The sequence below is a fragment of the Parasteatoda tepidariorum genome, chromosome 4 (genome assembly GCF_982258835.1).
Source record: "Parasteatoda tepidariorum strain Cologne lab strain chromosome 4, Ptep-v5.0, whole genome shotgun sequence".
Classification (NCBI taxonomy): Eukaryota; Metazoa; Arthropoda; class Arachnida; order Araneae; family Theridiidae; genus Parasteatoda; species Parasteatoda tepidariorum.
Window position 1 is genome coordinate 92,975,711 of NC_141758.1, and position 125,309 is coordinate 93,101,019.

The following is a 125,309-nucleotide window of genomic DNA, read 5'->3' on the forward strand; positions in this document are numbered from 1 at the left end:
GATTTTCAGAGAATTGTATCTCCACTAATTACTTGAAAACTGACATATGTTTTAAAAAAATCCTTGTTTAATTAAGAAAAGAAATATATTTAACAAAAAAATATCTAGTTTAAGAAACTCCTTCTTAGAAATGAAAAAAATTTCTTGCATCAAATCCCTCCTCCTCCTACTTGCACTAATTAACGAATCTGAATCAAAATTATGAAACGGCAAGAAAACTATTCATAACGTTAGCGTCGTGTCAACTACTTCTATAAAGTATTAGTTAAATAAAGAATAACACACATTCTGTAACAGAAACAACAAAAAAATTTTAAATAGTCTTTTTATCATATAAAGGAAGCATTGTGCTTAAATGTTCTTTCTCCTTTACCTCAATTAGCAAAACTAAATATCAATTAATATGAACTTAAAATATTTCCATGACACCAACCATCCGAATCAGAATTTTCGACAATAAAATAAGTTAATAGAGATAAACGTATCTCTTATAAGAAATAAAAAAACCTATAAATAAATAAATAAAAGACGAAACCTCTTATAACAATTTAAAATCTTATAAAAAGAAAGAAAAAATGCATCCGACACAAAAGTCCTCCTACCTTCCTCAATCGGCTAATATGAATATCTATACCCTCTTTCCAATTTATCATTTAAAATAAAAAAATAACATCTTTTGCATCAAACATATTAAAATGCATCTTCCCCTTAGAAAAATAAAATAAATAAATTAATTAAATACATCCAGCTTCTAAGAAAAGAAATACCGTGACTCTAATTAAAAAAGAGCAATACTTTCCTTTCTCCACAATTAAAGAATAAACATCCAACACAGAAATCCACCCACCTTCCTTAATCGGCTCATATAAATATCAACACCCTTTTCAAAAAATATCATTTAAAATGAAAAAAAAAAGCATATTTTATATTAAATCTTGCCCTAAAAAAATAAAACAAAAAGAGAAATTAAACATACCCAGCTTATAAAAAAAAGAAATACCGCTACTCTAATTAAAAGGCACCAATACTTACACCTCCAATCACGAATAACCATCCAACACATAAATCCTCCCAACTTCCCCGATTGGCTACTTTAAGCCCCACATTAGCAACTTCTTCACAAAATATAATTTAAAATAGAAAATAACACATTTTTTGCTTAAAAAAATTTAAAAAAAAAGTAAAATATTATTAAAAAACTTAAATTGTATCTTCCTGCTTTAAAAAATAATCAAAGAAGAATAAATAAGTTAAATAAAATTAAAAAAAAAAGCGTAATACAACCAGCCTATAAGTGCCCCCCCCCCTTACCCTTCTCGTTACCTCAATGATCTAATCTGAATTATTACAGATAAAAAGAATATTCATTGAAACAGCGAGAAGCATTCATGTTGCCCAGAAAGCGAGAGGGGAAATATCCCTACAGATTTTCCCTATGGAGGTACCTTTTTTACCGGGACCTTTTTTTCCGGGACCTTTTTTTCCAGGGACCCTTTTTTCCGTACCTTTTTTTCCAGGTACCTTTTTTTCCGGGACCTTTTTTTCCGTACCTTTATTTCCGGGACCTTTTTTTCCGTCTACCCTCAAACCGCGGGCAAATTAACATTCTCAAGGTTTATTTTAGGTTTTATGACCATCACTGAAACAAGGTTTATTTGAGCAGGTTTTCATATTCTTTCTCTTAACACTTTAAAATTTAAGGTTGGCCTAATCATCATGGCTTAAAAAAAAAAAAAAAAAAAAAAAGGTTGCATTTGAAAATCTGGCTAAAGCTAAAAAGAAAAAGAAAAGAAAAAAAAAATGGCAAAAAATAGTGTACCGTACCTGTAAATGAAAAAGCTAAAGTATTAAATTTTTTTGTAAAGTTTTTTGCATGTCTTTATTCAATCTTTAAGGAAACAAGCTTTGCATTGTAATATTTCTACCAAATTTTTTAAAAAAAGATTAATTAGTCAACCTTTCTATGCCAGCCAAATAAAAATAAAAACGCAACGTTTGCCTTAAGGTTACCGGCTATCTGTACTCGTATAACAAATAGAAGAAGAAATTAGAATTGATATCCCACGTGGTTCAAAACTTTCATCAATGTATATTTCACGCGGCCGGGATAGCCTGGTCGGTAGGGCGCTGGGCCCATATCCAAGAGGTCGTGGGTTCGATCCTCGCCGGCCGAAGACTCCCCGTGTAGTAAATGGTGACTGATGCACGTTAAATCTGTCGAGTCTCAAAGTCCTCCATGTTCCCACAACAAATCAATACCTCTGGGGGTACTGATCCATGAGTTTCCTTGTCTTCTGGATTGGTTCAAAATTACAAGACTACGGAGTTGAAAGCAAGTAGTCGTAAACCCATGAAATTGGGTCGGCTGTTCAACGACGGTTATAATATAAAATGTATATTTCACAAAAAATCTGTAATTAATTTTCCAAATACGACATACATCCTAAACGTTCTATTTCCTTTTTCAATTACAAAATGTCCCCCATTAAAAACAGAGAGCGCGTTTAGAGACAAATTAATTAATAATTATTGCCAACAAGCACCACTAGATTTTAATAACTACTTTTAAAAAATCAAAAGAGATTATTCTGATTTTTAGTTGACACAGAATCTTCATTTTGTGATAGTGATTTAAAACCATGGAAAGGAGAGAGCTTAGGCAAAGAACATAGAGGGGATATTCTATGGCTTAGAACCATAGCTCCATGGATGCCATCCAACGGATGGAAAACGTTTAAAAAAAAAAACATACTTTTACTCTCGATTTCTTTGACATATCGAACTAGGGGTGAAAAAGCCCATTGCTAAAAGTTCCTTTCTTATTTCTGAATCCAACTCGTTTTGTATTGTTAGAAGAATCAAGCGACTTACACCTGTGACGCGCTGTTGGGGAGGGAGAGAGGGGACAAAATCACTACAACAAACTGACTTTTACTAAAGAGTCCTTGTCCGTATTTAAAATCCTAACATTTGCACTACACCTGCAACTCATTCAAATTCCTTAAGGTCAGGAAAGTGTATGTTCACTAATTTCACTTTGCAAACAATGCCATTTTTTTTCTCTATACCATAAACAAATGAATGGGGACATAATATTATCAATTACGAAGTTCAATGGATATAATTTGAACAAGAAACAGAGCAGAAGATAGTATTTCGCGCTACAGATCTTAAAACTTCAGCAAAATTCTAGAGTATTGATAATTTTTTTAATAAGTATTAGAATATATTTGTTATTTATAGTTCTATGGATGTTTAACATCGAATCTTAAATAATGAAAATCAAAAAAAGTAATTTGAACAAGAAACAAAGCAGAAGATAGTATTTCGCGCTACAGATCTTAAAACTTCAGCAAAATTCTAGAGTATTGATAAACTTTTTATATAAGTATTAGAATATATTTGTTATTTATAGTTCTATGGATATTTAACATCGAATCTTAAATAATGAAATTCAAATAGAAGTAATTTGAATAAGAAACAGAGGAGAAGCTAGAGTTTCGCGCTTTAAATCCTTAAGCTTTTGCAAAAATCTTGAGTATAGATAAATTTTTTATACAAGTATTACAATATATTTGTTATTTATAGTTTTATGGATATTTAACGTGGAATCCTAAATAATGAAATTCAAATAGAAATAATTTGAACAAGAAACAGTGGAGGAGCTAGAATATCGCTCTATAAATCTTGAAACTTCTGTAAAATTCTGAAGTGTTAATAAATTAGTATTGAGTATTACAATATTTTTATTATTTATAATTCGATGTATACTTAACATCTAACCTTAAAAAATGAAATTCAAATAAAAGTAATTTGAACAAGAAACAGTGGAGGAGCTAGAATATCGCTCTATAAATTTTAAAATGTCTGCAAAATTCTGAAGTATTGAGGATTACAATATTTTTATTATTTATAGTTCGATTTATTTTGGTATATTTAATACTTATTAATTTAGCATGTATATTTAACATTTATTATTTTGAATTTCATAAATAATTTAGTTCCGTATATTTAAGATTTAAGCTTAAATAAAGCAAAATCTATAAAATTTTCACTACAAATAAGCATAATTATGTTCCTTCTATATAGCCGTCATTCAAAATTGCGTTATATCTATCCCGACATGAGTTTTAATCTTAAACTTTTAAGGAAATGCATCCCAATTTGCATACAGTCGAATTATGTACAGTAAATAAATAAAATGGAACAAAATTTTTAAAAAAAGTATATCTTGAAAATTTTAGCGTTGTTTCCTTTTTCTCGTGTTCTTACATGACTTTAATTTTCCACTCATTTTAAACTTTCAGCTGAACTTTTTTTCTTCGTCCTGAGAACATAGGTTAAGAACCACTGTTTTTTTGAGAATGACAATTCTTCCGCATTCAAAAGGTAATTCTTATTTTTGGACTGGATTGCTGTTGTTCATTTACGTCGCACTAGAGCTGCACAATGGGCTATTGGCGACGGTCTGGGAAACATCCCTGAGGATGATCCGAAGAGATGCCATCACAATTTTGATCCTCTGCAGAGGGGATGGCACCCCCGCTTCGGAAGCCCGACGACCTGCACGCGAAGTCGAGCACTTTACGGCAGAACTGTTTAACGAGGACCCATACCGCACACCCTCGGTCCCTACGCAGGCTGATCCAAGTGGTCACCCACCCGCGCACTGACCGTAGCCAGTGATGCTTGACTTCTGTGATCTGCTGGGAACCGTGTCTTAACGATCAGTCCACCGCGGGACTTTTGGACTGGAATGTAATTACTATTTTCATTTTATAGTATCGTATTTTGAAATGCAACATCTGCAAAGCTTAAACCCAATAAATTTGAGCACACGCCAGTGTTTGAATTCTTTTTTTTTAATCAATTAACTAGATTTAAAACTAAAAATTTAAGTTTTTTTTTCTTTCCGAAGTGAGGATATTTGTTATGAATATAGCAAAGGAATCCTAAAGGTAATTATTCCGGGGAAATTTCTTTCCCCAGAAATTACTCTAAAAGATCGAACGATAATAAAGCAGCTTCTAAATTCCTGTACTCAAGTAAAGTGACAAGTTTACAACTTCTTTTTATGTAAACTTTTTATCTTTGAAATGATAAAAGGAGCGATTTCACGGATTAGCGAGTTCAAATTCCGACTTGTCCATCAGGACAAACCCTCCCGCTGTGTCATTGGACACACCAGAGTTATTTGTAACAATATGAAGGTCATTTAGATAACAAAAGCAGTCAATTGGCAATAAGGATTAAAGTCTGCTGACGCTAATCACGTGAAATTGCTAAATTAGGGAAAATTGATAAGGCTAATCAACAATCTTAAATTACCTTTCATATATTTTCACTTATCTTTTGGCCGGTCGGTATAGATCAGATCTTCGTCTTATCGAAGTTCATAATCCTATAAATCAGTAGTTTTTGGTTCAGGCTGTTTTTCGAAGACTTCGTCGTCACATGAAATGATGCTTTTTTGCGAATAATATGCTATTTTCATAAATGCTGTAAACTAGCAACTCGTGACTGTTAGTTCAAGTTTAATCTACTGATCGCCAAAGCTCGCAATGCTTATTCTGAAAATGACATAAAACGTTAACATGGAAAAAAAACCAAAGCTTTGTGAAAATGGAAAACGTTTGCGTTCCAGTTTTTTAATATTCAAAAACTTAACCCAATTTTTCATTATCTGGGCTCATAAAAATTTGCAAGAACTGAGAATAAGTCAGTAATTTTGATAATTTTCATCTGGGCGGAAAAATGTCGCCAAATTTGTGATTTTTAAATAAGTTTAATAGCTTTTCAAACATTTAAAATCTTTTTCAGCTCTAAATCCGAGATAATTATTCGCGGCAAGAAGGTATATATAGTTTAAAAATATCGCTTTGCTTCAAGTGCAAGGCACTTAAATTGAGGCTTTTTTTATTTTCCTTGGCACGATTTTAACAAGATTTTAATCGAAAACAATGGCACTAATATACTTACTTATTGTATACTATTAAGGTTCTTCTCCACATGGAGTATCTTAGAATAGTTAAAAACGTAACATAACTTACGAGAATCAAGAACCCTTTTCAAAACTTTTTTGAAAAACAATAAATTAGTTTGAATTATTTGTGTTTAACTTTCTACTAAGCATACTTTGTACTTCACAAACTTTGCATGAAACATTTAAAAAAGATTATATTTAAAATTTAATAACATTAAAAGTTTGATTAACTCAGACTTCCCATAGAGTTTCATTTTATCATTAAATTTAAAATTAAATTGTAAATGCTCCCTTTACTCCGATGTTTGAAATTAAGAGGTTGAACTTGAGCTTTGAACAAATACGTGGTTTAAATTTGCAGTAACCTTATTATCTAAACTAAACCGCACTGTTAAACTGGATGAACTGCTAAACTGAACCATATTATTGTAGTTGACGATACTATAGCTTAAAATGCACATAAATATGGTTCAATTTAATATTTTATCAAGATTTTAGCGAATTTGAGCCCAATTATGGTTTAAAGCCAAGATGTAGATTTCAGTTTAATTTAAACTAAGGTTTACTCATTACATTCACGTCTCTGTCAAATCTTTAAAAAATAAAAATAAGTACAAATGATTTAAAAAAAAAAAAAAAAAACTTTCAAAAAGTGTCGAAAAATGCAACGTAGACTGGAACTACCTAGAGATATACTTGGGGTTAGTCTAATCCAACAATTCTAAAAAAAAAGGTGTTTTTTTCTAATAATTAATCAAAATATCAAAGGTTAATTTTTTAATTTAAAGCAAAAGGGATATTAATTAAAAGATTACTTATAAAATTAAAAGATAATTAATTACATTTTGGAATTTGTTTGTAACTCTTGTGCCTGCGCGAGAGATGCTGTAACGCTGTATTGTTCACTATTAACTCAGAATATTATTCAATATATTATCTGCAAATTTTAGCTGTACAATCTGTACTAGAAATGTAAAAAATTAAGGTTGAGGAATTGGAGTAGGAAATTAGTAAATGAGTGATAAAGCAATGCCCAATAAGTTACGAAAATATTTATATTTTTGCAGAACCCTGTGTGAAACTTCTACTTTTGGAATTACTTGGGCAATCTAGCTCTTCAGACTGCTGTAAACTTTATTAATAATTTGTAGAAATGAGCTATAAACTAAAAGGAAAAAAAAAACTTTTTTTTATTATTATTGTATTAGTGTCTAGTACTCTCCTCTGTTAAGGTTGAATAAATTTTCGTAATTTTTTTATCTTCTCTACTTAATTTTCGGTTAATAAAAATTTTCTTGACTTTCTCAATTCCTTAGTTTAAGTTCTTGAGTAATAAAAACTTTTGTGATTTTCCTATGTCATCTACTTAATTTTCGGTTAATAACAATTTTCTTGACTTTCTCAATTCCTTAGTTTAAATTCTTGAATAATAACAATTTTTGTGATTTTCCTATGTCCTCTACTTAATTTTCGGTTAATAACAATTTTCTTGACTTTCTCAATTCCTTAGTTTAAGTTCTTGAATAATAAAAATTTTTGTGATTTTCCTATGTCCTCTACTTAATTTTCGGTTAATGACAATTTTCTTGACTTTCTCAATTCCTTAGTTTAAGTTCTTGAGTAATAAAAACTTTTGTGATTTTCCTATGTCCTCTACTTAATTTTCGGTTAATAACAATTTTCTTGACTTTCTCAATTCCTTAGTTTAAGTTCTTGAATAATAACAATTTTTGTGATTTTCCTATGTCCTCTACTTAATTTTCAGTTAATAACAATTTTCTTGACTTTCTCAATTCCTTAATTTAAGTTCTTGAATAATAACAATTTTTGTGATTTTCCTATGTCCTCTACTTAATTTTCAGTTAATAACAATTTTCTTGACTTTCTCAATTCCTTAGTTTAAGTTCTTGAATAATAACAATTTTTGTGATTTTCCTATGTCCTCTACTTAATTTTCGGTTAATAACAATTTTCTTGACTTTCTCAATTCCTTAGTTTAAGTTCTTGAATAATAACAATTTTTGTGATTTTCCTATGTCCTCTACTTAATTTTCGGTTAATAACAATTTTCTTGACTTTCTCAATTCCTTAGTTCTTGAGTAATAAAAACTTTTGTGATTTCCCTATGTCCTCTACTTAATTTTCGGTAAATAAGAATTTTTCAGATTTTTTTTCCAACTCCTTTGTTTGAGTTCTTGGTTAATAACAATTTTCGCAATTTTTCCAACTCGTTCTTGGTTATAATAACAACTTTCATGATTTTTTTTTTTCATATCCTCCGTTCTAATTTTTGGTTTATAATAACTTTCATGAATATTTTCCTCTCCGTTGTTTACGCTTTTTATTCGTAACTTTCATGACTTTTCACAACACAATCTTCTGAAACGATCTGAGGAAAACAAAACTCTTAAAACAAGAACTAAACTTCACTTTAATGCATTGTATTAAATGTCGAAATGTCCAAGACTATAGAATATTTTATCTGACTGTCACACCTGCAAACCATGGCCCCATGGTGCACGTGCGCCCCACAGGTGGTCCTAAAAGGTCAAGCTTCTTTAGAACTCCCACTCTTGAGTCCTTTCTTAAATAACTCTACCACAAAATGCTGCTCAGAACAATTTACAATGCGTGGACACGTTCCCTTGTATCTTCTTCAGGTGCGAGAGAGAAAGGTGAACGATTTTTCGCCAAATGGTCTTTTATTTCTCCCCCCTTTCCTGGAAAAGCGCCTGACGAACTATCCAACATAAACTTTTCATCTTTCTACAATGCATTCTGCTTAAACGACAGTTAAATTTTCAAAGTTTTCAAGTTTGGATTATTTGGACTTATCGCTCACCCACCTTTGACTCTTGCGATTGCTTTTAAAATTGTGAAGTTGAGAAAACTATTTGAACTGATCTCGGTCGCTAATTTGCTATCCAGCAACTTTTAACAACTCGTCTTTTCTTCTTCTTTTTTTTAAGATCTTTCTTTTAGCTGTAAGTTGGTCGCAATTGTAATGCAAGTTTTTTTTTTCTTCTAAATTTGTTGCTTGAACTGAAAGTAAATAAATAAATAAAAATAAGCTTTAAAAAAATGCCAAACAGGAGAGGGAGGCCGGGATAGCCTGGTTGGTAGGGCACTGGGCCCATGTCCAAGAGTTCGTGGGCTCGATCCCTGCCAGCCGGAGACTCCCCGTGTAGTAAATGGTGACTGATGCATGCTAAATCTGTCGAGTCGGAAAAACCTCCGTGTCCCCATAAAAAATCTATATCTCTGGGGGTACTGATCAAAGAGTTTCCTTGCGTTCTGGATTGGTTCAAAAATTACAAAGCTACGGAGTTGAACATTAGTAGTCGTAAAGCCCAAAACTGGGTCGGCTGTTCTGCTTAACGACAAACATAAAAGAAAAAAAGAAAGAAAAAAGAAGAAAAAACAAAAGTTGAAGGCCACTGGATTGAAAAACCGCAAGATTGGCTGGACAATTGGGCTGGCTAATTGGAGTATTGGGACAAATTCCCGGTGGACTGCTCTACTTTGGATGGGTGATTTGATTTTATAACCATCGTTGAACGACTAACCCAATTTTTTGGGTTTAAGACTTCCAATGCTCAATTCCGTAGTCTTGCAATTTTGAACCAAATCCATAAAACAAGGGAATTCCTGTATCGGGAGAAATTTGTCTAGACCGTGAAGATCCGATCATTAGATCTGAAGTTATTTTGGGTAGTCCATTTATTTCAATCCTCCAGACAATTTATGGCGGCCACTTTAGTTTGACTTAAGCTATAAAAAAAAAAAAAAAAAAAAAAAAAAAAAAAAAAAAACAGTTTAAATTGTGACTTGAAGAATTAACATAAAAATTTCTACTGATAACAATTAATACTCATAACTAATATCTGTCATATAAACCAAATACTTATAACTTATCAAATAATAATCTTAAGGAATAGTACTGTGTTTTATGAATAAGCAGTTTATAGTTTCAATAATTATAACTGTATTTTTTTTTTATTCATGATATATAGAGTCAAACTCCGTTTTAACGAACCCCTATTTACCTAATTTCGCGATTTAACGAATTTTGCGAAGTTAATGAAGTAGATTTATACAACTCTGACACAGAAGTCAATGATAATGAATCTTCAGTGAAAACTGTTAGTTTTTCTGATGCTTTGCACTGTTTGGAAACGGTGAAAACTTACCTAATGCAACAGATGTAAATGAAGAAGCATTTTATTTTCTTCATGAAGTCGAGAAAGAACTTTTTAAAGTAAGAAATCAAGGAAATAAGCAAACTTTATTCACGAAATTATTTAAATTTCGAATTTAATCAGCGCGTAATCATTCGCTGTTTTTTTTTAAGTTCCGGAATGAAATGTGTAAGATTTCTATTTATTTTGACTATTTGCTTATTAGAAATGTTCGAATATTTCATAAGATCAGTCAACATTTTTTTTTTAATTTTGCCCCTGATATTACGAATTGTCCCCGATTTAGCAAATAATATTCGTTAAATCAGAGTTCGACTCCAATATCAATCATAATTATAGTAGTAATTATAATGCAAGTACTGTGCATGATTTAAACAGTTATGTAATTTGAGTTCTAATAGAATGTTCATAACGACAGAAAAGAAACTTGCCATAGGTTTTTGACAGCGTTTGTCGGATTTCAAAGGACCATGACAGTTTTTGACAAGTTTTTGGCGTGTCATGTCAAAAACCCAACGCTAACAGCAATGATAAGTTAAAAATTTTAGAAAATATAAAAGCGAAAGTTTATTATTCTTCAATAACAGAAGAAAATGGCATCAAACACGAGCTCGGAACTCGATATCTGGCAATTTATTCGATTAAGCATTTGGCGAAGTTTGCTAAACTTCTCGATGCCAAATGAAAAATTCCATCTTGCTCTTCGGATTGCTCCTGAGGCAAATTGGGTTTCTGAGTTTCCAACATCTTTTACGTTGTCGAGTATTTCTGAAAATCAGCCAGCAGACAGCACAACTCATTAGAACAGTTTACCCTTTTCGAATTAAAACGTTCCTTCTCTAGAAGTAACTATTTCCGGAAGAGTTGTTTCACCAAGTTACAAATTGCCATCATCTCAAGTGATTAGTATTCAGGAGCCATCCATGAAGCAAGTTAATTTTGAATTTGTTAAGAGCACTGATTGTATGTAAATCTTTAAGAATAATCTTTTGCTCAGTTCTTTTAGGGTGCACTGACGCGCGCTTGCAAACATTTTAACAATTGGCGTTCATTAAGAGTGGAAAAGATTCGAAGAAAGTACAATTTTTGAATATTTATGGATACAGCTTTATTTTCAAAATGAAATTCATATGTCGGATATCTTGCATTAAAATATTAGTTAATGTTGTGTAATTTATTTTGATGTAAGACGTTTAGTGAAAAAAGACAGTAATAGAAAAGTCAATACTAACAGATAGTGTTTGCTAGCAAATGTTTACAGAAATAAACAATCATAACAAAATAATGTAAAAATTTAAAAATACTACGCTTTACAAGAAGATTTAAGGAAATTCACGATAATAATTTTATTTTTGTCTCGCTTAAACGTTGGGCTCACAGCATTGTTAATGAACATCTAACTCATGTAATTTTAAAATGTTGTGCCTCACGTTTTCTTTGTTTTAGATGTAACAAAAATGAAACTATTCATAATCTACTTAAAAAACGCGGTTGTATAGTCTTTGCTTTATTTCAATATTTTAACACATTTTACAAAAAGATATTAGTGCAGAATTTTTCTCTTCCTTAACATTTTATTTCATAACCGTCGTTGAACAACCAGCCCAATTCTGAGTTTATGACAATCAATGTTTATCTCCGTAACCTTGTATTTTTGACAACAACCCGGAAGACAAGGGAACTCCTAGTTTAAGCATTGGGGTAAACTAGTCTGTGTGGAGGAGTTTTTGATGGAACTAACCCTCATTTGCGTTGCATGGAGAGGGAAGCCTAACAGCAAGAGGATTCTAACCCATGATCTGTCCACCATTGGGGATATTTTACGTCAGTACTGTAGTCAGTGCGTGTGAGGAGTCAGTGCGTGTGCGCAACACCAGCCACCGCTGGGATTCGAACCTGGCTCACCTTTTTATTACCTGTCTATCCCCTGAGCCACCATGTCTCCTACTTTAACAATTGAAAAAAAGAACTTAAAGTAAAGCGGCTTCGAATGAAGAAAAAAAAGTAGTGTAAACATAATTTTAAGGAATCTATATATTCTAAAGCCACTAAGATCTTAACACATTGTGCAACTCAAATGCGGCGTAAATAAAGCACAACTATTAATAAGATCTTAAATTCTTTTGCTAATATAGTAAATATATTGTAGCATTATACTAGTATGCATAATAGTATACACATTCCTTTCTATAATATAACTTAACATTCATGATGTTATAGTAAAAATATTTCTCATATTTTAATGGGTAGATAAACTAACGTTCCTCAGTATCTATTATTAAAATTTTCATTTAATTTTAGAAAGAATGAAAAAAAGGAGTTAATTTTAGAAAGTGAAGCTTAAAAAACGAAAAAAGGAGAGTAAAATTCGCTATCAATGACATTTCTGCATTCATTCTCACGTTTAGCTGCTTTTTCTTTTCAAACACATTCCCAACCAATTATTTATTTTATTATTATAAAAGCTCCGGTTAAACAGTCCAGTCAGAGAGTTAAGTGTGAAGAGAAAAAAAAAATCCTCAACAATCGACAAAATTGTGTAAAAATTCCCACTAAATTCCCTTCCCAATCAAATGACATATCCGGATCTATTTGCAACCGTCAACATCAACCACATCACCTGTTGAATCATTCCACAAATTACCAATCTCGGTTACAATTCTCTCACATATAAGCCGTTATATACAATAAAAGCCCCAGGGTCAACTGCCGTATCAGGACCCGGGCAGTTTCCATTATCATGGCTTCCCCTCATCTCTGGCTCATAAAACAGGGGCGAGTACACGTGCAAAGTGCAGCTGCCCCCCCAGTTTGACACGGAGGCTGAGAAAGTGCAACAGAGCATGCACGAACGATGGACGCTGGTCCGGTTCCTGCTCTTCCCCAACGAACTATTGTAATAAAGGATTTGTTACCCCTTATTAAGCAGGGTTTTTAGGGTGTATTAATACTTTATTATTGTGTTCGAAGTTCACTAAAAGACTGAGCTGCCCTCCTATCAATAAAAGGTGAAAAATAGTTGGATTTCATTATGTGTATAATCTCGACCATGGTCAAGTTTGTCCCCAGGAAAATTATCCCGTTGATGCTTTCTGTCCTCGTATTTGTATTCCGTTGGAACAGGAAATAGTTCTTAACTGAAAATTATAAACTTTTTGTTCCTAATGTTGATAAAATGCAATGTTTACTATATTTTCAATGTCTTATACGATATCTTTATAATATGTTTTTAAAATAAAATTTTAAAAAATTTGGTAAAATTGAATTTTAGATTTCGAAAAGCTACTAAACTGTTGATTTAGAATTATTTGCTTATAAAGAAAGTGTTTTTATATTCCTTGCTTTATTTAAAAGTAATGCTGTGAAATAAATTAATGAAATAAAATACTCTAAAAATTACGTTTTTCAAGGGGGGGGGGGTGAAAAAAGCCAGGAAAAAATAACACCTCGTTTGTAATATGGTAATGAATTTAACTACCTATTCAATTCAAGCCTTTGAGGTAGAATTGAATGGAACTGACTTTTTATTCGAATGAAATTAGATATTTTTTTTTATATTTGGTGAATTTTATGAGAATTAATTCGAAATTTACGGATCGAAGCATTCTACTTTTTGGACCTAGTGTTAATAAAATGTAAAGAACATCTCTTCATAAATTTTTTTAACGAATATTAAAATAAAATTTTAAAGAAACTTGCTAAAATTAGGTTTTAAAAGTTGAAAAACTTCTGAATTATTGACTTGGAATAATTTGCTGAACCAGAAAAAGTTTTTATATTCATTATTTCGTTGCAATATAAAACAGTGTAATAAAATTATAAAGTAAAATAAATATGTTAAAAATTGCGTTTTTCAAGCGGGAACAGCGAAAAAAGAACACCAGAAAAAATACCCCCCCCCCCAAAAAAAAGAAAGACGTCATTGTCGAAAAAAGACGGATAAAAACTGTAAGATAGTGTTTCATGAAACTATTTAAATGGCTTTGAAGTGTTTTATTTTGCTTTTTCAAACGCGTGGATTTGATGACGATTATGTTTTTATTTCTACCTTGCAAACCCACAAAATACAAAACGAAACTTAGGCGTTTATTAGGCTTCGTAAAAGAAATAGTCAGTTCTCAATTAGCTTCCTGTCTGTTCGTATTCTGCTAAATTATTAAGATGTGCATCACAGGTAATGAATTTTGTTAGAGTAACAAAATTTGAATGAATAATTTTCAAATCAAAAATAAATAAATAAAATCATTAGAAAAACTGCAGGCATAATCCAATTAAGCAAAAAATTCCAAGAAAATAATAGTGTATACAATGAAACACTATATCATTTAAACAATAAAACATTTAAACATAATTTTTTTAAAACAGTAAAAGACATATTAAAGATATAATGGTGTTTAGCATGTTAGCCAAAAATATTAAAGAATGTGAATAAGGAATTTCTTTTTTATGTAATTATATTAATAAAATGTGCTTACAAATATTTTTTCATTGCATACGTTGTTACTTCTTATAGAAAACTGTATAATATTTAAAATATCCAAACAATCAATCGTATTATTAAGAATTTTACAGAAAAATAATGAACAAAACAAATATTTACGACATGCCAATGAGAGAGCATCAAAAATATTTAGCAATGTAAGAACAGATGATATGTGTCAATATTAGACAAATCATGACGATATTGCTTATTTGTTCTATAATACAAGAAACGTAAATATTCAGTTTGAACTCTTTCGATATAAAGCTTTTTTTATTATTATAGTAGGAACAACAAATATTCTGCAATATTTTAAAGTAGAACTTGTAAAAGTAAAATAAAGAATTTTTAAGGTTTGTTCATTTGCGAAGTCGTTTTATGTAACCGAAATTGCTTTAAGGTTTGGAAACTAAATTGTTATTGAGATAGGAAAAATCAAGGTTAGATTGAAAGGTAAATTCACATCACTTATAAATTTAAATCGAAGATGAATAAGAAACATTTTCTTTCTTCATCTAAGTTTTGAGGGATCATATACCCTTTCTTTGAGAACTAAGATTATTTTGTAGTAACTACTTACGTGGAACATGCGCACATGAATGCGCAGAATTCCACATAAAAGTGCTGAAACTCTCTATTTCAGCTGTTCCCAATATTTTTTCGTCTGCGGAACTCTAAATAATCAACCTTCTAAATTTTAATTATTTTTTTTTAAAGTAAATTTGTTAATTTAAAAAAAGGGAAGTGATAAAATATATAAGCTACATTACATTACTTAGCAGCAAATAAGAAATCACTAAAAAACATCAATATTTAATATAGCCATCAGACTCACGCTGCCAGCGAAAGAAAAAAAAAACTTGTAAAATCCGTTCAGAAGATAGCTTAGAAATCGTTTGCACCCAACAAAAGACAGTCGGGAGGGGATTGGACGACTTCAAATGGACAATAGTGTAAAAGCTTTCAAGAACTCTAAAGCTTTTTTTTAGATTTCTCTTACCTAACACCCACTATGACGGAGGTGAAAGTAAGAATAAAAGATATGATTCGACGGATTATTTTCTTTTAACAGCTTCCGGTTTTTTCTCTTTTTCAAAATGGCAACTAATGCGAAAATAAAACTAAGCCTAAACGATATATTTGTTCCGATCTCTAAGGGATTAGAGTGAAATAAAAAAATATGTTGGTCAAACACGCGTGGGAAATGGGGAACGCAAATAAATTTATTGTACAGATAAATGTTTGGATTGAGATATCACTTGAATAAAGCTATTTATTTTGTTTATGTAGAAGGCCGAAAAATAAACAGTTTATACATATATATCTATTATCCACCTCTAACTTTACTGAAAAAAGTGTGAGAAGATTTTTTTTTTTTTTTTTTTTTTTTTTTTTTTTTTTAAAAAACCTTTCTGCATTAAATTTGTAAGTATGTTTAATAATTAGTATTTTCATTCATTGCCTTAGTACTTCCGGGTGGCGATTTTCCAATCCAGGAATTTTTAGTGACGCGCTTTTCTGTTTGGCATTTTCGTAAATAAAAAGAAAACAAAAAAAAAAATAGTGCGTGGAGTCCCTCCGCGCGGAAGAAGTGAAAATTCGTAATGTGGAAATGAAAATAGGAAGGGGCAGAAATTGATTTTTAGTGAAATCATATTGTTTCTTTAAGACAAACTTTATTAACATTGCTTACAACTCACAATTGATCTCATCTTTTAATTATCATTTTCGAGTGGAGAAATATCCAAATCTATGACATTTACAATGGGATTATGATAACTAAAGTAAGATACGAAATGTTTGAGTTCTATTTTTTCAATATTTCTTGCAAAAACTGCATCAATGGTAGTTCCCCCTTTGGTTGTTGGATCATTCCTACCATTTATCATTTACAATCCAAATTTGTCTTTAAGGAAGGTTAATAATGTTTCAGCTTCAGGTAACGATAAATACACATTAAAATCTCCTGCAAGGATCATAGGCCGCTCGTTGCCATGGTAGCGTTAAACGTTTAAACGCATTAGAAGTTTCACTTCAAAAACCTGATTACTGACATTTTTTAACTCAGGTAACAAATTTTGAAAAAATAGCCTTATAATTGCGATCAACTATAGCCAACGGGAAATTCTCCAAAAAAGAGAACGAGTCGTTAGAAGCCACTGGAATGTAAATTAGCATCATAAAGAACATGAACATGGTTATAGGATACCTGGATTATAATGAACATGGCCATAATATGTCCGGGTTATAAAGAACATGGTTATAGGATTTCTAGGTTTTAATGAACATGATTATAATGTATCAGGGTTAACAACAACAACCTAGTTAAATACAATGAGTACCGGCATAAGAATAACTTATTTGAACCTAAAAAAATTTAAACATATATTGTACACCCGAAAAATCATAGCATATATTTGGTTCTCTGTTATAAAATATATATTTACAAAGCAGTTCACGAACTTATTTCATAAAAATAAATTTCTTTAAACTGTACTCTGTCCACATAATGTAAGTATCAGTAGCGGTTTAAAAGTACACCCAGCTTCAGATCTATAAGTACCAGCTTGTCGGGGTAGTAAAGGAGGCTTGTGCTCAATGATGACAGTCATGTCGTTTAACACGAAATTCTGATACCCTAATCTCCGTGATCTCACAAGTTTACAACTGGCTGTTACGGGAATAATTTTAAATTTTTTTTTTTCACATAATGTTAGCTAACCCCAAAAAAAAAATAATAATAATAAATCCATAATAAGATGCAAATTGCATATGATATTTCCTTTAAACAACGTTTTCAAATTTGATAAATACCAATTTTTATTCATTTTGGTTAAAAATTTAACAGTACGTACATTAATGTAGATGATCCATTACACACAGAGACGTTGGTAGGATTTGCAGAGCCAGGGGACAAACTCAGTTTTTACGCCTCCTTTCATTTTGGTGTGAGACTTATAGGGGTCTTTTTTTTGGACCACATTAAAATATTTATGTAAAAATTACAAGGCTACGGAGTTGAACATTAGTAGTCGTAACCCCAAAATTGGGTCGGAAATTCAACGACAGTTATAAGATAAAAATTTTACAAATTCCTCCCAGTTCCCATAACAAATCAATACCTTTGGGGGTAGATCCTGAAGCTCCCTTGTCTTCTGGGTTAGGATCAAAATTACAAGGATTCCGGAGTTGAACTTTGGTAGTCGTAAATCGAGAAATGGGTCGGCTGTTCATCAACGGTTATTAAATTAAATTAAATTAAATTAAATTAAATTAAATTAAATTAAATTAAATTAAATTAAATTAAATTAAATTAAATTAAATTAAATTAAATTAAATTAAATTAAATTAAATTAAATTAAATTAAATTAAATTAAATTAAATAGTAGATTGTTAAATTTCACTTAACTTAAAATAAAATATTTTTTAAGACAATGTAACTTTATAACTTAATTTTCGATTTAATTTAAAATTTAATCGTATGTTACTAATGTTAAAATTTAATAGTATGTTTTTATTCTAAGTAGATGATTTTGATCGCGTTTACTGTGTTTGATGGAATGATAAGCGTTTATTCCATAAAGGCAATTTTCATTCAATACGTTGTCAATTTGTTATAAATAATTTATTTAAAAAAACCTTAGTGTAAAGCAAACTACAGTGATAGTAATAGACATTATTGCAGTTTGCTTAACACGTAGGTTTTTGAATAAATCAAACACATTTTATTTTGTTCAATTTATAGGTAAATCGGATAAAAGGTTAAGGAAGTTATGGTGTCCGTAATTTGGAATGAAGATGGTGATATATAATGAAGAGAAACAGTTTATTCTGGAATTTATTTATTATTTATTTATTTCTTTTAAATAAATTTTGCCCTCTTCAAAGGCTGCTCCCAGGAAAGGATGTTACCTCAAGCCCCCCACTAGCTACATGTAGGTTCTTTTTGATCGCTCTCACAATGTGTGGTTAGTTAAATGATAAACGAGTATTTAAAAGAATTTTTATTCAATATGTCGCCATTTTCTTAGGAACAAAACATCTACATGCAATAAGAACGATAATACTAGTACTAATAATAAATATCTTATTAAGTTTGTGGGTGAATTGGAATAAAAATTGAGGAAAGAAGCTTAAAGACCGTAATTAGAAAATAGAGAGATTTTGCATACCGTTTATCTTGCATTTACCATCGCGACAACCATTTTTTTTCGGAAAATTTTTGATGAAGCTTTGAATAGCTAAAATAACATTAGAGTTAAAGGAAGCTATTATAGATGAATAATAATTTTGCTGTAATCCTTTGTAAAATCTCTCTAAAGTGTGTGGAGATAAGTCTTACCAGTATTTCCTTAAACGACTATTTTAAATAGATATCAAAATAAAGTTTATCTAAAATGTTATAAGAATTAATTTGCATATGTTTTTGCTTATAAAGGTATCAGCAAATTTAGTGAGACAACTAGTCTTGCTTGCAGCAATTTCTGGCATTCACCCTGAAATGATTTATCTGATTCTCAAAAGAAGAGGGACGAACAATGAAAAGGGTACACGGATATTTTTTTTATGAAATTATGCGAAACATTTTTCTAAGTGTTGAATGCTATTAGGAACCTAATTGTTCTAGTAAAGGACTCTTTACTGGATCTGAAAACTCTCTTTCCATTATCTATACTTTAAAAAATTGTAAATTTAAAAACTGTGTACACTTTAGTTCCGAAAAATATTTTTGTCAAAAATATTATTCAAATTTAAAAGATGATACCAGATACCAGAGATGGCCATCATCACCGTGTGCAAAATAATACTTGCTTAAAATTTTAAACACTCAACACCGAACATTATAATACATAGACTTTTATAAACTGTTAAATTAGAATGATTTATTGTAAAAAAATAAAACTTGAGCAATTTTATTTATTTAATTTTTTTGGCAATATTAATTCGTATTAATTATATTCTTCTTATGATCATCGCATAAAACAATTTTTTAGTTCTAATTTTTTTTATAATTATCAAACTTTTTTATAATAGATAGTAAAATACAGTAACATTTTTAAATTGGTTTCTAAGATGTCAACAAAATAGTGAACCAATTAATATGAATTTCGTTCAGACCGTAGTGAACAACGCTTAAACTATGATCAATATTTATTTTTAAATTTATTTTTTAATAAAATTCAGCAAATTTCAAAGTACCATCAGATGGGGTGACTTTGTGCAGGAATTTTCAGTTTTCCAACTTTCACCTAATAAAAAAGTAGTTAAAAGATGCTGAATTGTACAACATCTGATCTAAAATTTGTTGTTAGCCATCTGGGAAGTAATTGCACATAGCTAAAAGCTGATTTGAATTATTTATTATTTGTAAACAATCAATTAGTCGAATGCACAAACTCAGCCCTGGATGGGGTGACTTTGAGCCTTGGCCTTGAGCCTTGAAAATAATGACTTAGTTCAGTTATTTTCATTCACTTTGACTTAAAATCGTTTAATAAACAATATCTAACATTGTTAACGTACAATACAAGTATATTATATATAAATATGGGCTATGTATTAGCAAATCTACTTAAGATGAACATAAAAACTTTAATTATTAGATTTTTTAACATTTTTAGATTTTTCCTTATTAATTAAATCTTAAGTAACTTTTTTTATGATTTTCAGGTACAATCAAACATTTGATATGAATTGACATGAATGAACAGTTGAATGAATTCCCTCATTCAACATATTATTGAATATTATTTTTCATTCTCATATTGTTATTTTTCATTTCAATTTCCATATGTTAATTGTTTAAGACATTTAATAAGAGACTGTTAATAAGGATCATTCTGAGTTGCAGAATTGGAGGAAATTTGGGGGAGTTGGGAATTCATTCATGTCAATTCATTATTGTATGCTTTAGTAGCGACATCTAGTGACTTTATTAAGAAACAGATTACTTGGTTAAACTTTTGTCGTCCAAATAGGATATTAAAATGCTTAAAACCCTAAAAACTTTTAAAAGCAGAAATAGATAACTAAAAACGTTCTAGGTTACATCAATCAATCAATGAAAACGCAAACAAACTTATTTTCAAGCTTTGGTATCTTCTCTTTTAGTGACTTCTATTCCAATTTCTATTCAAATAAATTCCTCTGAACAATTTTTGAGCATCTGTTGCTCAATTTATTCAAATACTATTTATCCATTCCTTAATATTTTTATAAAATTGAATTATTGTGAATTCCAGATGCAATTTTGTAAATCATATATATCTGATATGTAAATATATCTGTTTTTTTTGGGGATGCAGGAAAAAGAACGAAACTTGAATATTTTATATATATTTTGTACAAATTGAAAATTGTATTGAAATTTATTTCAATTTAAAAAATCTTATTATAATCTTAAAAATCTTATAGAATAACTAATTGTTTGGAAAAAAGAAGATAAAAAATTACTTATTGTACAGAAATATAGGCATTAAAGTTGCATGTCCTAGTGCAATTTCAATGTTTTCAAATTCATATTATGCATTTAAATAAATATAAATAACAAATATATTGTAAGAAAAATAAACATTTGCAGCCTTTTAACATATGAACTGAAATTACCTATTGAACCAAAATACAGGCGTCAAAGTTGCATACCATAGAACAAGTTAACTGATTCCAAACTTATATGTTATAGCATAATTATTGTGATGAAAAACAATTTTAGACTTCACAAATTTTGGACATAAAGTCTATTTACATCCAAAAATATAGGATATCAAATGTGTTTTTTATATATTAATTTGTCATTGAAATAAATTTACATTATTTGAACTTCCTTTTTTGAAAACTTAACAAGTAAGAACGAAATGTCCCGTTTCCATAGTCTTTTTAAATCTACCAAATGTGCAGTCATAGGAATGATTCATGTAAAAGCATTGCCAGGTAAGTATTTTCTTCTACTTTTATCATCTGACAAATCAAATCAGTGAATTGTCATATGGAATATATAATTGCCAAATTCAGAAGCCGATACCTTAGTATACGTTAAATATATGTGATTTGGTCTCAGCTTCTTTTGTTTAATTATAAATGTGACAAAATTTGAATTCTTTTGTGAGTAAAGAGTTTAGTAAAACAAGATTGTAAGTGACATTTTTGAAACAAATTGAGATTCTTGAAAGACTAATTATTATTATTATTATTTTTTTTTTAAAGAAGTCTAAATTTGCAGTAAAGAATTGGAGTTTCTTTGTTTCTATTCAAAATTTTAAAAGATAATTTCACATATTTTAAAATTTTTTACTAGTATTACTCCCCCCCCCCATGCTTATTTGTTGAGTTACTTAATTGTTTCCATATATTTTAGACACCCTGTACATAAATTCTCTTTAAAATTTTAACTCTTTTAATTTTCAAATTCTCTTTTTATTAAATATTTGATTTGATACTTCTTTATAAAAGGATTCTTTTTTCCAAACAGATTTTTCTTTTTAATTTCTCATGTTTTTCCTCTTTTTCTCCTTTTTTCCAATTTTATGATTGGAAATGAGAGATTTAAATAAAGTTCAAACATGTTCTCAAGTCTTAATTAGAACATGTTTGAACTTAGAACATGTTTAACTCAGGGCTCGAAAAACCGCCCGCCCGCCCATCCTCGGTGGTCAGAAATTCCCCGCGGACAATGAATTTGTCGAATCCGACGTCCGCGCGGACGGTAATTTTCCCGATAATGTTCGTCATACATTTTCAATTTATGTTATCTTACAAGAGTCTAGTGCCTCACTTCTAAAATGACCCTCTAATCTAGAAATACAGCAACATACTGCGCATGTTGGAATTGATGTTTTCTCTGTCTGGGAGTACTGCAGCGGTTGAAAGTGACTTTTCATCAATAAACTGACAAGAAAAAAACAAAAAAAAAAAAAACACATTGCGTACTGGTCTTAAACAAGAAGCGTTAAACGCAATTATGAACATCTACCGAAATGGAAAACCCCTTTTAGATTTCTGTACAAAAACCTCTGTAAATCATTGGCTTGATTGTGGAACTGGCAAATGTCATATTTGATTCATTTAAAAAAAGCAGTACCCTCGGATAAATTGACATCCCAGATAACTTGACCTTTGTCATTTAAATTATTTCTTAAAAGAAATACTAGGTTACTATTTGTAACCTAGTATTTCTTTTATTACTGTATAATGTAATCCTAGTAACTACTAATTCACTGAGCAATTTATATAAACGTTTGTAATAAACAAGAGAAAATTATATTTTTATTTATTTAGAAGCGACAGGTTAGTTTCAAAGGAGGATGGGTACATTGTTGGAGAAGCCGTCCTCAGGGACGGGTAAAATTTCTGAGTTTTTTCGAGCCCTGGTTTAACTAAAAGTTAACAAGAATTAAAATTATTTCAGGCTTTTATGTTAATGCATACAATGTCTCAAATTGTTAAATTAGTTTTTGATTCTTCTCTTTAAAAGATACTCCAGAGGTTATATATTATTTAAATGAATGATGCGTACATGTTTTTTAAATTTTGTGTATTCATTCCATAAGATGCAATTAATTTGTGTTTTTAAGCTTTATTAAAATATAGATTTGTTTGTTGTGTATAGGTACTCCAAAATCTTGCTTATCTGTACAACAGCTTATTGATAGTGCTTGTGAAGAAGCTCTCATCTACAAGAAATGTAAAATAGTAAGGTCACCTTCATTTTATTTATTTATTTTTACTTGAAAAAAGTATTGAAATTTAGGTGTGTTAATAACTTATTTACACTTTTTATGCTTCATTGTACTGTTTGTCTTTTTGTACAATAATTAATTATTATATATATACATTTTAATCATTTGTTCTTAACTGTATATAAGTTATTTTACATTCAAAGTGAAAATTATAAGTACAATAAAAGTCCATTCTAACAATAATCCATAATAGTAGTTGGATTTGTCATAGCTAACTGGTCACTTTAAGCAACCACTCATATTTAATGCTAATATACAATAATAAAGATAAGTGTAGTGTAATAGTCTATAATAGTTTTTCGCACAATTGATAACACTGAATGTTGATTTCAACAGTAGGCTGTCAAGAAAGTAAATACGATTGTATAGCTAGATATGAGGTATGCAAAAGGTTCATCCATTTGAAGTGTGCAGTAGAATTTCTGAAAGTAGCAAAAGGTTATTTCTTTTGTATAAAAAGAAGACAATGTGGCGAGTGGTTGCTCATGTATGTTTGCTTTATTAGCATAAAGGATTGAGATTGAAAGAAAAAAAAAATAAGGTGAAATGTTTGTTTCTCACTTTTCTGTATTGGTGCTAGACATAAATAAAAACATATAGAAACATTTTCTTTTTCACACTTTTTCATAAAGCAGAAAAATGTATCTTCCTCTACTGTCACAGAAAACTAGTAACTTTTTACTCATTATAAACAATTTTAGTATCTTTAATATTACTCTTTTCAAAATGACAGGCTTCTTGTTATATCAAGCTTTTACTGTAATTAAAATTGGCAGCTCTGTCTAGTAAAACTAAGTTTTGTTTGATGGCTCTAAAATTATTTCTATTCAAATTGTTTGTATTGAATTTTTTTTCTGTTTTACATTGAAATCCTGTCCTGCCATATCTAGTATAGAATGAACATAACTGACATTTTGTGTTATTATTTCTACTAATGGTTGGCCGTGTAAAGCTAAGCATAGATTGCGCTAGGAGTTAAAATTTATCCTAAGACTTCCAGGTTACTACTGCTGATTTTTATGCCTAAGCTTGAAAAAACGTACCATCCAATATTATTATATTTTCAGTTTTTCAATATAACATGTTGTTTCAATCTAACTTTCACCGAAACAAACCAAAAATGAATTAGGAAGACTTTGCTATGATGTTACCCAAAAAATAACAAACTGTGATATTTTACACAAATATAGCCAAATAAGGGGTAACACTCAAAACATGGCACACTTAATCTATGTTTTGATATTAATTTTCTTTAAAATTTGTTTTAGACTCGCAACCAGTTAGAATTTATAAATTACAGGAAACTTTTAAGAGTGGTTATGCAAATTTAAACATAAATCACAATAATAAAACTTCCTAGAATATTAAGTCCATTCACACATTGCCTCGTAAGCATAACATAAGCGGAGAGATACATCGGAAGTTTCTCTTCCTGTTCTAGGAAGCTTTTTATGGTTTACATTCAATATATCATCCACAAGCAAGTTAAAGAAAAAATTTGATCAAAAAACACTTTTGCTTTACCATTGAAATCATTTTGATAGTTTAAGTCTCTTGTAAATCTTTTCTTCAGGATGGAATTATAGTGGAAAACATGTTTGATGTTCCATATGTAATGGGAAAGCAAGTCGGTCCTGAAGTAACATCAGTCATGACAAGAGTTTGTTCAGAAGTGAAAAATGTCATGGGGAAAATACCTTGTGGGGTTCAAGTATTATCAGGAAATAATTTTTGTGCGACTGCTGTAGCATTTGCTGCAGGTTTGTTTTATATTTTTTTCTCTTGATTTTTCACAGCTAATATATTTTTGCCTTATATTTTTACATCTCATTTTAAAGATTGACAGAAAAAGTTAAATTTTTATAATTTTTGTTTTCTGTGGGAACTTTTGATATTACCCTTATGTGAATTATGGAACAACAATTTGCAGTAGTGATCATTTACCTTAAATATGGCTTTAATTGCTTTTCTATTTTAATATACAGTAGAACTCGTTTATAACGAGCACAAAGGGACCGTAACATGTACTCGTTAAATCCGAGTGCTCGTAATAAAGGGTCCTTAGGGCAGGCGTGCGACCAGAAGAGGGGGGGGGGGGTCAAATGATTGAGTTTACTTAAAATTTAATTAATACTTACTTACTTTAATTTAATTTAATCAAATACTTTTCTTAATTTAATGACAACTAACCTCCCCCCCCCAACCAGCAAAAAATTTTTAGTTGCGCTACAGTTTTAAAGGAAAGAAACAATAAACGGAAGGAAAAATAAAGGAAATGATTCTTACCAAAACATTTTTTTTTTTTTTTTCATTAATCTACATACTTAAAAAAAATTTTTTTTTGTGTTTTTTTTTATTTCAAGCTCATTTCTTATCATTTTGAAAAAAAGATAAGACAGAAAGATGAGAAAAAAAGTTGCAAGACATAAAACTATTGCTCGCTAAAACTGGGTCTTGCTCGTTAAAAGCGACTTCTGTTCCATGGACTTAGCATTGATCCAACCAAATATTCTCATTTCCCTCTGTAAATCCGAGTTCTCGTTAAATCTGAGCTCGTTATAAACGAGTTCGACTGTACTAATTATTATAGATCAATATCATAAACATATTTTTCAGTTAGCCAAAATTTTAGTAATAATTCAAATTATATCATGCAATAAAGCAGTGACTTCTAAAAAATGAAAAGGATTATTTAAAACTCTGTAAAATTGTCATTATTATGTCTTCAAAATGTCGTGGTAAAGCATCAATTGTAATTAAATTTCTTGTACATTGTTTCAGCGTGTATTTTAGCTATAATTTATCATGAGAAAAATGAGTTATTGTTAAAAACTGCTACTGCCATGACTGTAGACAGAGAAATACTAAATCTCCCATAAGTAAACAAATACACAAATTTCTTGTTCTTGTAATAGAAATCGACAAACTCTTTTTAACATAATAAGAATTTATATTGGAACAATTTTAAGTTATATATAAAATGATAATTTATAGTTTTGACATATTGTTTAAATCAAAATTATGTTGGTCTCTCTTACATTTGTGAGTTTCAATTGTTCCATCATTGATTAAAAATACTTATGATAAAATTGATTCAAAGTATTTATGATACTTAGAACTAGTTTTATCTTATCTATAGCTCTGTTTCCAGATGTTGAAAAGAATAACATTTAAAATATAGCAAAGATCATTTTGTTAAAAACCTTTAATTTTTATTTAATCTGGTATAATCTTGTAATTGCCATACAAAATTGTAATTTTGGTTGATTTATCAGTCAATAAAAAAACCCAACTATTTCAACAAAATAAATAAATAAATAAAATTTAAAAAAAGGGAGTTATACAGGAAGAACATAGAATGTTCTTATTCCATTTACCATGTCACCTGTTAAACTATTATTTTTTTTCTTCTAATATTTTCTTTATAAATTGCTGTTAGTGCTGTATGTGCCACTGTTGAAAATGGGGAAAAGTTGTAGCTTTCCCTCTAGTTAATTAAATAATTAAACCTTTTTATGAGCCTTGGGAAAATTACTTCACCTATGTGATCTTGAAAATGCACCTGTGAAGAACCCAAAAACTATTACAATATATTAGCCTTGCCATTATAACAATGGGAACACTAATTTTAGCGCTCACATTTAAACTGCCATCTATTGTTTAATCCTTTGAATAGAATTAACACACTTGTTTTGAAAGTTAGGATGTGTAAAATTTGCTCTGCTGAGACTCCTATTTTGATGTAACATTTGCACTGTTCAACAACTTTACTGCTAATATGAGTAAAACACTGCTTTTATTGTAATAATATTTTCTTATTTTATATAATTTTGTACCAGTAACTATTTAATATAAGTGGTTTGAGGGGAAGAATACTTACCACCCTGAAATTTAAATGTAAGCATAAAATTTGGCAAAATAAAATATACTTATTTAAATGCTATTGTTAAATTGTTAATAAATCATAAAAAACTGGGAGAGTTTCACTAAAGTCAATGGCCTACAAAAAGGTTTAGCAAGGATTTTGCTTCATTTGTAGTATATATATGCTATTTCAAGCTCGTTTTTCATACTGGAGTTTTTTTTTTCTTTCTTTTTTTGTTGCAAGTCCTTTAGTACAAATAGTTGTACAAATAGTGCATAAAAATAAATTGCTATTAACAATAACAATGATTTATAAACTATTCTAAAATTTATTACTTATTTTTCATCATCATTTTCTTTTGATTCATATTAAATTTATTATTTTGAGGCGAATTTTTCAGATCATGGAAAATTTCAGAATCTTATTTTTATTTTTTAAAAATGAAAGAAAAAATAATAAAAATAAATTTTAATGAAAAAAAGTAACAAGGAATCTCACTGGAATTATTTATAAAAAATGCTGATTAAATTAGTTATAATATTTTATCTCATAATACATAGAAATCAAAAAATTGTTTAATAATTATGTTTTTATTGAAAAATGTATCTAAATATTCATTGTAGAAATTTATGAAACAGAAATTTACAACAAAAGAAATTAATATTTTTTTGTTCTTTACTCTTTGTAGAAAATTAAAAAATAAATTTCCTATTTTTTTCCCAATTTGACCCACAATACTATTTGATTCTCTTATACAATTTCTGTTTTATAAACTATATATAACATAATAAAGACTAAAAGGATAAAGGAAAAGGCGAAGAAAATTAAGTTTTATTAACTTATATAAATATATATTGAGAGAGGGATGGAGACTTGATCTTTTATGTCTGGCAGATTTCATTCTTAAAACCTTTTTAATTTTTACTTATTATGTTACTATGCTTACGACATTTTATTGATTATATGGCAATTTAAGTTAAGATATTATTCATTTACAATTTTATGTAGACTTTTGTCTTTTATATTGTAGGACTACAATTTGTCCGTGCAGAGAGCTATGTCTTTGCTCATGTTGCTGATGAAGGGTTAATGGAAGCATGTGCTGGTCCATTGTTAAGATATGCTAAAAACATTGGTGCTGATGTTTTGTATTTTACAGATGTAAAGAAAAAGCATTGGTAATAATGATGTATTTATGTTTTTTTTTCCTGATTTTAAAAGTTTATTTTTTATATCAAAAACTAATTACATTAAATAATGTTGAATGTTCATTTTGCATTTAAGTAAAACAAACTGTTAATATTACTCAATACTTTTTGCAGAATAAAGGCTTGATTCCACATTTTTTTTTTAAAAAACATCATCACAGAATATTTTATTTCAAAGCATTTTCTTGTAAAATTATAGGTGTTGGATCTGCACCCTGAATAAGAAAAAATGTATTCCGGTTTTTCTTGAATCTTATGTGTGTATAACAATGCCCAATGTTTTTTTAAAACTATTTTAAAAAGAGCTTTCTTTTAACCCATGAAATAAATCTATTTCATAATTGATATCCTCAGTCAAATGTTTATATATATTAAGAAAAAATGGTTAGTTAAAACAATCTCTTGTGTCTTTTTCTTTGCTGTTGCATTTATGTTTATTTGCTATTGTAACAAGTATATAGATACATATTTCCAATTTTAATTCCTCTCATTCTAAAATGACAAAATGATAATTTTTCAGATAAATTTTTTTTTTATTTCTAAATTATTTATTCTGCATTTTTTAATACAATTCAGTATGAAATAAAATGAATGCTCTAAAAATCTTTAAAACTACTTACTCCAAATTACTTTGAAAGTATTAACAGTTACTGTTCACCCAAAACTAAAATTGTATCTCAATATTGCTTCAAATTTTTTAAAAAACATCAATATCCTATTGTATTTTTGTTTATAACTACAATAAATAATTTATAACACTATGCTAAATCAATTATAAAAATCTTTTATATTTGTTTTAGTTCTCATGCTATTACTCAAGATGTGGATATTTGCCAGACAGCTAAGGCAGCTGAATTCTTTCTAAGTGATGGTGTTATTTTAACTGGTACAGAAACGGGTGATCCTCCAAAAATTGATGAACTCAAAGGTTAGTATTTTTAATTAAAATAAATATGTAATTATTATACTGTGTATTTCTTTTTTTTATTATAATTTACTATTCTTATGAATTTTTCTGTGAGTTATTTAAAATAAAAATACAATAATGTTTTCAGGAGGTAAATGTGTCTATTATTATTTTTTATACTATTTTTTAAAAAAAATTTTCTAACTGTTGCATATAAAGAAAAATAGACTACCCATACATTCCCTGAACTTACGTCTTTCACACCTACCATGATTTATTTTTTTTCAAAAAGAGAAATAAATTTTATTGTAATATATATGTAACTAAAAAAAAATTTGCAAAAATGGGATTTTAATAAAAACTTAATCTTTTAACACCTTAATGAACAGATTTTTGAGGAAAAAAAAATAATTTAAGAACATCGTTTGGAATATTGTTTTGGCAAAAAAATATAAAATCAATCAAAATTTTTATTTTAATTTTGCTTTCTTTTGATGATGTCACTGCTTCCTTAACTTCCGTCCTTTTTCTTTTAAACTGCACAGATTAGGGGCGTTGTTTTTATGTTTATTTTATTTTAGTTGTGTCTTGCAGTCAGTTGTGTTATCTAGTTATTGGATTTTTATTTTTAAGTAAGCTTTTGTTCGTATCATTCTTATGTATTCTTTTGTATTTGCTTCTGTAATTTATATTGCATTTTATATTGTATTCTTCTGTATTTTATATTGTATTCTTCTGTATTTTATATTGTATATTATATATTCCTGGACTTTAGCAAAACCTTTGGGGTACAGAGAGGGCAATTTTAGACTTTTGTCTTGGCCCCCTGATGGAAAAGGTTTTGCTTTTACGACTTCCGCAGCTGGTGCCTTTTGAAGACGTCAGCTTTGGTTGTCGTGTTTATTCAATTTTTTAAATTTTTTCATTGTTTCATTTGTTTTATGAAATTATGGAATCTTAGCGGAACTAAAATTAAGCAAGGACTAGGATATTCTAAAAATTAGGCCTTAGAGGAAAGCAGTTAAAAATTAAGATAATTTGATTTTAAAAAAAATATGTCTTAAATCATTTTTCAAAAAAGAGAAAAAAATAGTTTTAATAAATTAAAATCCAGAATATTTATTATAATTGTTATGTAACATATTAAATTAAAATTCAGAATTTTTGTGTAGGAGGTATTATACTTTCAAAAATATACCTTTAATAAAATCTTTTACTTAAAAACAATATTTTTGAAAGTGTTTTGAGATCATAATAATTATGAAAAAATATATTGAAAAAAATGGTGAATGTTTTATATTTTTTTTACAAATATTGCCAGATTACTTTTAGATTTTTGTAAGATTTTATTTTGCATTTAAATTACATGTATACTGAAAAATAAAATGTAATTTTATTAAATACTATTTGTATTCAAATAATATATTATTTGGTCATTTTTCTTATTTTGTATATATATGTTATGTTGTATATATATGATATGTTATGTTGATAACTCATAATGTTTCTGAAATAATTAAGTCATGAGTTCTATAATATCTATTGTCCATTTTTTATATGAATAATAATTGTTGTAAAAATATTATAAATGACATAGTATCTCAACGAAAATTAAAGCAACTTAACCTTATTTTAAATAAAATTTGTCTCATGGCATAAATGAAATAAAAGCAGATTAAATATATGTTTTTTTAAATTAGTTTAGAATTAATAATACATAAATCTCCTGGATTGTAAAGTTTATGAAAATCTTCTGTATAATTTAATTAATTCTTACATTGTATCACTTAAATAAAATTATACGCACGTTATTTTTTCTAAAATTAATTACTCAAATTCGTCATTGACAATAAAGATAATCCAAGTAGGATGTGGTTTTTAAAATTCTTATATGATTAGGTAATATATTAAAATTCAGCTTATTTAATATAATTTTTTTTTAAATATTTCTTTCTTGTTGTTTATGTTACAATGTGGAGTAAAATTAAAATGTACAAAAGGAGAAAAATAAAATCTACTAATTTAAAAACTTTTTCTTACTTTTATAGAACTTCATAAAATAATTTTAATCATATAATTTGATAAATAAATTAATTTCTTAACCATAACTTCAATTGTTTGAATCCCAGGAGATATGTCTTATTCAGGTAAAGATTATATGATGACTCTTTAGATGGCTTTTCAATATTTTTTATTTTTTGAAATTATACTTAATTTTGAACGCAATTTGATAAGTCAACCTTGATTTATTCTACATATATATATATATATATATATATATATATATATATATATATATATATATATATATATATAATATTATTTTCAATGCATCAGATGTTCATTGTTGTTATTTAAACAGTTTGCTAATAATTATTTTATTTATTGAAATTTGACCCATGTAGTAGAAAAATTGTTTTACTAAATACATTACTGAAACTTTGAGGAAATCATTAAATGTCTATTAGTTTTAACAAATATGTATTTATAATTTTTTCTATTGATCTTTAAATCTGTAATAAATAAAGAATAAGAGCAATCAGAAGTGTATAATTTTTTTTTTTAAATATTTTAAAGTGATCTCTTTTACGTTATAGTTTTTGTTACTTAAACTTTGTTCACTATTATTCACCATACTAGAATTTTATAAATTTATTTTTACGATTAGAATATTTCCTAATGTAAGTATTAACATTCTTTGATAAAAAAATTTTTTTATTTTAACATGATTAGGATCATGGGTTAGAGTCCCCTTACCGTCAGACTAACCATTGGAGGTTTTCATAGTTTTCCTGTCCATATAAAGCAAATGCAGGTTAACTCCATCAAAAAGCCTTCCACAAAAGCAAATTTCACCCAATACTTGGTCCAAGAGTTCCCTTGTCTTCTGGATTGGGTTTAAAATTACAAGGCTATGGAGTTAAACATTGATAATTGTAAACTCAGAATTTTGTCAGCTGTTCATCACCGGTTATAAGATAAAATATAAACTAAACTATGAATGCAATTTATTATAGATTGATTGACGTAATAACATATGGAAGTGATATTTTGAAGTTGGAATGATTTTTTTCCCATCAAAATTTCTTTAAATAGTTATTTTTACAAATGTTTTTATTCCTCCTCTCTACACATTTTAATTGTAATGCTTCTACTATATTTGACTTATAATAACATTTTATTTGATTTTAGCCCTTAAGGAGGCAGTAAAAATACCAGTGTTGATTGGATCAGGTGTTACAGAAGCAAATTTAAAGAACTATTCCACGGCTGATGCCCTTATTGTTGGCTCTCATTTTAAAAGAAATGGACATTGGATGGGAGATCTAGATTCAAATAAAGTTCTTAAATTTATGGAAAAAGTAAATCTTTTTAGATAAAACAGTACAAACAGTTATTATCTGATTGAAATAGCAAGCATAAATGTGTTAAATTAATTATAACTAAATGTGCCAAATTTTATTGTTTTCTGTCATCCAATATTATTGTCATCTGAGGTAAACAGTATAAGAAGACCCTATATTCATGTTTCACTCATTAAATTATTTAATATTACTAGCCTAAAAGAATTATAATCCAAAGACTATTTATTATTTTAATGTGTCTTAATTTTATTCTGTAATGAAGTACGATAATATTCAGTTAAATAGTTCCGTGAATTTTGGATTCTTTTTTTTTTCTCAATTTTAATTAAAAAATTTACTAATTTTCAACTTAATTTTAGAAATAGATTTTAAAAAGCTATAATTTAATGAATTGTTTTCTTGAAGGATTGCATTAATTACTTTGTTTCTATATTTTTTTTAATTTTAAATTTTAAGATGCTTACATTATTAAAAATTTTTAAGGAAACCTTATATAAATAGCTCTTTGGAATTGTTTCTGATTTACTGTTTGGAGTTATTATTTCTAACATTTTAAGGTACTTTTTGAAGCACATTTATCTTATGTAGACATGTTTTATAGATTTATAGATGTATTTATCTAATTTTTATAGATATTTTTTGAAACCAGTGATTGACCAGTGATTTCAAAGTTAAGAAGAAAGTTCACCTAGATACAGTTGAAATAATTCTCATTCAATAAAGGGGAGAGGCATTATCCTGAATGAAATCATGTAATAAAGCCAGCTGCCATAAAAAAAATCTAATTGTTCTGCTAAACTGCAATTCGCCATTTATAGCGATGGACTTCAGAAATATTTTGAGACATTAACAATCCGAAAGGAAATTTTGACAACTTAAAAGTTTGGCGCTTATTTAGATTACTTGTTCGTCTTCCACATTTCCTGAATCTCAATTCTTTCAATTGCACCTAAAACTCTTGAATTCTCTTCCTAACTATGAAATCATTGATTTATTGATAATTCTAATTGTTACTTTATAATGTAATGTTCAACATATTTTCTTTCATGTCTTTTATATTTTCATTTGCTTGTGAAGGTCATATTAATGTATGCCTGGTGTAATCATCCTATTTTTTTCCTATGAACTCCCTTTTGGATAATTTTAAGAAATTAGTTCGAGAAGTGAGAAATTAAAAATTTTATTACCTTATCATTTGTGAAAAGTTAAAAAAAGTTACAAAATAACAGTTTAAAAGTTTTGGTGTATTATTGTTTGATAATACCCGTAATCAAAGGTTTTGTACTTTTATGAGAGAGAAATTTGTGTAATTTTTATTTTTAGTATTTCATGAAAAAAAAATTTTTTATGAAATATATTTTTATACAGATTTTTATAAATCAACTATAAATAAACTTTTTTTAGATGTATATTTAATTATGTTAACTCAAAGGTTAGTCACGTAAATTTATATTTTTGTGTAAAATTTTAAATTAATGAAAATTACTAGTTCTTATTACCAATAATTACTAGAAATCTATATTGTTTGCATCAAACAAAATTTTAATGTTATAATTTGTACTATTCTAAAATGAAGTTTATAATAAAATGTACACAAGTTGCTGTTGATTCCAGAATTTTTTATTGAGTATAAATCTTGGTTGGTTCTTTACCAATAAATGCATAAATGAGTATTTTTTTTCTCTTACACCCATCATATTGTATTGTAAAGTCACCTACTAAGCATTTTAGGCTTACTAAAGTCTCATGAAATTATGCAAAAATTCTGGTTTCCAAGATGGATCAAATTAAAAAGTTGGCTGTGTTCAATTCTGTTGAATAATGTGGCCATTATTGTGTTGAATAACAGGTAAGAAAATATGTATTGCACAGTACAGCTGAGCTGGATATCCCTAAATATCGATATTAATAATTAGACATTCCATAAAAAATGTTTTAAAAAGCTTTCTTACTAAACATCATGAATGTTACGTCAGAGCAAAAATATTGAATATGATGATGTTGTAACCACTTTTGATAATTATGGTTAATGGATATGGTAGATTTTGGGCAACGATAGATATAGCAAGGCTCAAAGTTGTCCTTAATTTCCTTAAAAAAAGAAAGTGGCCTTAAATGTCATTGATTATTAAAAATTTCAATAAACGTCCAAGTAAGATTTAAAAAAAAAAGTTTCTTTGAGCTCGGTTAATCAAAAATAAACTCAATGGGAAAAAAAAAAATTTTTTTTCGATTGCTAACATAGTAATTTTTTTTAAAGTTTCAATGTTTGTGCAATAGAAAAACGAGATAGTTTATACTTCATCTCCTTATTCAAAATACATACAAATAGAAAATTAAATTGATTATATTTTAACGTCAAACTTTTTTCTACAATATCAATTTTTAAAAAAAAAATAATAAAATAAAAAACGTATTCAGAAATGAAACTTTGTTATCTTACTTGCAACAAAAATGCCTTAGAACACTGAGTGTTAAAAAATAAAAATATATTTTGAACTTAAGCAATATTGCAGCAGAGCAAATAGTTAATGATTACAAAATCATAATATGAATGCTATGCATAAGAATTCAGGTAACTATAAATTCTTTAAAACGTCAAAATGTACAGCTGTTGACAAGTATTAACACGATTTTGGACAACGACAGATATCGCAGGGCTCAAAGTTGTCATTAAATTCCTTAAAGAAAGAAAGTGTCCTTAATTATTAAACATTTTAATAAATATCCTGAAATATTTGTATTTTCTAAATTTTTGTTGAAGTTAAAAGCAAAAATAAATATAATTTATCTAGGTTTTCAATTACAGCTTTGAATATCGGATCTGCCTTGTCAATTTTCTATTTAATTATTTTTTTTAAACTAGGACAAAATCATTTAATCAAATCTCTCCAAACCATTTCCTGATTCGTCGCTACTGACCGTCCTAATTCTCAATTCCCCCACGAACTTCCTTGTGCTCGGGCACAGATGGTTAACCCATAGCCTCACACAAGGAATATCGTTATCGTGACACAGTAGCGCTTTAATAATAGCACGTGAAGACTTAACAGTAAAAAATAAATGACTATCTTGCCTCCATAATTTAGTGACCCAGATTCGAATTCCAGCTATCCCTGACCGATTCGAAATTAACTCCAGGCGCGCACCGATCACAATGCTGGTCTAAAATGTATCCTCAATGGTAGACAGAATGGTTAGCTAGAATCACCTTGCCGTTGAGACAACCACGAGATGATTTCGTGGTTTTCCTCTTGACATAACGAAAACGCGGTTTAGTTCCATCATTACAGTTCCACGAAGGCTTGAATGTCCCAAAGCTTGATCCAGGAGTTCCTTTGTCTCCTGGGGTGGGTTTAAAATTACATGTTCTAGAGTTAAACATTGATAGCCGTAAACCCAGAAATGCGTGGGTTGTAAAATATACTTTTAAACTTAGTCGAAATAGGTAACCAAACAACTACTCAATTTATACTGGATTTTGAAAAATTATACCAACAAAGACATTTTTTCAAATTAAAAAAATATTTTTAATTGTGAACATTTTATCGTGAAAAATCTTCCAGCAGAAAATGATTGATGATGATATTTGATTCATTCTAACATATTTTTTTGTTTTATTCGTGTACCTCCCCTTGCTTAAAAAATATAATTCAAAAACTATTTTAAAAAAATCTCGAAAGTATAAATAGAATAGGTGTCAAATAAAAACATTAAAAACTGATTTGTTTTGTGAGAATATTAGGATGAGATTAGTTATGTAATGCCATTTTATGAACCATGAACTGTTAAACCACATGTTCAATTGATTCCAATTCTTGCCTATACTGTTACGTTTTAACTCTTATCTCCTCATAGGTGTAGCGTCATCCCCCCCCCCCCGAATAATTTTTTAAACTTTCAAAAGAAATTTTTAAAGTATTTCTTTTTTAAACCCCAAAAAGTAATTTTTTTTTTATAAAGTAGAAAAGCTTTAAAGAAATTCATATACAATTTTACAAAATTTTATGATTATCACTTTTTTGTAAGGTTATGTATGTCTTAAATAACTATTTAATGAGTTTTTTTTTTTTAATTTGTTACAATTCAAATTCAATGTTTTCAAAGAAACAAAATACAAGTATCATCTTTTTAGATTATATTTGAAGTTAGTACCTATTGAAAATTAATTTATTCCCAATTTCTTTTTAATTATAATGATTATTTATCAACACTTTGCGTTTCAGTCAAAAGTTTAGTATCATTTTAGTGTACTAGAAAGCTCTGTCCCCTACTTGCTTCGCTTACCAACTCCTGTAATTGCCTGCAGCTCATTCATTTTAAGTTATTTAATTTAAGCCATTTAAATTAAATGTAGCTACGAGTTTTTGATTTTCTTCATTAGTATGTTTCGCAAACTATTTTATTTGATAATTAAATACCTTTTGAAAATAAATAAGATAAAGAGTTTTTTTTTTTAAATTATTAAAATAAAATATTTTTAAAAAAATGCCGATTAGTGTAAGCGCATATGAATTCGCAACTCGCTTTATATATTACAATTCGTGTTTTATTCTGTATTTTCTTGAATTTTTATTTTCCTTTTATTGCTTGATATATTTTATTTTTCCTTTCGTTCTATTTTAATTTCAAATTTTTGGTGCTCCTCACATATTGTATGTATATAGTATTTTGCTTTGGCTATGTTAAAACACTATTAGAAAGCACTCTTTTTTGCAGATATAATCGTGTGAGCTGATGACGAGGTTGTATCTTTTCCCTATTTTGTTTTCCGGTTTTTTTTCCTTCATAATTTTTTAAAAATATTTTCTTTATTTTTTCTCTTTTAAGAAATCTTCATATTTTTTCCATGTTTTCTCCGTCCCGCAGTGGACTGATCGTTAAGACACGGTTCCCAGCAGATCACCGAAGTCAAGCATCACTGGCTACGGTCAGTGTGCGGGTGGGTGACCACTTGGATCAGTCTGCGTAGGGACCGAGGGTGTGCGGTATTGGTCCTCGTCAAACTGTGCTACAGTAAAGTGCTCGACTTCGCGCGCAGGTATTCGGGCTACCGAAGCGGGGGTGCCATCCCCTCCGCAGAGGATCAAAATTGTGATGGCATGTCTTCGGATCATCCTCCGGGATGTTTCCCAGACCGTCGCCAATAGCCCATTGTGCAGCTCTAGTGCGTCGTAAATGAACAACAACAGCATGTTTTCTCCATATTTTTAACTTTATATATATATAAAATAAAGCAAACCATCTTCTAAGAAAGAAAAAAATTACCCCCCCCCCCATCAATTTCTTTCAAGCTACGCCTATGTGTATCGTAGATGTAGAAGTACCGTACATGTTAGTACTTTGAAAGAGACACATGTAAAGGTCTAATCAGTTAATATTTTTTTAGTACTTTGGAAGAGATTAAAGGTAAAAATCTTATCAGTTTATAGTTTTGTGTGAAATTATTTCATGTTCTTTATTTCTAACTCTCTTCGGCTAATCATTTGGATAAAGGTTGACTGATGTTTGTGTTTTCAAGTTGTAAAGAAATTTGTTTATTTAGGTGGAACTTCAAACAGAAGAACCTTATCTGCAACCTATATTTGGCGCAAAATATGCTGTTTACGTTGCTTAAATATTTAATGTTTATCAGCGTTAAAACTAAACATAATGTGCTGTCACACAAACATGTTTTTTTTTGTTGATAATTTGAAGTGCTGTTTTTTATAAATTTGAACTGCTTTGTCTATCTGGAAAATAACATTAAAAAATATGTATTTTAAGTGATAAAGCAAAAAGAAATGTCTCAATACTATAATTCAAATCTTAGTTTAAAAAAAACCTTTATTTGCTTTTAATTATAAAGTTTTTATAAATAAAATTTAATTAAGAATACTTATAATTAAAAATATTTGAGGGAAATATTTATTCCTCTGATATGAGTCGGGTGAGCAATGTTTTGCCCTTATGCACAGACACACATAAATATGTTATATTTATAACATAATAAGTTATAAATATAACATAAGCAACGTATAAGCAAATATATAAATATGTTATATTTATGTGTGACTCTATTTTATATATCTTATTTGTATCTCAGATAAGTTGGAGCGTTAATTAGAATTAATATAAAAACACAGAAACACTCAATTTTATTCTTTTTTAGATTTTAACTTTTATCAAAAGCTGAGGAGATAGAGGCTTTTCAATTTCATCAAATCTGAGATTTCCAAAAATAAATAAAATAAAACAAAATTAACTTTTGTTTTTATTAAAATACAGATTGTTACGATTTAATTAGTATTTCGATTAAAAAAGTTCTTGTACTCGAGGAAAATCGGTATTATAATCCATTAGACTCTATTTTAGGGAGAGCAGGATTAAAAACATCAGAAACCAGTTTGATTGCTGTTAGAAACTTGATATGAAGAATAACTGTTTATCTCACATCATGTTCTTAAATATAATAAAATAAAATAATTTTCGTTTTATTAAAATACAGATTTTTACGATTTAATTAATATTTCAATTAAAAAATTCTTTCATTGTACGCGAGGAAAATCGGTATTATGATCTATCAGATTCTATTTTGAGGAGAGCAGGTTTAAAAACATCAAAAACCAGTTTGATTGCAGTTAGAAACTTGATACGAAGAATAACTGTTTATATCACCTCATATTCTTAAATATAACAAAATTAACTTTCGTTTTCTTAAAATATAGATTTTTACGATTTAATTAATATTTCGATTAAAAAAGCGTTAAAAAAGTTATTTTATTGTGCTCGAGGAAAATCGTTATTATAATCTCTTAGACTCTATTTTAAGGAGAGCAAGGTTAAAATCATCAAAAACCAGTTTCATAGCTGTTGGAAACTTGATATTAAGAATAACTGTCTATCTCACCTTTTTCTTAATAGAATTGATAGATTTTGATATTTTAATCTTTTTTTTTCTCCCTTCAATGTTAATTTTCACCCCTTAATTTGTAAATTTTTCAGATATTTTAGACAAAGACTAAAATATTTATTAGCAGCAATGGATTATGAAATGCCTCCTAAATTTTTAAAAGTATCGAAAAAAGTGTGCTTAGTCAGAGTCTTAAATTAACATTTAAGCGAGCAACAAACACTATTGAGGAAAGAGGGATTAAAATATGAAAACCGGTTTGTTAATCTGATGAAATTTGATGGTGTTGAAGAGTAGGATATCGCCTTCACCTCTTTTGAATTTTTTCAGACAATCAAACATATTTCAATTTTTAAGCTTCAAACTCCTCAATATTTAGCCATGTTTTAATATCATTTTTCTCTCTGCCTCACCTCTTACGAGCACTTTTTTTCTTTATCTTATTCCAGACAACGATTCTAAATATAGTAATGCCGAAACGAAACATCATCTGAATATTTTACATTACTTTTTACAATCTATAAGTTACGAGTTTACTCTTGTCAAGGATTCAAATAAACATATTAGAGCCGCAATGGCTCAGGGGATAGAGCGTTCGCCTTCCAATGAGGTGAACCAGGGTTCGATCCCGGGGATTGCTGGTCGATATGAATTCCGCATCTGCTTGCACCGACCACAGTGCAAACGTGAAATATCCTCAAAGGTAGACGAATCATGGGTTAGAGTTCTCTTGCCGTCAGGCTAACCGTGGGAGGTTCTCGAGGTCTTCCTCTCCATGTAACGCAAATGCTGGTTAGTTCCATCGAAAAGTCCTCCACGAAAGCAAATTTCTCCCAATACTTGATCCGAGAGTTCCCTTGTCTTCTGGATTGGGTTCAAAATTACAAAGCTACGGAGTCCGTTGGTCAACGACGGTTATTAAATATATTATCGTCAGTTATTAAGAAACACTCAGTATATATACTAGTTTTTTTTTATTTTTTAGCGTTCGACAAATAAATGAATAACTTTCTCTATATAATGTATAGTTTTGTCTTAAGAAGGATTTTAAAAGAAATGTATTATGAGTGGTCATTAAGAAATGTCCTGCATGTATACTATAAAGTTAAAAGAAAAATCAGTTGAAAACACTTCTTATTTGTTCTCTTTATTTTAGTATCCTGCAAATATTATTAAAAACAATCATAATCTACTGAGTTGATTTTTATTCATGTATTCAATAGAATTTAATTCTCCAGAAAAGGTACGCTCATTAATACAAGGTTATCGAATGCTGCCCATGTGCAGAGTTCATTTCATAAAAAAAACTTTCAATAAAAGTACACAAAATATTTTTAAATTTTTTTATTTTTACTTTTTATTTTGAAAAAGAAAAAGTACAGTGTTCCCTCATTGCAAACATCAATGTTATAATCACTCGAATATTTCAAAATTTGGTATGGAATGTTTGGATGATATTGACTTCAGTATTTGATAATTCTTTACTCAAAAGTTATGCGCATTTACAACTAAACGCTCATAAACAAAATGTACGCTTTCCTTACACAAAAAGGCACTTATATTACAAGTAACAAATGTAACGCCCATTCAAAAAAGGTTTGACATCTCTTATTACACATTTAACAACATTATTTTTTAAATAACATTGCACACTTAACATATTTGCACATTACTAGTTCATCTTAATTTACATCATTAAGCAAACAAATCCGTATCTTAATAAATTCAATCTATTTAACACACTGCCAACTAACACACAAACATTACTTTATACTTAAATGTACACCCTAAAAGCTGTATTATATAACATTTAATCATCACACAATAAATACTCTCACACAAAAACACAAGTTCTATGAAGTAAAATTTCTTAAAATATCCTTTTTTTGTATAATATCACAATATTTGAACAGTGGGTGTGATTGTGGATAAATATGGTTGAGAATGCAGCTTAGTGTAGTAATTTTCTTAAAAGTTAATGCAATATACACAGAAGAATTCCGAACGATATCTACAATATTTCGAACAAATGTTTAAGTATACATTTCAATGAACAAGCTTCACAGACTGGCCATATGGATTTTTTTTTCAGACACAAAACATGATAAACAAAAAGTAGCAAATTATACAATAGCTTTATATTTTGATAGTCTCAAAGGTTAACATCATTTATAATGAAGCATCATTAGGCTTCTACTGATGATTTATAGCGACATCTACAGATAGGTGACATGAGACACATACGAACTATGCAGAATGTCATAAATTATCACCAAGTGACTTGGTCGACTGATAATTCATTAGCTAATCTAAAATCAGGTGACATGTGCAGTCAGCAGAAAATGATTCATAGTGACATCTACAGATAGGTGACATGAGACACATACGAACTGTGCAGAATGTCATAAATTATCACCAAGTGACTTGGTCGACTGATAATTCATTAGCTAATCTAAAATCAGGTGACATGTGCAGTCAGCAGAAAATGATTCATAGTGACATCTACAGATAGGTGACATGAGACACATACGAACTGTGCAGAATGTCATAAATTATCACCAAGTGACTTGGTCGACTGATAATTCATTAGCTAATCTAAAATCAGGTGACATGCGCAGTCAGCAGAAAATGATTCATAGTGACATCTACAGATAGGTGACATGAGACACATACGAACTGTGCAGAATGTCATAAATTATCACCAAGTGACTTGGTCGACTGATAATTCATTAGCTAATCTAAAATCAGGTGACATGTGCAGTCAGCAGAAAATGATTCATAGTGACATCTACAGATAGGTGACATGAGACACATATGAACTGTGCAGAATGTCATCAATTATCACCAAGTGACTTGGTAGACTGATAATTCATCAACTAATCTAAAATCAGGTGACTTATGCAGTTGGCAGAAAATGTAGAGACAAATAGCAAGTTTGGTTACTTTTATTAGATTATATAGATTAACATTATTATATGTATAGATTAACGTTAGATGTTGTTAACGTTAACAAGACTAACATTAGCCAAGTCGTAACCAAAACCTCTTGAGAGCAACTAACTGACAGTTTAACTTGTGCATATCAATAATAATGTTCACACATTTTACAGCAAAAAGTAGCGAAAAACGGAAAGTTCGATCACTCAATGATGAAAGATGTCTCGATTGCGATAAACTGGCTAGTTTATGGTCAGCATGTTAGATCATTAACCCCTTGACGTACGAAGACGTCATTTGTTTCGTACGTCAAAACAATAATTGACGTGTCTCAGAAGTCTTCAACACAGAGAGGTAACTTGCTCCGGACAGCAAATAAATATTTGAAAGTGGTAGTTCATCAATTGTAATTCTTGGTTTAATAAATTCAATTTAGTAGATTTTTATCCACCACTATTTCTAAATAATTTGTAGGCTTATATAATTCACCACTTCATAGTAGTTATGCCATGCTATACCTTTTAAAAAGCAAGCAAAAATAGACAAATATTTGCAAAATTTAGTTTGTAGTTATTTACCGTTTTTTTAAAAATTATTTTGGCGTGTCCGGAGCAGTTGACATTCCGTTGCGAGTTGGTGTTCACAGTGCAATCAAAGATCATTTCTATATCCAGAAATTTACAATTCCGCACAGTTTAGAGTTCCAATGATATGTCAAGGAGTTAATTAGACATGCTAATTTAGAACATATATGTGTACAAACACATACCTGTCTATAATGTTAATAACCAATGTGGTAATCAACAAAAAAATTAAATTTCTGGGACAAATCCTCACGATTTCAGTTTCTACTAAAATGATTGCCAGTTCTGAGGTATACATCACGAAATGCCAGTATTATTTAACCATCACAACAACGATATTTTGAGGAAGTATTTCCAGAAAATTTATCATGAAATCAAATCTAATGATCACTAAATTTTCAGAACAAAGAGAGCCGTTTAAGACAAACAAGGCCATTTTACTGTGAAGCAAAAAAAAAATACTATTTTGCATTATGAATTATGTGTCTCATAGTAAAAAGAAATTTGTTTACCTTTGTGACAGCATTAAATAACAAAACCTAACAAAATGAAAATACTTTACATTTTTCACAAATCCATGCATGCTATTTACAGACCAGTTTTAAACATTGCAAATTAACTTAAAACAGCAGACAAAATATTGGTTCCAGCCACACTTAATGAAATAAAATATTAAATTATTTACAAAATTAGTTTACTTACACAACATTAAAATAATATTTAACAAACTTATAATACTCTAAAAATATAACTTTATGAAATGTAAGAGAGAAAAAAAATGAAACAAGTTTTTGATATACTAAATGCAATTAAAACACTTTATAATTAAATTATATAATGAAATATAAACACTAATGAGAAAACAAAGGTTTATACTACTCGCAAATTTATGAAACATTTGATGATCTTATTTACAATTTATTAATAGCACATGGAAAACATATATATATTCCTCGATACACACACTTAAACACTAAACTAATTCTAAAATTGAACTATTTTAAAAGCATATAAGAATTAAACTTCAAAGAAATTTCAGTATAATTTAAAATATTCTAAACATGAAATTGTTTTTTAATGGGAACTAATGTTACTCATTCATAATTAAGATCCATACACAGCAAAAGTAAAATTACAGCTAAAAAAACTTAGTAAGTAAAGCTTCTAAGTGAAATTTTTGAAAAATCTTATTTCAGTTTTTTTAACTATAGAACGTTAATTTAATTTTTCCACGTCAGCTAAAATTTACAAATACCAGTGGATAAAAACTAAGAATAAGAGACATACTAAGAGACAATCTTAAATGCTGCTAGGAGTGGAAGAAAGTTCCAAGTACATTTGGCAACAAACCATTATCTCGTAATTATCAAAAACCTGTCTTGATGGCAAATTAAAAAGCTTAGAATGTTAACAGTTTAAATAAATGTCAGGGATTTCACAAATTGAAAGTTTGCAAACAAAATATAATGACTACAAATAATCTATATTTCCTATTACACATAAACTTTAAACACTTTGTAGACTAGCAATTTTTCACAAACACTATAACACGCCAAAGGCTATTATTTTATAATTAAATACAGAAGTAAAACATTCTTAATATTGATTTCATGCTCAAACGTTGTTGGTGACAAGCTAACAAACAACGCTTGGGCATGAAAAATCACCAGTCCACCATGCGTTGAGATAATTTACACAAAATATCACTTAGAAACAATTCATTACATACTTCTGTAATGTTTTTAAATGAGAGCAAAATAGAAATTATGGCTATCTTTGGTTTTGAATCATCATTTACACAGCTGTTCAAACCTAACAAACCATTTTAAATATGCTTTAAATAAAAGTAAAATAGCAATTTTAGAAACCTTAGGCTGATTGAAAACAATACATACTAATTCACTTTCTACTATTTGTGTATGGATCTTAGTTATATTAGTCTTTACTATTCAAACAAAATAAATGAATTAAAAATTATCTAATGGCTAACACACAACTTTTCTGAAAAGTTTGTTTAAATTCTAAGACAATTATGCTCCAATAACTTACAATTTTTGGAAAGCAATAAAATATTACAAATTGATGTTCATTACATTTCATTTATTGCTAAGGATGGATGCTAAGAAAATTCTTTGTGCAAGACTTTTCATAAATGTCAGTCTAGAATTTGGCAAATAAATTTATAACTTTATTATTTACGTGAAGATGATAGTTTATTCATACTCTTTTATGCATAGTGTTAACACTTAAGCTGTGTGTTTATTTACAAAAAATTTGAAACAAAAAAGCTAAAAAAAGATTTATAATTAAAATCAGAATTCAAAAAAAAAATTGTTTTTCAGCTAGGTAAATTTTATATGCGAATTACAATTATGTTATTTCATGTTAGTCACAGATTCCAACCAATCTTTTAATAATTTTAGGTACAAGAAAATGTGAATTGTGCTTTGCAATATATAATTACAATTATTTACAATCAAAGTAAGAACTGAATATGGCCAAAGTGAACTAAAATCTTAAATGGCACATTATTCATTAAATCAATACTTTTGTTCAAATCTTTGGCTCAAAAATAACTATTTTACAACATAAATCAAGCAAATTGTTACGCTTACTGTAGATTTTGCACAACAGATATTAAAACCTGAACTTAGATTGTACAATTTCATTCATCAGACCAATAACATCGGTAGAATCTGCATTAAAAAAAAAACATGTATCAGATTTTTTTATTATTAAAAATAGTGTCCAGGGTGCATAGTCAGATTTTTAAACAAAAAATAAGCACCTTTCAAGTACTTTTTAAGCACTCAAAAAATATTTTTAATTACTTTCCAAAAAAAATCATAATTAGGATCTGTACAGTAATGAAAATTATTTTTTCCTATCTTTTAAAGTTCTTAATTTATAAGCATAAAATCAATAAAATTTCGAAAAATTTTCAGAGACTTTACATAATCATGATAAAATAACTAGTTCCTGATAAATATTACAGAGAAAATTGTGACAATCATGCATTTTTTGTAATTAAGCACTTTTTACAAACCCCGAATTAAAAAAAGCACCTTTAAGAGCTTTTAAAAAATGCAAATCAAAAATAAGCACCTTTAAGCACTTTTTAAAAATGTGTTACATTTGATTTTGCAACGAAAAAAAAGGTTTTTCTTATTGAAATAAATATAAATTAAATTTTTAAAATGTCTTTAAATGAATTATATTTCTTCTTTTTTTTTAAACTCTTAAACTAAACAATATCTGGAAATTAAATCTGGTATTTAGAAATTTTTAAAATGCAGACTTAAATTCTTAAAATGCAAAATTACAATTTTGTAATAATAATTGATAAAAAAAAAACTCAAAATTTTGTAAATGAATATTGACAAACAGGTTTTAAAGTACAAGTGAAAAGGTTGTCATACCACAAACTAACACTAATTTATAGACAATATTTTACAACTTCCTTCACCTAAAATTGATAGGTTAAAAAACTACAAATTGTACATTTGTATTTTCCTTAAAAATGTGAAGTCATTAGTTATAAATGAAGAAAGAAAAACGAGTTAAGTGGAGACTATGTGCAGACTTGCTAAATATATAATACCTATGTTCATTTTAGAATAGATTACATATAATATATGTATAAATACCCTATCACAAATTTACATACCAATCATATTTATATTTATACCAGCTTAACAGTCTAATTTTGATAATATTTAAAACTCCATCTACTTTTTCTCTAAAATGGAATTTGAATTAAATTTTTACTGTTCAAAACATGTTAGAATGGTTTTTTGATAATAACAAGGAGCAAAATAAAGATTTCAATAAATTTACAGATTTAAAGATCCAAGTTTATGGTAGACTTTCACAAAAAAAAAAAGGGACGTACTATATCTACAAACGGTAAATAATTATTAGATAATGTTAATAAATTAAATTATATTTAAACTATCATTAGAATATAAACACACAGAGAAATACAATTTAAATAACACATTAAAATAAATGAGCAAAACAAGAAAAAAAAATCAGACATAGATCTTTAAAATAGCCACACACAGTCTTAAATGTTTAATTAAACTAGTTTAAAATGAAAGTTGATAACATATTTGTACAGGGTGTTCCGTACTGATTGCCATTAACATACAGTTTCACAATCAGTGTCAAAAATGTAGCAAAAAATAGTTAAGTAATGAAATACTATTAAAATCTAACGAATTGCTAATGTGGAAGGTGGAATGAACTATAAAGTTAGTTTGATGTTTTCCACCTGGCCTAGTCTCATTAATGATTTTCAGTAGCTCGTGATAGTTTGTCCACACATTTCTAACATGGATTATAAAAATATATATTAATGGCAGACTGCAGAGGACTATAGATAAAGGGTACAAGAACATAGCAATTAAAAGACACTAAACTTAAAAATCACAGCTATAAAGAAAAAAATGCACGCACAAGAAGTTTTAAAAATCTATATACACTACACATATACAATAAATTATAGGAGTTGAATCACTTATATATGATCGAAACTAAACTAAGCGAATTCAACTCAAAAGTAAAATAATTTTTACACTTACACACAGTAAAGCAAGAAATGGGTGTTAAGCTATTAATAAATACATCAAAAAGTATGCTTGCTGCCTTTTTCTGCAAAAGGCTTAGCCAAACTCTTCTTTTTTTGATTGTGGTGTTTCCTTGACTGGTAGCGGTGGACTCTATTTTGCCGATTGATATACGAAGGACAAAGTTTGTACTGCTCACCCTCCCACTTAGTATAATGAGTGGGCTTAGTGTTTTCTGTTTGAACAATTAAACCTAAAAATAACAAAAACATCATCAGATCAACTAAAAACAACGTAAGTGTTTAGTTAAAAATTATAGGCAAGGGAAATATTACAAGTGTTTACTTTTTAAATTAAAAAATTTGTGAACATAGCAAGATACAGGGTATCTGCTACATTTTAGATTTTCAAATTCATGACTTTTCATGACTAATTCCAAGAACTTTTCAGGACTTTACGAAGTTACTATTTTCTCCGACAGAAACACAATAGTAAATTTAAAAAAGCTTCATAATAACATTAATTGAAATTATAGGTGTAACCAAAACTGTTATACTCTGCATCTTCATATTTACAGATTTTTAATTTAAAAAACAGCGTAAATAAAGATTTGAAGCAATAAAATAACTGAAAAAATACAAAAAAAACTTTTTTTCTTTTATTCCGCAGAATTACATTCTAAAGATACTTTTCTTGTTCGAGGGAAAGAAAATAAATACTTCTGATTTTTCTGTTCTCATTTCGGAATAAAACAAATTCGCCAATCACTGGCTTGCTTCTGCTAGAATTTTAAATTGATAAAATAAAAAAATAAATAATAAAAATTCTGAAATCACAGAAGTTTAAAAGATAATTTGCTCTAGAAATGACGTTTTTTTCTCTCCATTTTTTGAAAGAACACAATTTTTAAAGAATATGATAAAAACATTTTATATTTGTTACAAATTCAGATATTCGGAACACCAAGAAATTGGGGGAGGGGTAAATTCCAGTTTAATAATTAGATTTTTCGGCGATCTAAATTCACCACTTTCCATAACTTTTCTTTAAAAAATAGTTAAAATCATGACATTTCATGACAAATTCTGTTCAATACCGAAATTCATGACTTTCCATGAGTTTTCATGACTTTTCAGGTGCGCGGATACCCTGAAGATAAAATCTAAATATTTTTGAATAAAGTTATAAAAAAATAAATAAAATAAATTTTTTTAGATTCTATGACCAAATCTTGAAAAAAAAATAGGGGGCTTTGCTAATAACCTGAACAAAAAAAAAAAGAAAAAAGGAATGGTTCTTTTTTTTTTATATATACAAAATTATGAGAGACAGTGATTTAGCCAGACTTAGGAAAGTACAGGTATCAGACACTGGTAAACTTCTGGGTCCATTTTTACATAAAGTGGGTCTCAATTTAAAATTATTAATTCCTTTTCTCAAAGATTTATATTTTCATATTATGGATAAGAAAAAGGCAAAACTAGCACATGTTAAGTTTGCTGTTGTAGGATAAATTAAACCAAGACTAGAAAAAAATAAAAAGGCAATTAGCGATTGATTTAGCAGTAATTTGAAGGAAAAATAATTAAAACCAAAATTTTTATATCAGTTGACACTTTCTGAAGCTAATATGAGATGCAACGAACTTTTTCAAATGCACGTATGTGCATTATATGTATATTTTCATATAAATATAATGCTGATTTGATCAGTTAAAATAATATTTCGGTAAGGAAGGATAAAAACCACTATCATTGAGAATAGAATATGATATATAGGAAAATATAAAAATGAGTAAATAACATTCTGTTGTTTTAAGATTATTTCAGATTAACAATCAATGCTATTTAGAAAAAAATTATATTTTCATAAACAATATAAAAGAACTATGAAAGCTTTTATTGCTAACAAGCACAAATCACTAAAATATATATTTAAAAAAAAACCTCTGTGACATTTTGCAGATAAAATTTTCCATGTCACTCATCTATTAAGATGCACATTTATAACTTTCTATTTATTAATCGACAAAAGAAACATATTTAAAGCACGAAAAAGAGTCTCAGTCTGCATTGGCACCAGATGCCTTTGACTGCATTGCTGAGTTTTAAACATTAGCATTTTAACCCCAAATTGGAGGAATTATTCATTGAAAGTGAATAATTCCTCCAATTTGAATAATTCCTCAAATTAAATTTTGATATAATTACCCTTATATAGATAGTTCAGGTAAAGAATGTTCTTATTACTTGCTTCTTCGATATACAATAAGATAGAATTGTATGAATACTTTTCACTCCAAAGGAATTTTTTTTCACTATTTCAACAAATTTAAAAACTTTTTTTTAATATTTAATTTACAAGATAACAAGTATGCCAAATTTATAACAAATGTTTTGACACTAATAATTAGTTTCTTTTAATATATATATTTTTATGCAATGTAAATGAATTATGACTAATGTTAATGAAAAATTGTTTTAAATGACCTAGAACTCCTATTAATATTGTCTCAATAACAGTTACTTGCAAAGAATTGTATATAATGCCTAAAACTTAAAATGAACTTATTATAACCTCACAATCCTAATTATTCTACATGAAATTTTAAAATATAAGAAAAAGATTGAAAAAAAAAGTAAACTCTTTTTTCTATCAACAGGGATAAAAAAAAAAATTTAAAAAAACAGAATTTCTAATACAAACTTCAACAACTACATAAACATATTAAAATAAGATAGTGAGAATGAAAAATTCATTCCTACAAAACTACAAAAAATTACTTGATAATAAATAAAGAAGAATATAAATATAAGTATACTTTTGAGATCAATCTTGCGAGGTTTTTGTACATCATTCGAAGTAGGAGAGTTAGCAGAAACTTTTTCAACCTCCCAACCAGGAAGTTCAGTTGTGCGTTCAAAAGGTTTGTTGCCAGGATTTGAGTTGCCGACACCACTTGCCTTTAAATTCTCTTGGGAGCTCTTTTCGGTCTTTTTGTCTTTCAGGTAACCAGGAAATCGACCGTAGACGCTCATGCTGGGGTGTTCGATCAACAAGTTCTCCAATGGTGAAACCTCCAGCTGGTTGGGACAATTCACCAAGAAACATGGTGGGGGAGCAACAAACCAACCTTCTTCGATTTTTGTTGGGCTAAGTTGAGGAGAGCTTTGGGGAGTGTTTGTGTTACTTATGTCCAAAAGAGGCAAAGGACTTAGGTGAGATTCAGGTTTCAAATTTTTTACAGGAACAGAGGCATCTTCTCGTATTTCATTTCCTTAAGAAAATGCAAAGAAATTTTTTTTTAAAAAATTGTTTCTTTAAAACATCATTTAGAAATGAGAAATAAAAATTTGTTTTCAGAAAACAGACAACTGGAGGTACTACATGATTTCCCCGGCAACCGCTGTTATAACAACGCCAAGCTAGAATTATTCGCACTTAAGTCGTGGGTTCCATATCTCTGAGATTGCTTTTAATATTAAATCAAAAGGCTTGTTCAAGGTGCGTAGCCAGATATTTAAAAAAAAAAAAAAAAAGCACCTTTTAAGCATTTAAAAAATATTTTTAATTACTTTCCAAAAAAAAATCATAATTAGGATCTGTACAGTAATAAAAATTATTTTTTCCTATCATTTAAAGTTCTTAATTTATAAACATAAAAATCAATAAAATTTAGAAATATTTTCAGAGACTTTACATAATCATGATAAAATAACTAGTTCCTGATAAATATTACAGAGAAAATTGTGACAATCACGCATTTTTTGTAATTTAGAACAACAATGATTGGACAAAGAAAAGCTCTCTTTTTAAAAGATAGAAAATTAAGCACTTTTTACAAACCTTGAATAAAAAAAAGCACCTTTAAGGGCATTTAAAAAACATAACTCAAAAATAAGCACTTTAAGTACTTTTTGAAAACACTACATCTATTGTCTTTCCAATAGGATTTTCGCTACATGAACTCTGCAAGATAATATTGTAGAAGATAATGAGCCGTTCCTCTTTGCCTTTAGTTCATAACATAAAAAGTGCTTTTTTTTTTCTTGACAACTTTTCACATTGAACCTCCACAAACCTACAATTATATAGAGTCTCGTTTCACATCCATTTAGGTGTACTTGATAGTATAGTTTTACCATGGAAAAACAAAACAGCATCTTTCTCACTCCTCGATAAATTAAAAATGGTCAAAAAAAAATTTTTCAATGTTATAATTGGAAAAAAAAAAAGTTACTTCATCACATGTTTTGAATGCAAAGCCTTAATGGAACTGAAAGTGAAAGTGTGTATGGCTACTCTTAGTTTAGCTACCTTTGGCTGTTTTTTCTTACATGATTTGGCAGGTTATCGCGATTACAATGGAAATTAATTAGTACCCAACTTCAACTATAAATAAAAATAAAGAAAGAATGAAATAATGATAATAAATAAATAGTCGAAGCTAAAAATCTATTTTGAAAAAACAACTTGATCTAATAATAATGGAAATAAATTGATAAGAATTAATTGATAATTGAATTAGAAATAAATTGATAATTGATAGATAACAAGCAATTAAGTGAACAGAAAAAGCATTTTTAAACATGACAGTGTAAAATTAAAGAAAAAAAAGGGAAAGATAGGCTTTGTAACTTTGGTAACAATTATTTTATTAATAAAAAGAACAAAAATCAATAATTTTTCAATAACTTAAAAACAATCAGTGAGTGGCAATATTTTCTAAGTGCCAAAATATCACTAATATAGCAAAAAATTAAAATGGTAATAAATTTTAAAAAAAAGAAATAATGGATAAAAAATCTTTTTGTAATCTACTTTGAAAATTAAAAACCATTAAAAAAACTTATTCAATAATTTTTAGCTAATTAAATTAAAGCTTTATACACCTAATACTTATAATTAAATTTGCAATAAATGAAAAAAAAAAAAATAAACAGCAGAAGCTACTACATAAAGACAATTTGTTATCTGTAATAACAGGTAATGCCATTTCATTTAAATAATTTGGTTATTTACTATTTATTATTAGTCATATACAAGCATTAGAAGAACATTAAAAGACTATAAAATATCAAATTTAAACCTTTTCCATATCATGATCAGTGGCAGAATAATAGCCATGTCTTAGCAACTTCCGAACAGCGGCCTGTGAGAAACTAAAAAAAAAGAAAATCACAGAAAGGGACAAATTTGAAAGGTCGTAGTTACCGATGGGCAAACATCTACAAGTTTTTTTGCTTCTTTTTTTAAAAAAAAAAATTGGCACCTTTGAGATTGTAGTTGGCGTGACAGATCATGATATGGAAATATACCCCTTAAAACCAAAGATAAAGTATTTTGTTTCTTCTTATTTGCTAAAAGAATAATAAAGGGATATCACTAACAAGTTTATGAAATTGAACTACCTATCATCTGATGCTTACCATCAATATCCACTAATACCCAGCCTTCTATGTCATCAGGTTCACTTATTTTTACAGCATCAGTTGCCTCAGCATTTTCTTGGACAAAAAATGATTTGAAACTGCCCCACATGTTTACGTAAATCTAAAATATATTTTATTACATATTTTATTATTATACATATTACTATATATAATTACATCTTATATACATTATTGAATACTATACCTTATAAAAATTATACATACATATAAAGTACACAAAATCAATCCTATACTAAATAATAACTGATCTGTAAAAATTAGCTAGGTACAGAAGACATAGAATACAAAGGCAACCTTATTAGCATCTTAATTTATTAGTGTCATTAATGTAGGTGTAAAATGTATCACAAAAAGTAATGTAACAATTAAAAAGGAAACATATTTAGGCATCTGACAAAATATTTAAGGAGTGAATGTTTCTAGCTCTAATTATAAAAAACTAATAAAATGCAAAACTAATGATGTCAACAAAATATGTGGAGCATCCTCAACATTTTTTTTAACTTTATTTCTAAAAACACATAAAAACTAAATAACATAAAAGTAATAAAATTAAATTTAAAAAAAAGTTGAATTTCCATGCGCTTGGGTAATCGAAAATAAACTATGAATGAAAAATAAATTTTTCCGATTGGTTTCAATGTTTGCGCAATAGGAAAACGAGATAGTTAATACTTCATCTCCTTATACAAAATACATACAAATAGAAAATTCAATTAAAAAATATAGTCTAGCATCAAACTATTTTCAACAATATCAATTATTAAAAATAAATAAATAAAAACATATATTGAAATGAAACTTTATCTTACTTGCAACAAAAATACCTTAGAACACTGAGTGTAAAATAATATTAATATTTCTTGAACTTAAGAGAGATTGCAGCAGAACAAATAGTAAATGATTACATAATCATAATATTAATGCTAAGCAAAAGAATTCAGGAACTAAATTAACTATAAATTCTTTAAAACGTCAAAATGTACAGCTGTTGACAAGTATTAACACGAACATAATGACAGGAGAATGAAGGAATACTTTCGAATTTTTAAATGAAATCAAAACAATTGCAAAAGAGGCTTGAATTACTAACCAAATCACAATAAAAATTAAAACGCAAATAACGTAATTGATTAACAACACTTGTTTACAATTTCATAGAAACTTACTTCTTTATAGAGCTCCTTTTGTGCGTCAGATTTTTTGACAAGTGACGTCAGGCTCAGGTATGTGTTTATTTGTTGATAATCGTTTTAAAAGATTATCGATTAAAGATAATCGATGATAAATGTTTGTGTACGGGGGCATTTCCATATTGCGGTGGAATGCTGATCCGGTTCGCGCATGCGTGTGTAATAGATGCAATGTGTATGTGCATCAAGGGAAAATTGCAGTATGCGTTTGTTTTACAAACAATAAATGACTTATAAAATAATTGGAAAAAAAAAGGAAATTGTGCTTTTGTTTTTATAATTGTTGATCATTTTATTATATTTGATCATTTTATTTTATTCTATTTTAAATTATTTGTGTGTCACCAGCAACAAGTGTTACTAGCGATTCTTTTCAAATCTGTTAACTGCGAATTCTGCTGGTCATCATGTATTTTACGTAAAATATCATTTCCTCTGAGTTCAAGCTACAAACCAGTTGAATGTGATGGTCACCTTTTTTCTAGAAAATTGAATACAAAAAATATTATCCAATGAAATCATCTTTTTGCATGGGGTGAGCATGATCACGTGTTGCAACACATGTTCAGTTTTGCGTTTCCCCGCCTCCTCACGCCGATGGCATGACATGGTGGAGTGTCATTTTTTGAACAGAAATGAAATTTACAGATTTACATAATATTGTTTGAAATTAGTTATGCACAACGTATGGGGCTTTAATTATTTGGATCTAGCACAAAGAAACATTTATGAAGTGTAAAACTTATTGTACATTTAATTGAGTAAGTAAATTATGCGATTTCATATCTCTCGTTTTAAAGATTGATTGCTATTATTAAATATTATTTTCTCTCTCGGATCCTAAGAGTTTATATAAATTAATTTTCTCCTGGTTTTTGTTCTTTTTTTTTTAATTTTTTTATTTTATTGATGCTGCATAAATATTTAATTAATGCGGTATCATTTTTTACAATAGTTAAATACAAAACCGACGCGAATTTATCTGTTAAAATGTAACTTGTTGTGTGTATCCTAAATAGTTTTTCTTAAAATTAAATCTGATGTTTTATTTCAATAATTGTGATGCCCGCCGGGACACAATTTTTAGGTTACTATAAATAACGTTTGATACGACACATTAAGGAATATATAACTTTACCACATTTTCCTCCTTTATTTATAGCATAGAAACAGTTCTATGTCTCTTGATTATAAACATTTGTGGTTTTTTTTTTACGATTATAATAAAGTAATATGGTTTAGTTCTTCAGAAGTCGCAAAATCTGGCTTCGTCTGTGTCAGGGTTGGGTTTTTGACGTCAAAAAGTGGTTTTTGACATGACAAGGGTATAATACTGGTTTAAACCGTCAAAAATGTCAAAAACTAAAGTGTGCCAAAAAAATATATAAACTTCAAAACTACCAACAGTTGCCATGCATTATATTGAAATTTAATTATACTATAGGTAATCAGCAGGTTTTAAAATATTTTTTAATTAAAATTAAGGTAAAATAACAGATTTAAAATCTCAGAAATTTATATTCAAATGCATGAGCAGAAAAATTTTGCACAAAATTTTTTTAAATATTTATATTTTGAAAAAAAAATATTTTTTTTTGATACTTAAGAAAATTAAAAGTTTATTACTATGCATTTTTGACATATAAGGAACATATAACTAATATTTATAAGGAACTTACAAGTTATGTTGTATAAATACAAACTTGATACAAGTGTATGAAAAAAAAATTAATGTTATACCGAATATCTTTATTATCCAGATTGTTAATTTGAACTTAAAAGTAGTTATATTTGTGAATAATGATTAATATAATTCATATTGTTTATTATATTTATTTATAATTATTACACTTATCATTTTAAAACAATTTTTACCTCTTAATTTTTTTTCCCCCACTTGTATTAAGAATACAAATAATGCATATCTTGAAAGCAAGAAGTAATTATTCAACAGCTGAATATTTAGATATTCAACAAAACTATGTATATAGTATTCAGCAAAATGAAATTCACAAGTATTTGGATAAACTAAATTTTCAGCATAGTAAATGAATAGGCTGAATATACGGTAAATCGACACTAACTACTCTGTGTATTTAACAGAAAGCACTTAAATTTGTATTGTCTTATGTTAAAAAGATTATTAAGAAGATTTAAAAGAATATTAAAAAGATTTTTCTTTAAAAGATGTCTAATGTGCAAAACTGCTAATGTTTATCTTTAAAAATGTCTAATTTTTAGTATAATCTATACTATACACTAAATTTGGTTATAAATAAATTTCGTAATAATATCACTGCAGGTTTTCAATAACACATGAAAATGAATACATAATATTACAAAAGATGTGAGCTTTCAAAAGTACAAGATTTTGGTTACTATTCAAAATATAAGTGTTTCTTCAAAATTTTAAATTTATTTTTTCTAGAACATATTTAGAAACACTATCCTTTATAAAAAATATATAAATTTTATGTATTAATTAAATTTCACATATGAATATAGGTTTTTGACATTTTTGACAGTGAGGTTTTTGACGTGACGGTTTAAACCATGGTTTAAACTGTCAAAAACTGTCACATGTCAAAAACCTGCCAACCCTGGTCTGTGTGTGATTAGGTTACATACTTAAAATGATACATGTTATAGATTTTCGAAGTGATCCAGCAACAATTAATTTTAATCATTTATAAAATTTATTTCACTTCAATATATCAATGATACCTTAAATTTATTACAACTGTGTTGGTATATGCAGCAACTATGCATTCACAAAAATAATTTTTAGATTTATCTCAACAAAGCTACTTAATGTTTTGAATATTTATAAACGATTAGGTCCTTTAGAAAATTAATTTACACACATCTGTTCATGAGAGATTTTCTATGACATTTTAAACCTGACTTAAAACACTTTATTTTTCAGAAAATTATTTATTTTTATCAAAGATATTTTTATATAGTATGAACTTATAATGCTATAGTATTACGATGTCTAAAATGTGTAAAAACAGTCAACTATCTCAAGAAATACCCAATAGATCAAAATACATCATTGGAATATTGGGATGATTATCGTTATCTTCCTTCCTCGGCGACTCTTCGCCAACTTGCCGTAGTTATGATAATATCCCCGGAATATTTTCAAAATATGCTCACTATTACCTTTAATATGCAAACTTTATCTTCAACCTCATCCTATGGGTGTGTTGTAACTTAAAAGGATCGCGGGGATATTTCCGTATCATGATCTGTTGCGCCGACTACAATCGCCAAGATGCCAAATAGATTTTAAAACTTGCAAATGTTTTTAAAAACAAGTAGATGTTTGCCCGGGGGTGACTATGAGTTATACCTTTCGAATTGGTCCATTTCTGTGATGTTTTTATTACTTTCTCGCCGGCCACTGCCTGGAAGTTTCCAAGACTTGGTGGTTATTCTGCCACAGATCACGATACGGAAAACCGAGTAGATTTTTTCAGAATGGGCCTAAAAAACCCATCTTTCTATCCAGTAAGTGGGCTTTTTTTTTACAATTTCTTATTTCCAATACATCAATTCAATTATCAAATCAAATTGTTATTGAAAATTATCAACTTATTGTTTTATAAATTAAACTTTGTAACTTTTTATATAAAACTACATGGATCAAATCATATTTCCGTAAACTGAATTCTTTAAACAAAATTGTCGAGAACAAATGAGCTAAACACATGAAAAAATAAAGTACATGATTAATAAAACATATTGTTAAATTATAACATATTACTTATCTGTAAAACAAAGTATGTGTAATATGCATAGACATACTACTTATGGCATAATTTATTTGAATTGTGAACCTTTCGTGTTTGGTAAAAACGCATACTACAAGGGTTGGACAAAATGATGGACACTTCTAAAAAAATTTTTGGATTCTCTGAAAAAAATGCTTCCAGACTCATTTTATAAATTAAAAATAGTTTAGTATATGTGATTTCTTATATTTATTGATGAAGTTAAAAGCTTTTTAGAGATTTGAGGTTTTTATGTTCTTTTTTTTTTAAATGGGTTTTTTTCTTCTGATTATTGGGTATTATTCCTTCTTTTTTTTAATTATTTTGTTTTGAAAATTGTTTCCTTATATGAGAATTGAAAATTATTTTATTGAGTTTAAAAATGTGTTATTTTATTTGCATTAAGTTTTTAGGATTATCAAAATGTGTTTCAATTTGTTAAAATTATTGCATATCTTAAAAAGGCTTTATTTTATGTATGTGAAGTTTTTTAGTTCGATTTTAAACAGTATGATGTGATATTAGATTACAAAACATTTTTGTGACTTCGGGCCTTGTATGCTATTAATGCAAAGACCTTGTTCATACATAATTATTATCTTAATTAAATGAACATTTCTGCATTTTTATTAAAATCTTAAATTATTACTGCTTGGAATGTTTAGAAGACAAATATGTAATTTTTTTTCCCCTTTCATTTCAAAAGCAAAATGTATATTAAAGATTAAAGTTGATAATTATTTGTACATTGTAAAGCATCAAATATTCATACATTGAAAATACAAATGAACATATCATGTTCTCTAAAATGACAAGTGCATTATTTTTACAAATGTTTACAATGTTTCTAGAAATTCCATTCATTAACTTTATTGTAAATTTTGTGTTTATTTATAATTTTAAACTAATCTCATAACTGCTTATGCTTTATATTTTTTAATGAATCATTTCAATAGCTTCATTATGTAATTTATTATATACTATTTAGAAGAGCAAAAAAAAAAATGACTGGAATAGTTATTCTTATGACAATTTCTCTATTATTCGTTTGTTAATCCCTTTGGTTATAATCAAACAATATTTTTTCTTTGTGTAATATTTCTAATGGTTATATTTAGTGTATAATGTTTTAATGGACTTGAAAAAATCATTTTAATTATGTTTTTACTTTTCATGAAAAAACCTAATTAAACTTATTTATCCCCAGGCAATATTCAGGTTTTTTTTATTAAAAAAAAAAAAAAAACATGGGCTGTGGTTTTTCTTAAAATACTGTTTTTTCGAGAACCCTGCCTTGAACATATACTTCAGGGTCAAATTATTTCAGAATTAATTATTTCCTCAAGTAAAATAAATTCATTATAGAATAATTTCTTCAGTTTAATTTTCTAAATATAAATGTTTCTGCAGTAAGTATTTCTATTTATTTCTGAAAAGGGAAGATTTCTGTAGCTTGATATGTGGCAAAATAATAAAGTCTTGGCAACTTCAAGGCAGGAACCCTCCAGAAACTTAGAACATCCCATCAAGGAACAGACTCGAAGAAAACTCTCAAACTCTCGTAACCGCCTCCAGGAAAACTCCTACATGTTTTTTTTTAATTATAGTTTTAAACCTATTTGGTGTCTTGTTGATAGTAGTTTTCAAAACAGATCACAATATGGAAATATCCCCCACTAGAGGAAATTTAAAATCAGTTTTTCTTTTCTTTTTTCAAGGGAAGTGCTTTAACTCTTCAATTTATAATGTGTTATATTCTGAAACTGTGATGTATTCATAAAGGATAGGGTTTTTTTTTAATAATGTTTTTTCACATTTTGTTTCCTTTAGCAGTAAAGAAACATTCTTTTAACGCTTTTTGAAAGTATAATAAAAAAGATCAATTATCATGCCAAAATATTATTAAAAAAAACTGTTAAAATGATCAGAGGTACTTCAATCTTTAAAGCAATATTATCACAATGTTATTTATACTTTTAAGGCATCTCTAATAGGAGAGAATACGTTTTTTGCCAAGGTAGTAAAAACCTCATATGGTAAATACCATACCTGCCCTATGTAGAATGTATATGGAAAAAGAAAACTGAATTTTTCAGTCCTATAAGCAATTTATTTTTTAAAAAAATATTTTCTTATCTTTGAAAATTTTCTTATTTTTTTAATATTTTTTTTAATTAATTGTTCAGCAGTGTGATGGTTTGTTTAAGAACTAATTATGGCATTTTTTCACTTTCTGCTAAGGTATCTGAACTAACAGGAAGTATGCCATTAGATACATCCGATGTTGTAGATTTTTTGTGTACGCTTTCTGAAGAAGAACGGATGAAATGCACGGTTCGACAGTCTCTGAAAGGTGGCCTTGTTGTTGGTTGCGCTGCAGCCATTGGTAGTTATATTTTAGGTCCTATTGGACTTGCTATAGGTATGTATAATGATTAAGGATTTTAATACCTTATGCTTTTTATTTGAGAAAATAAACGAGAGAATTAAAAAATTTTCGTGGCTGCCTACGTTTGAGTGAAAAGATATGTTAAATGTCTAGAAAAAAATATCTCAGCTTTGAATGAGAGCATACTTTTGTTGAGTTGTTCTTTGGCTTAATATTTTGATTTTTTATTAGAAATAATTTCTAGTTAGCATGCTTTGTAATATTAAATTTTCTCTATTTGCCATTTTTCTAACCGAAATTATATCGGAAACAATTTCCTCCTTGAGCTATATATTGTTAATATCAGAAAATAATATTAATTTAAAAGTAAATAACTAAGTTATGAGCATGTAGTGTGCATATTGTTTCTACATTGTATATTTAGAATTCTGGTAAAAAGTTAATAATTGTTATTTTCATTATAGTTGGTGTTATGAATAAATATTTTATAATGAAATCCAGAATTAATAGTATATGATAATAATAGTGATGATGATTAATCTCAGTGCCGAAGGCAGATTTGATCTGAATAAATCTGATCTTGAAGTTTTAAATATATTAGCTAAAATCATCCCACAATTATTGATTATATTATACATAGGGCTTCATTCAACACACAAATGAAAAGGTTAATTTTATTATTATTATCTTATGTTACATCTGATGTGTCCATTTTAATAACTTCCCTATTTACAGGATTTCTGAATATGTATTTGTATTAAGTGTTACATGTGATAAAAATCCATTTAATATATTTTAACGTTTAAATAACTTATATATTTGCCTGAGTTTTATCCCCTATTTTCACAATATTAACCTAACAGTTTTTAGAAAAATTTTTGTTCAGAAGTTTTCTCAAATTGCCGATTTTCTTTTCAAAACATGTAAAATCATTAGAGAGAAAAAAGTATACGCAAGTCTTAAGGAAAAAAATAGATCGTGGCTAAAAATCTGAATTCTAGGAAATTTTTGAAGTAGTATACTTCACTGTTATAAAACAGATTCCTTCAATAATAATAATAAAAAAAGGAAAGATAAATTAGTTATAGTATATATTTGTTGTTGTTGTTTTCTTTTTTTTAATCTTTTCTGAGTCTATTAATATCTTAGTAAGGCTGCCAACTACTACCTTTCATGCAAAATATTTAATATAGTAGTAAACAGTTCATATAATATAATATTTCACATAAAATGAGTTCATATAATATAATTCCATATAATGACTTTCAGATTTTTAGGTAGTTTTTGTGAACATTTAAAGTTTTACCATGAGAGAGCTTGAACAATGTGTTGTTTCCTATGAATTTTTGAATCATTAAACTGTACAATTTATGAATATTATAAATTAAACAAGATTTTCTGCATATGAATCTTATAAAGATACATTCATGGTTTGATAAAAGAAAATTACTTGAGCTTGTCTATTTAAAAAATGTTTACTGATGCAGAAGTTTCTCTTTAAATTTTACATCAAAAGAATCTTGTACTGGTTTTAGTGTTTTTTTTTTTTTTTTTTAAATGTTTCAAATATTATTTCAGGAGGAGCCGTGGGAGGAGTGTTTGCAGCAGCGACCATGCGCTACTCGTTTTTTCCAGCTTCACAAGTTATTGCCACAATGTCACAAGTCCATAGAGATCGCTTGGCTTCTAAGATTGAACGCATAATGCAAAACTTTAATGTCTCTGATATTGCTCTTTTAGCCACTATGATTAGTGGTGACTGTCTGTTGAGAAATCGAGTTGTTACTGAACTGGTTGATTACCTGAGACAGGAAATGTCTTTAGCATTAGTTGAATAAGAGCTTTGACTGAATCACTATATTTCTCATGCTCACGTGGAAAAATGATTGTGTACATAAACTCTATTGTAAAATTTACTTCCAAAGTTTTGTTATTAATGTCATTAAATTTTATCAAATATGACGTTATACTTTCAAGGAAATATGTTTTTTTAGGACGATTTAAATTACTAAGTTCTGGCTAATTTATTAAGCCAGTATATTTAGGGTTCTTTTCCTTCGTTTGTTCAAGACAATGAGCTTTTATATTAAGTTAATATAGTGATAGAATAGGTTATGTATTTATAAATAAACTGTTCTGCTGTTCTTGTTCTTATATTTGATTTAAGTAAAATGATCAGGGGTTACTCCAGATTTCTTCTGAAATTGAGAAAAATCTCATGTTTTTATGAAAATAAAGAACTGTTTTTGAGTTTCATAAATAATCATAAAAACCAACAGTCTCTTCTGACTTTGTAAATTTGTGAAATATCTACTGATAGATTCTTCTAAATCTAAAATTGCTGTCGAATAGGTTTCTTTCTGCCTGCCTGGGTCCTTTTTTGTAAATGTCTAAAAATAAGGTACTTTTTGTGGGGAGGTACGTTTTTCAAGAAAATATAATTTTGAAATTATATAAGCATTTATTAAATTTTTCAAAGCAAATTTTGAATGGTTTGTTTTTAAAATAAAATCAATAGTTAAGGACCTATTTTTATGATGTAATTTGTGAAGGATCTGTTTTTGCAGTAGAATATTATGTGAAGGGTTAGTTTATGGACCCAAATTTCTTCTAAAATAATAGCATTTCTTTATGATCTTATTTCGCTTTGTCGAAGTGCATTTCGTACAGGGATAATGCATTATGTGAAATTGTTTTTTTTTTTTATTACTATTAAAATGCTTATGCAAAAATTTTTTTTACACTCTACTTTCCTCTCAGTGGACTCCTTAGCATTTAAAAAAAGGCAAGCATTAAAACAATAAATGTCTGGTTATCATTACTCTTTATTCTCTTATTTTTATATCTAAGTTTCAGTAAATGATTATATTTGCATTTGATAATGTGAAAATAAGTCCAAATGTTTAAAATATTGAATATTGATGTAAAAAATTAGCTGCTCTGTACACTTCAAAACCAATTCTATAAAAAAATTTCTAAATTTTGCCCTGATTTTTTAGTTTGTTTCAAAATTACAATGAAAACTTTTTTTTTCTATGTTAAGTTTTTAATGTTTGCTACTTTTTCTGTAACCTCTTGATTGTTATTGGCAGTGTTTGCTTAAAAATTCTTGTTAAAATGTATTTTATGCTATAATTTTCAAATTGTTTATTGTTGGTGAAATTTTTACATTTTTTGGGCTTTAAAAAATGTGATAGATATATAATTCTACATATGTTAGTATATATTTTTTAATTTAGGAATTTTGCATAAAATTATAAAGCTTAGCTGCAAAAAAAAAATTTGCTTTGTTTTGACATTGTTACTTTTTTTTTAAATGCCAAAAATGTACAGGCTTTATTATATTTCACTGTTTGCTGATTAAAATAAGCAGCTGAAATTATTTTTTGCAATTAGATCTTAGATGGCTGTGCTATATGAGGAGTTCGAGTTGTTTTCAGACTTTTGAAAAATAATTTTATTAATAGTAATAATTTTGCTTGTTTCTAATGGGAAACATTTTAAACATTGACTTTTTCAAAAAAATATTTTAGTTGACAAATTTTCAATGTTATACAAAAAATTATCCATAAAAGTTAAATATCTGCATCATTACACATTTTTTTTTGCTTAGTTTTAAATTTGAATGATGCCTTCTGATTTATGCATGAATTTAAAAAGAAAAAATTTAAAATCAGTTTTGGTTTTTTTTCAAAGGAAGAACTTAACTCTTCAATTTATTATCTGTTATATTCTTTAATTTATACTGAAACTGAGATGTTTTCAAAAGAGGGAGGTGTTTTTTTTTTTATTAATAATGTTTATTCACATTTTGTTTCTTATAACAGTAAAGAAACATTCTTTTAACACTTTTTGAAAGTACAAGCCCTTTAAACATACTGACATTTGACATATAAATATTTTTTTCTAATAAAAATGACTTTTATACTTAATAAGTTTGTTTTTTTAATTGAATAAAAGTAAATAATGATGAGCATTAAATTCCAGGTTATGGAAATCTCTAAGTAAGAAAAAATAAATTTCATGTTTAAAGATGAAAATGTTTTAAATGCACTTATAACCCTATAAAAAGAAAATTATGATTATGTAATCTGTATTTCAGTGCTGATGATAAAATTTGGTTACTGTTTCAAAATAGCAGTTTGTATCTTTACTCTTTGTATTGTATTCCACATTATTTTATTACGAAGACAACCTTCCTCTTTTTATACTCTTATTGTAGTATATTGTCTGAATATCATAAAAATTTCTTTCACTTTTATTTGTATGTTTAATGTTCTACTATTATCAGTATTTTTATATGTATATATTTGTCTTAAATCATGCAAGAAATGTGATTAGAACTGTATTGAAATTTGCTTTAAAAGTGAAGAATGTTTCTTATTAAAATTGTTGAGTGAAAAGATTGAGCGAAAGTATTAGAGAATTGTTACGTGAAGGAGAAATTGTAAAATTGAAAGAGAATTTAAAGAACATTAGTTTGATATTTTATGTGTATTTATATATTTCATTTTTTTTTCCAAAAATATTTCATTTTTGTAGGTTTTATAATTTTGTTTTATATAGGTTCTTAAACTGTAAATTTTTTACTTATTATTATTTGTTTTAATTTTATTTTGGCCTTTAAATTTTTTAAATAAATAATGCAAAAAGTCTTCAAAATTAAATTACTATATTTTTATTTATATAATATATATATATATACATACAGTAGAGAACCGATTATCCGGAACGGTCGGGACGATCGCTATTCCGGATAACTGATTTTTCCGGTTTTCTGAATCGCTACAAAAAGCCGTTTTTTTTATTGTTAAACCCAACTAAAAAAAAAAAATTGGAAATAATCTTAAAAATAAGAAAAAAACGATGAAGTAATACACTAATGATTATTTCCAAAATGATGGTAAGGTAAACATCTTTAAAAAAAGAAAGAAAAATCGTAAAATCTTATGAGGAGAAAAAAAAATTTTTTAAAAAATGAGAAAATTTATCGAATTTCGTTCCGGTTTTTGGGTTTTCAGGTTTTCTGATTTCCGGATAACGGGTTCTGTACTGTATATGTATATGTATATATATATATATATATAATTCATTTATTTTTGTCATCTCAGTTTTTTCTTAGTTTTATGTGAGATGGAAAGAGATTACGGATTGTTAGATGTTGCTCAAAAGCACAGTATTTGTATTTATTTTTATTCAGGATTGTTCTAGTTTGATACTGGTCATATTTGCATAAGCTATTTTATTTAGGTGATATAAATAGTAACATTTTTATCTCTCTTTTTTTTTCTCGGTATAAATTCTTAATTTTTATATTATATTCTCATTAGTTGTATGAAAATTAGACAGAGATTGTTATAGAATTGATTAATGTTGACCCTTTCAGATCTAATTTTGATGTTTTTGGTAACAATAATTACCTTATCCGGAAGGTTTTAAGGAATGTACTGAGAACTTAAAGTGGAAATTTAAAAGAAAGAAATTGAATAAATGGTGCCAAAAATACTTTAAAAAGAGGTGTCAATAACCAATTACTTTGAATCAAACTCTACCTTTCCGCGGTCTTCCTTTTACCTTATGTAACTAATATGACATTAATCAACTTTACCTTAACAGTGAATTAAGAAGTTGTTTTATGTAAAACTGGTATTTAATTAATGAATTGAATCAAGTGTTTAATTGTAAGGGTTGATCTTGATTGATAATGATTCAGATTCAGTTGACTAGTAAAATATTTAGACAATGATTTTGAGTGTTTAGTTTTTTATTTTGGTTATTATATAATTTTAGTCAAATGAGGAAATAATTAATATTTCCTTATAATAAGATCATGAAAGTCACACCTGATAAGGATTCATTACAAAAACATTTTTTAGTTGATTGAAAAATTTGTAAACTTAGTCTTTTATTTTTAACAGTTCGATTATATAAATGTTCACAATATATACTATTACAGCAGGAATATTATATTAATTTTACATAACACTATCTGAAACTACATGCAAATAATAATTTATTTCTTCCTGTATCAAAGTCTTCTTTTGATCTGAAGCTCATTGCTATTGCTTTGAAATTGTTAAACTCTACTACTATTTACATTAGATCACAACCTCCGTTTGACTAGCAGTGGTCATGGTTATAAAAAAAGTATGTTGTCTTCCCTTCATAAAACTCTCTTTTTTCAATTGACATTGATGGTATTAAAGTATAAAAGGACTTTAACATTTGCTCATTTGGTAACAGCCAGGAATAAGCAAAAGTTACTTTGTCTTTTTTTTTCTTCTTTGATTCTTGTTTCAATTGACAATCTCCTATGCTTTAAAAAATTATCACTGATATGTTGACAACTTTGATATGAAAAGAAATTCCCGTAAAAAAGGGTAAATTATTTTTGTCTTTTTTTCTTTTTTTTTTCAGTTTGAAAAATTTATTAATTAACTGTTTTTTTTTTTTTTTTTTTTTTTTTTTTTTTTGTAGCTAAGCATTTTTCCTTTGATTGGCGATGCCAATAGAATAATTCCTATCTTAACAAAACAGAGCACATCCTTGGTTCAACTAGTTGTGACCATACAGTTTGTGTCTTTTTATTTTGTTCATCCATAGTTTAGCATTCTTGTTTAAATTAGTGTTCACCACAGTACTTAAAAAGTACTAGTGACTTATCATCAATTAAATTATTTTATTACTATCTATAAAAAAAAAAATTTAACCACCTCGCCAATAATCACCTTCTACAAGACTTCATACTTTTCCAAAAACTTTGATCTACTGATCTTTCATTCTAATTCGCACCTGGTTCTTTTTTGTAATTTGCTATTTATTATAATGGATATCAGATTTAAAGGGGATAGAGTGGATTTACCAATCCATTGTTGGGTTGAGGTATTCTTTCATTTTTTTCTAAAAATTTTGATCTGCTGCTTTGTTTGCTTTGCTTATATGTTACTAAAAACATCAAATCTGAAGGGGATAAAGCACATTTTTAAATTTTCTATAAAGCTGAGAGTTTAAATGTGAAGAGAAAAAACTTCTCTCTATTGCATCTTCCTTATAGGTAAGAATTTTGCTATTGCAAGGTATTTCACTAATGTGAGGTATGTGAAATGTTTGTTTTAAAACATGAATCATACATTTTTTTTTCTTATGTTCTGTGCATAAGTATATAGTACCTTATGTTACTAGTCATGTCTAATTAAATTATGTATATGCAAAATATGAAATTTTATGCTTTATTTTTCATGTATTTTATTTTTGTAATAGAACATATTGAGTTTAAATTCGGTAAAATATTATGCAGTTTTAGATGTTATATTGTTGGCTGTATTTTTTTTTTTAATAAAAGAGGTACACTTATTGTATTTCTAGTATTTTATTTTATTTCAATTTTTCTGTAAGTTATATGTAGTTTCTTTTCCCCTGATAATTTCCTAAGAAGACTACATATATTGTTAATTTTGTTTTTTGCCACTCTTGTCAAGCCTAAATAAATTTTAACGCAAATATCTCAGGTTGTTATAGACAGATTCTGTTTCAAATTTTTGTGTTTGGTATAATTGAATGAAGCGTAATGTGTGTTAGAATTTTATTAAATGAACATAACTAGAAATGCTCTGATAATGTTTTATTGAGACTTAATACATTTTGCTTTATTCTTAGGTACCCTTAAAGGAGTAGTTAATAGCCTTCTTTTAATAAAAGCATCTATTACAACTTTTCTATTAGCTGTATTATATATATAATCCTTAATTTGCTGGTAGCTGATTAATTTATACGTAAATTGGTAATTTCTCTATGAGCTTGAACAAAAGATGTGTCCTGGAGTTAAATAGTCTAGAATGCTAAAAATGAAGCACTATTCTTGATTACGTGCTCTTAAATTGTATATACCTTTCTTTCTTTTTTTCAAAAAATAATAATTTTTTTTAAAAAAAAAGAGTAAAAACTTTTAATTAGAAATGGTTGTTTTAGGTTTAAAGCTTCCGTGTTAGATCAATTTTCAATTACTAATTGTTAAGAGGTTTTACTTTTCCAATAAAAAATAACTATGTTTCTAAATCTTAGGAATTCCAGTATCAAACCGGATTTGACTTTGAATTCAATCATTCTAGAGTGAGTATAAAAACTGAAAATATATTTAATTAAAATTTATAGTCAATGAATTCAAATTTTTATTTTCGGGGAATGAACTTCTTAACTCGAACAATAAATTCCTTAGATTATTATAAAGGAAATGAAAAAAAAAATCAGCTCCTTTTAAATGAATGCCAATAATTTCATAAAATATTCATTTAGAAGAGAGATATAATAGTTTAGCATAAATAAAAATAAAAAAAATTCTTCTTTTTCAGAAAGTTGAACCTACATTGCTGGGCAAAAGGGAGAGCAGCTAATCGATTCATAAAATAAATTTTCCTTTCGAAAAATATTAAATTTTTTCCAAAGATGTAAACAAAAAATAATTTCAAATGCAAGTTACCCGAATTAGAAATTAAAATAGATAATTTTGGTATTCATTGTAAATTATAACCATACGCATACACACTATCTAGCTAAAGTATCAGGATAGTCAGTTATATGAACTAAAAAAGTCCTAAGGCATATATTAATATGTTTGTTCTTTTTAACGTATACACGTCTCCGAAAATTTTCTATCGGTTTTTTAAGAAATGGGCCGTAGGAAATGACTTCCGTAACAACTGAAAATGACTGGTCATGTAATTTGTTTTTTAATTGGATCAAAGGGGTTTTATGCTACTTAGATTGGGTGTTTGAGAAGGCCACACCAGTTTTTTTAATATCCATTTCGTCAAACTATGGTTGCGCCAGTCTCGTTGTTGGAGTTTCAGTGAGTTGCTTGCACTGTCGAGGCAAGACGCGGGATAAAGTAGTGTTGTCGGATGCACTGATCACTATAGAAGAAACACAGTGGACAACCTTTTCTAAAGTGTGGTTTAAGCATTCATTGTACACCCTTTTAAAAAGAAGGTTAGAGCAACTGGCACTTTCTCAAAAATTTCTCAATGAATATAAAAATATGCTAGTATAAAATCACATTTGAGTAATTTGTATGCGTAAGGGCATTTTCTTTCCGAATGATTATAAAGAAACAAACCTGGACTTATAGCAAAATTAAATTAGAGTGAGAATATTTTTCAAATTGTGTCATACGTAATATTTTGAAGGTTAAAAAACTCAGTCAACAAGGGATATGTTTAATCATAGAGAGATATCTGTATTAATTAATTGATTGTTGGGGTAGCTGATATATATCTCGAAATATATAAAAATGATATTGAAGGATAAGGTAATTTTGTTTCGTTTCTAACAGTGCTACGTCCTGCAGTGGACTGATCGTTAAGACACGGTTCCCAGCAGATCACCGAAGTCAAGCATCACTGGCTACGGTCAGTGTGCGGGTGGATGACCACTTGGATCAGTTTGCGTAGGGACCGAGGATGTGCGGTATTGGTCCTCGTTAAACTGTGCTACCGTAATGTGGTCGAATTCGCGCGCAGGTCGTCGGGCTACCGAAGCGGGGGTGCTATCCCCTCCGCAGAGGATCAAAATTGTGATGGCATGTCTTCGGATCATCCTCCGGGATGTTTCCCAGACCGTCGCCATTAGCTCTAGTGCGACGTAAATTAACAACAACAACAATAACAGTGCTACCACAACGTAAGGTTACCAAATTTCAGTGAAGAGAATCCTGGACACGCAAGTGAATTCAGCATATTTATTTGTATGATTTAATAACGTTAAGACGATAATGGCACACTTAACCATACCATGCTCCCCCATCTAGCAGCTAGCCACCGATGAGTGCTAATTGCTTCTAGGTCAGGTTTTTCTTGTGGTTGCCTTTCTTTCACCACAACAAAAACCACGCTTCGCAGATATAGAAAGCAAGATTTATACGGGAGGGGTATTATTATGCGTTTGCATTAGGATGCGCAGCAGTTAGTAGCGTATTGTACTGTTAACGTAAGAAAATTCATCTTTGTACTCCTCTTGCAATTAAACAATCACCAGGGCCCGACTTTGCATAATTGGGGCCCCCTCAGCGTCACTATTTCAGTAATGAAGAATAGACGACGAAATAGCGTTCTGTCCATTTTATTGATTTTCTGCTGACAGTAGGGTGGAATTCAGATAAATTTCGCAAATACGATGGCTCAATTAAGCCAATCTGAAGCTAACATTTCTGCAAACATATCAAATTTTGCGATACGTAAAAAAAATAAGGCTTTTGATTGGCGAAATTTGTCCGTTGTAATTGCAAAAATTTGAATGAATTCCGCTCTAGAAAGCTATGGATTTACGAAACATAGATTTTTTTATGTTTATGAAATAGATTAATGAATATAACATCAAGTAACATATTGAAAAAGGAATAATGAATGATTTATTCAAAATATTTCAGACTAATGAATAGATCCTTATTCATTATTCAGGAAGATTTTTAATAATTACTCATCACTCTTTATTCATTATTCTGCTGCTTGCTACATTGTAGGATATGAAAAATTACCTTCAAATGAAGGTAAGATTAGGTAACTCGCAAAAATTGCGAATCGGGTTCTCATTCACACGAGATTTCGTCGCAGTCTCATGCGTGTCTAGGACAATTGGATGCAGTGGGAATGGACAATGCCCCTCTCAGCGCCGTGTAAGAGAAGGACAATCTTAATGGTAAATTATGCTCTCTTCTGAAGAACACACCACCAGTCCCGCAGTGGACTGATCGTTTAGACACGGTTCCCAGCAGAACACCGAAGTCAAGCATCACTGGCTACGGTCAGTGTGCGGGTGGGTGACCACTTGGATCAGTCTGCGTAGAGACCGAGGGTGTGCGGTATTGGTCCTTGTTAAACTGTGCTACCGTAAAGTGCTCGAATTCGCGCGCAGGTCGTCGGGCTACCGAAGCGGGGGTGCTATCCCCTCCGCAGAGGATCAAAATTGTGATGGCAAGTCTTCGGATCATCCTCCGGGATGTTTCCCAGACCGTCGCCAATAGCCCATTGTGCAGCTCTAGTGCGACGTAAATTAACAATAACAACAACAACAGAAGAACACACCAATCAGAATTACTTTTTCTCGCAAATTGTATGCAGTGAGAATGGTCCCGATTTTCCAATGCAGATTCTCATTTGCACGCGCGACTAATGCCATTCACAGTGAAAATGATCCCAGTGAACTGGTTATTTGTAAGCTGCAACCTTCTTTGATATGCTTGATCTAGTTCAGCTTTTCGTCACCACAATATTTCAACTTTGGCAACACTAAGTCTAAATTCTTGCTCGCGTGGTAAATTCAGGGCTCTGAGGGTCTGTCCACCATCATAATTTTTATTTAATAAAAATGACGGGTTTCACTGAAAAAGTAAGTTAAACTATTTTATTTAAATGACAATAACTTTGTTTTGTTGTTAAAATAAAGCCTACATAATGTTAAATATTTCAATATATTTGTTATAAGTTTCAATATAGGTGAGCGAATCGTTTCACGTGGTTGACTATTTCATTATTTATAAATCGTGTTAGTGTGTTTAATTTATTCTAAATAAATGGCAAAAATTATTCACTTATTTCTTAGAGAAGCTGATTTGTTACGTTATTGTTTTATTAAGTACTATCGGCGTTGTGTTGTCGAATGTTTAGGCCTAAACTACCACAGCCATTTGAAGAGCGATTTCGATATTGAAATGATTTTTTTTTCTCTAAAGAAAACATAGTTAAACACCTCTTAACTCTAAAGTAGTATTTGATTTTGACAATGCTATCACACTTTATGGATGTACATTTTGTTTCTTTCGATGTTTTTTATCGCTATATTGCGATATCACTAATGTCTTAATTTTTTCTTCCACAGCCCATTATAATCGATGGTAAAGGCCATCTTCTTGGTAGATTAGCTGCCTTAACTGCTAAAACTCTGCTTAACGGTAAGATAATTATCCAATTAAATAAATTGCATGATTTTGTTCTTGTTTCCTATAATTTCCCCTAGACAGTTACAGTAAATTCCCATTACAGCTAGTGTATTGTAGATTTATTGTCCTTAAGATTTTGTCAATGTAGTATTATATTTTGTTCTTAAGAAAACAAGGTTATGTACAGAAAGTTGTTTGTAAAATAGTTAGACCATGGGTCTTTTATGATTTATAATAGACTGGTAAATTTAAACTTTTATTCTGTAACAGTATGACATGACAAATAATATCTCTTGTGCTGTGTTGGGAGAGGATTTTTTTTAAAAATGTAACGAAACCAGTGTTTTCCCAAAGTTTTTTTTTAAAAAGGCTGCTTTGATTCTCATACACATACTCCCACCTTACCTAACAAGTGTCCCCCAAAATCACTGCATTTTTATTATCTATACTACCTGTTTCAATGAAAAGTCCACTGCTGATTTATTTAGTTGTTAAAATTTTTTAATTCCATTACTATATTTTATTAAGAGTTTTCTAAATTCACATGATATTCTGCCAGAGAGATATTCTATTAGTTGAGGGAGAATGTATATTAATGATTCTTATTATGATAATATATATACATTTTGATATATTTAAATATACACCTTCAAACTACTTTCTCATAAATTTCAGTTTAAAATGTAAATGTTTAGTTTCTAAATGGGAGAATATATTGTTTTGGATTAGTATTATTTGGGTTGTAATTCTAATTAGAGTTTTTCAGTGTGTAAACACTGAATTAGCAAATTAGATAAGTGTTAAGATTTCCATTTTTTTTGGTGATAGGCAGTAATTTTTTTATTAATAAGAATAAACTTCAGAAGCAAATGCTTATTTTCTCATTGTAAGGGAATGACATTTAGTGAGGTATTGATTTTAGTATATTTAAAAGTGTGGTTGCTATGTTTTTCTTGTTCAATACTTTTTAAGTCTTTTAGTGGCTTAAAATTGGTGACTTTGTTTTCTCCTTTTACATTGCCAAAGGATCTGATTTCTTTTTTATATAAACCCCAGACGAAATAATTAATGGTATAATTTATAGCTACCTCCCGAGAAAACTTTTGCCTATATTTTCAAATTTTAGAAAGTTAAAAAGCTTTTTGGTACTAACGTAACTTTACTCAACTTTTTTTCACTATTGGATTTTAGTAATTTTGGCTATCTGATGTTTTATTCATATTGCAGTGTTCATTAAAACCACTCCTATTTTAAACGTTTGATTTTATAAAATGGATTGCAGAATTCTATCAAGGAATAGAAAAGGGCAAGGCAAGGATTAAAAATAGCTAATTTTTAATAGCCTAGCAAATTTTTAAATTACCAATAATTCATTTATGTGTGTATTTCAAAGACTAACTGCTGAAAGGCAATCACTGTGAATGTTAGCTAAAGAATAATGAACATATAAAGGTGAATTTTTCATAAAGTATTTCTTAAAAAAATTGTTTTAATATTTAAAATTGAAATGTATTATTTCTCCGTAAAAAGATAGTCATAACAATTTAACCAGTTGAGTAATTCTAACTAAGTAAATATTTGTAATAGTAATCAGAATTAAACCCATAAGCACAGATAGTTTTGCGGGAGTGTAATAATTTGAACAATAAATTAATGTTTTTTAACATGCAATATAAAAGTTTTTTTAACTGATACAAAAAGGTTTATTTATAGGGCATAAGGTTCAAAGGACAGGCAGGGCGGTTACAGCATGTTTACTTAAACATGCTGTAAATTTTTTTAATTCTAAATTATTTCTGCCTTTGTTAGAATTTATTTAGATAAAAAAAAATTATTAAAAAAATGCTTGGTAAGCAAAATTTAAAATTAGATTTAACATGGTTTAAAATTTTATTTAAGTTTAAATACATACATTTGGTAATTTTAAAATATTTAACTTTTCTGATATCTATTGAAAATAATTTACCTTATTGAACAAGTGATTATTATTAAATAAGTAATAATTATCTTAACTAAGTAAACTTTATTCTAACTTTAATATTTTTTTTTATTTCCCACATTAAATTTTAGTGTAAAAGCTTTGAGAACTGCTTTAAAAGTGTTATCTATTTTAAAAAATGCATATATTTTATAAGTGAATCGTACTTATTCTTTTATATGAGTTCGAATTTAAGGGTTGAAATTGTCATATCGAGATTGTTTCTCTGATTTTTTTAATAATGGAACATTTTCATTTCAGGTCAAAGTGTGGTTATTGTTAGGTGTGAAGGAATAAATATTTCCGGAAGTTTCTTTAGAAGTAAATGTGAGTATTTTTCAAAATAAATGAAAATTTTTTTATTTTAATAAAGTTAAGTCTTAAGCATTATTTTATTAATATTATGGTATTCTATAATAATTTTATGGTAATGGAAATAGCATCAGATTAAAAATATCATAATTTTAAAAATGTGAAAGAGGCCTATAAAGTGGTAAATAACAGTTGATAAACCTATCAGAAAAGCCGAAGAATGACAGATTGTGAGAAATAATCATTGAACGACATAAAATTACAGTGAAATTGTTACGGATCGAACACTCAAATTTGAATTTCGAACATTGTGTAATATAGTACTAAACATATCGGAATTTAAACAACCCTATACAAGGGACCAAGAAAATGATGAATAACTTACTTAAAAAATCAGCAAACATAAAAGAATATATAAAATTGTCACGAATCAAATGGAGATAACCCTAATTGTAATTTTTGAAAGGTGTAATAACATTGTATTACCTTAGTCCACCTTAGAATGAACTTTGATAAGTGTTTTCTTATGAACTACAACTAGTTGATGAATACCTATAATTTAAAATATGTATAAATTATTTTTAAACAAATTATGCTCTTAGATAAGTTTGTAGATATGTCGCTTGAAATCATCAAATTTCTTAATAATTAGCAGCTTCATTTTTTTTTAGAAGTTTAATTTTGTTTTTGATGAAGGTCACTTGCACCTATGTGTAGTTTATTATTTTAACCCTGTAGGATTACTAGATAATTTCGTTTTCTTTGTAATCTAATTCTAATTTTGTAATTAAGAAGGTAAAGAGTAAGACATTATTTCTTTTTTAGTGAAATATCTTTCATTCTTGCGTAAAAGATGTAATATCAAACCATCAAGAGGACCTTTCCATTATCGTGCTCCTGGCAAAATATTCTGGAGAACAGTTAGGGGTATGGTACCCCACAAAACAAAGCGAGGTGATGCAGCATTGGAACGTTTGAAGGTATTTGAAGGCATCCCACCACCATATGACAAAAAGAAAAGAATGGTCGTTCCATCTGCTTTAAGAGTACTCAAATTGCACCCAAGAAGAAAAGTATGATATTTCGATTACTAAAGTTGAAATTTTAATGATTATATTATTGTATAATTTAATGGCTTAAAAATATTTAACTTAGTTGAATATAGTTTTTATAAATTGATAAAAGTTTGACCTATGATTTCTAAAGATATATACAGTCGGACTTCTATTTAACGAGCTTCAATTTTTCGAATTTTATTGAGGAACCAAGGACATTTTTGAAATTTCTTCATTAAATAAGTTCCAAATAGCGAAGTGAATTTTCTATTTAACGAGAAAAAAATTTTTTTTTTAGATCCTTTTTTCCTATTTAAAATTACTTTGCAGATATAATTTTATGTAGCAAATAAATTTAGCTATTTTTAGTTGAAAATGTATGTAGCATGGTAGTGTAACACTGGATAATGTTTTTGCTCTTTTCTTGGTTTTTATGTCGATTTCTTTATGGCTAAGATTTATAAAATAAATAGTAGATACTAGTTTTCAAGAAAAAGGTGTAGCCATTGTTGTTTTAATTATGTCTAGTGTTAATGAATTTAAAACCTTTTCTGTGTTTAAGTATTTGAAAAATGCGATTTTCTATTTAACAAATTTCCCATATAACTAACTTATTATCGGGATTTAGCAACTTCGTTAAATAAAGGTTCAACTGTAATTTAAATTTATTCCATTAGTAAGGTTTAACATGTGTGAATAATTACTGATCTTGTCTGCTGCATTTATTATGCATCAGATTTGTTAAAAATGCAATGATTTTGTGTTTTTTTTAGTACTGCAGTTTAAGCCGCCTATCCCATGAAGTTGGCTGGAAATACCAAACTGTTATAGAGACACTAGAAGCTAAAAGAAAAGCTAAATCTGCTGCATACTATGGAAAAAAGAGGAGGGATGAGGTAACATTAATACTTTTTTATATTGCTATTTCATTTATATCACGTATAAGTGAATTAGTTATTTAGTTAAGATCTCTGAAGGCAATTCAAAGTTTAAATTAAATTTAAGATTTATATTTGAAACATATGTTGCGGTTGTATTAAAATTGCAGTTAGTTGCTATGATAATGATGCTATTTTTTCCATATTGTGTATCATTGTGCCTTCTAATGTATAAGGTAAACCTACTTGTTTAGATTTATTAATTTTTATATTCTCTCCTGTGGATATGCTTTTGATGATAATTTTTATTTCATAATTGAGATGCTGAAATAAACATGCACTACCTTCTGAGGCATATCTTCGCTTTAAAAATAAACTGGAATAATCGTCTCTAAGACATTTTCATGTAGAAATTTTATGCATTTTTCATGGAATCTTGTATGAATTGTATTGTATCTTCATTTACATTTTTTTCCTACCGTAATAATCTTTTATTTGGTCTGGTTTTTTGTTCTATAGCATAAGGTTAAAATTTGGTAGTCCACTATAGTAGATAGGCTTAAGTAAAAAGTTTTAGCTGTACAATTACAATTTATGTCCATATTGCAATTGTTGCATGTCAATTATCAGGTGTCTGTCCAAGCCAAATTTACTACCGTTTAGTGGTACCTTCACAAATTCAAGTTTAGGAAAAACAGTAGTTTCACAAAATAATTTTTCTTAAAATTTTATTTTTTGTGCCTCATAAGAAACAGTAAATCCATATTTTTACCATTGTGTGTTTTTATTTTTGTGTTGATTTTTTGAAATTGATAATTTGTGAAAATTAAAAATAAGATGATTTTTAAGTATTCAGAAATTATGCTAAATTTTCTCAAAATAGGTACCTCAGAAAAACCTTGACAGACCCCTGATTATTGTACATAATTATATTAAGCACCGCATCATTTGAATTCTAAACACCTAAATTTATTTAGTTAAGGTTAAATTTACCATATAATTTATTATTTTACAGTAATATTCAGGATACATTTTTCATATTCAAGTAATTACTTTTTTGCATACTTGATTTTAGACAATTTTTTGATAAATCTATGTAAATTTATTTCTTAAGCAATGTTGGTACCTGCTTCAACATAATTTTTTGACAATTTTTTAATTGTGTTGTAGTATACCCAAATATTTTATTCAAGCGAAAAGTTATTGTCAATACTTTGCGGTGTATATATTTAATTGTGACAATATTTAATTATACTTTAATATTGTCTCCTTGTTTGTGGGAACATTAGAGATACATGGTACCAGCAAAATCGGGAGTTAGGCAAAAAGTAATTTATAATTTAAGAAAATGCATTTAATTATTACGAATAAAGTTTTTGCTATCTTCTGCTATGTTTATTTGTTATCTGTTATAAAAACAGTACCTTTTAATTGAATAAATTCCTCGGATGTGGTGTCATTGCCAAATTTCACCTGATGTGGAATTGCATCTGTTTTCAATAAAAATCTCCTGCTTTTATTAATAAGAATTTTTCTTTTATAATATTATTACTGGCATACATTTAATCAAGCGTTTGTTATTAAAAGAAGACAATATTTTATGTAGTCGTATGAATGCTTATTTTACAATAACTTGATGTTTGTCCAAATTTTTTTTATTTTTTTTTTATTGCTAAATAAATTCCCTTAGACTTAGTTTGCCTCTCAGTCACATTTATAGTACTGATAATTTATTTCTAATCAGAGCTGGCATAATTTGAATCACTGCATTTTTTTTTAATAAAAATAATTTATTACTGCTTTCTTAGAATTAGGATTTTATTTATGATTCTAGTTTAATTTTTAATTAAATATAAAATTGGTTGAATTTAAAAAAAAAGGGAAAAAAACTGAAATTTTGCATACAGTCAAGTCTGAAATTTCTTTTTGAGTAGATAATGTTAATTTTCTTTTGAGTGAGGATATTTTGCTTTCTGGAGTTTGTTAATGTGGGCTTTTTCAATTTTAATAGCATTTTTTAATTTAATATCTAAGCATTTCTGTTTTTCTTTTGTTCAATTACTGCTTAGATATCAAAATAAATAAGATAAACCCTGTGATGATACTATAGTTAGCATAATGTTTTTTGATGAAATAAACATGCACTACCTTCTGAGATCAAGTTTTATTTTTTAATAGTTAGCATTATTTATTGCCTATATTGAATTTTTCTTTGATATCTGCATGGACTTTTTTTCAAAGTTTACTTTTTTATTTCAAAAAATTTTGCTCTGTGATGATACTTAAAAAAGCATAATGTTATTTGATGAAATAAACATGCACTACCTTCTGAAGTAAAGTTTTTGATAGCTGTTTTATTCTTAATTACTGATTGCTTTTGATGAAAGTTATTAAAGCATATTAAAGTTGATGAAATAAACATGCACTACCTTCTGAAGCATTGCTATGCTAAGTGAATCATATCAGTATCTAAGTAATTGTACACGGTTAAAAAATATGGTATTGTTATTACACAATTGGTTTCTGCTTCATTGAGGTAGAACAATCAATGCTTTTTTTTTAAAAATTAGTTTCTAGTTTAATTTTTATGTGGTAAAATTGTCTGCATATTTTTTATTTTCAAGTCTTTCTTACTTAAAATTATGATATTTAAAAATGCCTAAGAAATTTTGTTCAAAAATCCTTGTTTCTCTTCTAACCTCTTCTTCTGTGATTTTTTTTCTCTGTATTTTTACTGAATTCAATGTTTTTTGCTGAAATGGGTGTTTTCGGTACCTGTGTGCTGAATCTGCTGGCACATTTGGAACGCCTTGCTATTTCTATATTATTATAATTTAATTCCATCTCAGTTTATTCATTTACAATTGACTCCTGGTTAATACAAGACTATGTTAATGACAAGAATTGTTTTATATCAAATAATTAATAGATCTTGTCAAGGAAATTTTTGTTTAAATTTACTCAAGACAGTTAAACTTGCAGTTTTTAAATGATTGATATTTCAAGTGTTTTATTGTTCTTTGGTATTTTGTTATTACATTCGTTTAAATTTGTATTGAACTTTATTGTTATTAAGAATTTTCTTTCTTTTTGTATTTTTAGAAACTGAGGAAAGTTGCAATGGAAAAAGTAGCTAAAACCATTGAACCACAAAAACAAATTCTTCGATCCTATGGCTACAATGTATAGTAAAGATTTTTTCATTAAAGTTGAAATTTGAATGTGTTTTTTGTGCTTTATTTCTTGTTTGAATATATAATATTTGTGGCAGTGTTATTGTGAGGTTTCTTTTTTTTTTCTTGGGGGTTAACTCATTACTAATTAATAATTTGTTCAATAAAAAAAGAAGTTATTTAAAAACTGGAAGTACATTCTATCTTAAGATTAATTTCATGATTTCATTGCTTACTTTTGCTTTTTCTCACATTGATTCTTGTGGTGTTTCGTAAATATATGGAGATTAAATGTTTGACAAAGTTTACAAAATCTGCCAAAAAATTTTCTTAATGGTCGTTTAAGATTATTGCAGTTAGGGAAAGTATGATTTGAGCATTCCACTCATTTCTGGGGAATATTAATTTGGCTCATATAAGCAAGTTAATTTCTTCCATCTTGCAATAAAGTAAAATTTCAAATAATTATTTGTTGTATCTCTATTGATCTTTAAAGCGTAGAATGATCTAGGTTGACACTGCTGTATTTTTTCAAACTAAAAATTGAGTGATAGTTTCATAGCATTTAAATGTTTTTTATTGTAAATGCAGGTGTAGAACTACTATATTTTCAATGAATCCTAAATATTTACATAGCGGTAGAAAAGCATCCTATATTCCAATTAGTCGTGTATATATAAAAAAATTCCTGTTTTTTTCTTTGCACTTTTTTGTTTCTTTTACTCATTCAACTGGCGATAATACTGACATCTAATAGTTGAAATAGAACAAACGATACCCTCTGTGGTCTAAAGATTGTTACAAGCCACCCCTTATTTTATAATAAACTGAACAGGGTGGATATGCACTAGTGAAGGTATTTTTTGAGAATTTGAAAATATTACTATTGATAAAACATGGTTATAGTGGGTGCTTGACCATGAAGACCTGAATGGATTTTAGTTCCTTAAAAAATTTTATTAGTTTAATTTTTTAATATAATTGAGATAAAGTAGTAAATTATTTAATAGATATAGCTATGAATATTTTTTATTTGTAACATTTAAATATAATAAAATTATATTATATATTTGGAATTTTTTAATGTAAAAATTTTTTTTTTAAGATACAAGAGTGAAAATGTGAACGACTTAAAGTATTTAACATCCCAGTCTTTGATGAAATAGTTTTTCTTAAGTAAACAAACTTTTTTAATTGCATTTACATTTTTATGCTGCTTAAATTACCGGCTTATTACAAAACAAATATGCATATGAAGAAACTGCCTACTAAAGATATCCATATTCAGTTTTTATATAGTACCACCTGAAACATCGATATATACAGTGGCGTACCAGCAGAGGGGGCAATCGCCCCCTCTGAAATTTTAGTGAGGGGGCAAACAATATATTTCGCCCCTCCTGAAATTTAAACATTCGAGAAAATAAAATCAAGTAAAATTCCGAGTAAAAAATAGTCAAAAAGTAAAATTTTAGAAAAAAGTAACTTTTTAGTTGAACTTTGTAGCTATTTTCCAAGTGAAAAACCTAATTTTCCTCTAAAATTAAAGTAAGAGGTTATAATAAATATGAAGGCAAGAAATAAATTTAGGTAAAATTGGTAATTTTTGGAAAAAACAATTTTTTTTTTTTTAATTTTGAAGCTATTTTTCAAAAAGAAAACCTTATTGTCTTCTGAAATTTAATAAAAGGGCCTATATTGCGTTTCGCCCCTTCTGAAATTTAGACATTCACAAAAATAAAGTCAATTTAAATTAGTAAACTTAAAGGAAGAAAAAAACTTTTTTCAACTTTGAAGCGATTTTATAAGAAAAAAACTTTATTTAATTCTGAAATTTAAATGAAGGGTGAGTAATGTACTTCGCCCCTCTTGGAATTTTGCCATTCGTGATAATAATGTCAAGTTAAATTGATAACTTTAGAAAAAAATAACCATTTCTTTTTCAACTTTAAGGTTATTTTCGAAATAAAAAATTACTTATTTTACTGTGAATTTAAATTGAGGGGGCGAATAACGTGCTTCGCCCCTTCTGAAATTTAGCCATTCTTGAAAACATAGTTAAGTTCAATTTGTAATTTTAGAAGACGAAAAAGAACTTTTTCTCAACTTTGAAGTTTTTATAAAAAAATGTAAGAAAAAAAAACACTATTTTCTTTTGAAATTCAATTGAGGGGGCGAATAGTGTGCTTCGCCCCTTCTAAAATTAAGCCATTCGTGAAAATAAAATTAAGTTGGTAATTTGGAAGAAAAAAAAAGAACTTTAAAAAGAAAAAAAAAAGGAAACATTTTTTTTTGTCTTAAATTTAATTGAAGAGGCGAATAGTGTACTTAGCCCTTTATAAAATTTAGATATTCGTGAGAATGAAGTCAAGTTCAATTGGTAACTTTAGAAAAAAAGATCCATTTCTTTTTCTACTTTAAAGCTATTTTCGAAATTAAAAACTTTATTTTACGGTGAATTGAAATTGAGGGGGCGAATAATGTGCTTCACCCCTTCTGAAATTTTGCCATTCGTGAAAATAAAGTTAAGTTAAATTGGCAATTTTAGAAAGAAAAAAAAGAACCCTTTTTCAACTTTATTTGTTTTTTTGTTTTTTTTTTAAAGCACTATTTTCTTCTGAAGTTTAATTGAGTGATATTTAGACATTAGACCCCTTTTAATATTTAGACATTCATGAGAAGGTCATGTTAGACATTCATGAGATGAAGTCAAGTTAAATTGATAACTTTAGGAAAAAAGCACTATTTTTTCCCCTTTAAAGCTATTTTCTAAGTAAAAAACTTTATTTACCTCTGAAATTTAATTGAAGGGTGAAAAATGTGCTTCGCCCCTTCTGAAATTTATCCATTCGTGAAGATAATGTCAAGTTAAATTGATAACTTTAGAAAAAAAGCCCTATTTTTTTTCTACTTTAAAGTTATTTTCGAAATCAAAAACTTTATTTTACTGGGAATTTAAATTAAGGGAGCGAAAAATGTGCTTCACCCCTTCTGAAATTTAGCCTTTCGTAAAAATAAAGTTAAATTGGTAATTTTAGGAAGAAAAAAATTTCAACTTTAAAGTTTTTTTTTTTAACCATTTTTTTCCTCTGAAATTTAATTGAGGGGGCGAATAGTGTTCTTAGCCACTTCGGAAATTTGTGAGAATGAAGTCAAGTTAAATTGGTAACTTTTGAAAAAAAGTACTGTTTTTTTTTCTACTTTAAAGCTATTTTTGAAATTAAAACTTTTATTTTCCTCTGAAATTTAATTGAAAGGCGAATAATTTGCTTTGCCCTTATTGAAATTTAAACATTCGTGAAAATAAAATTAAGTTAAATTGGTAAATTCAGAAAAAAAAAAACTGTCTAAAAAACTTTCTGAAGACAAAGACTTTTTTTTCACGTATAACTTTCTATATAATTAAAAGAAAATCTCATCCCAACTTCATCTCTTTTGCCCTTCCCTGGCGGAAAGAGTAATAAAATGCAACCTTCACTGATAAAAATTGGTTTCAAAGCCACCCCTGACTTTCAACAATTTCCTTTCCACCCACTTTGGCATATAATTCTGGTGGCCAAACCCCCCACAAAGACAGTTATCTGACTCCTCAAAAACAGCCACCTCATGTTACACACTGTGGGTAAAAGTACTTCGCTTCTTAAATTTTCATTTTTATGGCCTTTTGCTCCTTTGTCCTCTTTTTAAAATGTCAGATATTCACAGAAACATATCTTATTTGGATATCTCTTCGTAAATCGTCTCAAACAAGCAATTATCTAGATTTTCTGAGAAAACAGGTGTTTTAAGCTTTTAAGGGATCTAAACTGGGGAGGACTTGTTGACATTTTCTCTGGTCTGGTCTTTTTGTGATGAGACATTTCTTAGACTAACGTAAATAAACGCTCTCTGTTAAAGAAATTTTTTAGCTCTTTTAATTACATAATTTAAGTTATCAATTTCAAAAGAAAGCATATTTTTTTATTTTGTTTAATTGTTTTAAATTATTTGGTTGTTTTTTTTTTGTTGTTGTCGTTATTTTTTTTACATCAATTTGATAAATTAAATAACAAGGAAACGTAAAATAGATATCGAAGGAGGTAAGCAAATGTTTTCATTTCATTAAATTATTTAATGCTTTAATAATTATGCATTTATGTACTATTTGAATTGTTTTAGATAGTTGTTCGTATATCAAATACATTTAAATAGTACATTAGTTCATGATTTTACCGTTTGTTGTTGGTGTATGGATTAGTTATGTTACGAATTTAATTTTTTTTAATTGTTAAATAATATTTTGAATTCTTTTTACTTTTAAATACTTTGTTTTTATTCGAAAATGAAATTCAACCTTTAATTTTTTAAGAAAATCCTAGTCAATAAAAAAAATAATAAATAAAGTACCTTGAAATAAAAAATTTGTTTTCGTATTTTCGATTATTCTTTCAACTTTTAGGAGGTACATTTTAATATCGGTTCCTTAAGATCATCAATGTCTTTATTTTATTGAAATTAATTTTCTTCTGCTCTTTGGGCACAAAAGTGATATTCATTGCAGATTAATATACTAAAAATAAATAAATAAAAATGACCGAAAAACTATTGATTCTAAAAACAGGAAAATAACACGATTGAGAATGCATCATATCAGCTCTGAAAGGTGTTTTTCTTTTTCCTTTTCCTAATTTTTTAAATTTACTATTTTATTTTTATCTTATATGATAACTAGTATTATTATATTATGTATATCATATGATTATGTATATCATATGATTATGTAGAGCAGAACTCTAACACCAAATCTGTTATACATTTACTCTCTCTCTCATGTGAAATAAACCAATTAAAAAAAAAACATTATACACCAACAATAATTTGTATAAATAAGGATAATTCGTTTAAATAATAATTTTTATTTTAATACAAACAAATTAACTACCATTTTTATTTTAAACAATAAAAATGTTAAAAAATTATTCTTTATAAAAAGCTCATTAAAAATTTTCATAATATTTTATTATTCTCAGTAATAAAAACTTTAATTAAACAAAAAACTTATTTTTAAGAATGGGGCAATATTGGAGGGTAAAACACATTCCGTAACATTGGAGGGGAAAAAATTATCCGCGTAATTTTTGTAGTCTTTTTTTTTTTTTTAATCATAATTTCATAGGATGCTAAAATTGTGTTAATTAACTTTGTGAAAGCTTTTTTCATGAATATTTCTTCTGAATTTAAAGTATTAATTTTCAAAAATTTTAATGCTGAAATTATAAATGCTGTTGATGGAGATTAAAAAATTAATGCGATCAATACTATTGTAATTCATCATTTCTTAAAAATGTGAATATTTCTCTTTATCAATTGAATATTTTTATTTTCCGTTTTAAACATGACAATTACGTCTTAAATCCAGATAAATTAAACTGGAACAATATGAGAAAAATACTACACATAAAACTACTTAAATTTCATTTATTTTTCCGCATTTTGTGTTATATTATATGTTATATATGTATGTATTATGTGTTATATATATGTTATTGTGTTATATTTTTGTTTATTTTATTTTTCTCTTTAAAAATCCGAAGCAAATAAAATTCGTTGTCAAGACAAGCCATTAAAAAGAATTTTTTATTTAGGAAAAAAGCTGTATAACCTTTTTCTTTGGTATTATATTTGCTTTGGAATTTCAAATAAATAAATAGTTCCCTGTCATGATTGTTTACTCCTTGGCCAAAGAATACCAAGGTTTACTCATATATGACGTCGCGAATATATATATTTACATGCCTTTCTGATCAGAAGTTTCAATAGGCAAATTATTCAAAAAAGAATCTTCTTTAAAATATAGCCATATTTTTAGGTCCCTGTACACACTGGAGTAACGTAACTTTATTTTTAGCTCGATGTTAATTATATAACTGCTGAATATTTTTTTTATAGTGGCTTTTTAAAAGGAGAGCATATGTGATACATAAAACCGTAAAATTCCATCCAATTTCTATAAAAAGTGTTGAAAATTTTTAATTTGAAATCAATAAGTAATTTCATTTTTTATAACTATATATTAAACAGATTCAAGAAGTTTTATGAAATTGACACTTCATGACTTGCATTATAATTAGCTTGTTGACTAGGGATACTTTATTTAAGACTTTTTATGATTACTTTATTTATTTAATTTTAAGTTATGAGCTTCCATTGCCCATAAGTGATATATGCGCCAGTTTTATAAACTTAATTTATACAACAATACAGATATTTACTAAAATTGTCTGAAAAATTAAGTTTAAAAATAATAATAAAGTAATAACTTAGTTAATTAAATTAGCTCCAACTGTTATTATTCTTTTTTTAATTTTACAGTACCATTTAATCTAATACGTCATATGGTAACCATACTATATATAGACAGAGCTATACTTTCTTCAAAGTTTACATTTTATATTAAATCCATTTTTTGATTTTATAAAACCTTCGAAATACAATTTTCAGTGTCTGACCTGTTAATTCCATCATACCTGTCTTTCTGTATACCGGATAATAATAATAATCCGAATTAAAAATTAACTTCAGAAATTTTTTTAGAATTTTGAAATTTATGTACAAAAAAAAAGTTATTTCTTATAAAATAATTTCAGAAAGCTAAAATTATGCAAAAATGAATATAGAAGTATGCACCAAAGAAAAAAATGGGATAATTCATTTTAAGATTTCGTCTGAAAAAGAAAAAAGAAGTCCCTGGGCAAAGTAGAAATCGGGAGCCATCACCGATTTTATAGTTAATACATTCAATGTCAATTTCTCTTCTACTAATCAATTTTCAGGATCTCTTAAAACGAAAATCTTCGCTTAAGTTCCAATTGTTCATGCGATTTCCTGACAATTTTGAGGAATCTCAACTAAAATTATTAATTGTAGCATTTAGAAGAAGCAAACACATATTCATCGTCGACATTGACACCCAAATCTAAAAAAAAAGTTTAAAACATTGCTCAATTTCATAAAGAATTATTAAAATAATTGAATATCCATTTAGTAGTAAATTATATTTAGTTTTTTTTTTGCATCACATTATTTTTACTAGAAAAGCGATAAAAACAAAGATAAAAGAAAGCTATTGTCTTTTCATATTCTTATTGGTCAGTTAAATGTGAAAATTTACGGAACATGTACAGAAACGGCTAAACCGTGCAAACACAAATTATTATTTTGTTCAAAATTAAAAGTTATTTCGTTCCTTGAGTGGTGAGGTTTAGCACTTTCTTGTAATATCTCGCATGCTCACGCACTTTTAATTTTTGATTCTGTGCAGTGCAGGTAATAATTATTTATGTACGTGAACTAGCAAGAGGCTAAAGTTTTCTATTTTGTAGCAAAATCAAACAATGTATTGAGCGTAAATAAATAAATAAACAAAGCGAGCACTCTTAGATCAAACAATCGCATTTTCATAGGACTCAATTCGGATAGTTCGGGAACCTGACTTTAAATATGCGAAATAATTAGTGTAAGGGTAGACGATTTTAAGAGTCAGGAAATTTCCCCCACGAAAACGTACTTGCTTTGAATAAACTTTTTCAATCAACGTATGCAGATTCTTGACCCTTAAAATAATGGGATAGTTGTAATCTGGAAGGAAAAAAAACAGTTCGACAATTTAGTCAGAGCAGTTAGAGCCTTTTTATGTTTGCGATTTGAATATTTTTGTTATACACAGGGCCGACGATTCTAAGGTTGTTCAGTGATGATCAGTAATCTTTTAATTTATTCCTTTTTTTCTTGTGCGTCAGACATAGTTTAATGCATTTTTTGCAGGTATACCTGGCTCAGTAATTACGATTTTTTTCTGACATTATTTACTTTCTATATTTAGTCATGTATTATTGAAATGCTTTTTCCGAACATTTTAATTTTCAAACTTCGTAGTTTACTTTGATTATTTGTCAGTTATTTTTAAAAATAATTTTTTTTCGGATTTTTATTTTCTCTATAATAATTTCTATTCCTCTGTCCTTGTTATTTTTCAAACATTTTTAAGCTAAATGGGAATTTTTGTGATTAATTTTGTGACCAGTAACTCTTTATTCTCATTAATAAAATAATAAGTCTTAATAAAAACTATGTTATAATACAACAAATTTTTAATAAGCACAGCAAATTTTTCAGATTTAGACTTTGTTTAGTTGTAATAATTTTTTTAGATTTCATTTTTATCGAATTTTTGCTTTTACGCTTATGTTAATGATATTTTTGTTAATTGTTTTCTCTATATTTTGTTAGAACATTTTAAATTCCTTAAATATATTTCATTCAATTTATACTTGAAAATTTTTAAATATTTTAAAAGTATATAACATACTTTCCCAATATCATTTGGTTTTTCGAAAGATTCTTTCAAATTTCCATTAGTCTTTTTCGCTCTACAATTTTGTATCGAATAGCTATAATTCAAAAAATAATATTGCATTGTTAAGTTAAAAAAGCACGTAGCCTCTAATATACAATAAAATTTTCGGTTATAATTTTATAATGTGTTTAGATTATACTTCTGTAAATGAGAAACATATTTAAATATGGCGAGCTGGAAATTAATTCCTTCATTTGTTTTAATTTTTTCATCCCTAGTCCTTTATCATGAAAACTTAATATGATAAAGTTAATTCTACTTCATTAAATTACTGCATAATTATATGTTTAAAATTGTATTTTTTTTCTTTGTATACATTTTAAGCTTTACCTTGGAATTAACCAGAAAAATCAGAAGACTTGTTAAAATTCAAAGTCATTTTAAAATAAGATTTAATTTTAGAAATCAATCTCTTTTACTCCTTCATTTATTTTAATGTTTTTATACCATGTGCTTATCATTAAAATTATGATAAAGTTAATTTTCCATTTTTTTTTTGTAAACTGAAAATTTATATTCATGATTAAATTCAAATCTATGCTAGAATCAAAATTTAAATAACAAGTTATTTTTAATTCAATATGTTTTTGAGGAGCAGAAAACCATTCTATGTCATTATGATTAAAATGTATCGACAAAATGTATTGCTCAGCATTAACAAGTTTAAAGGAGTAAAATTACAAAATTCATTAATTAAATTTTTTACATTTTACTGCACTTTTTTTCTTTTTAATTAGTTTCGGATTGATAAATCATTTTTTCTTAACTAAGTTGGTGTGGATGTAATAGTTAAATCATCGTTGTCATAAACAACGGAAATAGTTTAGATAATTACAATTAGACAAATTGCAATATTAAAATAATACAACTAACTTTAAAATATTAAATCAAGCAAAGCTTATGACTTTGCATTGGCTCGCCCCCCCCGTCAAAAAAAAGTTGGCACGCCACTGGATATATAACACCATTGCGTATATTGTTGAAAACGAGTGAATTTTTTTCTTATTGGCAACAAAAACAAATATAGAAATTACGTTATCATCATACATACACAATAGAAATATGAAACAATCTAATGAGTTTAGCAGAAATAGAAAGTAGAAAGCGAGCAATTATAAAAGTGTCTTAATTTTTTTTTTATTGAACCTCAACTCAGAAGAGGGTGCATTTTTTGAAGAAAAATCGTTCATGCTTTTTGTTTAAATTTCTGAGGTACAGTTGAGCAATTAAGTAATTTTGTTAAAATAAATTGTGAAGCTACATTTGGAGGGGGAAGCATGCATAATTTTTCTCGCTCCGCAGAAGTGTCAGATTTTTATCTATTAATACGTGCATGTAACTAACATAAGCATGAAACTTATTTGCTTATTCAGCCATTGTCCTAAAAAATAAAATCAAACCAGAAGACTCCCCTGACGTCTTAGCATCTTGGTGTAAATCGCTGCTTTTTTATCCAGAGCATGTGAGTATTTCTAATTGTATTGCCACCTATTAATGATATAGAGGACTGTCGTCTGGAATAAGGTGCATTGATTGAAGCAAAATATTTTAATACTTTTCATTAAATTAGTGAGCTGCAAACTTTTTGAATCTCATTAAATTACATACTATTAAATGAAAGGTGGCCCCCCATCTGAAATTATCGGGATTTTTTTTATACTGGAAAAGTCAGGGAAATTTTTCATAATTTAAATTATTTTATCCTTCATACCAAATTTAGTTAGACGGGAGTTTATCGTAAAACAGTTGAAATATCTACTTACCAATACCTTGCTTGCATTAAAATTTTCTCCATTACTCTGCCAAACTAGAATGCTATATGAAATTCTCCCATGGTTGCTAAATGAAAAGACCTTTTGCTCAATGAAAATATAGTAAACAGTACTTATTCAAGATTTTTTTGTTTTGTTTACTCTGTATTTGCTAGTAGGTACATTTTCTGATACTACCTAACACTTTAATACATATTTTAGTTATTAAAAGAAATATATTCTACAAGGTTAACATATTTTATTCACATCTATTCAAGTTATATTTAAAAAAAATTAAATAAGAAATTGATACTTTTACTGGGAAATACTTTTGCTGAACTTGAAACCTGATTTGAGTAGTTACCCTGAATTATTCGAAATTAGCTCTGAGCTATTTTCTTTTCATCAGTTGATGTCTGAATCGATTCTGCGCACCCTCGGTTCTTTCGCCGGTTGTTTATAGTAGTCATCCACCAAACCGCACCCTCATATGCTTGACGTCCGTCGTCTATAAGAACCATTCTCACTACTAATGATTTTTTTGCGAGCGTGAGAGAAAGATTGGCGAGTTTTTTGCGGTTAATTTATTTCCTACCAATCGTTTTTTTTTCCTCTCGCTTGTTTAAAAATCACTTTTAAATGCGAATAAGACAAAAAATTAATAGAAATTATTGATCCCATCGAAAAGCTCGCCAATCAGGTTTACGCTCTCTGGCTAAAAAGTTGATTTCAGTGGAAATATCTCTGAAGTTTGGCTGAAGAAACTAGGCAAAGCGTTTCTTATTTATTTCTTGAAATTTCATTGTAAGAGATTTCGAAAAGTTTTTAACTGTAAACCGCAGTAAGTTCGTGTTTATTTTCCTATAGCGTCTAAATTAGAAATTTTATCCTCTGTTTATTGAAACTTCACTCCAACTAATAAGTAAGATCTATCATATACGTTGAATTGATTATTAATCTTCAATTTCTCCACTTCAGTAACAAATGTATTTTGAAAATTGCAATAATTATTTTCTTAAAATAATGTTGAATGAAGCATATTTGAAAAAAATTTTAGTTGAATAAATTTGGGCAGCAGTGTTGACGATTAGATTAGAAAAATGAAATATATTTGTGAATCTGAGTTTTGTAAAAGTAATCTAGGAATAGGATAGAAAATGCTGTGTGCTTACATAAACTTAAAATTTTCATTTATCCATTCGCGATTTTAAGTTTCATTCAAAATTATAACAGGTCGCACTTGTAATATAGAATTGATCTATAAAACTAACTTCTTTTTTATTTAAAAATTATATGTTTTGAGTACTTAAATTTGTTTCAAATAACTCTAAATTTGATTGTGAAATCAAAAGCATATTTGCATATCAGCATCTGTTTTGGTTAACTGATATTAAAAGGCCCCAAAGAGTTTTTGTTCTTGCGAAAATAATAAATTTTTTTTGTGGCTTACTAACAGGTGGTAGGGATTATACCTTTTCAAATTAGTCCCTTTATGTGTTTTTTTTTTTTTTTTTTCATTTGACACTGCTGTTACTAACAAAATTTGGTGACTTTTTTGCCCCAAGTACCAATACAGAAATCTTCCCTAAACTTTAGGAATGTAAATTGTAAATTATGTAAACTGGAGAAATTTAAACCTAAACATTTTTGCTCCATCCTTTGTTTATTTTCTTGCTTATCCTTGCAAGAGAAGATTCTTAACTTCAATAATGGTGTAATTGCGATAAAAATTTTTCCAGACTAGTGAAGGCTGCTTTCACTAATTTATTTTTATGCTTTGTATAAACAGAGTAGTAGGCTGGTTTTGTAGAAATGTATTTTTACCAAATACTTTTTTTAGCTTGAAATATAAAAAAAATACTGAAAAAGCAGTTAACACGAAACTTTTTATTTGTAGTTCTACGAAAAACAATGGAAAGTGTTTTCCATATTACAATTTTCTAATTTTGTTTTTGTAGAAGAGGGAAGGGGGGAGTAAATTTTTTTTTAAAAGACCAAGATTATTTTATTTAAACTCAAGCATTATTTACTTCATTAAATATTTTTTTTATAAAGTGAAATAAAGTAAATTACTCTAGAAGAAGCATTTTATTTCATTTATATTCTTTTAGCAATTTTTAAATTCAATAAATTTTAACATCTAAAATGCCAGATTTTTTTTTTATTCTTTCTCTAAAGTACAATAGTAAAAAATCATGTTAATTATAAAAAGTTGAAAAAAAAAATCTTATAATGACTTATCGAACTTTCTAAATTTGCACTGTCTTAAGGTAATAAAATAAAAATATGCTTAAAAAGTATGTTTAGAATTAAATTTTTAAAAACTATGTTTCATACTTATTTCATTTTTAAATACATTTTTCGTGCTTCTTAATTTTGCTAATTTTGTTACTTTTCCCAGCACATGAAATTATGGAGGTTGATAAAGAAATAAAGGATGTAAATGAAATTAAAAATATGGAAATTGTTGATGAAGAAAGTAAGGAGACAGATAAGTCTACTAGTATAGAAGCTGATAAGTCTACAAATATGGAAGTTGAGGAATCAGAACTTAGTAAAGAAAACAAAGCGACTTCTCAATTACCTGACACTGGTAATTGATAATATTCAAAAATAGTTTATTAGTACTATTAATATTTATTATCATTTGTCATAACTTTTATCCTTAGATGGTGAATAGTGAAAGAAGTTAAGAAGATACTTTCCTTGCCATCTTAGATTTGAATAGATAGGGCATGAAATTTCAGTTCTTAAAAAACTATCAATAATTCCATTTATGCTCACCATTGCTTTCACGTAAAATTGGATAAATTTCAAAATGTGACAAAATGTAGTTCATAGGAAGAACTTTTTGGTAACCAAAACCATAAAAGAATGTTGACAGTAGAAAATTGAAACATATTTATTGCAAAATAATAATAATAATACTATCTTAAAATGAGGTTGCAATTGTTCCAATATCATCCACTTATTAATAATAGTCATTGAAAAAAGGAAAATATCAGAAATGTTATCATACTTTAATCACTTCATGTTTTTATCATTACCTTTTAGCAGTAAAATGTTATTTGTCAATTGCAGACCTAGAGTCTCTGTTATCCAGTGAGTGGAAATTTCATGTCCTGTGTTAACTTGAATATTTTTTTCTCAATGGTTTTTTCTTAATAAACTGATTATGTTTCTAACTTCAGAATTTTCTTTACAATCTTAAAAAGAGAAGGTTATGTGGCTAGTAATTTTAGACAGGGTTGGCAAGTTTTTGACACATGACGGTTTTTACCGGTTTATACCATAGTTTTTACCGTCATGTCAAAAACCCCTTTGTCAAAAACCCATAGTTTTGGTAAAACTGTATTTTCATTTGAGTTTAACTGCTTATAATTTAAAACTAATTCATTTTTGGGCAATAAAGTTAGAAAAAAAGCTGTTAAAAGATATTTAAGGACAGATACTTGCATTTTCCCAACATGATTATATCAAAATATTAGGATACTAAACAAAATTTTCAACATTTCCAAGCATAATTTTATTTGGCATATTACATTACTGAAGAATGTCAAGTCACTCTTGACTTAGAATTTGTTAGTAATTACAAGTTTTGAAAGTTGTGTTTAGCTTATTTCTAATATTTAAGAAATGCCAAATTTTAAATTCTTCTTTTTAGTTTTTGAATTTATTAATAGTTCCAAGCTTTTTTGTTTGTTTGTTTATTTCTAACAATTAAGAATTGCAAAATTTTGAATTCTTTGCAAATCAAGCTTTAATGATAAAAGTAAGTATCACTATTTTCAATAAGTATATTACAATATTTCTATATGAATGTATGTCCTTCTGTAAGAATAAATGTATATAGTTGCAAAATGAATAGCAATCATTTACAACATTCATTTATAAAGGCAATTATGTGAAAATAATATATTGTCCGCTATATGCCATAAATTAAAGAAAACAGTAGATTTTTGATGATTTTTACCGGTAAAAACACGGTTTTTACCACTGTCATGTCAAAAACCAGTTTTTGACGGCAAAAACCCAACCCTGATTTTAGATAATATGATATTGAACGCTTTTCTTTATTGTTTAAACTAAGACAAAAAAATAGTTAACTTAACTTAACTTAAGACAAAACTTAAGACAAAAAATAGTTAAGATAATGATGAAAAATATTGTCATACAAATTAACAATATATACAGTCAACATAGTGAACATGATTTATAGTGAACTCCCGGTTATAGTGAATGAAATGTTCGCTCCCGTGCCTTGCTACACACGTATAATGTTATTTTTTGTGGATATAGTGAACTAAAAAGAGAGCGGAAGTTGGATATTATGAACTTTTTTTGTCTTCGACTGATTTTTCTTCATTTTTATGTAATAATTTTGAATTTTCTACTTCAAAATAAATACATATACCGATTTTTAAAACTATATATCATGGAATGTAGCAATAAACATTTTTTCTTGTTTGCTTCATTATTGAATTGGTTCAGCATTCAGAGAAGCCGCAATCGTCCAGTATCTGGACAAATGCTTCAAGTCAAAGCTGATGAATTTGCTAAGTGATTAGGTGAGACTACTTTTGTGTGCTCAAATGACTGGTTAGACAGGTTTAAAATTTGGAATAGCATAAATTGAGGAAAAATTATTGGAGAGTCAGGAAGTGTTACCATATCTGATGTTGAGGATTGCTCATCAGATAAAGATTACTAATTTTGAATTGCATGCAAGACGACGAGTAATAAAAAAATAATAGTTGACACATTTTTTCTTACTACCTATTATTTTTCAGTAATTTTTGTGTTTAATTTTATTGGTCATTTATTTAAATAATGTGTAAAAAAAAGGGGGGTGGGTTGGAACCATTAGTTAAATTTGGTGGCAGATATAATATATATATATATATATCAGGGTTGGAGTTTTTGCCGGCAAAAAGGGGTTTTTGCCAGGACAGTGGCAAAAACCTGGTAAAAACCGGCAAAAACTGGTAAAAACCGGCAAAAACCAAATTATCTAAATTGCTGATTAAATATTATTACAAAATACTTGAAACAAATTTAAATCAATCATAAGGAATAATAATTTTGATACATTACATGAAAAAATTATTTTTAACATATTAATAATTAATATAATGGTAATAATTTTTAAAAGATTGAAAGTTTGTGATCTCTTTTCATTTTAGAATCCTAAAATAAATGTTTTTTTACAAATAAATAAATATTATTATTTGCATAATATTATTATTTATTATAAAAAATTATTATTTGTCCAATAATTACCTACACATATTGATAGATATTTTATGTTTTAAATTATAGTTATATTAATTTAAAATAAGTTCATTTCACTGGAAAAAAAAGAATAATCACAAATTTTCCAATCAATAATGTTTTAAACTACTAAAATGATATATTATTACATTATCATTTAATTATGGAACAGTAATTTTGTTAATTTTTTTGTAATTATTTATATTTATAGTATATATTTCAATTTTAGGAATAATTTTGTATCAAAAATGTGTTTTTGTCCTCTCATCTTGGAAAATATAGGTTTTTGCCACTTTTTGCCAATTTGCTTGGCAAAAACCTGTTTTTGCCAGGATGGTTTTTACCGGTATTTACCATGCTTTTTTCCACCTGTGGCAAAATCTTGCCAACCCTGATATATATATATTATATATATATATATATATATATATATATATATATATATATATATATATATATCATAGTTCCTAATCGAAATTCCTAATCAATGTTTTCATTTGATAAGCATTAATATTTTTGTTTTAGGATTAGGCATTGAAATTAAAACTGAGCCAGAAGAACAGGATGTAAAAGAGCCACCCGAAATCAAAGATTCACATAATGATCAGAATCATGAAAAAAATGAAGGTAACTCCTCATTTTTTACTATTATTTTACTTTCACATTGAAATAATATCTTTCAATTTGTTGTTTGGTGTTATTTTTAAAGTTTGCTGTGTAAGTTTAATATAATTTTATAATAATTCAATTTTAGAGTGGATTTTTTATTTGATTTTATGTTCCCTGTTCTAATAGTTGGAAACTATAAAACATTTGAATTTTTCTAAACATTTCATTTTTCTTTTGAAAGTGAGATGGCATTCTTAAAAACTGAATTTTGAAATTGTCATTGCAAACTAAATTAGTTGCTTTTTAAGGGAGATTGTGAGTTATTTTTAGAAAATAAAATAAATAATTCTAAAAATTTATTTTGTAAAAAAAGTATTTTAGGATTTCAATATTTACAAATGTTATACAGCTGAACTTAATTATTAGAAGAACATAAAGATCTTAGCAATTCATTTCTTAAATTTAGTCTATTCCTGCAATTTAAACCAGATTTTGCCAAAATTATTAAATTTTAGTTTTTTTTGAATAATGTAAACCTAAAAAGGACCTTTTTATACTGTATACTAATACCAGTTTTATATTTGTAAAAGTAATATATATTTTGTTGTAAATTGTTGAAGAGTAATATTTTCATTTGAATTGTGTTATTTTTTTCTTTTCTTTAAGATTCTTCTGAAAGTAGTGGAAGCGCTGAGCCTGATCTAAAAGAAATAAGTGAGAAATAATGATTTTCATATACCAGTAGTCAGAATATGTAGTAAAATATAGAATATAAATTTAAAAGCTAAAATAAAGCTAAGTAGACATTGTTAAAATCACATAAAATCAGCTAAATAATAAGAATACTAATAATATTTTAAATCAACCAAATATTTAATGTTTAGAAAATAGCTTAGTATTATTTATAAAACTTTAAAATTTACTTTAATTTTGGTTTGTGTAAAGTCTTGCTGGGAGTAGACCTTTGATGTGATTGGCCCCAACTTAGGTGTGGAAAGAATTTCATTTTTTCCTACTAATGGTGAAATTCTTCAAATGGATTTTAAAATTTTTTCCAGTTATATGTTTTTGATTCAGATTGTATTTGTAGTCTTGTTGTGAAAATATGTGTAAAAAAGCCTCTTTGTTTGGAAACTGAGCAAAAGATTTTATGCAGTGATAAGTGATATGATTTTTTTTTTAATCAACAATTGCAGTTAAGTGCAGAATAATTGTGTGGACTTTTTTGGCTGTTATTAAGAAGCATTAATAAATTGAAATGGCTTGTGAAATCAATCAATTGGAGCCTACAAGAAAACGCATGAGAATGCTGCAAATAGAGAAGATAATTATGATTATCTTAAGGTGATGTTCCTAAAAATTGAATTTGGGAATAGTCATTGCAAGCTAAATGAGTTGATTTTTAAGGGAGATTACATGTTCTTTTCATAAAATAAAATAAATAATTTCTTCTAAAAAAATTTTTTTTTTGTAAAAAAATACTTTCAGATTTCAATCTTTACAAATGTTATACAGCTTACTTATTAAGATGATTGGAGAAGCTAGGAACCAGAACATTATTTCAACTGGCGCTGTTTTTCAAAAAAAGTGATGTTCTTAGCAGTAGCTATTGTCAATGATTAGCAATGTATAGCTGGTGTCAATGATTTTGCATGCTTAAATTTCAAGGTTCAAAAAAATGCTATGGTATAGTCTGCTATTTTTTATCTGCAGAGAAATATCTTTACGTGATATCTTTTAAATTCTTTGGCTTAGTGATTTGTTTTTTAAAATTATCCTAATTGATGATGTTAATATGAATTTTGATTAATACAAAAAATTGATTAATACTACCCCTCAAATAGGTTCGATAAGTTTAAAGAGGTGTATTAATTATTGTAAAAGATTCCATTTGAAATTCATAAAGCGATAAGTGCTGTGGTTTCAAAATTTATTAACATTAATGTCTTGTTAATCAAATGAATTTCAATCTAATATTAGTGACGCCTAAAAGGATTTGTTTAAAAATAAGATGAAATTGGTCTGTGCAGTGTATTAAAGTTATCTCTATTTATTTTTGGTTTGTTTGTATTGTTCGTTCATTGGTCAGTAAATGTTACCGTTAAAAAAATATGTTTTTGTGAAATTTTATATGCATTTTCTATTAATTCTTAGTTTATATTTAATTTCCTTATTTTAATGTTTACTGTAAGATTTCTGTGATGCATTAAACTAAAAATTGCTTATTTTTGGAATAACAGCTTTGAAGAAAGATTTTTTTTTATCTGTCTTAGATATCTGTTTTATTTTATTATATTAGTATAGACTTTCAATTTAGATTTTTTTTAAAATTGTGTCCTATAATTATCTTCCTTTTTGTAGTTCGCATTTCTGCTGGAGCTTCTAATAAAGATGATGGGGAAAAAATGATTCATTTAACAGCCGATGTAAGATTCAATTATTTATTTGTAATTGTTGTGTTTTATGATTTTTATTATAACATATTTTTGATATTTTAGTTAAATACTGAATGAAGTCGGCACTCATATTAAATCTTTTTATTTCAACAACTTCTATTAAAGACTGTCCATTTATATGGTTACTTCTTTTTTTTTTTTTTGGTTATCTCAGACCCATGGAATATCATTTACAGAACTGCTTTCCTCTAAATAATGCAATTATCAATGCTTGAACTTGGAATTCGTTTACCAATCATGTTCTTTCACCTGGCTTTGGGATGGCCAACAACAAATCCTCATGTTTTCACAATTTTCATATCCTTTTCTTGATTAAATAAAATTAAGATGAATTAAAATCATAAATTAACAAAGTTAATCCAATGGACCGTCCACTAAATGCACATATTATTGTATTTGTGATTTTCAAATATAATTTATGTAGATGATTTAATGAAAAAAATTTATAACTCGAATGTGGTTTAATTAAGAATTTAATGATCCTTCAATTATCTAATATTTTAAGCATATGCAATAATAAATATTAGATGATTTGAATTTGTCATTTCAAAGGGATTAATTAATTTTTTAAACATTTTGTTTAAAAAGAATTTATATTCAGAATTCAATGATTAGCAACATGAGGAATTGAGAGGAGGAACCATATATTAAGCTAGAGAGTGGAAGGGAGTTGCCATGGATACGAGGGGCTGGCATTTGTCAGCTGTTGAGGCAGCCAAGGCCTGCAAGGGGCTGTTGCACTGACAAAGAAGAAGAAGAACCATACATTAAAGCACCTTTGACAAAAATGTTTAGTTTCTCTCAAATTGTGGTTTTCCTCCCAAGATTATTGAAGTTTTCTTTTTTTAATTATTTGATTAAGGAAATATTGAACCCAATTACTAATTTTAATAAAATGTTGGATTTTTAAATTCGAGAGACATTTTTTTAAAATTCTTATAGTAAATTTGCAAGATTTGTATTTTTTACATATTTACATATTTTACATATATTTACAATTATTAAAATATATTTTTTTTAGATATTCTATTGCTTTTTTTATTATTGCAATTTCAGAATTATTTAAATTTTATTTCTTTAAAAAAATTTAAGTTTAAACTATTATAGTTTTTTCCCATTTTTATTGTTATAATTAATTTAAAGACATTTAATGTGATGTTTATTAAGAAGTGGCACTTTATACAGAAAATCGCGAAAAATGGAAACCTGAGATTTTCTGAGCTTATGAGTCCAGAATTTTTGCACATCTGTTTTTGTGCATTTTAATCTCACTTTTATAGTAATTGCTAGATATTTGAAAATGCCTTATAAAATTGTTTAAAAACTTCATCACTGTAGAAATGTTTTTTCCCCCCTCAAAATTTTAAGCATAATAAATTATCTTAATCATTGACTTTTACTTTGTCTTAAATTGGCTATTATTTAATTTTTTAGAAAATCTGGCTATTTAAATCACTATGTGTAATGATTTAATTGAAATCAGTGACATTGCGGTACATATTGAATATGTGTTTCATTTTATTTTTTAAATAAATGGTCTATAATCTTTAAAAGTTATCCAAACTGCATAAAGATTATTTTAATTTATTTATTTAGTTTAAACTGTTATTTAGTTTATTTACTTTATTTAGTTTAGTTAAACTAATTTACATTATCCTTAGCGACAAATTTCCTCAAAAATTTGCTCTTTTTTTATTATTTTTTTAACTGTAATTTTTTTGTTAATTGAGAACCTAACTGTGAAAACCTAGTAAAGTCAGGGAAAGAACTTCTTGTCTTTGGGTATGAGCCATGTAAATTAAATTATAGAGAATAGTAAGCCAAATATTTTATTGGCTCTCTATTCAATAATACCAATTAAAGTCAATTTAGTAAAGAAACAATAATTTTATTGGCCTTTGCTGATTGGGACTGAGTTTAAAATCTGGATAATGGTTATAATAGCTTGTAGTTGTTGATACTTTGGGATTATCTTTTCGACCTGTCAACACTCGAAAAGATGCTCAAATTCTGTGGCATCATCATAAGGAAAAGCAATTTCCAAAATAAGCATTCTAAGCACATTAAATTTATCAAATAGTAATAATAATAATAAAATAATAATAACAAAAAATGTAAGTGTAAAAATGCGTAATAAAAAAGTGTAATGAAATTAATCAAAACAAAGTAAAAACCTTTGTTTTTTATTATTAGACATTAAATTATTTTTAAATCTGACCATATATATTATTATATAAATCTTTTTGGCGACTAAAAGTCCTTTTTTTTTTTTAAAGCACTAACAAACAAGCAGCCTTGTGCAGTCTCAAATTTAAATCATTTTGCAACAGAGTAAAAAAAAAAAAAAACAGTATATTTAAACACACTAAAGAAAAATTACTCAAAAGGACTCAAGGATTACATAGTAAATATCATAAAATTTGTGGTTTTTAGCACAGAAGCTACCTTTTGGCGATAATTTCGAGTTTGGCGAAAATGGTGGACTGCATAATTCAAAAGTAACTAATTGTTATAATAGTAAATAAAACTGAAAACACTTCTTCTCCTCTCTACTCCCTTAAAAAGGAAAAAAAATCTTGTTCCTTTATTGGAGAAACCTCTATTTTTTACTTTTCCTCATTGAAACTACCTAATACAAACTGAAACCAAGAAGAGCCAGCTCTTTCCCAGGACACCACTGCCAGATATTCGCCAGAGAAATTTTTTTAGAAGGTGGAAGGGGAGAAAACAATAAGTTCTTGGTGGATCTCGTTAGTTAATCAATGTATTGGTGTCGTTAAGCAGCATTTATTTAGTAATTCTGTAGGTATCTAGATTTATAGAGCAAATTGTAAATATTGTGCTTTTAGATCTATTTTAAGTGTCCTTTAATCATTTGTTACTGAAAATAATTTTCCTCCATAGGAAGCTAAACAGTATCTGCTTAAGAAGATAGGAGAATATATGAATACCTCTTTTAATCCTTTGTTCCTTTTGCGTGCTAAAGCTAAGGAACTAGAAGAAAAAGGAAAAAATCAAGCAGAAGAATATTGTAAACTTTATAAAGGTGTAAGTATTTTATGTCTGCATAATTACGTGATTACGTTAAACTCTGGTTGTAGAGTCACAGAGAAGTGCAATCGATAAACATTAAGCCTTTTCCTTTAATTAAAAAGTTAAAGTTTTGAAAAAATATAATTTTGTTGACTCAATTAAAAGGTTGCAACTACTCAATTGTGTTTGTAAAATTATAATTATTTTTGACATCTGGCTAATATGATAATATGACAGCTGGCTAATGTTGAAGTTCTATTAATTACTAAGCCCATCCAGCTCAAAAGAGTTTTTTTTGTGTATTATAAGAATATTCAAACTTCTTATACCCACTGTGGATTTATGTCTCATTGTTAGTAATAAAACATTTTAACCACTCACCAGTTTCACAGTAATGGTAATTTTTAAAGTACGAAAGTAATTTGGCCGTAAAAAAATTTATACAGCAGAGTATGTTTTGTTGTTTATTTTTGAAGGGTTATTGGCTCATTATCTGTACCAAGAAGTTAAGAGGACGCCATAAAATTATCTTTTTCCGGAAGAATCTCGAATCCTTTTTCCGGAATTCTCTGATTCCGGAAGAAAATTCTCTTTTTCCTTCATTACTAATAAAAAATTTAAAGTGTGAAAAAAGTGAGTTCAGACAAACCTAGAGTAAGGCATGAAGTTTCAAATACTGAAAAGGTAATTTTAAAATACACAAATGAAAATAAATTATGAGAAGATAACTTAGTATTACGCAACGGTGAAGTGCTCTTCTAATAATCTGTTTGCATTTTTATATTTTGAAGTATTTATTTTTTCAGCAATTGAAACTTCATGACTTACTCTAGGTTTGTCTGATCTCACTTTTTCTTTCTTTTGAATTTTAAATTAGTAATGAAGGAGGAAGAGAATTTGAGACAAAAAATTTCTTCCGCAGTATGGCGTCTTTTCGTAAGTAAACGTATAGGGAACTAAATAATGGAAGCACTGATTCGAGGTGTTTTAGGTTCATCCATTATCCATTGCAGGACAGGCAGTAACTTAATAAAAATTTAGAATTGTGCTAGCATGAAGATGGAAAAATGTGAGGAAATATTTAATTAGACAATTAATAATTAATTCTGTCACAATCTAAACTTAACTTTGGACGAGGAACATCAATATAGTTCAGTTAGAGAAAAACAGCCGTAATCAAATCATGAGTGAATGAATTATTTATATTCGTAAGTACATTTAAATTTTAGTATTATCCGACCAAAGTTGACATGATTTCAATCACTTGATTTAAAAAATCACCGATTAAATCATCTAAGTTTTAAAATAAACCATTGAGGTAATTCAAAATATTTTTTATATAGTATAATTTATAAATACATTCAGTTAAAAAGAAAGAGCAGTAGTCAAATCATCAGTGAATGAACTATTTATATTTGTAAGTACATTTAATGCTAATATTATCCAACATAGCTTATCTAGTATTATCCAACCAGAGTTGATATGATTTAAATCACTTGATTATAAAATCACTGATTAAATCATCGAATTGTTTTTTGAAATAAACCATTGGTTTAGGTCCAAAATATTTTTTATGTAGTATAGTCGATAAATACAATCAGTTAAAAAGAAACAGCTGTAGTCCAAATCATGAGTGAATAAACTATTTATATTTGTAAGTACATTTAAATTTTAGTATTATCCAACATGAGTGGACATGATTTAAAGCATTTGATTTTAAAAAAAATCACTGATTAAATTTTCTAATATTTTTTTATATGGTATAGTTTATAAATACATTCTTATGATTGTGATTTTTTTTGAAGTCTGATTTCATAAATATTGAAGTTTTTTTTCCCTTGAAAAATAATGAGATAGGGGTAATGTATGTAAATTATAATTTGATAGTCAAAACAGACTGATAAAAAAACAAAACAAAAAGAGACTAAATGGGGATAAAAAACCCATGAGACTTTTAAATTATAAATTTCCACTAGCTATATGCAAAATAATTTGCTGTTTAGTAAACATATTTCAATTATACCTATTTAGTTTTGTGTTTATTTAAATACAAGCTTACTTTTGAAACGTTTTGAATATGTATTTTGTGTACATAAATAATGACTAGTAATAAAGACTTCCTCTGTCAAGATTAAGAATAATTAATTTTTTTCTTCTATTTTCTGATCTAAATAATTCAATTGATATCCAGCTGACAAATTGGTCTTTGTTTTTACAAATTCACGAAAGTGTTGAACTTGAATAAAACAATTGTGGTTATATTGATTTGATGAGTAATTATTTTTAATTGTTGAATAATTTAAACCATTTTAAGTCAGAAACATTAAGTATTTTGATTTCAATATTATTTTTAAATTATAATAAACATTAATTATATATTTTATCAGTGTTGTTTCAGAAATGTTAAAAAAGAGAAATGATAAATTAGAAAAAGAAAAGAGAAATAAATATGGAAAAAAAATCCTATTTAATTAAAATGCTGTATTTTTAAATTTTTTTTTATTAGTTTCCCTTCTGCCTGAAAAGAAACTATTGGCATTGACATAACCAAGTATATGCCATAATAATCCTAATCTACGTTAGAAATTTAATTTACTATCTTAGAAGTATTTAATTTAATTTATTTCAGCTTTAAGTAATTAATTGAAAAAAATTATTTTGCACCTATAACATATTTGGAATTGATAAGGAGCTTTTAGCCTAGCAAAAATGACCTAGTCATGCCAATGGTCAAAAAATGACAAAATGAGTAAAAAAATATTTGTTTATTGTTGTTTGTATAAGTATTTTGTTTCAGCTGACACTTTTATGTCAAATATTATTTCGTGACCAAATATAATCAGAAATATATCCTTAATAAATTCATTATATTTTTATACAGCTTCAACTGCTACAGAGAAAACATGAAAATTTTCTTCGAAATGTTGGTATTCTCCCAAAGGTAAACAAATATTGTTAATTTATTCTTAATGAAATTTGTGGTTAATATTAAAATAAACTAATTAATATTTTATTAATAAAGTGGTATGTAATTTGATGACACAAATAAATATTGTGATAAAAAACTATTATTTTGACTATGAAATAAATTAAATAACAAAAATATTTAGTAAAATATTCATGTCAGCACTTTAAATACTTTAATTATTTTCTATATTAATTTGCTTACATAATTATGTTGTTATTTATCTTGTAATACAGCTTCATCTTTTAGATCATATTTAGTTAGTATAGCTATTTTATTATTATTGTAATTATTATTTTACTACATTCTATTTGTTTAACAGTAATTATTAATGCAAATAATTTAGGTTATTAATTTATTATGTTATATATATTGTAATACAGCTTCATCTTTTATCTGTTATTTAATTATTATTGTTATTTAATTATTATTGTTATTTTATTAATATTACTATTGTAATTATTGAAATACTATATTCTACTCTTTTAGGTAATTACTTTGTTATTAATATAAATAATTTAAGTTTTAGCAATATACTAACAGTTATGCTAATAATGTTAATAATTTAATGAATAATATAATAAGTTAATTTAATTATCAAATTATTTTGAATAATAAACTTTTTAGCTAAAAAATAAATATTCTTGAGAAATCTGTTTGAAATAATGAATAAAGCTGGATAATGAATAAAATTGTAATTAATTATTTTAGAAGCTGTAGAATGTTTTTAATTTATTGTGCTATTTTTGTTGAAATAAACTTTATTTTTACAGATTACAATGTGTCATGAAAATGTTTCTGCTGACCTCCCAATGGAACCTGTACCTAATCCAGTAAGTTATTATTACAGTGTCCACAATTTAATGTGATTCTATCAGTAGCTGAAAGGTCTTGATTCCAGCATATGGCTGATTCTACTAACTAGATATCTATTTTATTTTTAAAAATAAAATTGAGATGCTATTTTAGTTTTTCATGGTATTACAAATATAAATATACAATAGGATTCAATTAAGTAAATTTTCAATTAATAACAATTAAATGTCAAATATATGTGTTATTTAAAGGTATTGTAACTATTTATTACAATATTAATAAGATTAGAAACACATAAAATTTATTCTTTTTATTGATTCATTTATGTTAGTAAAACTTTAAAAAAACTCTGCTGTTTTTCTTAGAGCTAATCAAATTGAGCACCTCTTATATTTGTTTAAAGTAAATATCCCTTCACTGCAACACTTACAACTAACCCTTCTGCATTCTAACAAATCCCAAACTCCACCTTCCTAGCTCAGTGACAAAAAATTATTAGCTATTAAAGTGAGCCGAAGAAATAGCCCTATCTCATCATCATTTATGATTCAACAGTTCAGAGTGGGCCAAAGCCTTCTTCATTAGAGCGCAGGTTTTTAATGCTATGGTCCTATAATCTTTAAAACGTAGAAGTAATTTTCGATGTCATTAACCCATCATAGTCTAGGTCTTTCGCTGGGTTGGATCACAAATGGTTTAGCCATAAAGATTTGTTTTAATCTTCAATTACCATTGATCTGATGAGATGTTTACTTCAGTTTAATAGACTATATTTAATAAATTGAATTACATTTGATGTTTTGTAGAATTTTTCTAATTCAGAATGTAAATTTCTTCACTTATCTTTGCTTTTTTAAATATAGTCCTCAAGATCTTACACTCAAATGTACGAATCATATTTTCACTTTTTGGATGAAGATCCATGCTTCCATAGCTTATCTTAAAATAGGACTGATGTTAGACTTGTAAAAGAGAACTTTGGTCCAATCATCTAGCCTGTGATATAGCCAACAGGGAGCAAGAGGGGACATCTGTCCCTGGATGTAATGTTAGAAGGGAGCAAAATACATGAAAAATAAATAAACAGAAATTTCCAGAATGCAATTTTTATTTTTTAATTTCCTCTGCTTCATTTGCTAATTAGGGGCCTCATAACTTAGACAAATTTTTATCCGATTGACCTAAATATTACTTATTATTATTATGTTAGTTGCTTCATATATAGCTATTTAAAAAAAATTTTTTTTTTTTTATAACAAATTGGTGTCACATTGAAGGAAAAATACCTTTAGAATAAGTGCTGATCGCTCTCTCAAAAACAAACTCAATCAAAATGTAATGGAAATTACATCAATAACACATTTTTTTAAACAGAATTGAGTGAAAATTAATAAAGATATTGAGTAATGTAATTTTAAAGTACATTTTTTTTAAAGGTGCAAAATTTTTTCAATTAAAATTTTACAAGCCATTGTAAAGTGTGATGGTTTAAAGTATATATATTATCAAATACTTAAATGGCTTGTAAATCTGACATTTATTAAAAGAGGGTGCAAAAACTGAGTTTGTCTCTGCTGTAAATCTTAGCTGCTTATAAATCTAGTTTACTTTTATTAATTTTTGATGAGTAACCAAGTCATTTGGATTCATGATTTTCAACAGTTTGAAGTCTAATAAATAAAGAAATTTTATAAGGGATTTTATCTTTGGAAATTCGGTGTTACCAAGTGACTGAGTTAAAAAAGCAGTGATTATACAAACAGTAAGGCAATGCATTACTATTATTTAATGTTATATTTTGTTTTGTTTCTTTTGGATCCGCTTTTTAAATAGTGCAACTGCGATGTTCTGGGACATAAAAAAATGCTGAAATTAAGGAATTCTAATATTTAAATTAATAAACACATGTGAACATAAATTTGGTCCTGAAATCTGAAGTACCAAGTTTGATACCCATTTCAATATGCTTTGCTCAACAGATATCAATCTCTCTCCCTGTCTTGCGAAGCATTTCTTGAGTTTCAGTTTTGGCCACGGTTATATTTCAAGGTGGCTGATTGTACAAAATGTTCTTAATGTTTTCCCATAAGAAGAAGTCAAAAGGTATCAAATCAAAGGTTTCATTGATTATATATTTTATCTGTTCCATTATAAAAGTTTTGGAAGCTTAATATTTAAGACCTCATGCACAAATAGAAAAAAAAAGTGAGCTAGGGCTTCATCCTGCATTAAAATTATATTATTCCAAATATAGCATTAATTGTAGAAAGACATACATTTACGGTGTTTCCGGTTGCTTTTTCTTTAACAACTGGTTCTACAAGAAAATCTTGGCAAACATTTTCTGACTGTAAGCATAGCAGGAAGTGGATGAGCAGAAACCGGTTTTGAAATTTGAGATGGGACTAGTAAAGTGAGCTAGGAAAATAACTAGCGTTCCTTTACTATATTTAGCCACTAAAATTATTATTAATTATAAAATTAAATAATTATAATTAACTTTCTTCAAAATACAGTACAGAACCCGTTATCCGGAAATCAAAAAACCGGAAAACCAAAAAACCGGAACGAAATTCGATAAATTTTCCAACCATTTTTTAAAATAAAAATTTTTTTTTCCTCATAAGATTTAGTATTTTTCTTTCTTTTTCGAAAGATGTTTACCTTAGAATCATTTTGGAAATAATCATAAGTGTATTACTTAATTATTTTTTCTTCTTTTTAAGATTATTTCCAAAAAAAATTTTTTTTAGTTGGGTTTAACAACAAAAAAACGGCTTTTTGTAGCGATTCAGAAAACCGGAGAAATCAGTTATCCGGAATAGCAATGGTCCCGATCGTTCCGGATAATCGGTTCCCTACTGTACCAGCATTCTTTTGCAAATACCCAGTATTAAAATATTTTAAAAGTTTTGTAATTTAAGATGGGACTAGTAAAGTGAGCTAGGAAAATAACTAGCATTCCTTTACTATATTTAACCACTAAAATTATTATTAATTATAAAATTAAATAATTATAATTAACTTTCTTCAAAATACCAGCATTCTTTTGCAAATACCCAGTATTAAAATATTTTAAAAGTTTTGTAATTTAAGATGGGACTAGTAAAGTGAGCTAGGAAAATAACTAGCATTCCTTTACTATATTTAACCACTAAAATTATTATTAATTATAAAATTAAATAATTATAATTAACTTTCTTCAAAATACCAGCATTCTTTTGCAAATACCCAGTATTAAAATATTTTAAAAGTTTTGTAATTTAAGATGGGACTAGTAAAGTGAGCTAGGAAAATAACTAGCATTCCTTTACTATATTTAACCACTAAAATTATTATTAATTATAAAATTAAATAATTATAATTAACTTTCTTCAAAATACCAGCATTCTTTTGCAAATACCCAGTATTAAAATATTTTAAAAGTTTTGTAATTTAAGATGGGACTAGTAAAGTGAGCTAGGAAAATAACTAGCATTCCTTTACTATATTTAACCACTAAAATTATTATTAATTATAAAATTAAATAATTATAATTAACTTTCTTCAAAATACCAGCATTCTTTTGCAAATACCCAGTATTAAAATATTTTAAAAGTTTTGTAATTTAAGATGGGACTAGTAAAGTGAGCTAGGAAAATAACTAGCATTCCTTTACTATATTTAACCACTAAAATTATTATTAATTATAAAATTAAATAATTATAATTAACTTTCTTCAAAATACCAGCATTCTTTTGCAAATACCCAGTATTAAAATATTTTAAAAGTTTTGTAATTTAAGATGGGACTAGTAAAGTGAGCTAGGAAAATAACTAGCATTCCTTTACTATATTTAACCACTAAAATTATTATTAATTATAAAATTAAATAATTATAATTAACTTTCTTCAAAATACCAGCATTCTTTTGCAAATACCCAGTATTAAAATATTTTAAAAGTTTTGTAATTTTAGATGGGACTAGTAAAGTGAGCTAGGAAAATAACTAGCATTCCTTACTATATTTAACCACTAAAATTATTATTAATTATAAAATTAAATAATTATAATTAACTTTCTTCAAAATACAAGCATTCTTTTACAAATACTCTGTATTAAAATATTTAAAATATTTTAATCAATTCAAAACTGATTAGTACCAATGCTCTAAAATTGCAAAATGCATGTATTTTTTATTGTTGTAGATGGTTATGGAAGTTTGAATACAGTTTGATTTTTGTATTTCTTTATTGTAGGAGGCATTACTGAAAAAAGAACTTAGTATAACAAAAGTAGATAACTCTGCAAACAAAGCAACTACAGTGCTTACGACACAAGCAAAGACAACCACTGCATCTGCTGCAAAGCCCTCTAATATTGAATGTATAGATCTGACAGATGAAGTGGAACCTCCCCCTCCCCCTGTAATTACTGCAAAAAGTGAGTAAATTTTTTTTCATTTTGAAATGTTTTGCATTTTAAAATTTATTAAATTTTAAAATTTATTTAATTTTGTGTTCTTATTTTTTTAGATGTGGTATACCCTGCTATGACAATGGTATGTTGGAAGTTAATTATTCTTTCTTGCAAAAATTGAGGTTTGAAAAATACAGTACAGAACCCGTTATCCGGAAATCAGAAAACCGGAACATATTCAATAAATTCTCCCGCCATATTTTTAAAAAATAATTTTTTTTTCTTCATAAGATTTTAGGATTTCTCTTTCTTTTTTGAAAGATGTTTACCTTACCATCATTTTGGAAATAATCATTAGTGTATTACTTCATCGTTTTTTCTTCTTTTTAAGATTATTTCCAAACAATTTTTTTTTAGTTTGGTTTAACAATAAAAAGCGGCTTTTTGTAGCGATTCAGAAAAACGGAAAAATCAGTAATCCGGAATAGCGATGATCCCGATCGTCCGGATAGTCCTACTGTACTTAGAACAACAGTATAGGGCAGTGATAAGTAAACTTATTTGGGTGTCTTATTTTTATTGCCTAATGCATCGGTTTCAAATACTTGGGTACTGTACTATGGGTACTGTACTATGGGTACTGTACTATGGGTGTATGTGGTACTGTACTATGGGTGCTATACGAGAGTCTAAAGCAAGATAAATCTTGGAGTGCTTCTGTGATCGACAGCCAATAAGGTGTAGATTTGTCTAATTTTTTTACTTTTATGTTTAGTTCCTCAATTTTGTTTAGTTTTCCTTTACAAAACTGGTGGTTTGCACAGGTCTAACAGGTCAACATACATTAAAAAAAAATAGTAATCTAACACAATTTATTTTTTTAAAAAAGTGTGTAAATATTACATCAAAATAAATAATTTGATAAATGAAACTCTTAATACATATTTAAACATTTATTAAACTCAGATTTAAATTGTGATACATTTTTATGTGACGAAAATCCTTTTAAATATTTTTGTGTGGCAAAAGGGAAAATAATCTTTCAGATTCACTACAGATATATTATGGCATATACAAATGTAATTAAAATATCCCCAAAGTTAGGAAAAGTGAATCAATTTTGTTTAAGCTACCTATAAGTTCAATATTTTTTCTATGAAAATTTCTTTAGCAACAATTTTCAGCTCTAATGACACACATAAGTATACTGTAATATGTGTGAGGAATAAGGAAAAATTATTTATAAATTATTATTTAACCAGGTACAAAAATCAGGGGAGTGTTTGTGGCCTTCCTGTTTATGTATTTCTAATATAATATTTTTAGGGTTTAAAATTTTTATTCTAATTTATTTGTTTATTTTTTTTTCATAAAAAGATTCTTTTTTCTTTAAACTACATTGTGCTGATTAATTTTCACTCACTTTTACTTCAAAGACTTAAAGAAAACTTTTTTTATTTGTCTTTTTTTTTTTGTAATTATATTCACTAAGTTTAACCAAAAAAATATTTAAAAATTATATAAATTAGAAATAATATGGAATGGATTTTTTATTTTCCAAAATCATAAAACCTTTATTCTACTGGGCATTTAATAATGTAATTTTAAATTTTTATCTTGAATCTTATTTTTCATACACAAATATGAGATAATTGATGTAAACATATTTGTACTTTCTAGTGTTGATAGTTATCTAACATAAAATTTCAAACTTTTTTTTATATTTTATAAATATAAAGATATTTGAATTTATTTTTATAGTTATATAATAACTTTTATAGTTATATAAAATTATATATTTATAATAATAATTATAAATATATAGAAATATATTTATATATTTTTATAGCTGAAGCATCCTGCACCATTACCACCTAGACCAACAACTAATGTTAAAAGAGTACCACCTAAACCCCGTCTTAAAATATCAGCTGAAGATAGGGGTAAGCTTCAAATTTTTAAGCTGTATTTTTTAAAGTATGAAATTAAAGCAAGCTTATAATTTTAAGCTGTGAAATATTTTAAAAATGAAACTAAAGTAAGTTAACTATTTTTCAAGTTAAACATTAAGAAAAACTTAAATGTTTTTATACACTAGATATCTTAAAATTATCAGCTGAAGATAGGGGTAAGTTTCAAATTTTTAAGCTGTATTTTTTAAAGTAGGAAATTAAAGCAAGTTTCAAACTGTGAAATATTTTAAAAATAAAACTAAAGTAAATTAACTATTTTTCAAGTTAAACATTAAGAAGAACTCAAATGTTTTTATACACTAGATATCTTAAAATTATCAGCTGAAGATAGGGATAAGTTTCAAATTTTTAAGCTGTATTTTTTAAAGTATGAAATTAAAGCAAGTTTCAAACTGTGAAATATTTTAAAAATAAAACTGAGGTAAGTTAACTATTTTTCAAGTTAAACATTAAGAAAAACTCAAATGTTTTTATACACTAGATATCTTATATTTTCATGAAAATTATTGAAAATTTATTGTTGTATTAATGCATACAATTTTTTAACTGCACATAATTAAATAATTTTTATTTTTGGACTTTTTGGTTATAATGGACAATATGTAATCTTTTATCTTTGTGACATATCTAAATTAAGTGTTAATCAAGCTTATGGCAAAAACTTAAGTATTTGTCTCAATTTGTTTTAAATCTTAATCAAACCTCGTTTTTGAAAAGACTCCACAGGTTGTGTGTTATTAAGGTGTAGAACATTGTATTATGTAAAAAGATTTCAAACTTTTTAATTTGAAAAGCAAATGCTTTGAAATAACAACATTTTGTTTCACTTTTTAAGAAAAAAAAATTTTGTATCTATGAAATTTCAAGAAAATCTCAGAAAAATGCAATTTTATTTATTTATTTTTTTTTTGTAAAATTCTATTTTTTTAAAAGTATTTCAAATAACATTTGTTTCTAAACCTTATTTTATAAGCAAACTTTTTAAAAATTAAATTTGTTGGAAAATTATAATGCTAGGAAGTTCTTTATTAATTAGGTATGATTAAAACGTCTAGCATCAAAAATAAGAGAAAGAATCATTTTGGAAATTCATTATATCTTTAAGCTGTAAAATTTTTTGGAATGAAATTTTTATTTTTTAAACTTCATTTTGAATTAATACAAGTATTGTAGTTGCATTGAAGAAAAAATAGTAATTTTCAAATTTGTTTTGCATAATTTACAGTACATTAATGTTGACTATGTATGCAATGCATACTCGTATTAATTAAACTTAGAATTATCTTTCATTTTAAACCTTAACATAACATAAAGATTATAAATTTATATAATTGTCAATTAAAGCCTCAAGATTCTCTAATACTCTCTACATCAGTGTTTCTTAACCTTTTTGATACAATGGACCCCTTTTACAATTATTTAAGAAGTCACGGACCACCCCTCTGCGAAAAAAAATTGCAAGAAACATCCATTTTTAGTATTTAATTTATTTTAGCATTTAATTTTATTATTTCAATAGTATACAAAATATTTAAATAAAATTTTTTAGTCTGAAGGTTGTTGCTGCTTTTCCTTAATTAATAAATTGAACAGAGGGATGGTTTTCGACAAAGCAACGAGCATAACATGTTCAAAATTCAATCGATAACGATGTTTTGTTTTTATTGTCACAACTGTGGAAAGTCCGGCTTCGTTAAGATACACTGTAGCTAACGGAATTATAGCTGGAATAGCTCGCTTTACAAGCAATGGGTAGGCTTCTTTCACAGAAGACCAGAACTCACCGAGTGTTTCTGAATCGAAATCCATTTTTAGCGAGGACTTTGTTCTAAGATCAATAAGCTCATCTTTGGCAAGGTCATATCATCCATACAGTCAATATCACAAAGAAAAGGATGACGAATCCACAACTCATCTTTTATCTTTATCTCATCTAAATTAAAATATTTTTTCAATGAAACTTGAAGTACTTCCAGGTGTTCACAGATTTCATTTTTTAAGTTATTCAGTAACAAATTATCTTGCCAAGATCCATTTTCAGAAAGCACTTCGTCCAACATTTAAAAGTTTGCATATATCTCATTTTGAATTCTATTTTTTTCAAAGTGGCATCTTCAATTAGAATGCTTGTAATTTCTCAGTTTTATCCATAATGGTGAAATCGGGTCCTTGAATTAAAAGACTTATATTGTTCATGTGGCTAAAATTATCTGCCAGGTAAGCCAATTTATAGGTAAAATCATTTTTGTTTAAATATTCAAAGAATGAGTTATCTTTTTCTAGAACAAGTGATAATTCGATCTTCAACATGAAAAATTGTTTCAAAACCTGCCCTCGTGACAGACAGCGCAATTCCATGTGGTACCGAAGTACCTCATGTTCTGCATCCATTTCTTGACACAGCGTTTTAAGGAGACGATGATTTTGTGGAATACCAAATCCAAGTTTGTCTAATAATCCAGATTTCAAATACTGGGCTTTCTTCTTAGTAAAAAATTCTAGATCTAGTAACCTGAACAAGGTGTCAAATGTACGTAGCTTGATAGGGGATAGTAAAAATAGTACAGTGGACGACATCAGGGGGTTGCCCCTGATGGTGAAAACTGAAAGCCGGTTAGTGGAGGATGTTAAAAATATGACAGGGATATTAGAGGGCTGTGTGCAGTCCGTACTGAATTTGGGGTATCTCGATCACCTAATCTCAAATATGTATGTATTTTCACCTTTTAGAAAGAAAAAAAGATCAATGTTATTTAAATATTATTGATCCAAACGTTTTAAAAATTAGGAGCAGTCGGTGGACCCCCAAAATATGACCCATGGACCCCTAAGGGGTCCATGAACCACAGGTTAAGAAACCCTGCTCTACATTAATCAGCTAATACTAGCTCTACTGACCCTAGTGCGTTCAAGCCTGAAGATACTTAACATATTTTTTAATAAAGCTATGCATTGATAGTAAATGCATGTACAGCCTTTGGCTGGCAAAGTGTCTAAAAATTTCATCCATTGTTAAGATAATATGAATTGTAGATACTGGCTTTGAGTTCTAACTGATTAGGGTTAGTTAGGCCTAAATTTGGAAGCATGGAAAATTCTTCAAGCTTTAACAGGCTAGTATTGGTAATTCCCTCTTTAATCAGTTAAGTTTAGGTTTATCCCACATTTGTGCTTTATCCTTAAAATATTTACTGTAAAGGTTATAAAATAAAACAAAATTATAATTTGTTTTTCAGGCATAGTATTACAGTGGGATATGCCTCCAAATCCAAAAAGCAATCCTACTTATGACCCTATTCAGACATTTGAAATATTTGGCTATCAAGAGCAGAAAAACTCAGTCATTAATACATCTCTTTGGAAGAAGATAGGAAGCGTGAAGTCTATGAGCTTGCCAATGGCGTGTACTTTGACCCAATTTGTGGATGGAAATAAATACCACTTTGCAATAAGAGCTGTTGATGTGAATGGATCATGTGGTAATTACAGTGATGCTATTAGCATTGTTTATAAGCAGAGAACACCGGTAAGATATATATATTTTTTCTATGAAGAATTTGAAAGTTTATAACATTTTTAGAGGTTTACTTAACAGTTCTTTTGTCATTGAAATTAAGAAAAGTCACAGTTTTAGTACCTTAAAGCAGAATTTAAATTTTAAGCTATATTTAATATCTTGTAGTAAATAATTATTTTGAACTTTGAAATGGACTTAAAATTTAAATATTTAAGAAAAATTATTTTACTTTTTTAAAAGCGACTAACTTGGCTGAATTTTTACACCTGCGTGAAAGCCATGGAAATCAGTGAACAATTTCCAGTTTTTGAATAGTCTTGTAAACCCAAAAAATACTGCATTGGAGAAACTTTTCAAAAAATAAAAAATGAAATCAAAAACAATTGTTATTTTCAAAGGCTTCTTCAAATTGATACTTAGCACCTTCATATTGACACACCATATTGACTTTAGCCAACCTTTTCCATCTAGATGAGAATCATCACAATCAATGCAATATTTTTCAATTTTTTCATGTTTTATAAGCCCAAAAAATGCAGCATGGGAGTAATTTTTCAAAAAAAAAAAATGAATTGTATATTATTGTTTTATAACTTTTTTATTAGTTTCTTTTATCGTTTTTTTTGCTAATAGAATAATTTATAATCCAAAATCTTTCCCAAGTTAGAACTTTGGCATAACGACTATGATTTGAGTTATTCTAAAAGTTCACATTCCCTGTAAGCAGAGTTAGATAAAATGAAAAAACTTTCTGAGCACACAAAATCATATTTAAAAAAGGTTTTGCAGTAGACGTAGATTAACTCTTGTAACTACTATTTTCAATCCTTGCGTCTCCACCTTATTTTGGCGAAATTTGTGTGAAAATGGTTGATTTAAAAAAATTTTTTTTTTTAATTTTTATAGAACTCTATATTGACTCATATTACAGAGTTCGGTAAAAAACCAAAAAAGCTGAAAATAGAAATCCAAAAATGTTATGTGCAGAAACACTTTTTAAATAATTGAAGAAAAAAATGCCTGAAATTTAAGCAAAAAAAAGTGTCCGTAGGAATCATTTATCCACAGAATGTTATTAGTGTTTTAATAAAAATATTGATGCGCGATTTTATTATTTATTCAAATTGTGTGAATATGAATCTCAATGTGTGACTTTTAAATTATGCGAATACTAATCTTAACATTTAATTAAAAAAACGTCATAAATACGAATCTCAATGCTTAAGTTTAAGATCGCTATATCTCGATGTTTGATTTTAAAATTGCGTGAATACGAATCTCGATGTGCAATTTTTAAGTCACTTGAACACGAATAAAAATAGTGGCTTTGAAATCGCGTTAACATGATACGTGATAATTGATATAAAATTGTGAAAATACGAAACTCGATGCCCGATCTTAAATTGCATACAGGAATTGCGATGTATGAGTTTAAATCATGTGAATATAATTTTAAATCACGTTTGCATTGATAGGGAAATGCACAAAAACAAATTTTTTTTCTCGGTTATTCAGAAAAGACAAACTTTCTTTGAAGAGAAGGATTGTTTTTTTTTTCTTTTTTAGTTACAGTAGAAAACTTTCTCAATGGGAACAGATTTTCCATGAATGGCATTCGCGTGTTCATGTTTATTATACAGGTCTGCATGTAACTGAACTCAACCATTTTATAAAACTTTCTTTTTTCATTAATTTTTTTAAAATCATTTTCCTTAATGATGCATTATCAAAGTTCTATATGTGTTTGCTTTTACAGCAATTTATAGCATTTATAATATTTTTTTTTACCTGCATTTATGTTTATTATATTTGAAACATTAATTTTTTGTCTTTCAAAATGTACTGAAGTGTTGTAGTTTAATAGTACGTATTCTTAAAGAATTTTTATTTATGTATGAATCTTTAATTGCATGCATAAAAGTATCTAAAATATAAATTAAATTTTTCTTTGTAATTATACAACATAATATAATAAACCTTTTGTTTTGCCCTTTCTATTTGCGCATGTTGTGCATCTATTTAGCATATCGCGTTACATGTATGAGCAGTACCTCAACAGTATTATGAAGAATACATATTTTTGTCGTGGATATTTAATAATATCAAGTAATTATTCATTTTATTTTGGAACGGACTGGAGTCTCAGTCTGCAGTTGCATCTTTCTAGGACGTTCAAATATTAAAAAAGAAATATTTGACCTTGACAACATATATATATATGTATTCTTGACAACAAATATATTTATGTTTGTAATTATGCAACATAATGTAATAAATCTTTTGTGTTACAGTGTCCTGGATATTCAATAATAATGAGAAATTATTAATATTATTTTATAATGGACTAGAACTCCAGTTTGTTGTTACATCCTTCTAAGAAGTTCTAATAATAATAATAATAATAAAAAATAAAAAAAATCATTTTGGAAACAAATATATAAATTTCTTCAAAATATCTTACACATTTAGATGAAATATTTATCAGGCTTTAATACCATTTTATTTCATAATACCATAATAAATCATAATATTTATTAATGATATATCTATATATATATTTCTCTTACACGGCACCAAAAAAAAGCCTCATTACAACTCCCCGAATGGCAACGTTAGAAAATCAACCAATGATTGCTGCTAAAAATGTCATATGGCATATGTCACATGAGGTGGCTCAACATATAGCGCTTTTAAAAACGGAAATAATAACCAGAGTGAGCATTATCAGGTTGTTCAATTCAGATTCATGCCTTAAAAACATGATAATATTTATTTTAAACTCAATTAGAAATTAATTAGGCTGGCCTTCTCCATGACTATAAATAAGTCACAAGGTCAGACTTTTGAGAAAATCAGTTTAGTATTGACTAAACAAGTTTTTAGTCATGGACAACTTTATGTTGGCCTGTCAAGAGTTAAGTCATTTGACAGCCTTTCAATAATTGCTCCAAGATGCCAAATCTATAATTGTGTTTTCAAAGAAACTCTAAATGCTTAGTGTTAATTTCTTAGAGCTTTGCAGAAAAAAATGTTTTTTGGAAAAAATTTAATTGAAACTTCTATTGGCAGTAGGCAAGGGGAACTGCCAAAATCAAAACTCCCCGATTAGAAATGCAGCATGGCGACCTCCACGTGGTATTTCTCGGGTAATGCTAACAGCCATGCATTTTAATTTATTGTATGTAAAACATCCTTATTTTGTTCTAAAATGTTATGTACTTTATCACAAATGTTAATTAATATAGAAATTGATTTCAATAATGCTGATCACCAAAAAATATTTCATTTGGAGATAAAAAAAATTTTTTGTGTTCTTGAAAATAAGACTTTTTGAGGGTTATTATCTCACAAGGAAAAGTTAGGGTTTAAAGTTCATATTTTTAAATAATAACATTTTTTTCTAAAACTTTCAGAATTTCTAGCATTAACTAATTTATTATACACATTTAGTTGAATTTAGGTGAGTAACTGCAATATTTGATAATTTATTTTGCTAATATGTTTCTCATTTATCTAATGTTTTGATTTTTTCACCATGTACAATCTAAATAGCTAATATACTTTTTTAAAAGCTAATAAGAACATTGATAGAATTCTTCTACATAAGTACAATACTATGTCTTTGATGATAAAATACTATGCCTTTGATGATAAAATACTATGCCTTTGATGATAATATACTATGTATTTGTGCTAGAACATTGTGTTCATTGGCGAGCGCAGCGAGCCATGGTTCACGGCGTGAACCACATAGGATTGCGTAGCATTTCTCGGGGGTTGGCGAGAGTTAGCGAGCAGGGGGCAGAGCCTCCTAGTATATATTAATTAATGATATATTTTCCAGAAAAAACTTTTAAAAAATTACAGTTTAGAATTAAAATATATTTTTAGAGAATACTTATTTTCAGATACTGGTCTTTATTACTTTATGATTTTTGATGCTTAATTATTTCTTATACAGTTGAACCTGTTTATCTTGAACCTCTTTATCTGGAAAACCTCTATATCTCAAAATTTCGAAGATTAACTACATTTACTGTCTAAAATCAATGTATTTTCCATGCTTATGTCGAAATTTTTTACTTCCAAAACCTCCGTTTCTCGAATTTCTAATAATAAAGTCCAAATGTCAAAATTTCTTTATCAGTAGAAATTGCAGGCAGAGATGAATTTCCTGAACCCACAGGAAATAGGGATGAACAGGTTGGGGGTGTTTCTTGAAATTTCAATCACTATCCCTGCACTTCCTTAACTAGAAAGGAACACAACGATTCCAGCAGTAAGTGAGGGGTGAATGAGTAGTGACCACCAGAGGTTAGCTTTTCAGCATAGATAAGAAAGCTAAGAATATAAATTCATTTTCACTTCAAAATTGTAACCAATAGATCAAAGGATAACCAAGAGTTTTAAAGTGAACTGTTGGTACACAAACTTGTAGATGGAATCGATGAAAAAAGTTCTTTTCCAAAACTAGATGCTGTCAGAATTACTGTTTTGCCTGGAGAAATGGGTCTCTAAAAACTATCCAAAATGGTTTTAAAAAGCTGGTTTTAAGAATAGCTGTGAAGATGATGACCAAGAGGTTGAAGGCATCAGTAAAGAAGAAGAAACTGTTGACGCTGAAAATGTAGTGCCAGATTTGCCAGAATGGAATGCATTAAAATCTGGATTTAATGTTGACATCGATTTTGAAGATTTTCACAAGTGGACAGATGCAGAAATCATAGATAATGTCAAAGGAATATCAGATGAAGAGGAAGAAGCCAAAGATCATATTGATGAGCCAAAAGTGAAAGCAAAAGGGGTGGAAAAAGTTGTAGAATTCTTTTAAACTATTCTGAATTCCAGGAAAATGTTGGCTATGAGGGATTTGCACTCTTTCTAACCTTACAAGATTAATCGAAACAAATAAGGTCACACGTCAAAAATCTTTGAAAAAGTATTTTCAGTCTTAAATGTATGTTAAAAAAATGTTATGTGAATAGATGTATGTGGTATAATTAATTTAACGAAATTATTTTTTCTACTAAAAACAATTAAAGCACTTTTTATAGAATTTCTTTATTAAATTTAATTTTTTAAAGTACCTAAATAACTCGAAACCTCTTTATCTTAAATTTTTGTCTTTCCCATTAGATTCGAGATAAACAGGTTCGACTGTATTACATATTTTTATAAAAATCTGAAGTTAAGCTTCAAGAAACATTCGTATTTATATATTTGATAGATTTTTTTATGTAAAAATGTACTTTATTAATTTCTTTTCAGAAATAATGCTTATTGAAATTAGAAGAAGAGAAAGTTGTAGAATTGTTGCTGTTATGTATTTCCTCCACTGTAATATATTTTCTGTACTTTATATGTATAAATATATGTGTATAATAAAACTTTTATCCAAATACTTAAAATATTAGTTCTATTCTTTTGTTATATACACAATCCATTGAATTGTGGTGCAACAAGATATTATAGTACAACAAGATATTATAGTACAACAAGATTACTATAACAAGATTTTTTCTTATCTTCAAAAGGACTAAAATTTAAAAATTTACTTTGACCGTATTTAGTGTGCTGGTTTCACATTTGAAATCAATTTCTCTACATCTACTCTTATATACTTAGTTATTCATTATAAAATGTAGTTTTAAAACTTCAAAGTGAATAAAATTTTTTCTTCATCTTGTAGACGAAAGAATTCTTTTTAACAATTGAAATAAGTTTTGAGCTTAAAAACAAATAATAGAAAAAAATTATTTAAAATTAAAAATATATTTTGTTATTGCAATTTTTCCAACCGAAGTATGGCTGACTGCTGCCTGACTCTTTAACCCAATATACCACTGCTCAAACTGTGACAAAATTGCGCAATTGCTCCAAAGCGAAACTTCTACTCCAAAATACCATTTTTTCCCAAAATTAATCCAAGCTGCCCCTAAACTCCAATAACATTCATTGAACAAAAAGCGTGACTTCGGCTCAATTTGGAGCTAAATTTGTACACAAAAATTAGCTTTGTTGCTCCAAGACATCAAGCAATTTTCATTTTTCACTTAAATGGTGTTTAGTTACGTGCGTTCTAATCTATAGCGTTCTAATCTATATATTGATTAGGTCCCTGATCAAATAGAGCGCGACCAAAAGTTATTACTAAAATAACTAAATTCACTTTTCCAGTGATTCCATCTAATCGTTATTATATTTTAAGTATGGCAAAAATCGTAGAAAAACCCTGAAAAATAAGCTATGGCGCGTCCCGTGGGATACGTAATTCTCCTACACAGGAAAAAAAAAATAACGTGCAAACAGATGTATGAAGTAGAATTATAACCAAACTTTAAATACAATACGTATGAACTAAATTCTTTTTCTTATCAATCTCTTTACTATCTTTTTTGATTTTTTTTCTCTATTGTATCAAATTACATGGCTGCTTTTACTTGATGCAGGGTTTTGATCAGACCTAATCAAGAGTGCTAATTGTCCAAAATCTTGTTTTCAAATTTTTTTTTTTTTTTTTTTTACACCAATAGCGGAAAGAATTAGGAATGTGCATATTAATTGATGGATAAAGTTGTAGAGAATTCATATTTTTAATAGGGACCCGCTATTTGTAAAGCGGGGCACAGCATAAGCATTGCGGTTAGGATCCTCCTCAATATTTTGCCGAAATGCAAATTCTTTAAAAAAAAAATCGTTTGCATAATTAAAACAAAAGGTTTTAATAACTGAGCAAAAATAAGATTATTACATCCACTATCTCATTTTTTCTATTCAAAACTCCCGCGTATTATTATTATTTTATTTAGTTTGGCTTCAATACTTAGTTTGGATTCAAAGATAAAAGGTCACTTTTAAAGAGAGAAAAAGATTTTTAATTATTGACTTAATAATCGTCTGCTTCATGAAGCTTTCTGTGTGTTTTTGTTGGTAAACGCAGCAACTGTATGTAAACGCAGGTGAAGTGAATATCAGTCTATTTTTTTTAAAAGATTCAGAGGAATCATTGATTACTAATAAAGACTTCCGTAATGAGCCTTTTTCCTGGAATGTACTCATCCATAAGTTTGGTTTTTCGAAACAAGATCTTTTGTTTAATTTGAAATTTGAATTTTAACACTCGTAAGAAAAAAAAATGTCCGTTTCAAAATTTGCTCTTTTTCATTTTTTCAAAAAAATTGGATTTCTCTTAAGGTAAGTAAAATATTTTTATTTTAAGATTCGAGAAAAGCATTTATTTAAATTGCATTAACGGCATTAATGTCTAGTAATAGAACATAATTTTATTTTACAAATTTATTGTTACTTTTTTTAACCAGTCATTTTTACAGATATACGTACTAATTTTATTTGGTTAAAATAGTTAATAGATGTTTTGAATTCAGAAGGTGAATAAAAATAAAACGGCATAAATAATAATTATAATTTGCAGAAGAAATAACCCTACAGATGCTAGGGAAAAAAAACTACCTTCTCTTTCACTATGATAAATATCGCCATAAAAAATAATTTATTTGTATTAAACGCTTTAAAAGTTAAAGCTCTTATGAGAGAAACTCATTACCATACAATCATTTATAATCAAGTAATTTTTATTATACCAGGGAGAAATAAGAGGGTATAATAAAATATGAATATTCATAATTCAATCTAAACTATCACTAATCTATCCAAATGTTTAAATTAAAATAAAGAAAGGAGTGAAAATTTCTTAGAGTGTTCATAATTTCAATTTCGATTTTTTTTTTTTTTTTTTTTTAAGTTTTGCTTATTCGACATTTTCCCTTCTGGTTCTTTATTTTTCGTCTTTTAAAGTTTATATTTATCACTGTAGTGCACTTCTTAAATATGAAAGCCTAAAACTAAAGTTTTGTTTGGGAAATACTGTTATGAACAAGGCTCTCAAATTAAATTGCCCGATGTGAGCGAGACATGCATTTTTTTACCCTTAAATACCCTGCCAAGCAAGTAATTATTCAGCGATATCGTAAAATATCAATTAATCTCTCCTCAAAGTTTGAAGGAATCCTTGGAAGCTGCGAATCTAGGTCACCGAAGGAAAGTAAAAAAATCTATTATATTTCATAAGACCTAAATATTGAATTTAATTATCTAAATAAAAACAAAGAAGACAAACAAAGACAAGTTTTAAATTTTTTATTTCTCTTGTAATTCTTATTTTTAAGCATTACAAGAGAATTAATAAGTAATGCTTATTTTTAAGCATTACTAGGCAAAGTTTTTTAGTATTTAAACAAAGTTTTAAAAAATTTTATTTCTCAAGTAATTTTTATTAAAAAAATGTTTATAACTGCTTAATTAAAACCCACATATTTAGTGCACTGTGTTAAAGTATTGGACAATTTTTTGAATAATTTGATTCTTATGCGTATAAATATCAGTTGTCATAATTGTCTAAAAATCAGAGTAATTAATTGTCATCTTTTTAATATTTATTTCTAAATAAATACTTTCGTTTTTAAAATGGCTTTTTTCTTGATTAGAATATTTAATATTTGAATTCTATGACTTAATACTTTAATTCATTCAATCCCTAGTGTCCATAAAAATGATATAAAAATTGCTATATTTTGAAATTAAGTTTTCTTATCTCTTTGTTATCCTTAATAAATGATAGTATTTCAAAAATGAATTTCCTTCTTTTCGAAATTGTTAAAGTCCATAATTTCCAAACAATATGCGACAGCTGCGTTTTCAAATCTATTTTCGCTTCAAATCATGTTTTTGCTAGTATTTTATTTCACTTACTTTCTATTTTTAATACAACGGAATATAAGACATCGGAAATCGTCTTAAAAAAGGATTCATTTTATTATCTTTTTTCTTCAGAAAAATTCCTTTCTATTTCAAGGAGCTATTTTAAAATATAGGATAACTGCTTCTATTTCATGAAGCAGTTATGCGTTTTTTCCAGGATATTAAAAGTTTGCGAAATGCTCTCGGGGTGATAAATTCTCTGTACAATTTAGTAAATGCGCAAGTACTTTTTTTTTAAATGCATTTTGGTTTCAGTGTAAATAATTGTAATATTACTTTAATTTAAGTTATAGGTTTTTAATGATCTTTACAGAAGATATAGTTTTGTTCTAAAAGCTCAATTAATATATATTTATATTAAATGTTTTTCATTTGATTTTGTAAATATGTTTTGAAATGCTGTCATTTCTTTCGAGTGTTCGAGTGAGTATTATAAATGATATAATTTAATGGGTTATTAGCTTCATTAAAAAATAACCTTCATTAAAAATTAGGATGCGATGAATCATTGCTTAATTATCATATTTTCTGATTCATTATTTAAATTACAGTCAATTCGCTATAACTCGAAGTACGATAACTCGAATATTACTATAACTCGATTTTTTTATGAGGTCCCGACCCTTTTATCTTCAATTTCATGTTAATTATTCTCGATTACTCGAACTTTACTCCCTTTAACTCGATTTTTTTGGGATCTTTTAAAGCAAAAAAAAAGAAAAAAAACCTAGGAGCTGATATCTTGCCCCTTCCTTTGCAACACACACACGTCTTTCGCACTCTTCATGGAGAAGCTAAAGCTGTCCCTCTTGAAGTATGTGAACAATGGTTAAATGAAACGTTACCAAATTTACTTAAAGGATACAGTTAAAATGAGGTTTTCAATATTGATGAAATGGGTTTATTTTTTAAATGTCTTCCAAATAAGACTATGATGTTTAAGGATGAAAACTGCTCAGGGGGTAAAATGAGCAAGGAACGTTTGACTGTCCTAGTTGGAGGAAATGCGTCTGGGACAGAGAAATTGCCCTTAGTTGTTATCGGAAAATACCGAAATCCCCGATGTTTCAAGAATGTAAAAACGTATCCTTTGGATTACAAGTTTTGGATGACATCAGTTTTATTTGAAGACTATTTAAGAAAATTGGGTAGGAAATTCTTTGCTAAATAAAGAAAAGTGATACTCTTTATGGATAAATGCACAACGCATAGTGATCTACCTAATTTGAAAGCAGTAAACTTGCAGTTTCTCCCGCCAAACACAACAGCAAAGTTGCAGCCGATGGACCAGGGTATCATAAAGTGCTTCAAACAGTCTTATCGTAAATGGCTTGTCAGAAAAATGGTCTTAAATATTGTAAGCATTTAGAAGATTTGTAATTAATAAATAAGCATTAATTAAATAATCCAGCAATATTTTGAAAGTCCAAAACCGAAACTGACGGTAAGTCGAACTTCCGATATGTCGAAGTTTTTTGTCAGTCCTATC

At 27.7% G+C, this 125,309-nt stretch overlaps 5 protein-coding genes across 9 annotated transcripts; 4 read left to right on the plus strand and 1 right to left on the minus strand.

Annotated features, from left to right (window-relative positions):
* Window positions 1-20,611: 20,611 nt before the first annotated feature.
* Window positions 20,612-34,350, plus strand: LOC107455299 (uncharacterized protein F13E9.13, mitochondrial). Of its 2 annotated transcripts, none has more exons than XM_016072811.4 (6): window positions 20,612-21,592; window positions 23,268-23,350; window positions 24,971-25,157; window positions 28,293-28,440; window positions 29,271-29,398; window positions 32,570-34,350. In XM_016072811.4, the coding sequence occupies exons 1-6, from the start codon at window positions 21,517-21,519 to the stop codon at window positions 32,755-32,757; spliced, it is 810 nt and encodes a 269-aa protein (XP_015928297.3). In that variant the 5' UTR covers window positions 20,612-21,516; the 3' UTR covers window positions 32,758-34,350. The 2 variants fall into 2 exon arrangements, with proteins under 2 accessions (XP_015928297.3, XP_087017829.1); XM_087161703.1 differs by having other exon boundaries at window positions 20,692-20,757.
* A 12,022-nt stretch (window positions 34,351-46,372) lies between these two features.
* Window positions 46,373-54,834, minus strand: TP53INP (Tumor protein p53 inducible nuclear protein). Of its 3 annotated transcripts, none has more exons than XM_043051070.3 (4): window positions 54,346-54,834; window positions 53,153-53,276; window positions 50,545-51,000; window positions 46,373-47,976 (listed from the first exon to the last, which is right to left on the minus strand). In XM_043051070.3, the coding sequence occupies exons 2-4, from the start codon at window positions 53,262-53,264 to the stop codon at window positions 47,783-47,785; spliced, it is 762 nt and encodes a 253-aa protein (XP_042907004.1). In that variant the 5' UTR covers window positions 53,265-53,276; window positions 54,346-54,834; the 3' UTR covers window positions 46,373-47,782. The 3 variants fall into 3 exon arrangements, with proteins under 3 accessions (XP_042907004.1, XP_042907005.1, XP_042907006.1); XM_043051071.3 differs by having other exon boundaries at window positions 53,989-54,369; XM_043051072.3 differs by having other exon boundaries at window positions 54,270-54,358.
* LOC107455297 (protein C19orf12 homolog) lies at window positions 54,512-64,553 on the plus strand. Its single transcript, XM_016072808.5, has 3 exons — window positions 54,512-55,130; window positions 60,387-60,567; window positions 62,113-64,553. Exons 2-3 carry the CDS (start codon window positions 60,408-60,410, stop codon window positions 62,370-62,372), a joined length of 420 nt encoding a protein of 139 aa, XP_015928294.1. The 5' UTR covers window positions 54,512-55,130; window positions 60,387-60,407; the 3' UTR covers window positions 62,373-64,553.
* Window positions 64,554-71,835: 7,282 nt separating this feature from the next.
* RpL13A (ribosomal protein L13A) lies at window positions 71,836-79,911 on the plus strand. The gene is made up of 6 exons (XM_016072809.4): window positions 71,836-71,913; window positions 72,403-72,475; window positions 74,703-74,768; window positions 75,579-75,826; window positions 76,582-76,704; window positions 79,789-79,911. The coding sequence occupies exons 1-6, from the start codon at window positions 71,893-71,895 to the stop codon at window positions 79,873-79,875; spliced, it is 618 nt and encodes a 205-aa protein (XP_015928295.1). The 5' UTR covers window positions 71,836-71,892; the 3' UTR covers window positions 79,876-79,911.
* Window positions 79,912-90,796: 10,885 nt separating this feature from the next.
* LOC107455293 (uncharacterized) lies at window positions 90,797-120,450 on the plus strand. 2 transcript variants are annotated; one of them, XM_087161704.1, is made up of 13 exons: window positions 90,797-90,927; window positions 92,407-92,598; window positions 95,802-95,903; window positions 96,552-96,599; window positions 98,247-98,311; window positions 101,246-101,389; window positions 104,256-104,315; window positions 105,113-105,172; window positions 109,393-109,576; window positions 109,669-109,694; window positions 111,402-111,495; window positions 114,762-115,051; window positions 120,311-120,450. In XM_087161704.1, the coding sequence occupies exons 2-13, from the start codon at window positions 92,418-92,420 to the stop codon at window positions 120,314-120,316; spliced, it is 1,260 nt and encodes a 419-aa protein (XP_087017830.1). In that variant the 5' UTR covers window positions 90,797-90,927; window positions 92,407-92,417; the 3' UTR covers window positions 120,317-120,450. The 2 variants fall into 2 exon arrangements, with proteins under 2 accessions (XP_087017830.1, XP_087017832.1); XM_087161706.1 differs by having other exon boundaries at window positions 95,808-95,903.
* The last annotated feature ends 4,859 nt before the right edge of the window (window positions 120,451-125,309 follow it).

What these genes read in the sequence shown, in the direction of transcription:
- LOC107455299 (XM_016072811.4), top strand. Translation starts at nt 21,517, where the DNA reads ATGTCCCGTTTCCATAGTCTTTTTAAATCTACCAAATGTGCAGTCATA. An exon ending in TGCTGTAGCATTTGCTGCAG is followed by an intron (nt 25,158 to 28,292) that starts GTTTGTTTTATA and finishes TTTATATTGTAG; the next exon opens with GACTACAATTTGTCCGTGCA. An exon ending in AAAAATTGATGAACTCAAAG is followed by an intron (nt 29,399 to 32,569) that starts GTTAGTATTTTT and finishes ATTTGATTTTAG; the next exon opens with CCCTTAAGGAGGCAGTAAAA.
- TP53INP (XM_043051070.3), bottom strand. Translation starts at nt 53,264, where the DNA reads ATGTGGGGCAGTTTCAAATCATTTTTTGTCCAAGAAAATGCTGAGGCA. An exon ending in GGTATTAGTGGATATTGATG is followed by an intron (nt 51,001 to 53,152) that starts GTAAGCATCAGA and finishes CATTTTCTTAAG; the next exon opens with GAAATGAAATACGAGAAGAT. An exon ending in TCGCAAGATTGATCTCAAAA is followed by an intron (nt 47,977 to 50,544) that starts GTATACTTATAT and finishes TGTTATTTTTAG; the next exon opens with GTTTAATTGTTCAAACAGAA.
- LOC107455297 (XM_016072808.5), top strand. Translation starts at nt 60,408, where the DNA reads ATGCCATTAGATACATCCGATGTTGTAGATTTTTTGTGTACGCTTTCT. An exon ending in TCCTATTGGACTTGCTATAG is followed by an intron (nt 60,568 to 62,112) that starts GTATGTATAATG and finishes ATATTATTTCAG; the next exon opens with GAGGAGCCGTGGGAGGAGTG.
- RpL13A (XM_016072809.4), top strand. Translation starts at nt 71,893, where the DNA reads ATGACGGGTTTCACTGAAAAA. An exon ending in TGACGGGTTTCACTGAAAAA is followed by an intron (nt 71,914 to 72,402) that starts GTAAGTTAAACT and finishes TTTCTTCCACAG; the next exon opens with CCCATTATAATCGATGGTAA. An exon ending in TGCTAAAACTCTGCTTAACG is followed by an intron (nt 72,476 to 74,702) that starts GTAAGATAATTA and finishes TTTTCATTTCAG; the next exon opens with GTCAAAGTGTGGTTATTGTT.
- LOC107455293 (XM_087161704.1), top strand. Translation starts at nt 92,418, where the DNA reads ATGGAGGTTGATAAAGAAATAAAGGATGTAAATGAAATTAAAAATATG. An exon ending in ATTGTAAACTTTATAAAGGT is followed by an intron (nt 101,390 to 104,255) that starts GTAAGTATTTTA and finishes ATTTTTATACAG; the next exon opens with CTTCAACTGCTACAGAGAAA. An exon ending in ATGTTGGTATTCTCCCAAAG is followed by an intron (nt 104,316 to 105,112) that starts GTAAACAAATAT and finishes TTATTTTTACAG; the next exon opens with ATTACAATGTGTCATGAAAA.